Below are 115,422 nucleotides of genomic sequence, written 5' to 3'. Positions count from 1 at the left end.
AATCTTCTCATTCCCCTCTTCCATAATAATAATAATAATAATAATAATAATAATAATAATAATAATAATGACAAAACGAAGTTATTAACACTTGTTATATTAGAAAAAATAATATTCTTAGTGTATAAACGCAAAACAACGTGTATAAAACAGTGGTTGACTGATAATGTCACATTATCAAGTGACATTCATAAAATTCTCATTGGGGCTTTATTAATACGCTTAAGTGTGCATTTTAAGCCGAACAAACATCTCTTATCAGCAAAATGCCCCTTTGTTCGGATCTCTCTGTTATTATTGTTTGTATGGGCTACGTGGGTATCGGCAGCTATTTTTAGTAACACTAACAAAGGTATGAAAAAAGCGAAGACCTCTCATTCCGATTTTAATTCATGATATTGCAATCACCATCACAGAATATGGTATTTGGTTGAGGTTGAACCTCCACGGCATTTCAATGATACGAGTTTCACTAAATGTGGGGAAAAAATATTATATAGGCCTATATATATTTTAGGGTTGCCAAACGTCCTTGAAAAACGGAATCGTCCCATATTTATAAACTTTTCAGCTCCCGTATTGAGCTGAAAAGGGACGCACTTTGTCCCGTATTACTGTGAGAGTCAAAACATAGTCATAAAATGCCAATGGAAATTGAGCTGTTGAGTTCATAAGTTATTTTTTTCTGTTTTACTACAAGTGTAACCTACAGTCACGCCCTTTGAGGCTCAAATATGTTTTCTACAGACTTTCTGTTTGCACTTTTGTTATTGCAATAAAAATGTGCACTATTACAGAATGGATGTTCTGCTTTTTTCTATGGTTATTAATTTATACAATTTTAAGTTAAGCAGGACAGGTTTATGTTTAAGAAAGATACTTATACTTATACAACAATGGAAAACAACCAATTCTCCACTCTGGAGAGAATATACATGGAAAAATGTCATCCGCTATTTTTGCACTCCATATCAAAAGAGATCATATTCCAATCAGACAGAATGTTGGAGATGTTGCGGAAGCAAAGAGGCGAATCACTATCATATATTCTGGTGTTGCCCTGTTGTGACCCCATTTTGGTTGCGAGTACATCAAATTCTTGAGACTGTGTTTTCAACAAAAATACATTTTTGCTTTAATTTGTTATATTTGATGGATCTAGAGGAACTGGAATGGAGGAACAAAGATAAATATTTACTGAGAATACTACTGGTGGCTTGTAAGAAATCGATAACGAAGAAATGGCTGAAGAGGGAGGCACCTAGTGTAAATGAATGGATTGATATTGTGTACAGCATCTATGTAATGGAAAGAATTACTTTTAATTTAAGAACACAAAAAGAGTTATTTATTGAAAATTTGCAAAAATGGAGTATATGTCTCTACCACAAGACCGGACTTCAGGTAATTTCAGACTGGATTATCAGGATATTTTTTATGTACTTACTTTTTTCTTTTTTTTTTCTGGAGGTGTTTACCAGTTTCCCCTTGATACTTTTGTACAGATTTATAGGTCTTCATGTTGATTGTTTGACTGTTTATTTGTTTACATGTAAAATCAAAACCAATAAAAAGTAAATGACAAAAAAAAGAAAGATACTTATTTTATTCAGTTAATTTTGTTATTTTGTATTAAAGTGGATTGCTGGATAATAATTTGTTTTCCATGTATTCATGGCATTCAAAAATATGCATCTAATTTAATTCAGTCAATCGAATTGTGTTTTTATAACGGAAAACTTTAAATCAAAAATATATTCTTAGGTGTTGAATACGTATTGAAAATATATTCAATGAAATACAGGACTGTCTCATAAAATTTGAATATTGTGATGAAGTTTTTTATTTTCTGTAATGCAATTAAAAAAACAAAAATGTCATACATTATGGATTCATTACAAATCAACTGAAATATTGCAAGCTTTTTATTATTTTAATATTGCTGATTATGGTTTACAGTTTAAGATTAAGATTCCCAGAATATTCTATTTTTTTTAGATAGGATTTTTGAATTTTCTTAAGCTGTAAGCCATGATCAGCAATATTAAAATAATAAAAGGCTTGCAATATTTCAGTTGATTTGTAATGAATCCAGAATGTATGACATTTTTGCATTACAGAAAATAAAGGACTTTATCACAATATTCTAATTTTCTGAGACAGTCCTGTATATCAATTAATGACGCCAATGTCCATGTTTTAATAGACGATCTTTGTTGGTTTGTCACAGGTGGACAAAGTCCGGAAGTGACGCAATGACGCAGCGCGTCCAGCCTAGTAAATAGAGGACCGAGAGTCAGCAGCAGCCGCACATCTCTGCGGGATTCAGGAGCCCTGAACGGTAATAAAGCTCTGTTTTATGTGATATTTATCGATAACTCTCTGACTTAATGAGAAATACAAACCTTGGCGTGTGAAAAACGCGTATGCAACCCGTATGGTTGGGTTTTATAAAGGTAAATGTGCTGACTGAGGCATCTGTCAACGCGCTGCGGTGGAACTGTCAGTCCTAATGTTTAGATGGTCCTGATCAGTGGCGTCAATTCAGTCAAAGCTAAGGTATGGCAAGGTTACGAGTCACAGAACTTAACTAGAGTATCAATCAACACGCCCAGCAAATATTCATCACAGAAGTCTGCTATGGAGCTTATCTGTGTGGTCAAGAAAATTGGAACTTTTTCAAATGCAGTCTCGCTCACTGCAAAAACTCAAAATCTTACCAGGAATATTTGTCTTATTTCTAGTTAAAATGTCTCATTTTTAGTCAAAAAATCTCATTACACTTAAAACAAGAGTCATTACCAGAAAAACAACTTGTTATTTGACCATTTTCACCTGTTTCAAGTAAATTTTCACTTTAAATAAGTAGAAAAATCTGCTAGTGGGACAAGATTTATCTTCTCATTACAAGCAAAAAAATCTTGTTCCATTGGCAGATTTTTCTACTTATTTTAAGTGAAAATCTACTTGAAACAGGTGAAAATGGTCGTTTTTGAGTCTTGTTTTAAATGTAATGAGATTTAAAAAAAAAATGAGACTAAAAATTTGACATTTTAACTAGAAATAAGACAAATATTCTTGTTAAGATTTTCAGTTTTTGCAGTGTATAATAACTAGTGAAATCGATCATGTTGTTCTTATTTGCATTTGTAGTTATTCCATAAATGTATTTAAAAAAAAACAAACATTTACATTTAACCCTTGAAGCAAAGGTGTGGCGGCTGCCATACCTTAAATGTACTTCACTTTCAGATATATTTATACATTAAATTGCACTTGTACTTTCAATCGCTATGAGTCTTAAAGATATACAGTGAAACAGGTTCTGACTCTGCATGTGTTTAAAGGTTCTCATTCGCCTTTATTATGTAACCAAGTGAACAATCATGCTGAATCCTGGACTGTTGGAGTTACAGGGAGACTCTGAAGTTGTGTGTTTTTAGCCAGGAGAAGAAGGAAATTATAGGTTGCTTGCGACTCATGCTGGAGAGGAGGTGGAATTATAGTGACTAGTGAAGAAATGTTTGTTTTTGTGGTCTTTGATTGTACTTTTGTTAAATATCTTTGACTACGTGGCTTAAAAGTAAAGCTCCTTGCAGGGGCAGGTTGGCTTTTATTTTGTTTTCTGTTTCTTTTTGTTTGGTATCGTTATTACCTGATTTACACACCAAGAATACACACTTTTACACAACTGTGCTGCATTAGATCCAACGTCAGTCACGTTTATAATGGTTAGATTTTGTTGGAAATCAAAGTTGTGGTGTTCTTGGATTTATAATGTCACTGGGGTGATACTGAAAACTTGGCTCAAATTATTGTGATCTGTAACAAACTCCTGATAAATGTTACTAAATTCAATGAATGAAAAACGATCAATTACGTTTGATTTATGTTATTCCTCTGACATATCTGTGAACCCCACAACCAGCTGTTACTCGGCTATTTGTTTGTAATGTTTAAAATGAAGACATACTTTTATGATATGCAAAAACATCATTTATGATAGATTTTAAGTGCAATAACTTCCTTTTACAGGTGCAGTGTGTATTAAACTGCCCAGGACCTGTAGTGTGCATAATATTTAAGTCTCAGTTTGTTAATGTGAAGCAAAAATTGCAAATCTTTTTTTAATTTCAGCAAGTGGAGTTTAAAATCTCAACATTTAGCTTTCAGATGATCTGCACCCTCCAGAATGATGTCAGAACTGAAAAGTACTAGTAGAAAAGGTTGCACATGAGAACATTGGGTGGTTTCAGATCTCTTGCGTTAAATTGCATGAGCTTTAGTTAGATTTTCCAAATAAACTGGCCATGCATGATTGGCCACTGTCAGATCAGTTTCTAGAAACGCCTCACCCCGTGTGCTCTGTGTGAGCAGCATGCAGAGGCCATATGACACAGATCTCGCACAAACATTCATCTGTCTTTCATGACGACTTCATGTCACAACAGCCACACGATTCGCCTGCGTCTGATCTCTGCTGACGCATGAAGACAATGAGTGTGCAGTGGAAAGCGCTGCATGTGTGAGCAGTGGACGCTGTGTGCGGCGGCGTTGTGTTCCACCTTTATTGGGCTGAATTCCCAGTCAGTGTCCACGTGTGTCACTAATGGCTTTGAATCTATCATGAAAGTGCTACCCGAATGTGGTACGGTCACAGGTCACATTGACGCCCATCAGTCAAATCCAGTCCACCGGTAACGCTCAGCTGAAGGTTGCACTTTGTCGTGTTAACTGCAGACGGCAAACACCAAGTTCAAACAAAAGCGAAGCAGCTGATCATGTGGTGGAATTACCGTATGCTTTTCCTTTTTTCTGTTGTGACAGCAGTGACGTTCAGCTCAAGCTCTACCACCAAACACCTTGTGCTTTCTCTAGATAGAACATTGCATCAGATTTTCTGTTTGGTGCAATCCATTGGGTTCTGTTTGTTTTTATCAATCAATGTTATAGGAATTTTGAAAAAAACTATTAACTGAATTACAGTGATTTCTAATTTAAGTGGTATGAATTGAGTTAAATATGATTGGACTGTATTGCACTTGTTTTGTATGTAATAGCCTTTAAATTGACTTTTGTTTTTAAATTTGTGCTACACAAATAAAGTGAAGTGAATTTAATTTCCCCAGACATTACAAACAGTTAAACAGTTGCAAATACATGCAAATGTAATATTATGTTAACAGAGTTTAATTATTTTTCAAAGAATGAGACTGGACACATTGTATGTGAAGTTTTATAGACTCGTTTGGAAAAGAGTGAATCTGTAACGGCTTTTGCAATAAGTTTAGCCTTTTGTGTGGCTCTTGAAAAGAATGTTGAGTTGAAGATTGTTCGAGTTGCATTTTTTTTCTTTGATATTTAAAAAAATTATGACTCAAAAATGTTCAGGTACTTCTTCTGTGCCATTTCTACACTTGTTAAGCTTTTTTGTATCTTTTAATGGAGTCACATATCAAGTGGTTGGTTTAAAAGTTGTCACGTTAATACGCAATTTCACTAGGCCATGCTGACGTGTTTTAAGCCTTAATTCGGTATATTTATCCCACGAGCACACTTAAAGTAGTAATAACTATATTTGACTGAACGTTTTATATCTTTGCTGCACTGTTGCAGTGAAAGTGGCATTCCTTCATGATAATGAACAGCGTACTAATTTACTATGGGAAAGTACCATTTCCCAGTGCTGGAAATACCCACTTGTTGTTGTATATTAATCCACAACCGTAAATGGATCACAACACTATTTTGCTGTTTAAACTTTCTCAAATTGCTCTTTAGATTTTAGTTTGTTTAAGACCTTTTTTTGTGCCTGTTGGCTTATTTTATTATAGTATAAGCATGAAGATTTAGAATTAACAGGGTTTTTTTGTATGGGAAATATTGAAAGGTACACTAACACAGAGGCAGCCTTTATATTCTCAATAAGAAGAATGCAGATTCCCGCCAGTCCTCCCCTTTAAGTATTTAAACCCCCAAATCTTCTTCTCGAGTAAGTCGGTCATCATGGTGGTACTTTTTGAATACCGCCTGGTGTTTGTTTCAAACAAATCTGCACATCTGTGCTGCTGGGTCCTGAGCAGCAGCAGAGGCCGAGGATGGTCCTGATGCTGCTGGCGTCCAGACAGGAAGCTGTATTAATGTAATTGACGTGTAGCAACAGCAGCAGTGTAGCCTTGCAGCTGGTCTGATCTCTCTAATCCCAGTCCTGGATATTTGCCTGGCCTGTTGTGGGTATTAATAATGTTGAAGCAGCTCCATGTTCCTATCAGGATCTTCAGTGATGTATTTCATATTCTGAAATGTTCAGTTTTGGTTGTTTTAAATCAAAAGTAAGAGTAAACGATTTATACATGTTCATGTTTGTTCCCATAAATTAATGTCACCACAACTGATCTTACTTTTATGCGTATTAAACATCCGCTCAGAACTGAGAAGACATCCGCAGACTGTTTGACGGACATCTCCATTTCCGTAATGCTCGTATTAAAGCCGGGGTTATTCTGGGAACCTATTGACTCTAGTGTAATGATCATGTCTCTGAGGAGCGGTAACTAATATTTCTCGGCTTCTGGCAAACGCAGCGGATGTCCAGATAATGGATCTCTAAGACCTCCTGTTCCTAGCTCTGCGTCTTTGTGCGACTAAAGATACATTCAAAAAGCCATATCACTGTGAGACAACAGCTGATGGATTTGCAGTTGTGTCGCAGTGAAAGCGGTCCACCTCTTCTGCTCAACACATGACTGTAGACATGCACATGACCATGTCCTGCTTAGAAATAACAAAGCAAATGCTACAAATGGAAGGAGGTTTCTGCTACCACAAATCTGAGTCTTTTATATGATGACATGTTCACTTGGTTAGGATGCAGAAGAAACTGCCTTCAAATCAATACAGCACATCCAATCACAGACACAAAGACAATCTGATACATAAAAGAGCTGCTTTTACATATTGGGGGCAAAGTTGAAGAGGAGACCCGAACCGAATGTACTTAGATATGGACTCGCCATTTAAGCTTGTGCACAGCGGTACACTGAAATCGAGGTCACAATACCTTGCATGCTGACCTTGCATGCTGACCACTTTGCTGTGGTTTAGGTGTAGTACAATTTTTGAAAGCAGAAGAGAGTGGAAGCTGGTCCCCCTCTGCGTGGATCTGAACAACCCATCAAAACCTAAAAATGTGCAAATACAAATGTTACTAAAACATTTTTTTTAATGCTTACAAGTACATCTGATAGTCGACATCAGAGTAAAGTGCTGCAGTGATTGATGCATCACGCATAATCAACCCATTAGACTCACTGCACATTGGGTGCTTTTTCAGTTTTTTTTGTATAATACACCCCCCCCCCCCCCCCTTTCAGTTAATTGGATATTGATTTAATACTCTTTGCACAGTCGGTTGGTCAAATCCACTAATTTTCTTTAGAGATAGAACAGTTATGATTTATATATATATATATATATATTAGGAATGGGCGATATTTTACCGTTCACGATAAACCGTCAAAAAAATTCCCCACGATAAGAATTTGTCATCTCACGGTAAAAACGATAAATTGAGGAAATCAGCCTGAAAGAAAGAAAGAAAGAAAGAAAGAAAGAAAGAAAGAAAGAAAGAAAGAAAGAAAGAAAGAAATGAGCCAGAAAGAAAGAAAGAATGAGCCTGAAAGAAAGAAGAAAGAAATGAGCCTGAAAGAAAGAAGAAAGAAAGAAAGAAAGAAATGAGCATGAAAGAAGAAAGAAATGAGTCTGAAAGAAAGAAAGAAGAAAGAAATGAGCCTGAAAGAAAGAAAGAAAGAAAGAAAGAAATGAGTCTGAAAGAAAGAAAGAAGAAAGAAATGAGTCTGAAAGAAAGAAAGAAGAAAGAAATGAGCCTGAAAGAAATAAATATTCCCGTTGATGACACTTTTTGTATTGGTATTTTTTTTATCGTTATTGGGTTAAATGCCAGAAATTATCGTGATACATTTTTTTTGTCCATACCGCCCATCCCTTATATATATATATATATATATATATATATATATATATATATATATATATATATATATATATATATATAATATATTAAATAATAATTTTGTTTAAATGTAGAACAGTATCTACTCTCCAACCATGTGTCATCTGTGCAAAGTGTCCAAAATCATAATAGTTTTGTAGAAGCAGAAAGATGCTTCATCCAGTTTGTTCGGGTTTTTTTTTAGTGAACGGATGCCTCGCAACTGTCAAACCTTTGAAAGCTGTTTTTATGTGCTGATTGCTCACAGTGAATGCAGGGCAGCTTTTGAAGAGCAGATGAGTGGAAACAAGCGAACAACAAATGCCGGGCTAAAGGAGGGATGTGAAAGGGGATGTCTCTTCTGCCCCTCTCTCTCTTTCCCGCCCATCTGCCCTCTTCCGTACTCTCTCTCCCTCAGGTCCTCGTTTTCCTTTCTTCATGCCGACTGACATTTCAGTAATGACGCCGTCTGAGCTCCACAGGCCCGGTCTCCACTCCTGTCGTCGACCAGATTGTCACACCGAGAGCCCGCCTGGAACTCCTTATGTCTACATCAGACTTGTAAATGCCAATAATGGCACCTGGTCACTGCTCGGAAAAAAATAATTGTGCATGTTCTGGACTCGTCTGGGCAGCTGGCGCTCCTGCAGACCGAGTTATCATTTGTCAAATAGTGTATTAGACACACTCGCAGGAGACTGGCTGGTCAGCCTATCTGAGAACTGGGATTTTGTTAAGAAGTGGGTTAAGCTCTGCATCCATTTTATATTGGGGCAGGGGTATTACAGTTGCAACTGTGAGGGGGTTAGATTAACTTAGCATTGTTGAACCCTGAGAGCTCGTCAGCTTTGCTGCTCATATTGTGCTGGATTTAGTTTGTGAAGTCCAAACATAAAACCCTTTTTACACAAAAAGTGTGATATTTACATGGCATGTATCCACACAGCAGCCAGCAGTTTTAAACGTGCGTCTCTCTTATGTTATTTGCGCTGGCGGGGCTTCTATAATTACCACGGCCTGCAGCGCCACATGGGGAGCATATTAACACACACGAGTGGAGGAGCAAGGACCAGAACACAAGTCATCCAGACTGCGTGTGTGCGAGTACCTCTGACCTCAGATGTGTGCATCTTTTCAATAGAGCATGAATACGAATAGAGGAAGAACTATTCAAGTATGAACCCACACTGCTGTGTGTTTCTAATCGTATGTTTACACTTGTGACTCATTTCTCAGTGTCTCGGGCTCTATGATCTTTTCATTACCGACAGGGAGAGATTAGAAAAGTGGATTAGCCTTATAAGGAACAGGAATTAAGGATTTAGTTTATAACAGAACCCTAATTTCTATCAGAGTTCTCCAGGAGGCAGAACCTGGTCTCTCAAAACCAATCCGGCCAGTAGGTATGGGCGGTATGGACTAAAAAATGTATCGCGATTATTTCTGGCATTTATCCCGATAACGATAAAAATGACGATAAAAAAAATACCAATTCAACTCCACCTTTTTAACTATAAACCTATCTCGCTCTCAGATCCGCCATGTTTGTCATCAACGGGAATTTATCTTTCTTTCTTTCTTTCTTTCTTTCTTTCTTTCTTTCTTTCTTTCTTCTTCTTTCTTTCTTTCTTTCTTTCTTTCTTTCTTTCTTTCTTTCTTTCTTTCTTTCTTTCTTTCTTTCTTTCTTTCTTTCTTTCTTTCTTTCTTTCTCTTTCTTTCTTTCTTTCTTTCTTTCTTTCTTTCTTTCTTTCTTTCTTTCTTTCTTTCTTTCTTTCTTCCTTCCTTCTTTCCTCCTGCTCTCTCCTTCCCACTTCCCTTCCTCTTTTCTCCCTTCCTTCCTCCTTTCCTTCCTTCCTTCCTTCCAAAAATCAGCTTTACACAAAAACGTCATCAACGGGAATTTATCGTTTTTACCGTGAGATGACAAATTCTTATCGTGAGGAATTTTTGACGGTATATCATGAACGGTAAAATATCGCCCATTCCTACCGGCCAGTTTTCATGTTTGAGGCTATCTGAGACACGTCACCAGTCCGGCCAAGTGAAGATGAGAGTCACACAGGCTCGTGCTCACTCCTGTCTGGTTAAATCAACAAATAACCTAAATTGTATGTCTTTAGACTTGCGGGAGAAAGCACCTAGGGAAAAAAAAATGTGTGTCTGTATGGGGAGAAGTTTTATTTATTATAGAATTCATCTGGGTTCCTGAAAGCAGAATGAAACGTCCACATCTGCAGGATGCTGGTTCACATAAACAGACTGTTGTAATGACACACTGTACGGTGTGTCTCCACCCTGCGGTCTGCTCCTGTCCTCCTACAGCGCTGACCCTGCTTCGTCTGTAACCTTTCACCCTGGCGTGGACCAGCAGCAGCAGCGCCACGCACCCCCAGCTGCACAACAGTACCGGTAATCTCACTACTAGGGATGGGCGGTATGGACTAAAAAATGTATCACGATAATTTCTGGCATTTATCACGATAACGATAAAAATGACGATAAAAAAAATACCAATTCAACTCCACCTTTTTAACTATTAATCTATCTCGCTCTCAGATCCGCCATGTTTGTTACACAAAAACATCATCAACGGGAATTTATCTTTCTTTCTTTCTTTCTTTCTTTCTTTCTTTCTTTCTTTCTTTCTTCTTTCTTTCTTTCTTTCTTTCTTTCTTTCTTTCTTTCTTTCTTTCTTTCTTTCTTTCTTTCTTTCTTCTTTCTTTCTTTCTTTCTTTCTTCTTTCTTTCTTTCTTTCTTTCTTTCTTTCTTTCTTCTTCTGGCTCATTTCTTTCTTTCTTTCTTTCTTTCTTTCTTCCTCGCTCATTTCTTTCTTTCTTTCTTTCTGGCTCATTTCTTTCTTTCTTTCTTTCTGGCTCATTTCTTTCTTTCTTTCTTTCTGGCTCATTTCTTTCTTTCTTTCTTTCTGGCTCATTTCTTTCTTTCTTTCTTTCTTTCTGGCTCATTTCTTTCTTTCTTTCTGGCTCATTTCTTTCTTTCTTTCTGGCTCATTTCTTTCTTTCTTTCTGGCTCATTTCTTTCTTTCTTTCTTTCTTTCTTTCTTTCTTTCTTTCTTTCTTTCTTTCTTCCTCGCTCATTTCTTTCTTTCTTTCTTTCTTTCTTTCTTTCTTCCTCGCTCATTTCTTTCTTTCTTTCTTTCTTACTTCCTTCTCCCCTTTCTTTCCTTCCTTCCTTCCTTCCTTCTCCCCTTTCCTTCCTTCCTTCCTCTTTTCTTCCTTACTTACTTACTTACTTACTTACTTACTTACTTACTTACTTACTTACTTACTTACTTACTTACTTACTTACTTCCTTCCTTCCTTCTTTTTTCCCCTTGGGAATTTATCGTTTTAACCGCGACATGACAAATTCTTATCGTGAGGAATTTTTTGACGGTATATCGTGAACGGTAAAATATCGCCCATTCCTACTCACTACACCTCCTCATTTTTCTTTCCGTCATTTTTCTACGGATGTGAAAGTAGGAGGTAAACTGTTTTCAAAGCCACAGCGTTCCTGCTTGTGTTCACTTCCTCCTACTTCTATATTTCTCTTATGTGTAATAATTAGAATAAAGAAACCTGGAGAGCCTCCAAAATGTGTTGTTATCTCAGGGTGGTTTGTGTGTTCAGCTTTATCGCACTGCACGCAATCTGCTAAATCATACTTGGGATTACCAGGTGCCAGCAGTTGAGAGGGAACATAGTACAACCAGGCTTTTTTGCCTGCTGCTCCTCATCTGTGTGCTGCTGCAGCCCACTCTGAACTCTTGATAAAGAGGAAATCGGGATACCGTAGATGGATTGTCATTGCAGTGTGGGCAGAATCCTCCAGTGGTGTGGAACAGTCACGATTATGTAATTTCCTCTGGGCGCAGATTGGTCAGGGTACGGGGCTGTTGGTGGGCTCAGCACGGTAATCTCACAAGTATTATCTGTCTCTTAACATCAGCAGCTGTTGTGAGCAGGACTCGCTTGTCAGCGTCTGCCAACGTAAGACCAACCAATCAACTGGGCCGGCGGGATTTCTATCATCCAGCTAGACAGGTTTGCCCACCGAGTCAACAGAGGGGTTCTTTTCCCGTCACAACCGTTCTACATACTCAGTTAAATTTGTGTTGAATTAAATATTTATAAGATTATAAGATTCTTAAATTACATCCTTAAATTATAAGATTTAAGGATGTGCAGTTGGCAGGAGATAAAAAAAAAAGAAATTAAAAATAAAAAAAAATGGGGAAACAAGTTGAAACAGTGCTAAAGACGACCTATATAATCATGTTCGTAGAATGAATGAAATAAGTAACCCTGCTAGTCAAGACAAGAGTGTTAGTTAGAAGAGAAACATGGTGTGGAGTTAATTTCATGGATGATTGGTGTTAGGGCTGGGCGATATATCGAGATTTTAATATATATCGATATATTTTCAAACACGATATGGTACGAGACAATATCATTTATATCGATTTTTTAATTTTTTTTTTTTTTACATTTTTTTTAAAATGTTTTTGATATAGCTTATTTTGTGACAAATTGACTTGAATGTTTTATTTGAGATTTGCACAAATGTTTTGTTATTTGCACAACTGTCAACCTCAGTGGAAAAGTCTGCCTGTTACTGTCTTGCACAGTGTATTTTAATTGAATTGTTATGCAGGAAAGGGATATTTGTTTTATCTTATTCAAGAAGCATTTTTATTCTATACATGCAGGCAGTTTATTTTTATTTCATTTGTTTTATACATTTTGATATTGTGCAGACCTCTGTTAATAAAGGTGCCTGTGTGACATTTGGCACGAGGCTTTGTATTAAAACTGACTGTTTTTTTAAGGGTTTGCCTCAGAAAAAAATGAAGCTAACAGAGATGCTATGCTATAATGCTTTGGGGGAAACCCCAATTAAGGCACAGAAAAAATATCGAGATATATATCGAGTATCGCCATTTAGCTAGAAAATATCGAGATATGACTTTTGGTCCATATCGCCCAGCCCTAATTGGTGTCCAGAGAAACGTGCTAAGATTTGTGAAACTTAAATTAAAAGCTGAATAGAGAAAAAACTAAATCTATTTATCAGCTTCTAACAACTATTAATGTATGACCAACTTTTGAGTTTTTATTGTAACAGGCTCTTTATTGCACTTATTACACTTGATCACTACTGCACTAAACACACTAATAGTGATGTTCATGCACAGCCTGAAGTAGCATGCCTGTTTTATTTTTGTTTTCTCTTATTTTGACTCAGCAGACTGAGACAGACTAATGCCAAGCCAACATCCGACTTTGAGTCGATCACAAGAGCTTAGGAAGGCCTTTATTGGCAGTTTAATTGCTTTGCACACTAATTAAATGTTTATCACGCTGATTATCTTGGACGTTGCTGGTTCAGGATCTCTGCCTTGAACAGAGTTGGCATATCTGACCTTTTTACATGCCTTAAACTCTAAACTCCCTATGCACACTTTACTTGAGTTTTTGCTGTTTTTCTTTCCCACATTTTTGGCTTTTCAGCTGTGTTTTAAAGGGAAAATATTCTACTTTTGAATTTCATTAGTTTGAGGGATGTCTTGTCTGCATATTCTGGTTTCTTCCATGCATTAAAAACATATTAAATGTAGTTAATTTTACCACTCAGCTACCTGTATGCCAGAATATTTTAGGATTTACCTTCCTTCAGTGGAAGTTTTGTTTATTAGTCAGTAATTATAGACGTGCGTGTGTTTGGAGCTCCGTGTGTGTCCTGGTCCCTGCCTGTGCTGGCAGATTGGAAAGGTAAACCGCTGTAAGCTCATGTGTGTGCACGATGTTGCTTTGTCTCTTATTAATGCGGGGGACACGGGAGCTGTCAATGCTGCTGTTCCGCTGCTGGTGAAATAGTAATGAGTGTGTATAACGGAGCAGAGCCAGTGTGGTTTACAGCTCTGTTACGCTGGGATGTGAAGTTGGGGAACACGAAACGCAGACTGACTGTTCATCATGTCTGTGCCACAGATTGAGGCAGAGCAGGAAGCTTTGGCCGTCGCTGGAATGAGATAAACTGAAAGACTGAGGTCCGACTCTTTCAAATCTTTGCTTCAGAACTGGTCTCGCTTCACCAAGAGATTTGTCTAATTGTAAAAAGCTGAAAAATAAATCATATTAAGTCACGTTATTATGTTATGGCTGCACACATGGTCCACCGGGAGTCTTAGAGAAGTCCGGTTTTATGAAAAACTAGTGCAGTAATTAATAATACTATGAATGATTAAAAGATTTAAAGATTAAACTAGCTCTGAGCACAAGTTAAACTTTGTTGCAGATGAATCATCATGAAATGCAAATAAATAAATAAAGGATCCCCGATTACAGGAGCTCAAAACATTTTTGAGAATACCTAAGAACTAACTTTATTGTCGTCGTAGGAACAGATACTCCCATAAGGCTGCTGGGAAAAGCTCCAGCAGAACTCTGTGACCCTGACCAGGAAGAAGTGGGTTTAGATGATGGATGGATGAATCGAGTGGCGGTATAGATGACTGGTTCATCAGAGGAGGTAGGATTATCAAGAACGGCACCATCCTTCTTTTGTTATTATTACCTTCATGCACAACAAAGGTCTCAAGTGATGAACCATAAATATTTCAGTCAATGTTCTGCGCTAGTTCGGGAAGCTGGAGTCAAAGTTAATTAAGGAAGATTTTGGCAGCTCTGCTGCCATTCTTGTGGCCAGTGGGCGCTCCGCTTGTGTATGCATGTCTTTATGAGGCCACACAGTAGGTGTGTTCATGGCTTGTACTGACCTGTCAGGTGGTTTCTGAGCATCTCAGAGGTCTGCATTTTAGAAATTAAAATGCTTTCACTATTGTTCTTGATGCTGTTAGAAAAAGAATGGTGTATCAAAGAAATTCTCCAGCTTTTGACTTAAAGGGGACCTATTATGGCATTTAATGTCTATTTTAAACAGGCCTTGAATGTCTTTAAAAACAAGCTTTTGATTGTTTTTTCTATATAAATTAGACATTCAGCCTCTGGGCCATGTCTTTATCTTTACTGTTTCTAACCTCATTATCTATGTGGGATTCTGAGTGGGCGGGGCTATGATAATGAGGCACTGTGCTGATTGGCTGCCTGAATGACGCGATACACCGCTACGGAAAAATGGCGGAAGCTCCGGCCGGCGGAGTTCAGCCTGAATTATGGTTCTGCGTTAAATCGACGCAGACCCTACGCTGTAGGCTCTGCGTTGGTGTAACGCGGAACCATAAATCAGCCTTTACACCGTGTCTTGCATGCGATGTGAGCGAGCGTCAGCGACAAAATCAATTCCATTGCTTTATTTTCTATTGGACTGTCCTAACTGGCCGCAGCGCTGTGCAGCGCACCGTTTTGAGCTGAACATTTGTCGGATACAGGCTTCTATTTTCTTCCTGTCGCTCGCGGTGAAAGCCGGTTGAAAGCGCTGTAGGAAACGGTCACGGATGAGGAACGGCTGATCCAGTTAGTTGAAATGAGAAGTTATCTCTATGATACCTCCTCATTTCACTACAAAAACCTCAATAAAGTGGCAGCTGCTGGAGGGAGATGGACAGAGAGCGTCCGATGTCACGCAGTGCGATGCGATAGTCGGACGCTCGCATACAGTTAGGACACGGTTTTTAGTTGTGGGCGTGGTTTCACGCATCGGAGGCCAAACCTCTGCTCCTGTCGTGACGTCATGACAGGAGCAGAATCTGAACGGCTCGTAGAAGTCACATGACACTAGATGGCTCATCCGGGCGGCTGTACAGACACTGCAGAATTTGGTTGCTTTCCTCCTTCTTTGAGTTGGCAGGCTGAGGGGAGACCACTTTATATATGTTAAAGCAAGAAAAAAAACGTGTTTTTCATAATAGGTCCCCTTTAAAGGTCAGGACTGCCCTGTTGATGACACACACTGTTCAGTCTCACCCTTTTTGTGTTGTCTGACATAGCATTTGATTATTTGAAATATGCTCATACATCCATCATTTACAATATTAAAAGTGTCCAAATAACCTGTCCTGTCCTTCACTACTGCAACAGTGACATCAGATGAAGTCAAGAGTCTGGAGGACAGATCTGTCTTGTACTAGCAGTTCCTGTTTTTTGTTTTATTTATTTCTAAGTGTGTTTAGGAGGCTGCTGCCATCAGGTTGTGCTGTTTCTGTGAGGAGATGCACTTGGCCTGCGATGACGTTTAGGTGGGTGTTATGAGTCAGAGTAGCATGAATGCCTGGAGTCGTGGTTTTCCACAAGAATTTCGCATCACAACAGGATGCTCATTGCCATTCGCATCACCTGTCTGTGGTTTTAAGAGCTTGAAACTTTTCAGCCATGGATTTCCATGGTTTTCCGCAGCTGAAACTTTCTAAACGTCTAGGGAGTTTATGTTTACAGACTGGCTGAATTGGCTGTGACTTTAGTGACTTTAGAAGATTTATTCTTATAATGATCTAATCTGTGTATTGTGAATACTTAATTGTGGCTTGTTTCACATTTTTCACTGAGGCTTTACGTGCTCTTCCACATGAGTGCAGAGGCTTATGATCAGCTGAACTTTGGAATTTAAGCTGTTGCAGCAGGGCTCGACGTTCCCGCTGAGCAAACAGATCAGGCATTAGAATTCCTCTCGCCTATGGATATCGAATGCCCGCTTCTCTCTCTGTCAATATTTAACTAGAGCCCTATTTTTGGGAATCCCCCTGGTCTTTTATGTATCTTCAACTGGACGACAAGAATAACAGTTCAGCATCTACCACCAGTTTTCTTTTAATCATAACCAAAGGAGGGCTTCAACTATGGATCAGAGAGGTGTATTTGTAGGAAATCCAGCAGTGGCCTACACCATCCACTCACTATCCCCTTAAAATAACAGTCCTGTAAAAGCTGGCGTCCACAGCCTTTTGCACTGTGACTCATTTGACTGTCATTTCACGGCATTTATCGGCGCCTCTGCCTCCCCCTCGCCCCAGGATACCAGTCCTTCTGCTCTGGCAGGGTCTCCTGCTGGGGTGTGGCTTGAGGAGAGAGAGGGGACAATGCCGCTCTGAAATACACCCCCCAATGCTCTCCATGCGTGCATCATTGCATTCCTGCTGCCCCGCCCCATCACTGCCTTCCCCAGGGGTTTGGGCTGAAACAAGAGCACTGGGGGAAGCATCTGCTCCCTGAGCTATTCCTCCTCACCCTCGGGCCTCTATGGATCAGTCTTCTTTGATTAAAGCCCCTCCCCTTTTGGCTGTAAGAGTTCAGTCTCTTTGTCTAAGGTGGTCCCCCTTTACTCATATATGGTTATTATGTCATGGCCCTTCAATTTTAAAAAAAATTGGAAAATCTTGCTGGTTTGACAGCACCGACCAGTCTTCATGTCACTCCCATATATCACATCTTTCCCCTGCTTTTGTGCTTATGTCCAGGTGAGAGAAAAGACCGAGTGGAGCCGGAGAGCACCTCCCGCTGTGCAGACCCCTGAGATGCTCAGAAACCACCGACAGGTCAGTGGGAGCCATGAACACACCTGAACTCATGAAAACATGCATTACACATGCGCAGCGCCCGCTGGCCAGAAGAATGGCTGAATAAAGCGGAAACACTCCAGTAGCACGCTGAGAGGAGACGGTCGCGGATCTTCAGGGATACTGGACGACCTTTTGGGGAGAGGAACGAACAATTCCTCTGACATTTTGGCTCTGCCCTTTTGGCTTCATTTATTTATTTTTGCTGCTGCCTTTCAGTCATGGAAGAATTGCATTAAATATACCTGTTATTAATTGCTTGCTTTTTATTTGAAATTTGAGTATACTGAGACCAAATCTGTTGCTCAATTATCTGTTTATTTCAGGTTACAATTAGTAATAATGAAACAGGTTTCCTTTACCTCTTAGTCCTCTAGAGCCAGCTCTTGTTCACGGTGAAGTCATACCTGTGTCATTTTAATGCACAAATATACTCTGCATAATTTGAAGACAAAACAAAACAACAAAGGTTATTTAAATATACTTTAAACCACAACCAGCTGACTTTTTCAACTTACTTTGATACAAGATTGCTGAATACTCATTAGTTTTTTCTTGCTGTAAAATGTATTGATTAATCATCAAAGATGTGGAAACATGAAGAACTTGTAAAAATCTGAAATTGACTGATTTAACGTAGAAGAGGCACAACAATTTAAAGTTATAATTCAGAAACCAAATCATGAAAACTGTTAATGTTAAATAAAGGTGTTTTCTTAATTTCTATGTAATGTTTTCTCTCTGTTTAAAGTGCTTGGCTTTGATTTGATGGAGGAAGCATCCAAAATCTGCTAAATAGTTAGAAAGCACGGATAAAACACTAACCACAGTCACTAACTTAATCAGATTTCACCTGCTGATTTGGATCCTTTTTATTAAGATACCATCCATGCATAATTCACGTGTTGTTAATCATGTCTACAGTGTTGTTAATGAATTATTTACCAATACTGTGACTAGCAGCGTATTGTCTTGAATGACAGCAGAGCAGAAAACAGCAGCTATCAGACTTTTTGGTTATCTGTATTTATCATAATTAAACCCATAATAGCACCAAGTATAATATTTACTTTGCTTAATTGCTTTTTAATTATGTTTATGTCCTCACCCACCATCCCAAAGAGGAAAGCAATCTTTTGCTGCCTTATTTTAAGCTTTTCCACCCTTCCTGGTTCATTTTCTCTTTGATGTCCAAGGAAAAGAACCATCGGATGCAAAAGAAAATGCCTCTGGAAACCTTTAGATAGGCGTATCGCTTAAAAAGGGCATGGAGTGGTGTAGGAACCATGACTGTTGTTGATTTTGCAGTTTAAAAAAAAACTTTTTTATCCAAGGTATAATTAGGAACCCTGCTGCCATCGTGGTGCCATGATCCCATCGTGGATCTTGGACTTTCTTGTATGAGTCATTGCCTCCCCTGTTGTGATTGGCTCGGTATGTGGCTCGGTGGAAAGGATTATGAATGGTTATAACTGGACAGGCTGGCTGTATTTGGCATTTTGGCTGCCATTGTGCACTTTGTGCTGAGCACAAAAGCGAGATGTTTTGTATTGCAGACTAGGAATGGGCGATATTTTACCGTTCACGATATACCGTCAAAAAATTCCTAACGATAAGAATTTCTCGCAGTAAAAACGAGAAATTCCCGTTGATGATGTTTTTGTGTAAAGCTGATTTTTGGAAGGAAGGAAGGAAGGAAGGAAGGAAGGAAGGAAGGAAGGAAGGAAGGAAGGAAGGAAGGAAGGAAGGAAGGAAGGAAGGAAGGAAGGAAGGAAGGAAGGAAGGAAGGAAGGAAGGAAGGAAGGAAGGAAGGAAGGAAGGAAGGAAGGAAGGAAGGAAGGAAGGAAGGAAGGAAGGAAGGAAGGAAGGAAGGAAGGAAGGAAGGAAGGAAGGAAGGAAGGAAGGAAGGAAGGAAGGAAGGAAGGAAGGAAGGAAGGAAGGAAGGAAGGAAGGAAGGAAGGAAGGAAGGAAGGAAGGAAGGAAGGAAGGAAGGAAGGAAGGAAGGAAGGAAGGAAGGAAGGAAGGAAGGAAGGAAGGAAGGAAGGAAGGAAGGAAGGAAGGAAGGAAGGAAGGAAGGAAGGAAGGAAGGAAGGAAGGAAGGAAGGAAGGAAGGAAGGAAGGAAGGAAGGAAGGAAGGAAGGAAGGAAGGAAGGAAGGAAGGAAGGAAGGAAGGAAGGAAGGAAGGAAGGAAGGAAGGAAGGAAGGAAGGAAGGAAGGAAGGAAGGAAGGAAGGAAGGAAGGAAGGAAGGAAGGAAGGAAGGAAGGAAGGAAGGAAGGAAGGAAGGATAAATTCCCGTTGATGACAAACATGGCGGATCTGAGAGCGAGATAGATTTATAGTTAAAAAGGTGGAGTTGAATTGGTATTTGTTTTTCGTCATTTTTATCGTTATCGGGATAAATGTCAGAAATTATCGTGATACATTTTTTTAGTCCATACCGCCCATCCCTACTGCAGACAGTGTTTGTAGGACTAATATTGGGATGAATGTACGATCCGGCCCACGGCCGAGTGTCACAATTGGCATGGACAGAACCGATCACTGAGTTGGTACAAAGGGATTTTCTCTTGTGCAAAAAAACAGTCTGTCCTACTTACAGAGACGCTGTCGCAGCCTAACCTGCTGTTCCCAGCTGGTGTTGCTTTGAAATGCCGCCCCCCGCCCCCCCACTCCATCTCCCCTCCTCTGCTCTCCTCTTCATCTCTCTTCGCCCCGCCTCCCTGCTAAGTCTGCGGGGGGAGCTCCGCCCCCAGCGCTCCTCCCCCCTCCTCCTCCAGTGCTCTTTGAGCCGCGTCCTCGCTGCGTCAGACACCTCCATTCATGAAAAGTGTGACGTGAGCAGGTCCTCAGCGACCCGGTGATGATACATGCCGCCCACCCACTCACAACCCAGGTGCTGCGGGAGTTAGAGGAATGTCCGTTTTCCTTTCTCCTTGCCTTTCTTTCTGGGTTTTCTCGCATCCCGAACATCAGTTCAGCTGTCCTCGCAAGCTTTCTTTTTTTTTCTCCCCCTCCCATCCCTGCCTCAGAGCTGAGAAAGGACCATGAATCTGAGCTCTGTCCGCCGTGAGTATGTGCTGATGCTGTGTCTTTGCTGCTCATCTGACTAAAATCAGTGTGATGTGGAGGTACCCCGCCTCCTCCTCCTGCATGTGGGTATGACTTTAGTGCAGTTTGTCTTTTATTACGCATCTGCATGTAGGCATTGTCTAGGGTCTGTAGTACTGTTTGCATGTGTGTCGGGGGTCCGTGTTGTCTCCAGCAGGAGTGCTGCAGGAGTGTGTTGAGCAGTCGTGCGTCTGTGTGCGCGCTGGAGCTATTTTAGGCTCAGCAGTGACGTTGATTCTGCTTTTTGATGCAGTGCCTCTATGTGCCCTCTGAAGGACAGGTGATCATTTAGGAGAAGGTACCACGACCCCTACTTTCTCCTCCACTTCTTCTTTTTATTTTTTCTCTTTTAAAACTAGATATACCAGACACAGCCAGAGATGACAGGCTTTTCTGGGACACACGTGTTCTGTGTACAGCCACGGGCAGCTCTGTGTGCATATGCACAGACCTCACTGACTTTGCATCTACAGTCTCGTATTTAACCTAAAATAACTTTCTCAATTTTTTTTTCCCTCCCCTTCTTTATCATCTTTGACTTTTCTACCCCCACCCCCGTTTGCGTCTTCATCCATCTCTAATTTACTCACTATCAGGAGAGCTCAGAGTAGGCCCACCTCTGTCCTCTGCTACTAAGCATGTTTATGTAACTACACAGGATGGATATCCAGCGGTCGGGCTTTGGAGGAGAGGAGGGGGAGGAGTGGGGAGCTGGGGAAGCATCCATCCATCCATCCATCCATCCTCTATTTTCCAAAGAGTAAAGAAATTGGAGCATATTCGTGTCTGTGGGGGCTTAGTCTGCACATTGTCTAACTTTAACTATGGGGTTGGATGTACTTTTTAGATTTACATGCGTGTTGAGTTTTATTTAAAAGCAAGCAGGGATGATATGAAGCCAGGAGCTAACAGTAACACTAATGTGTATTGATTTCCCGGCTCTCTGCTGTGCAAGAGTCTGTCTTTGGGCAGGAGAAAGAACATGCAGTCCAACACCCACTTACTCCCGTTAGACTCGCATGCCCCACTTATTTTTATTTTATTATTTCTCGCTCTTTAGAATTATGCCTTTTTAATATTCCAGCCTCTAAAAAAAAAAAAAAATGGTGTCAGTCACAGCCAGTCTCTAGCAATATGCATGTTTGTCTGTCTCTCCTTGTTGTCGGCGGGTCAGGCAGGCCGCTCCTATTAAAAGAGCACAAGGGGAATTGTTGTGGCAGCAGCTGCTCTGGTGCACAGCGCTTGTGCGTGTGTTTGTCTGCGCGCGAGTCTGCTGCTGTCTCCTGGTCGTGCGGGGCAGACGGGGCCCAGTTCACATGGAGCCGGCGCCTCTTGTGTCCTTTGTTGTCGCTTTGGGAGTCTTTTTTCCCCCCCATTGGAGAGTTGTCAGTACAGTATCGTGCCGCAAGCCGTCAACAGTAGCTCCAAAATGGCAGTTTCTCTTTCATCATCTTGTTACTCATTCACATTTCTCTGCTTTCACTTTTTCTTCTGCTCGTCGTCCCCAGTCACCGTCCTGCGTTTGGTTTTGTGTCTCCCTAATCTGCTTTTCTTCCTCCTTGTCTCCTTGGCCGCGCCATCCTTTTTCTGTCTCTATTGAATCTGTCCGGATGGATTTAGTTAGGTTTTTATAAATAGAGCGCTGTAAAGATCTACTGTTTGGCATCACTGGGGGCAAAGAGTCTGATTCATTCCAAAACGCTGAAGTTTCTGTGGGCTTTTCAGAGGAAATTTTAGACGGTGTGTCCTGGATGCATCGCTGGCTGCAGCCTGGCCGAGAGGCTGAGGAGGGAAGCTGGAGGGGAGAGTGTGACGTGTGTGTGCATCACGCACACTCTTTTTCTCAGTTATTTATTCTCTCCAATTCTGGCTGGTACCAGCCGAGTCTATTTGAGGCACAATTCATACATGAGTTTGGAGCCCCGATGGCTCACAATCTTTCTGTGTCTGACATTTTGTAAATTCTTCCAGAACATTAAATTGCCCCTGCGAGGTTTGTTGAAATGGTTTTATGCCCTGTTTCATTGGTGTACCTGAGCCATCCATCCTCTCCCAAACTGAACACATCCTTAACTACTCCACCTGGTATTTTCCCTGAGAATAGCACCAGCGCTTTGACCTTGTTCCTGTTTGCCCAGCAACACCAGTCAAAACCCACACTGGCAGGTAAGCAGGTGAGGATTATTACTCTGTGGCCTGCTTTCCTTTCTAGTCATCGCCAGGTATTAAAGTCAGCCAAGGTGAATCACCAGAGGGAATCGGAATATGAGGAAAGAGGAGGATTAGAGGGAAATGTCAGGTACGAGATGGCAGATGCTTGAATTCTGTGACAGGTTTCTGCTCAACCCCACGCCGGCAGATAATTACTCTCACCCACCAACGGTACACTGTCCCGTCCCCTCTGGCAGGACCCGTGGCCAAGATGGAGACTTAAAGCTGATTTAGACATCAACCCACATCCCAATAATCAAATCAGGTCTGTGCAGCTTTGTCAGCAAAGGTTGCTCTCTTTGATGTTTGTATTGCTTAATGTCTTCCAGTTTCGGCCGCTTCAGCAATAACAAAGAAGTCCCTTCAAGTCACATTTGCAGATTACATTTCATAACATTTATGAAACAGAATCAAAGCGCGCTGAGATGTTCGCTGGCACGGTGAACGGCGGCTGTGGAAGTCCATAGTCTGCACTGACTCAGGGAAATAAGAACAAATATCAGAGTTCAGCTGTCTACTGAGAAAAAACGGCAACTATCACGTGCTCGTGGAGCCCAGCGCTGCTCTTGCCATCTGTTTTGCACTTTTCTTGTTTTAAAGAGAGGTCAGGAGGGACGGAAACCTTCTGGTGCAGGTATTGATCTTTTCTCTCAGAAATGAGCTCGCCAGAATGAGTGAAAGATTTATAATCTGGCTCACTGTGCTGCACCCTACGGCCAATTTGTTTGTGCCTTGTATGGAATCTATGAAAATACTGGGTAGACTCATTTTTTTGTTAAAAAAGTTGCGCCAAAAAACTCTTAAAACACGATATATACAACTTTGGCTTTTTATTTATACGGAGCGGCTGCGTTCTCCCTGTCTGACCGTCTTTGAGGGTTCAGCGGCGGCCTTCAGGCTTTCAGGCTGTCCTGACCCGAGCGGCGGATGAAATCAAGTGTGACTGCTAGCATAAGGTCAAGATGGATGCTGTGTTGACATGGTAACGTGTGAATGATGAGGTGGGATAGAGGCTAAATTGGTTCTTTGTTGCAGGCGCAGCTGCCACCTGAAAGGAGGTTCCCCCCCGTGGGTCCCAGCAGGGCTCCTCTTAATGAGGAGCTGAGCAACGGAGACACAGATGACGCCGCTTGTGTGTCAGCACAAATGCAACGTGTGCATCCGCTACTGTTAAAAATGTCTCTGCTACTCCATTAATATCCACTGCCATTATCAAGTTATAACAACTGGGGTTTGCTGAGCGACGCGAGGAGAATTTGCTTCCCCAGTGGACTGCTGGGAGTAGTGGGATTATGGGATCTTGCCAGACACGCCCTGAGGGTGTGTGTGTGTGTGAGCATGTGTGTTATCTGAACTTGATCTCCCTCTACCACCAGCTGTTGTGTATGCACACAAACATCAGCAGAAATACAGGAACCTGGCTCTTAGAACTAAATATAATAAAATCCTAATGAATTAATCATCTGTATATGACAGTCTCCTTAAAAAAACGAGTTAAATCTGTGACAGAGGTCGGGCTGAATACTGACTTTTGCTTGTAGAGTCATTTTGTTCTGAACATTATGTGCTTTTATTTTGTGCATACATCATCTAGATGGCTGATGCTGATTATTTAAAAAAAAGAAAATCCGCCATCAATCGGCTAACTGATTAACCAGTCTAGAAGTAGACTGGTTAATCTCAATAAAGAGATTGAAAGATAAATATGGATGCTCGTTTAAGCTTTGATAAATGCACAATACCAAGGGTACCAATGGCTTTTTCACTGTAGGGTCTTCCTATACATACATTATGCATGCTTTTATATATATTTTGTGTGATTATCAGTTGAGATACAAACAATGAAAGGAAGTATAAGGTAAATTGAGGGGGAGGACTAAACAGGGTCTGTTTGTACAAGCATGTCTCTAGATCCCTGTAGTGGGATTAAAGGATCAACTCTTGGTAAATCTCCCTCTCTGTCTCTCCTTCTACCTCGGTCCATTCTTCATATTCTTTATTCTGCTTAATACGTCCATTGTCCTCCGCTGAACCAATGTTCATGTTTTTGCAAACCGTTTTATTGTCGTCAGAGGGATGGTCTGTGTGTCCTTGCACCCAGTCACGATGTCTTTCGGAAAGTCGTGTAAATAAATGACTATGTAAATGAAACCCTTGCCCCCTCTTGATCAGGCACCGACATTATTCATGGGACTATGCACATAGAGATCTGCCATTAGAGATTAATGAGAGAAGGAAAGAGATTTTCTTCTCCCCCTCATTTTTTATTCTTTTGTTTAAGAAAATGACTTAAAGGCATAGAACTTTCTGTTTCCGCATTTTAGTTCGAATGTGGCTGCAAAAGTTACAGTTGTCGCACCCTCATATGGATTTGACTGTCTAGCGGCCTCATCCGCGCCACGTCGCCCATATCGGGAGCCCGGGTCTGTGAATTGTTTGTTGAGATGGAATTACAGCGTCTGCCTCCACTCGCACAGCTCATTTGTCTCTGCTTTGGAAGGGACGGATTTATTGGATACCTGAGAGAGCGTTCTCTCCTTCCCCTGCACTCTCAGCAGCCTGCTTAGAGACGGGCCTGCATTATAGATGAGCTCCTGGCAGCCGCCGCGCTCTCACAGCGCTCAGGTTACCCCCAGTGGACACATGCAGATACACTACATGCATTTGCACAAACATTCAAGTGGCATCCTTGTGGAGAAGTTGACTTGGAAGCGTAGGTTGTGGCCATGAGCGTCTCCAGTCTGAAGATCCTTTATTTCCTCCCTTTTTTTCTCTTTCTAAACAAACGAGTTAATTGAAACACATTTTAAGGCTGTAAAAATCCGTTCTTGATGTTGGACGTTTGATAGATTTCCACACACAAGCTGTGTGCATGAGAGCGTTTAGGGCTGGGCTGCACTTTGACCCAACCCAAGTTGAAGAATGTGCTTCCGTTCTGCTGGTCTCTGAGGACCGAACGCGCTTTGATCGGACTATGCGTGAGTGTCTTCTCCATAACACCTCCACGTAACATAGCGCTGGTGCCTCCCTGGCTCTTTCCTCGAGGACTTTGATCTGTGGACTGTGATTGTACATATTGGCTTTTTCTGTGTTCTGAACTTTTAAAACTGTTATCGATTGAGACTTTTAGATGTGAACCGGTAGATGAAGCTTGAGTTAAGATCGTTTTGCCAAACCAGATCTATCTATATTCATCCATGTTTACTCTTGTGGTGCAGGTGAACAGTTTGAAAGGCAGACAGCTTTTGCTTTGTTTGAATTATCAATGTTTTTGCCTTAGGCTTTTGTGGACAGTAGTGACAGCTGTTTTTGAGCAAAATAACAATATAAAACGATTTACTTTTATCAGTGCCCTTTGAAACCTGTAATATCTCTACTTTCTTCATTTATTTTATTTGAAACGATCACTTTTTAGGTTATATCTAAAGTTTATCCAGAGCATCCAAACACAGACTTACAATTTTCTTAAAGTCTGACCTGTCAATAAAAAATAAAAAATAATTAAACATGTTGACGATGGAGATGTGTTTTCTGACTCGGTTGTCATGATGTGCCAACTCACTGGAGGAAAAATGATGCTGATGCATTCAGACGCTCCTCAAAAAACACATTTACTAATTGAAAACTGATTTATCTGTATCGATATTCATCAGTATCGTTGGTGTTACGGGCGCGTGCTTGAGATTAGAGCAGATTTGTCAAAAATCAGGTAGTTTTGGTCTAGGAATCTTTTAATGACAGGCATGCTGTAAAATATAACCGTCTCATAGTACAAATAAGTGCAGTTATCCTGTTGTAGAGGATTTGTGTGATGATGTTGAGTTTATGTACCAGCAGTGTCTTATTTTTAAGTCTTAATAGACAAATACAGCAGACATCTTTTCGCTGTTGATTCTGCAACTGAAGAAACCTGAAATCGTGTATTCTGCGCGACAGCTGCATGTGTGTGCTGCTGCCGGGCCCGCCGGGCCTGCGGTGTCTGTGTCCGGCGTTGCTGGTTAAGCAGGGGAAACGGGCTGCGTGTGCACCAGATGTCTTGCTCTCAGCAGTCCCAATACGCGACACAACCTTTAATCCCTTCTGTACCGTTACTGCTTCGCAGAGATAATAGAAAATGCCTCGTTCCCCGGTCTGTGTGATTGGTTGAGCCCGACTGTTTCCCGTAAGTTTCCCAGAATCGTTTTATTTCTGTTTACTATGCAACGTCATTTCGTCTCTCATGCACTGATTTAAACCCTCTCTGACATCCTCCATCCTGCAGCGCTTGCACTCCATAGCTTAAAATGATGATCATTAATGTAATCTCTCTCAATCCCAGATCTATGAAACAGAATGAGAGGATTGTGTAGTAATAGCCCCCCCCCCATTATGGCAGCAGTTCGTATTTCATTAGAAGTGACTACACTGAAATCAGTTAAATGGATTTAACCTTGCTTTATGTTTTTGTAATAAAGTACAGCTTTTAACAAATGCCTTCTTTCTCTTCTCTTTATCTACCTCCCTGTTCTGCAGGTGATTTTCAACCTTCAGGCAAACCAGTGCGTTAGGACGTGTCCCACTCATCCTTACTGGGCAGCCCATGCACATGCACGACACCATGGGTAGCTCCCCAGAGGTGCTGTCGTGGACTTCCTGCCCCAGTCTGTTGGTGGGGAAGCTGAAGGAAGAGCTCAAACTCACTGTGGTCGGGGATGCCATGAAGAAATCCAACCCACCCAACTCCCAGCCCCTTCAGCCTCTTCAGGCCCCGAACTTACCTCCTCAGATTATCACAGACCTCGCCCCGCCGACACACCTGGCCGTTCCGCTGCAGACGCCAGCCGGCCAGGACGAGGAGTCTGCGCTGGGAGGCGTCAGCCCAGCCAACACGGCCTTGAGCGTGGACTCCACGCGCAGCGAAGGCGGACATTTCGACAACAGCGTGCTCCAGCTGCAGGAGCACGACCACGAGGAAGCGGTGTCACCCGCCTCCTGCGAGCACGGCGGGTGCGGTAGTGGCATGGATGAGCACACGGGAGAGGGCGACTGCCCGGTGGACCACAGTGAAGAAGGAAGACCGCACCACCCGCCATGTCACCACGATGACATCAAACTACACTTCCACAGAGCGGGGCCTGGATCGGGAGGCTTCCTAGAGGGGCTGTTCGGCTGCCTCCGGCCGGTGTGGAATATAATCGGGAAAACGTACTCGACAGAATACAAGCTGCAACAACAAGGTTAGCTCTGGAGCTCATATTTAGGGATATGTTGGTTTAAAAAAGGAAATCCTATGTGGTTGATTAAAATGCACTTCCCTCTAGGGTTGCCACCTTTCAGAAATAGAAATAAGGGACGCCCTGATTTCAGCAGCGCAGGAGCCAAAAAAAAAGCCCCAAAACTTCTAAACTGAATAAAAATGTGTTTATTTTATATGAAAAAACAAAATGCTTTGATTTAAAGTTTAAAGTGCTTTAATAGCATTGAACTTGCATGACTGTAAAGACAGCCAACCCTATGCTATGTATGTCCACATCAGCCCAGATGTATAATATAGCCTACAGGTGAAGAATATGGTGTAAAAGTTAATTTATTTCAATAATTCAACTAGAATATGGTGTAAAAGTTAATTTATTTCAATAATTCAACTAGAATATGGTGTAAAAGTTAACTTATTTCAATAATTCAACTAGAATATGGTGTAAAAGTTAACTTATTTCAATAATGCAACTAGAATACTAGCGTTTAACTAGCGTTAATGAAAATACGGGACAAAACGCATCCCGTATTAGTTGAATAAGGGATGCAACATTTTTTTCTCAAATAAAGGACAATTCCGTATTTTATGGGAAGGGTGGCAACCCTACTTCCCTCTTTAAGACTTAGGGGAAATAAAACGGAGGATTCACTCCTGTTTCCCCTAATGTAATCTGAAACTGTAATTGAATATCTGTTCCTAGCTCCAACATATTGCAGTTGTGAGTGAGACTACACAGCTGTCAGCTTGAATTGAGGTCATGGTAAAGGTAGCCTCACCTTGCTGCCGGGCTGCTGCACAGGCTGCACATGCAGGCCGCAGGAGACCAGTCAAGGTCAGAAGAAGGTAGAACTGGACTGGGGCTTGTGACCAGTCCGGCACATAGTGCTACTGTTTTCAGCAGCCCTTAGCAGGGATGGAGAAACATCTCTCTTGTTTTGACTCAATACGACCAATTACTACAATTATTAATGCTTATTTCGCGGTTGTCACATATCTGCACCTCACTGTTAGAGAAAAAAATAAGAGTAAGACGTAAACTGCAAGACATTTATTTAATTTATCATCATTTGTAACTGTTTCCTTAAATGTTTGGATTTCCTTTATTAAAGAAACTGAAAAATATAATTCATTTGCCTCTAACAAACAAGATATGACATATAAATTAATTGGCTGTAGATACATTTTAGACGGCGACCAAGGTTCATACAGAAACGTTTCCTTCTGTCTAGCAAGTTGCTAGTTATAGCTTTTTATAGAGTGCTATGCAGGGACTTCTACTGAGGGATAAGCTTGTATCTGATTCTCCTGCAGAGCAAAGTGACAGCGAGTTGGGTAGATGGACTAAAAAACAATGCAAAAGATCACTTGACTGTGCTGTCGTTACAATGATGAAATGCCATTTTCCTGTTTGCAGACATGTGGGAGGTTCCCTTTGAGGAGATTTCTGAGCTGCAGTGGCTGGGCAGCGGTGCACAGGGAGCCGTCTTCTTGGGCAAATTCCGCTCCGAGGAGGTTGCCATCAAAAAGGTGCGAGAACAGAAAGAGACGGACATCAAACCCCTGCGCAAACTCAAGCATCCCAACATCATCAGCTTCAAGTAAGTCTGTGAGCTCATCAGCCTGGATGTTGCCTGATTTTTGGTTGGTTATTTGCTGATATTGAATTTGTCTCTTTGTGTATTAAAGCAAATGTTTTGTTTTATTTTGCGTATCCCAGGGGCGTGTGCACGCAGGCGCCTTGTTACTGCATCATCATGGAGTATTGTGCGCAGGGTCAGCTGTATGAAGTGCTGAGGGCGGGAAGGAAAGTGACACCCAGGCTGCTGGTGGACTGGGCTTCAGGCATCGCCAGCGGCATGAACTACCTACACCTGCACAAGATCATTCACAGAGATCTCAAGTCTCCCAAGTGAGAAACTGTCTTCCTGGTATTGTCAAATGGAAATATAGATATAGTAGGCTTTCCTTCATTTTTTCCACTCATGTGTGACCTCGATGTGCCTGTAAAACTTTTGAATCATCTGCATCAATTATGCAGTTGTATTGCCAGATCACGGAGTGTGGCGGTTTGTAACGCAAGGTTACTTCCTCTTGATCAGTGGGAAATAAATGCTTGCTCACCTGCTGCATCATTGTTATACAGAGCACATGGAGGCCGAAGTCACGCTCTTAAAGCTGATCTGTAACCTCGCTGGAACAGCTCAGCAGCTTTGTCTGAAATGTCTTGAACCGCAGCAGCTGCTGCAATACATCCTTTCAGCTCTGAATAATGTGACATTAACAATAATACCATCTTTAGAGATAATAAAAGCTGTAAGAGTAAGAGAGTGTTGTTCACATCCTTCTCTTCCTGTCTCATCCTCTGCACTACTGTATCCGTAGCGCTTTCTAATCAATATCAACACACTGCAGCAGCAGTGCCATACACTGTATTAGTCAGCAGAATGAAAGAGGGCTGAATATGCTGAAAAGGTCAGTCTCATTTTGCTTAGAGGGTGACTCAGAATTCTATTTCTGTTAACAAAGAAAAAAAAAACCCCACCACAATATCACTGGAAAGGCATCTACATCAAACTGAAGGATGTACTTAGCTCATCCTGTAAGGCCTTCTTGTCCGCCTCGTAATCAAAAAGGCGTCAATACTAACTAATGATCATGCTTTCGCTTTGTGTGTTCCAGCGTCTTAGTCACCCATAACGACACTGTGAAAATCTCTGACTTTGGAACGTCCAAAGAGCTCAGTGACAAAAGTACAAAGATGTCATTTGCGGGCACAGTGGCGTGGATGGCCCCGGAAGTCATCAGAAACGAGCCTGTGTCTGAAAAAGTAGACATCTGGTGAGTCGTTGCATATCAAATATCTAAGATAAATCATCTTTTAAGAATCGTTGTTGATGTGCTGTTAATGTGTCTGTGTGAACGTGTGCATTGCAGGTCATTTGGAGTTGTGTTATGGGAACTGCTCACAGGAGAGATTCCCTACAAAGATGTGGACTCCTCTGCCATCATCTGGGGCGTTGGCAGCAACAGTCTACACCTTCCAGTGCCCTCCACATGCCCAGATGGGTTTAAAATCCTCATGAAGCAAACATGGTGAGCATGGTCCAGAAATGATGAGTGGCTGCTTGTTTCAGGTGTTATAGTGGTTGTGTCTGAACGCTTGATGGTTACTGTTAACTCCAGGCAAGGGAAACCCAGGAATAGGCCTTCATTTCGTCAGATTCTTCTACACCTCGACATTGCCTCTGCTGACATTCTTGGAACGCCTCAGGAGACATACTTCAAGTCTCAGGTTTGGACTAATTCAGAAAAAAAAAACTACTTTCACCTTTGCCAGTCGCTGTGTTTACCTTGTGATGCATTTGGTTTGTTATGCAGCTATTAGCATTTATTTTTAGATCTCTTATTGGATTCTCAGAGTACCATCAGAACTGTGTGTCTGTCCATATTGCAGGCAGAGTGGAGGGAGGAAGTCAAGAAGCACTTTGAGAAGATCAAAAGTGAAGGCACGTGCATCCACAGGCTGGATGAGGAGCTGATCCGACGCAGGAGGGATGAACTCCGGTGAGTGAGCAAAGAAAGGGAAAAACAAAGAGACACTGAGCACGTTGACAGTGAACTGATTTCTGTATTTTCTGGACACCGTCAGGCATGCGCTGGACATCCGAGAGCACTATGAGAGGAAGCTGGAGAGAGCCAACAACCTCTACATGGAGCTCAGTGCCATCATGCTGCAGCTGGAGGTCCGAGAGAAAGAGCTGATGAAGTATGTATATGTACATATATATATATATATATATGTGTATATGTACATTTCACTATAGAAATTCACTGCTGATTTGCTTTTTTGTCTTTCTGCTCATTTTGTCATAAACAGGATTTACCGGTTGTCACTATATCAGTATTTCTAATCATAAACACTGTACATTCTCCAGATGCTTTGAACTAAGTTCAAAGTAGTTTGATTTTCTTTTAACAGAAAAGGAAAACTCACCTTGTTTTAGAGATATTTGTTACAAATTAATGTCTCATTTTCCCCCCCGAGGCATTTGAAATAAAAGTCTCAGGATGTTTTGTGTAGTGACTCCAGCCTAATTTTCAATATTTTTTTTTTTTTTTTACCTTTCACACGGTCCTAAACAATATTTTACACCTGATTTGATTTGTCTGCCGGTGGTTTGATTAACCTCTTTACACGTAATTCTGGACCAGAGCAAAGAAAAGCTAAGTAAATCTGTCATCACTGCAGGCGAGAGCAGGCAGTGGAGAAGAAATACCCCGGGACCTACAAACGCCACCTGGTCCGACCCATCGTCAGGTCCAATGCTGTTGAGAAGCTCATCAAGAAGAAGGGAAGCATCTCCCACAAAGCTGGGATGCCCACCAGAAGGTCTGAATTATTTGCAAACTGAGAAGTTAATTCTTGTCGCGATGACACCTCTAAATGGATTCTCATCTTATCTAACATTTACTGTTGAGCGTGCTTTTCCTAATGCTTGATCTGACAAGCATGATTTACGTACAAATAGGAAAGACAGACTAGGGCTGGGCGATATGGACCAAAAGTCATATCTCGATATTTTCTAGCTAAATGGCGATACTCGATATATATCGATATTTTTTCTGTGCCTTAATTGGGGTTTCCCCCAAAGCATTATAGCATAGCATCCCTGTTAGCTTCATTTTTTTCTGAGGCAAACCCTTAAAAAAACAGTCAGTTTTAATACAAAGCCTCGTGCCAAATGTCACACAGGTACCTTTGTTAACAGAGGTCTGCACAATATCAAAATGTATAAAACAAATGAAATAAAAATAAACTGCCTGCATATATAGAATAAAAATGCTTCTTGAATAAAATAAAATAAATATCCCTTTCCTGCATAACAATTAAATTAAAATACACTGTGCAATTAATACAATGTAGACGGTAACAGGCAGACTTTTCCACTGAGGTTGACAGTTCTGCAAATAACAAAACATTTGTACAAATCTCAAATAAAACATTCAAGTCAATTCGTCACAAAATAAGCTATATCAAAATCATAAAAAAAAATATATATATTTTTTTAATAATCGATATAAACGATATTGTCTCGTACCATATCGCGTTTGAAAATATATCGATATATATTAAAATCTCGATATATCGCCCAGCCCTAAGACAGACTAGACGTCAATAAATGATATTAATGTGACCAAACACATTTCTTACAGGCCGGACTTGCTGCGCTCTGATGGCATCCCCGGCCTTGACCCTCTTCCCTCCCCCTCACCGCTGTCGGCCAGCCCCAAGGTCTCCACGCCTCCTGGCAAGACCCGCTACAGAAGCAAGCCTCGCCATCGCCGTGCCAACAGCAAAGGAAGCCACAGTGAGTTCCCCAGTGTGCTGAAGCTTGCTGTCGGGGCGCCGGAAGACACCCGATCTTTGCAAGAGCAAACCTTCCACCACCACCACCACCACCATCACCACCAACCGGCCGAGGGACAGTTTCTCCCCCTGAAAGGCCGCGAGGAGGCTGTTGTCAACTGTGCCAACAACTTGCGTTACTTTGGCCCCGCCGCTGCCCTGCGGAGCCCTCAGACTGACCACCTGCAGCGCCGCGTTTCTGGCTCCAGCCCCGACCTCATATCCACTGCTATGGATGCAGACACGCGACAGCGGACCTCGTCCACCAGCTCCAATCCCGTACCGGGCGGCGCCGCCGGCTCTTTATGTCCCTGCTGCCAGGCCCATCCCTTCCCCGGTTGCCTACACTGTCAGGAGACCCCTCCTGCCTTGAACCAGCCAGAGTTGCCACACTACTCCCTGCTCAGCACCCAAGAAAGCGCCAAGTCCTCTTCAAGGGTGCCCAACCAAGATGCAGTCTTAGATGGAGAGAACGCGAAGAAGGCTGAGCCACAGGAGCAGAATTCAGCCCAACACACACACCCTCTGCCCTCGGCACTGCCCCGCACCATCAGGCCTCTCAGGAAGGTGAGCGCACATTTAAGCTTTGCATCAATGGATGCGTGTTTGTGTTGAAGGAAACATTCTTGTGCATTCACTTTTATTGTTGCTCTTGCAGGGCGGTGATGAGTCATCTGAAGAGGAAGAGGGAGAGGTGGACAGTGAAGTGGAGTTTCCAAGGAGACAGAGGTAAAATGCAAATGGTCATTAAGATAACACGCTTGACCTTTTTAAAGTAACACCATAAATCACGTTAGGCAATTAAAGTAGTGATTATCTTTTCCGCTTCAAAGTCAAAACATGTCCACGCTCCAAACGCACCAAAAGCAAGTATAATTCACCCTTAAATAAATGCTGAATTAATTCAGAGTAGGAATGGGCGATATTTTAACGTTCACGATATACCGCCAAAAAAATTCCCCACGGTAAGAATTTCTCATCTCACAGTAAAAACGTTGATGACGTTTTTGTGTAAAGCTGATTTATGGTTCTGTGTTAAATCCACGCACAACGTGAAGGAAGGAAGGAAGGAAGGAAGGAAGGAAGGAAGGAAGGAAGGAAGGAAGGAAGGAAGGAAGGAAGGAAGGAAGGAAGGAAGGAAGGAAGGAAGGAAGGAAGGAAGGAAGGAAGGAAGGAAGGAAGGAAGGAAGGAAGGAAGGAAGGAAGGAAGGAAGGAAGGAAGGAAGGAAGGAAGGAAGGAAGGAAGGAAGGAAGGAAGGAAGGAAGGAAGGAAGGAAGGAAGGAAGGAAGGAAGGAAGGAAGGAAGGAAGGAAGGGAGAAAGAAGGAAGGAAGGAAAGGAGAAAGAAGGAAGGAAGGAAAGGAGAAAGAAGGAAGGAAGGAAAGGAGAAAGAAGGAAGGAAGGAAAGGAGAAAGAAGGAAGGAAGGAAAGGAGAAAGAAGGAAGGAAGGAAAGGAGAAAGAAGGAAGGAAGGAAATGATGATGAGATAGATTTATAGTTAAAAAGGTGGAGTTGAATTGGTATTTTTTTTATCGCCATCGGGATAATGCTAGAAATTATCGTGATACATTTTTTAGTCCATACCGCCCATCTCTAATTCAGAGTACTCCTTCTCCTCCTCACAGACCTCACCGCTGCATGAGCAGCTTCCAGTCCTACTCCACCTTCAGCTCGGAGAACCTGTCAGCGACCGACGGCGAGGAGGGAAACACCAGTGACCATTCCCACAGCGGACCCCTGGAGAGGCTGAGCGCCAGCCAGGAGGAGCACCTGGACGAGCTGCTGTCCCACACGCCCGACATCCCCATCGACATCTCCACCCAGTCGGACGGCCTCTCCGACAAGGAGTGTGCTGTCCGCAGGGTGAAGACGCAGATCTCTCTGGGGAAACTGTGCTCTGACGAACACAGCTATGAGGTGAGTGGCTCACCTTTGTGTTGTTGTTTTTCTGTTTTCAGATTTCAGCAGCTAACTTAACCTAATTCCAAAATAACAACAATGGAGAACAAAATAGAAGAAAAGCAATGCTCTCTTATGATAGTAGAACCATGATCTCTAAAGCAAACTTATTATAAATGAAGAATAAATGTGTTTGGGGGGCATAATAATTGACAAAATGATTATAAATCTTCCCTGTTAATTTTATCAAATTTCCAGAATTCTTTATGCTTGAAATGAGCAAAATTCCCTTTCAGTGAAATTAAAATGTCATATGAAAAGATGTCTTAAAATGAATCAGGTGTCCAACATACATTATAACTAAAAGAAAAATCACTTAAGATCCAGCCAGCGAGCCATTAACTTTTACTTATCGGAGTTCAGGTCAGCCAGACCAGAGAAACGCAGATCCCCCTCATTTCAACCACGTCTCATCTTCTCCTCTGGCAGAATACCTAGGTCACAATAAAAAAAAACAAAACAAAAAAACAACTTCAAGCAGTCTCAAGTCAAAATAGTACAAGGGACCCATAATATAGATGAGGCTGTCAGATAATGGTATCTACAATAAGGAAAAAGGTGTGAGAGTGGTATTGTTAGAAACCACCACCCAATGGAAGTACATAATAATTAATCTAAACTAATAGCTATATTTTTTTAAATCACAGGGAAACATTTTTACACTTGATTTGAACATGCTGGTGTATCTCAGAAACGCTACGAGCTTTAAAAGAATTGCACTGACGTCAGTGATCCCCTGACCTTATCACCACCACAAGACTTCACTTAATTGATTCCAAGCAAATGGGGCGAGCGTTGCAAAGGAAGATGAATAATGCTTTTGGGTTGTTTTTTTTCTTGTACTTTGAAGCTTTCTTGCTCACTTTCTCCTTGTGTTTTCTCCCTTTGTCTCAGAACCCGCTGCAGTTCGGGGACTCAGACTGCGATTCATCAGAGGCAGACTGCTCTGACGCCACCATCAGAAACAACAAAGTCGGGGCCCCTTCCTCATGGTGAAACTCACCGCGGGGCACAGCTCTTGTTTTGCCTGGAGGCCATCATGTCCCATATTCCAAAAATGGGCCCTGCAGAAAAACACAGCAATAAGAGGGCAATGTGGTAAACAAAACTCTACCCTTCCCATCATAACCCCCCCCCCCCCACTTTCCCTCCCTCATCCAGCACTGCATCCAGGCAACCCATGGCAGGGATTCCCTTTTGAATGATAATGTACAGTAGATAGTTTAACATTCATAATTTATTTTTGTCTGAGTTTTGAAGCAAACTTCAGGACCTCTGTAAGTTCTCTGATCTGAAATGAGAAGAAAGAAACTTATATTTTGAAACGAAGCATGGGCTGACTGTGTTGGAGACACTCTGGGTGGAGGGAGACGGACGTGATGAAAGAGAATGTGTTGAAGCACTTGCGTACTTGAGACTGAAAGTTAGCAGCAGGGAGTTGCATAATTGCAGTAGTTGGTCTCAGGCAAGGAGCATCACTCCAAGTCTTCATCGGGCTCCTTATTTTATTATTTCTGAGGGAAGTCCTCGAACTACAAACAATCCTTCACTGCAGTTTGACCAACCTGTGTCAGTTTACAGCACAGAGACCCAAAACCTCACCCCCTCCTCATCCCTCCTCCCCCCCCCCCCTCTATGGCTGACATGGGGAACAATGAGCTCATGGAAAAAAAATGTGAACACCAGCATGAACAACCCTGCCTCATGACCGGACTTTCTCTCCTTCCCTAAAACTGCATCATCAGGACCCCCCACATGGCTGTCAAAGCATGCTTGTGCAGCTCCCGCGATGCAGAAAGCTGCTGAAAGACTGCATGAGGCAGACAAGCTAGCAGGGCAGAGATGAAGACTCGGCTTGATGGCTAAAAACAGATATTCTTCCACTCGGACACCGTTCATCCCTCTCCCCAAGACACATCATCAGCAAACAGATGTCACAGCCAGAGCTAATGAGGGTGTGTGTGTGTGCGTGCGTGCGTGCGTGCGTGCGTGCGTGCGCGTGTGTGTGTGCATCTGCATATGTGAACACTAAACCCCTTCCTAAGCATAAGACATTTCAGTTTCAAGTCTCATCTCAGGATTGCTCAAGTACTGCGAAACTGGACTGGACCAATTGTCGTATGAAGGAATGGTCTTCAAGTGGCACATTATGGACCATGCAGAAATATTTAAAAATAATAATAATAATGATTTAAAAAAACAAAAAACAAAAAAGGTCTTACTCATAGCCTTGATGTTCAACCCTTTATCACTCTAAAGGACATGTAATGGATTTTATTTGCAATCCAGGTGCAGTATCCTTCTTTTTTTAGCGTAACGTGTCCCATGTACCATTTTCTAGCAGGGTAGTTTTTACTGTCTGACATGTATTCTTTCCCAAAAAAAGGCTAATTATTGTCTGTGCTGTTGTAAATAGAGCAGCAATAATAAACAGCAGCTTGAAACTCAGGTGAGAAAGGAGGGGCTCACTCAGAAATGCAGGATGTCCAGCTGGCTAGACATCCACGTCCACGGTGGCTGGTGGCCTGAGGAGAGCAGAAAGGCTCTAATTTGAAGCTTTTCTTTTTCTTTTGATGTTTTGAGAACTTGCATACGCAGGGTTTGATGCTCAGGTTTTTTTGTGGCTGATCGAGAGCAATATATCAGCTGCCACTAGGTAGTGACAGTTGCACACATTTGTTTTGCCTTGCGTTCAAAAAATTGTGGCTCAAACTATTTTTTCCCCCTAATCAAGGTCATTTCATTGATGGTCCCGCGACCATCCAAATAATCCCAATAATACAACTCTATATTTTAATCTTCCTGTTGTCTTTTAAAGAGGGATACTGCATTTGTAAAGGTATTTTAATTATTTTTTTTTAATATATATATATTCCCATTCGTCATCCAACTTACTGATCTTATTTGCCCGGGTTGAATTTAGCGATAATGATGTCATGATATCAGCCCAAGTGTGTACAGACGGGTGAGATTTTGCATAAGGAACATAAGCCAGATACAAGACCGGAGCTTTAAGGTGCTCTGGGTTTTCAGCAACCTCATCTCAGTGTTAATCCTGTATATAAACATCTGTAAATGTTATGTGACCTGTTTTTGTCCTCCCTCTTTTAATATATATCACGCAGCTCATACGACCAGGCAACTGGTTGAAAACGAGCAGGAAATACTTATATCAGTATTGTACACTTCAGGAGGGAGTGGGTCATAAAAACGAGCGGCAAGAGGTGCTTATAAAACTGTACCAATGGATAAATTACTTTTTGCTCGAATGCTTTAAAAAGGCTGATGCCTGCTACTAAAAAAACAACAGACAAACAAAAAAACTATGGCAGCCGCTCTTTAAGCCTCCCACTACCTTCTTCACTCTTGTTTACGTACATGTGAAATAACCTTGTGGAACATAATGATTGGGTAATCTGATCAAGCTGTTAATAACACTGTCTTTCTGGCATACACCCTGTGAAGTATGATTGTTGCAAGGTTTTAATTTAATTTTGATCCTTTATTTTTCATTCTTTCTTCGTAGCTGGCCTACGTGATTATTGGATTAATTTATTTGTAATGACTGGTCAGGAGTCGTTTTCTTTTTAATTTCAGGCAGCTTATGACCAACGATATCTCCCTAGAAGTATTACTGAAAGGAAGCACAATGAATGGATTTGAAAGGAGGACAGTATTTGTATGGTTGAAAAAAAAAAAAAAAAAAAAAGCATTGTCATATCATTTAAATCTCCAGGGGACCATTCTTCATTTTGATCACCATCGCAGTTACAGTCTAGAATAAGCAGATTTTGGTAGTTTCATCCCATCATAGGTTGTTAGGAATCACTACTGCCACGGAAGGTGAATAAAATATTGAGACCGACGGCACATGTGAAGCCAGTTTCTATAAACTTTTTCGGTGAACCCTTGCTTTCATTTTTAAACAAAATTACCAATTACTTACATCTGAATTTCTGTGAAATTGTTTCTCTTTCCGTGGACATCATGTTGTCTCATCCCATGTATCAAACATCTGTTTCTTTGTTACTCTCATTTCCAACTCCCTTCCTTGTCGAATGGCATTATGATCAACCAATCCTGTCAGTTTCCTGTATTATCCAATGTACAGTGCAACGGGAGAATAAAATCAGAGCAAACAACTGCATGGAATAAATGCTGATGTACTGTACCCAAAACATTGTGCTCCGTCTCATCTGTCACTAGGTCTTGTTTTTATCAACACTGGACATAAATGATTTAGTGAAGGAATTATTGATAACTATATGTGATTCATCAGATATTTTATGCACGCTGATGGAAGCTATGATACACAGCAAAAAAGAAAACCTGAAACATTTCAGAAATTTGGAATTTTGGATTAAATGTTACCTTAGCTCTTATAAAGTCCCCCTGAGTTGCTTGAAATATGTGAGTAATATTAGAAATTACATTTTTACATCAAATCTTTGAGCAAAATGCTGTTTATATTTTTATTTACTCAAATTAAATTGAAACTCCTGAAAATCAGCAGTGCCTCATGGGAGAGGCACCCTCCCCACCATCAAGAAAAACCACCAGCAGGTACGTATCGCCTCCATGCATAAGGGAAGAAACAGTTTTATATTAATGTGAATTCTTTCAGTCTTCAGGTTCTTCATAAACTGAACATGAAAAGTAAGGAAATTTGCGTTGTTGTAAGAGTGCTTCTTAGAAATAAATCGTATTCTGTTGGAAAACCTGTTTTTTTCCCTTTTCAATGATGACACATTAGTGAGCAACATTCATTTGTGGGATGAGCAGCAGACCTGAGTATGTGGGTTCTGCCCTTGAAAAATTTGCCAAATCTTCTCTGCCGAAGCCACAATACTTTGACTCTTGTTTGGCGGATTGGATGATTTAAGATTGAAGAAACAACACATATTGGCAATTTAACAATTCATCCATTCAACAAACGGGAGCGTCAGTAGTGTGTGGAGGATCCATACACAGCCACAACAGCCTGGCGCCTTCACCTCATGCTGGTCATCAACCTGGTCTAACAGTGACTCTGGTTGGCATCCCATTCTTCAACCAGCATAAGTAGCAAGTCAGCCAACGTGGTTGTGTTGGTCACTCTGCCCAGAACAGCACGCCAAAGCTGATCCCACAAGTGTTCAATGGGGATGAGGTCGGGACTGCTGGCAGGCCAGTTCATCCTCTCTACTCCCAAATTATGGAGATAGTCTCTGATAAGTCATCTTGGAGGATAGAGTTTGGTCCCAGACTGTGGAGATACTGTATGGGAGTCCCTCTGGTTGCAGAACCTCATCCACATATCTCTCTGCATTACGATTGCCATCATTAAATGTGTCCCTCTATTGGTGCAGCAGTCAGCATAGCATTCTCTGCATCTTCTCCACACTCTGACCCTACAATCCGACCGTCGTAGGCAGAGTCTGGACTCATCGCTGAACACAACGTCCCTCCACATGCTCAGGTGTCTGATTGGCAGGAACTGAGGGTACAAGAAGATCAAAACAACAGTCAATAGCAAAATAAGCTTTTGGCATTCGCAGAATAGATTTGGCAAATCTTTTATAGGCGCAACCCACATACTCAGCTCTGCTGCTCATCCCACGAGTGCCTGTTCCTCACAAATGTGTCACCATTTAAAAGGGAAATAAACAGGTTTTCCAACGGTATAAGATTTGTTGCCAAGAAGCATCGTTACAACAAAGAAATAAACTACCAAACACACATTTTCTTACTTTTTGTGCTAAGTTTGGCTCCTTTGGGTCAATAGTAGGCCACTCCAAGCATTTATAGACTTCCCAAGATGCACAATAAGGGAGCACCACTCAGACCTATAAACAGCAACATAAACTCAGTCACATACAACACTGAAAACTCCCACATCACCTTCTTTGTCCCTCTGATAAAGAAGACGTCACAAACAGAACTCTACAGACTTTGTCAGCGAAATCCAACATCTGAAGAGAACGTATGCACCCCATGCTTTGTGTGTGTGTGTGTGTGTGTGTGTGTGTGTGTGTGTGTGTGTGTGTGTGTGTGTGTGTGTGTGTGTGTGTGTGTGTGTGTGTGTGTGTGTGTGTGTGTGTGTGTGTGTGTGTGTGTGTGTGTGTGTGTGTGTGTGTGTGTGTGTGTGTGTGTGTGTGTGTGTGTGTGTGTGTAAAAGATAATCTATCAAATAGCCTTGATGTCCAAGCCGCTCTAAAATGTATTTCTTTAAATCGGCAGTTGCAACATGTCCCATGTGCTATTTCTCATGTGTGATACATGTCATGTTTTTCCAAAAAAGCAAATGACTGATTATTCATATAATGTCACATTTGTGAAAGAAAACTCAGAATTGGACTTCATAAACTTGCAATATTTTTTTAAGGCATATTTGAGGTATGATTTAAATGCTTTCCTGTGAAGAATTCCAATGTGCTCATTCAGGTGATTATAACTGAAAACAGGTCATTTTACTGCTTATTGAGGCTGACCTAGTAAAGCTTCGGCCCCCTCTAGTGGATACTGGGGGGCCCATGCCTCCTATAATCTGCTGAAAGCAGGAAACCGCTTTGTTTATCAACATTCTGCATTGTTCGTACCACCGTTGCCTTTACACCGCTCGTCTGTGCTTTATGAATGGCATGGAAGTGGAACAGCATACCATTTTAGCATTAAATCTCAGTATCACCTCGGGAAGTGGTAACAAAGGCATTATAGAGGTGAAATGAGCGTTGGATGTATTGAAATTGCTGAGAGGCGTAAAAGGGTTGCCAGGATGGCTGTAAATTCAGCACAGAGGATGAATCACTCCATCTCGGGGGTGGTGAGAGATCTCATAGCACCACTCCGGTCCACTGTTAGTACATGTAGCAAATTGGCAAGCAAGGTAAAGACGCTGCATGAAAAAATAAATAAATACCCCCGGGTTTTAGGCCACATTGTTCAGAGGGACAGGAACTGGCTTCACTGACCTTATTATGAACTTTTCCACTCAACTTGAAGCACTAACTGCTGGGCAAAGCCTGTTGCCGTGCTGAGCAATCTGGAGGAGCAAGATGAAGCCAAGCAATTTCACAACTGTTTTCCGTCTCCTGCCTGCAGCCCCAAATACCAGCAACAAATGGAGGAAGTGAAGCCAGCACTACTGTGTCTTGCTGTACATTAGGAACTGGTTACTGGTTGTGGACCAGGGGGCTGTGTTTAAATTGTGTAATACTCGAACGTGGTGTTCCCCCCGTCTAGGTTAACTGACAGGCTGCTTCCCTCCACTTTTATCAATTTTAATCCAACACACCTGCTTCAAATGAATGGCTCACCATCAATTTGTCACTGAGGTCTGCTCAAACCTGTTATTGACCAATAATTTGATTAACTATACCCAATTATTCCTACTTAGGGTCATGGAATGTACTGGGGCCTGAAAGGCAGAGCCTCAGACAAGTCGATCAGTCATCGCAGGCCCACATATAGACCAACAACCTCACACACTCACACTCATTCCTATGGACAGATATTTAGAATTACATGGTACATGTTTCTGGACTGTGGGAGGAAACAGGAATACTCAGAGAAAACCCACACAAGAACAGAGGTGTCAAGTAACAAAGTACAAATACTTTGTTACCTTACTTAAGTAGAAATTTTGGTTATCTATACTTCACTGGAGTAATTATTTTTCAGACGACTTTTTACTTTTACTCCTTACATTTTCACGCAATTATCTGTACTTTTTACTCCTTACATTTTAAAAACAGCCTCGTTACTCTATTTCATTTCGGCCTTTAAAAAAAAACTATCCAGTTAAATTGCTCCATCCAGATAGAGTGAATTTGGTTGTGGTTGTTTCAGATGTTCTTGTCCAGTTTTGTTCTTACATCCGTTCCCTCAGATTCCTGCAACTAAACTTGGATGTACATTCCAATAAAGGTTAGGATAAATGATAACATGCCTCTGAAGTTTGACTTTTTGCACCATTACAATAATTATAGGCAACTAGTCATCATATCTTCTGCTCTCTGAAACACATGTTAATGCTCAATAGTACACATATGGTTCTTTAATATATTTGCATTATACTAAGATGCATTCATTTTCAATGGCTTTTGTCCTTAATGGCTTTTTTCCCCCTTACATTACTTTTACTTTCATACTTTACCCAGTTGCTTGAAAAAAGTTAAAAAACCTTTATTTGGACTGGGTTACATTCTAAAAAACACCAACGCGTGTCGGCTTACGCCTTCCTCAGGGTGTATATCTACAGGAGTATTTTTAAACTCTAGTATCTATACTTCTACCTGAGTAATGAATGTGAATACTTTTGACACCTCTGCACAAGAACATACAGCCTCCATACAGGACCCAAACCAAGAGCCAGCTTGCCATGAGGCAACAATGCACAACTGGAGATTGGAGGCGGCACAAACATGGGATCTCCAGTCCGTCTTCATTCTGTAATCATCGTGTCAAAGCGGCTTCACCTTTCACATGCGCACCTGCATCTGATGCAGGGGAGAGTGACAGAGGTCATGTTGTCCTGTAAAATAAAACAGTTTGACTGTGAACTGCACTGTTTACCTATGCACCTACTTTAGCACGTAACAGCCGGGTTACGTGCTTTTTGCTTGTTTGTTTGTTGTTACATGTTTTTTATTGCCTTATTCATTCAGTGTTATATTTAAGTTTCTTATTCTTACCTATTTGTTATTTACTGTCTAATTATGTCTTCCCGCTTTTAATGTCAATGTAAAGCACTTTGAATTACCTTGTGTTGAATTGTGCTACATTAATAAATTTGCCTTGCCTTGCCTAAGTTTCATATTGCATCTAAGTAATTTGATGCAGCTGCATCTGCAGTGTTTTGTGTTTGAATTTGAATCTATGTCAAACAGGAAAAACCAACACTAAACGTAACATGAGTCCTCGTGTTTACCATATTCATTACTTACATTACACTCTTGAAACTCCTCCCCAAGCAGTTTCACAACCACTTTCACAACTGCTTGATTTATGAGTCAATACACTCATGTACAATGTGAACAACTTTCTTTGAACAAAAGAGCTGAATGACTCGAGTCATGACCACCTCATGGATTTACATATGACTTAAAATGCTTATGAGCCTGAAACTCCCCAGTGTTCAGCCGGGACCAATGAAATCTTCTATGAAAGGATAAAGATCTGTGTTGCATTTCTGGTCAAGACAGTTACAAAAGTAAACTGCTGGTTCTGCGGATTGCTGTTTTGGAGCACTCAGGAATGTGTTAATACAAAGAGAGGGAGGATCCACATAGCTGTTTACTTGGAGGAAACAAAAAAATAAACATAGCTTAAAAAAAGGTTTTTGTAAACTTTTTAGTGTTATAAATACCAGGTTCTTCTATTTTATAAAGTCATTTATATTTTGCTATTTTATTGAGCTATTATTAGTTAATTTAGTGTTTTTCAGATGCAATGATTACAAATAACAACAGGTTTAGTGCTTGCAAGTGATGATGGTTATTTGCATGTGGAACAGAGAAGTCCTACTGTATCTGATCACTCAAACGGATTTTAACGCCACTTGTGACCACACACACCAAACCCTGGCCACTTGTGATAAGATTTGTCAGGAGTTTATGTGTTTATGTAAGGTCTGAACCCCAGAGAGGTTTATATGAACAACTGCTCATAAACCTGAACTAACTTACACAACATCTTTAATCCACTCTCAAAAGGTAGAACTGCCGGCTGCTGTGTCAGAGACCGTACTTTGTGTTTCATACTGTACACTTCATTTATCAAATTAGTAATCACAAAGTATATATATATATATATATATATATATATATATATATATATATATATATATATATATATATATATATATATATATATATATATATATATATATATATATATATATATAATTTTTTTTTGTGGCTACTCTTGCTTTTCTTTTTCTTTTTTTGCATTTAATTCTCCTGCTTTATGCACCTTGCCAATGTCATACTCATACCATTGTTTACTTAGCCTCTGTTTGTTTGTCCTCAGCTGTGAGGTCATGCATCCCATTTTGTTGTTCAATGTCTTCTTTTTTGCAGTTGTTTTGCATTTTTCCATTTTCCATAATATGTGCAAAACGTCAACTGTGGTTCATTTTACTTGTGGGTTCATGCGTTGTGTATCTTCTTTGGGTGCACTTTTATCTTGTGTTCTTTCAGCTGTTACGATTAAAGAAACCGTAAGCTTCAGCTGATCCAGAACGCTGCCGTCAGAGTCCTTACAAACACCAGGAAAACTGGACCATATTACACCGGTCATGAAATCACTACACTAGCTTCCAGTGACTCAAAGGATAGAGTTTAAAATCTTACTGCTCGTCTACAAAGTACTGAATGGTCTTGGACCAAAATACATGCTCGATCTGTGAGGTTCATCTGGATCTGGTTTGTTGTGGTTCCCAAGAACCAGAACCAAGCAAGGTGAGGCAGCGTTCAGTTATTCTGCTCCTCACCGGTGGAACAAACTTCCTGTGGACCTGAGGTCTGCTCCAACTGTCAGCTCCTTTAAATCAGGCCTAAAAACATTACTGTTTACTGAAGAGTACTCTCAAATTAAATACTTACCTGCTGTACTCTACTGCCCTTATTTTTTTTTTGTTATTAGATTTTTTATTTGCAAGACAGACAGCTTATACATGTTGCTCTACAATTTGTAAACATATTAAGTCTCATCATCTACGCATAGAAGAAAGAAAAGGGAAAAAAGTTAAAAACAAAGAAAAAACAAAAGAAAAGGGAAGGAAGGGAGAAGGAAAACATACATAAATAAAAGTAACCTAGAATTAAAAAACAGGGCATCCTTGCAAAAGCGCTTATATTCTCCCGACACTGCCCCTACTTTTTAACAACTTGTGCTTTTTATTATTTTACCTCTTTTCTTATCATTTTATTGTTATTTACAGTTTGTGTGTGTGTTTATTGTGTGTTGCTGCTTTTAATGTTGATGTAAAGCACTTTGAATTACCTTGTGTTGAATTGTGCTATACAAACAAACTTGCCTAATAAATGTTGTTGTAAAGGTTGCTTTGGTCAAAATCCATGGCAACTCCTTACCTGCACTTTCTTCCTGTACGACAGTCAGTAAAAAAAAAGAAGCTGAAATAAATCCGTGTTGTACGTGCAGGTTAAGATTAGTTGGTAATATATATCAGCGTTGAGCGAGAAGGCGGGGTTTCAGTGAGAGGTCTGTTGAATTGAAGGAAAACAGCGTCTCCGGGCGGCGCCGGGTTTGAAACCAAACTACTCCTTCCTTTGTTGGTCAGGGCGGAGTCAAGGCTGATTCATGGTCCAGCGTTACACCAACGCAGCGTACGTTGCGCGTCGCCGCGTGCCCCTACGCCGTACCCTACGGCGTCGATTTAACGCGGAACCATAATTCCGGCCCCGAGAGGTGCGACCAGAGGCGGTTACAGCTGCTGGGGTTCGAGACTGCTGAGGTTTTGACCTGCTGCCAACGAGGAAGCTGACTGAAATACAACGGGCAAACACCAGAGCAGTTTTTTTCTTTCTTGCTTTTATAAAATCAACGAACTGGTCCTCATTTTCAGTCCATTTGTGCTTCCTAAGGTGAACAGGTCACCATGTCTTCCATGGACATAGAGAGGCTGAAGATGTCGGGGGCAGGTCGGGCCATGGCTGTGCTGACCAGCGGTGGAGATGCACAAGGTGACCTTAAAACTCTGCATGAAAGGCGTTGTACTGCACTATGAGGCCCTTGGACACGTTTATAGATATTTAAGATATCATTCTGTATAAATGCATGCCTATACGGGGAGGATTTTTCGTGCTGAGAGGTGTGTGGGTTGCAGCTGACTGCACAGTAACAGCTGAATGTTGTGGGTCTTCAGTTTGTGGCCGAAGAAAGGGGGTCAAAGGTCAGGAATGCCCTGCAGACGAATTAGTCATTCGTCTGCAGAGGAGGAATTACTTAAATTCTTTCATGATCTTAAAAAATGCAATTGGATTCATTGCACTGAGTATTTATTATACCATTTCATGGACTTTGCATCTTGGTGTTGTGATTCTTTTAAGTTAAATACAAAACAGCGCAAAGAATTACTAAGAACTACCAAAAAATATCAGAGGAATGTTCACAGAGAGAGAAAGGGGCTATAATCTAAGGGGAGAACTAAATTTTAGAAAACATAAAGTATGAACAACAATGAAAAGCATGTGCATATCAAACTGTGCCGTGACACTGTGGAACAGTTTGGAGCAGGAAATGAAACAAAGTACTAACATAAATCTGTTTAAAAAGAGATACAAAAAATTATTTATAAACAGGTATATGGAAGAGGAAATGGGTTAACGAGGAGTTTGAGAAACAAATAAAATAGGGAAAAAGGTATATTATACTTGCTTAAGATATGTTTAGATATTTATGTGGATATTTATGTAGTATAGGCCTATATTATATGTTGACAGGGATAGTTATAATTATGTAATATATGTTATATATAATTCAATATATTTATTAGGTATGTAGCATATATATATATATTTATAGGGATATTTATGTAGTTTATATAGTGGATATTTATATGGATTTATATAATATTTGTATTTTCTATATGTTGATATAATATTTATGTAATATTTATATTTTCTATATACTTATATGGATAATTATGTAGTAATAGGCATGTTTACATAGTATTTATATAGAATATATTTATATGAATATTGTGTAGATATAGTAATAACAATAATGTAAAGTCATAGTTATAAAGGGGTAGGAACTAGGGAAAAGTGTATACTTCTTCCTACTCCTTTTTTCAAACATATGTGAATATGAAGATGTTACTGTTTATTTTTCTATTTTTATTTTTATTTTTTTATAATAATGTTCGAAATAAAAATTAATTCATTAATTCATTCATTATACTACATACTCTGTAGCCATAGAGACAGTTTGGACTTGTAATAATAATATTACTAATAATAGCAAATATAATGTGCAATTGCAGTGGTTATTATTTATTTATACTTGGTGTAAAAGTCGCCAGTCATCCATCAGTATGTACAGAATCTATAATCGGCCTCACCTCCAACAGCTAAAGTACACAATAATTAATGATTAATTACAATATGAGAACAGTGGTCAAAGTTACTTCCAAGTTACTGAGCTCATTGCATCAAAATCCACAATAATAATATAAGTACATCGAAACTGAAATGTAGCCTGTATTATTGAAGTTAAAAGCTTCAAGATAAACAGTTAATACCAGCGAACCACAGCAGAAGAGTACTAAGAATTATAAAAGCTGACATTTATTTTAGTTTCATCTAGAAACAGGTCGAAGCAGTTCAATTGATTTCTGCAAACTAACCACACTGAAAGAGTTATGTGCAGACAACTATGTAATAATTAGATCTGAGTGCTTCTCCCCCTGCTGCCTCAGTGTGTTCAAGCAAATCCTATCAAGGACTATTGTTCAGTCTTCACAGGGCGGATGACACCTTTGCCCAACAACTGTTAATGGAGTCATATCGCATCACCGTTGGATTTCCACATAAGGAGCCATGATGCAACAGACTGTGTGCAAATCAAGACGTACGATCCAGTGTAATATTTTTGTTCTGCCGTTTTTTTTAACCCAGGGATGAATGCTGCAGTTCGAGCTGTTACCAGAATGGGCATTTATGTGGGAGCCAAAGTCTATCTTATTCATGAGGTAAACCACCTATTATTGTCCCCAATAAACACACACTTAATCAGGTATTATCTTTTTCAGTTCTTGATTACAGTGCAGATTTCAGTGGGGTTTTCTTGGGGGTCACATTTCAGGGATACCAGGGCCTGGTTGATGGAGGAGACAACATCAAATTAGCACACTGGCACAGTGTGACCAACATTATCCAGCTGGTAAGTTAAAACATCGTCACAGGCCATTTTTCAGACATGGAGACATGTTTGTTCGGTGCAGCCGTCACGACTGATTAATCCATTCTGACCAGGAGCCCCAGTGAATGAGGGCACTGTGATAGTCTGCCACACAGTAAAAGTGAAGCAGCCACTTGTAATTCAACCATCATTAATTTGATTAATTACCCCTGAACTCTTTTGTATGACAGGCTTATTATGTCTTAATCATTAATCAATTTGAATTTTGGCTCCCTGCTTCTTATCTATTAATCTTTTCCATCAAAATGTTATGTTTTCCTCCATGTCCTCCCACCTCTGATGAGTTAATAGCGGTGCAGGAGTGGATGATGCAGTATTTAGAGGAGAACTATGAGTGATAAAGTTGTAAAGTCTGCACTAAATGTTGGATTTATTCAACTAATAGTTGAATTGCTTATTTCAAAAGCAAAGGCACACTTTTGTTACTGTATGTTTGCCCCATATCTATGAGTGCTTGAGACAAAAAGGGCATTTTTAACTTTTGTTGTTTCTGTGAAATATATACTGTATATAGATTGATCAGAATGATTTGTGATTCTTAGTTTATGTTTATGATCTATTTGTTTATGATCTACTGGATATATTTCCTGTGGTTGTTGACTTGAACCGTCTTTGCTGTAGGGTGGGACTGTGATTGGTAGCGCCCGCTGCAAGGCCTTCCCAACTCGTGAGGGTAGACTCGCTGCCGCCTACAACCTGGTGAAGAAAGGCATCACCAACCTGTGTGTGTGCGGCGGGGACGGCAGCCTCACTGGAGCCAACATCTTCCGCAGCGAGTGGACCGGTCTGCTGGATGAGCTTGTGAAGAAAGGTACGTGTTCTGCAAATGTTTATCCCTGATTTATCGCAGTGAATGACCATCGGGCCATTGCAGCTGGGATAAAACGTGTCACCTAGGTAGGATACAGGATCAGCCTTATTTCATGCGAACGTTGGTACTATAGATCAGATCAGGGTAGCTAACACATTGTCTTCTTTTAAAGGGAACCCTGCATATTAAGACATGTAGTCCCTAATTAGCCACAATTGTTCTCTTATACTAAAATATGTTGTTAGAAACACATAAAATAATCTAATTGCTTTAAAAATCTACAATGTTTATTACATATTTTGACCTGCGGGAGGCGCCATGTTTTACCTGCGCAATGTATTCTGGGGGCGATGACGTACGACGGTGGCTCTGGGAAGATAAGCCCCATTAGTTTAACTGGGACAGGTATCTAAAACATAGTTGAGCAGCTCTCTCCCGGCCGTGGAGGCTGACGAGGGAGCCCATAAGACGTCTCGGTTCAGGCAAACTGGATCAAAGTTCTGTGATGCACGGGAGATCTGCAAAAATGATCAATGTCGTGCGCATCTTACCAGTGCATTAGGCTCCTGCGTAGACGGCGTAGCCTGCGTAGGCTACGCCGTAGCCTGCGTAGCCGGGGCTCTACAGCCCGCAGCGCACCGCCATCCGCTCTCCGCTCTCCGCTCTCGCTACCGCCGCCGGGATGGAGACGCCGGTGGACAATATGCACGTTTGGATGGGCATAGCCCCCCCCTCTCCCCCCTAAAACCGGACTCGGTGCTGATGACAGACCAGCGGCTGAGGGGACTGGCCCGGGACTTTGACGAAACGGGAGGCGCAGACTTCGCTTCAAATAGGCAAGAACATCTTTATTTAATTTAATGACGCCAGATCTGGCTGGGGTTTTTATTGTAGCATCGGTTATCTGCTAGTTGAAACGTGTGGTCTGTTAGTCTCTGAGTTTATGGTGTTTTTATAGTTCATGCTGTATGGGGCTGCACTTTTTTTTTATTTTATTTTACTTTTTTGTAGGTGCGCCGTCACCTTAATGTTCAGCTGTGTTTTCATCTGTGTTTCTGGTGCGCCGTCATCTGTTTAGCTGTGTTTTGATCTGTTTCTGGGTGTCAGAACAGTGGACGGGGGCCAGCAGGTGCCACCGTGTGACGTACTACCCAGAATGTAAAAAACAATGGCGACCTACATGTTAAATTATATTTTCAAATTTTATAAAAACGAAGACATCAACAAGGTTTTTTATATCACATTGTTATAATTGATACCAACATTTATCTTTTAAGACCTACATGTCTTAATATGCAGGGTTCCTTTTAAGTCACTTTTAAAAACTCACTATTTTAGACTTGTGTTTAACTGATTGTATTATTTGTCTGTTTTTATTATCTCTCAATTGTGTCTTAATCAGAATCAGAATCAGAATCATCTTTATTGGCCAGGTTCGAACATTGTCCAACAAGGAATTTGACTCCGGTAATTTCGCTCTTTAGGCAGTAAATAAACAAAAAAATAAACAAATGTGGTATTTGTTGACATATATACAATAAACATTTAAGGTGCAGCAGTTTGAGGTAGAGAAAGAAAGACAGCTCTAAATAAAATAACCTATATACAATTATACAAAACAAGTTATACAAAAAATTATACAAAAAATACAAAAAGTGTATACAAAAAGTTTAACTGATTGTATTATTTGTCTAGTTTTATTATCTCTCAATTGTGTCTTAATATTGTACTAATTGTTTGTTTCCTGTTTTTAATTGCATGTTAAGCACTTTGTAACTTGTTTTTGAAAAGTGCTTTATAAATAAAGGTATTATTATTATTATTATTATTATAGTTCACTGTTAAAAGATAGTGTTGTACGTGTACTTTCTTCAGGAAGGATCACAGACGAGGTGGCAAAGCAGCACAGCCACCTGAACATTGTCGGGCTCGTGGGCTCCATAGACAATGACTTCTGCGGCACGGACATGACCATCGGAGCCGACTCTGCGCTGCATCGCATCATGGAGATAATAGATGCCATCATGACAACTGCGCAGAGGTCAGACACTGTGATCCTGAACACTGACAGCAGTCAAGAAGCTGCAGACAGATCCATAAATGATCGGTGCACACAACTGTCAAGTGTGTACCTTTTCAAGCACACAATATTGGTATTTATAAATGAAGATTGCAGAGAGAATAAGCATACGTTACCTCACATATTTTTTAAGATAATGTGTACACAGATAAGATGATTTTTAATTTACTTCAATTCAATTTTATTTATATAGCATCTTTAACAATACAACTTGACTCTAGGCGTTTTCCAGAGACCCAGAACATGACCCCAGAGATATTATTACATAAACAACGGCAAGTAAAAACTCCCCTAGCGGGAGAAAAACGTTAAGCCAAACAGTGGCAAGAAAAAACTGCCCTTTAAGAGGGAATGAACCTTGAGCAGGACCTGGCTCATAGGAGAGGGCTCTCCTGCCAAAGGCCAGCCATGAGCCGGAAAAGGGAGATAGGAAAGAGAGGATTCAAACTAAATCTGCTATATAACATAAAGATATTGCAAACTCTTAAACATGTACCACGAAAGTACAGGCATGGAAATGTTTTATAGCATCTATATTGTTAGTCTATACATTTGAACAGTTGATGGATTGATATATAGAATAATAATCACTAATCATTTAAAAAAAAGGAAATTATTCAATTTTTTCAGAATTCATATCAGTTTCCAGGAAACTGAAATTAATATTTTGAATTGTTGCTGCCAGAAAATATGCAGTTTGTCACTTTGGGATTAGAAAAATGCTTCTTGTTTGCATTTTTTTTTCTTCAGTTAAAGTCATAAATATTGCAACACACGAACAAAGTCTCAGCTGAATATCACTCTTGTTATGTACTTTCACCTGTGTACTGTTAAAGGAATGCAGGGTTTTACTCATAGCCTAGTTCTTGAATTCAAGCTTACTAAATCTTGCCCAAACTTGCCCTCTTGGATTTCACCATGTTCTTTGTATTCTCATGTGATTGCTGGACAGGTATGATGGCTTACTTCACAGCAACTGTTTTATATCCTTTACAGCCACCAGCGCACTTTTGTTCTTGAAGTTATGGGCCGACACTGTGGGTGAGTAACCCCTTTGACTTTGATTCCTATACCATATACACTTCTGCCGAATAAGATAGATGACTGAGCTTGTTATTCTCTGTTATTACTCCAGTTACCTGGCCTTGGTGTCGGCGTTGGCATCTGGAGCAGACTGGGTCTTTATACCAGAATGTCCTCCACCCGAGGGCTGGGAGGACAACATGTGTGCTCGTCTGGAGGGGGTAGGGCCTGACACACAGTTTACATCATTTATCCCTGTCCCACGTATGACACGTAGACAGAATCTTTGCCTCCCTTTAATCAGCGCTGAGAAGCAGGATTGTGCTGATGGACTCAATAATATATATTCATGTTTCATTTTAGAGCCGGAATAAGGGATCAAGACTCAATATTATCATCGTGGCAGAGGGAGCCATTGATTCCAATGGAAAGCCAATCTCCTCAACCTACATTAAAGATGTGAGTTACAAGATTTAAGGATGTGTTTCACTAACCCTGACGTTATGTTGCTGATGTTTAATACGACCAGTCAAGTCCTATTTTTCAGTGTTCAAATGTTTAATGAATGAATGTTTTTCATACCACATAGGAACTACAGTATGTGCCGATTTTGCCTAAATGTAGTATGTAGTATGCAAGATGCAAGGAGTTGTGGAGTATGCAGGATGTTGTGCTTCCAGGAATATTTTCACCGTCCAACTGACCACTATATCCCACACTGCAATGTGCCACTCCAGCAGTCATGCGAATAGCTTCCAGTTAAAAGCACAATCCCCTTTGCAGTGGCGTACTACTGTAGATGCTAATGACCACTGTCGGACCAGTATGCAGTGCATGAACGTAGTTTTGATTCTATGCACTATACTGACTATGCAGTTTCAAAAACAGATCATTATTACCATAGCTGTCCCACTTTATTGATAATGTAACATAAGGAGATATCAAATATTGCTTTATTGATTATCTGTTCCACCATATTAAGATACTTAACTAAGATACAGGACTGTCTCAGAAAATTTGAATATTGTGATAAAGTTCTTTATTTTCTGTAATGCAATTAAAAAAACAAAAATGTCATACATTCTGGATTCATTACAAATCAACTGAAATATTGCAAGCCTTTTATTATTTTAATATTGCTGATTATGGTTTACAGTTTAAGATTAAGATTCCCAGAATATTCTAATTTTTTGAGATAGGATATTTGAGTTTTCTTAAGCTGTAAGCCATGATCAGCAATATTAAAATAATAAAAGGCTTGCAATATTTCAGTTGATTTGTAATGAATCCAGAATGTATGACATTTTTGTTTTTGTAATTGCATTACAGAAAATCACAATATTCTAATTTTCTGAGACAGCCCTGTATGTTGTAGTTGCGTGCCGTGACTTCTGTATTAAAAGTATTGACATTCCCTTCCTCAAACCTATCCGTGACTGATATACTTCCACATGTGTTTGAAGCTGGTGGTGAAGAGGCTGGGCTTGGACACCAGAGTGACGGTGCTTGGTCACGTCCAGCGAGGAGGGACTCCCTCAGCATTTGACAGAATACTGGTGAGAAGTTAATTATTAATATAATTATAATTAATATTAACACCTGTAACAGCTGATGATATTTGTTAATGCTCTATTTTCACAAGTATTTCAAAAGATGTTGGTAGTATTTACTGTAAAAATGTAAAAAAAATGCCTCACATAATTATGTAGACGTTCCTGTTAAACAGAAACATGCTGTTTGGCAGGTGTCCTTAAAACCCTTTAAATAAGACCTCCCCCTCTTGTTTTTAACTATGGATATAAGTCGGTGAGCAAAATTGAGTGTGTTTCTGTCACAGTTCTGCATGTTTTGGAAATAATTCCAGGAGAACTCTCACTATGTTGTGTTAATTTCAATAATAAAACGCATATCCTAAAACAGCACCTGTATATATAATATGATCCTTCTGTGTTTGCAATAGACAGCTTTCTACTCATTCTTCAAAAACTTGGTTGAATTTGAATGTGTGCAGATTCTTGATTTTCCAGGTTAGGGTGATCTTAGACATTTAAATAGAAAGTAATGTGACGTATTTGGTAGTTGAAGATAGCTTCTTCGCTTCTAACTAATTGAGAGTGAGTCTCTGGTATTTAACCTCTTGTGGGGTCATTGGCTTGGGTCTCTTGAGGTCAAATTGTCCCTTAGCCTCCAGCTGTCATGTTGGTATTTTGGGCCACATGACTAAAGATGTAAGTGGGCCTGATATTTCTCCTCAGGCAGTTTCCACCTCTTGCACTTTAAGTCATGTTGCTCCAACACCATCCACGATGACCAGTTGAGTAAACAACCCACATGAAACTTCAAATTTCAACAACACTCATAGTTACTTGGTTCGTCAAGGACGTGCACATGACTTCCAAAACTATCAAGATGCCAGTTACTGGTTAGTCCTGAGGACTTTCAATCTAAAGGTTTAGGCTGCATGTTTGTCATATTCACATAATCAGAGGAGTAACGGGAATAGATATTCTCCAGTAAACATCAAGAGTTCATCAAATGTATGTTAAGTGAATTTGTGTTTTCAGAGCTCTAAATTGGGTATGGAGGCCGTCATTGCCCTGATGGAGGCCTCTCCTGACACCCCAGCCTGCGTCATTGGCCTGTCAGGCAACCACGTCGTCCGTCTGCCTCTAATGGAGTGTGTGGAGCTGGTGAGTGTCTTTCCCTTCCACTGCTATTGGTTTTATTGAACAGACCACATCAAAAGTGTAGAGGGCTGTGGACTGACTTTTAAACACCATTCCTTGCAGACTAAGATGGTGCAGATGGCCATGAATGAGAAAAGATTTGATGAAGCTGTTCAATTGCGTGGAGGGTAAGAGAAACCATTCATTTTAATTTGATCTTGCAAGCAGTTGAATTACAGTGCAACTAATAAAACAAATCAAACTAAAATGACTTCTACAGGAGTTTTCAGAATAACTGGAACATCTACAAGCTTCTTTCCATCCAGAAGCCTGCCCAGACCCAGGTATGACCATCACGCACCTGCTCACATATACAGTTTGCACAAAGATGAGTAAAACAGTCACAGAATTGAACTCAAAATGTGCCTGCTTCCTTCCAGAGCAACTTCTCTGTGGCTATTCTGAATGTGGGCGCTCCGGCTGGAGGGATGAACGCCGCAGTGCGGTCGGCTGTGAGGGTGGCGGTCGCTCATGGACACAAGGTCTACGCTGTTCATGACGGCTTCCTGGGGCTCGCTAATGGAGACGTAAGGCTGTATATTTATCACACAGAAAGATATTTTAGAAATCAAGTTGTCAGAAACTGAAAAAAAAACTGCTTGTCTGTCTGCAGATCTTTGAGATGAAATGGCACGATGTGGCCGGCTGGACGGGGCAGGGGGGCTCGCTGCTGGGGACCAAAAGGTTCATGGTTTTTATTTTATGTACACAAATTAGTCTTTATAAGATTTCAATAGTTGCAAGGCACACATTTAAGAAGAGGCTAAAATCAATGGAGCAAATGCTAGAGTTTGGAAAAATGATAGGATATTCACATTATTAAATGTCTTTTTAACAAGACAGAAAGAAAACACCTCCTTTGTCAGTTTAAGATTTTATGCATCAGGATATGATTAAAAAAAATACACTAGTATGACTGAATTAGGCAAATAAAACTTCGGTAACACAAATTACACAATATTATTAGAAAATGCAAAAAGTAGAAATAGTTTTTGAAAAAAAAAACACACACACATCATTAGCCAGTAGTTTGTAGAACCACCTTTATGAGCAACTTGGTTGAATTCTAGTACACTCTTACAATCAATGTTTCAGACTTGCCGGTTTTTGCTGATCCATAGCTCTCTTAATATCCCACCACAGCATCTTATTGCTGCATCTTGGTTATTTTCTTTGCCAGCTACCCTGCTGTAAATTTGCAGGTGTGTTCGGGACCTTGTTGCATTAACCAGTTTTGGCCAAGATTTATGTTTCTATGTGATGAAATCATCGTCTTCTCTAAAATATGTTGCAGAGAAATGCATTGACTGCAAGGTACCCAGGGTCCAAGTTGAATCGGTAAATGTAAGCTATCCAGGTTTTTGTAGGATCTTCATTGAACCTGTATGAAGGCTTGTGACTTGTGGTCAAACATGTCCTCGTTTATTTTATCTGTTCTAAGAACATTGCTGAAAATATTTATAAGTTTGTTCAGATCCAACTTTGCAAAGCTACTTTTTAAAACTCTATCATGTTATTTTTATAAACAAAAGGCTTTCTCATGTCAATCCCTTTAATTAAATTATGATTTATCTAATGGTAGCAACATAGATTAAAGGCTAAATGGGTTTTTTCAAATCTGAGCTATAGATCTTTTTTTCCTCATTGTTTCTGTGAGCATTGTATTGTCCGACTTTTCAGAAAATCTACGATGTTCATTTCCAGGAAGATGGTGAATTTTGATTAATATATTCCACTTTAGAATAGAATAGAATAGAATATCCTTTATTTTCTCCCTCAGTGGGTAAACTTATTTGTTGACAGCAGTACACACATATAGGGGAGGGGTAAAAAGACTGAAAAGTCAGAAATAAAAAATATATAAAAAATACAAAAGATACGTATATAATTTAGAATAATTTCTTACTGTAAAATGATGAAGTCTAAACTAGGAATAGAAATGGTTTTAGGACCAACCCCAGAACGAAGGACAGCAATTATTTCTCCAAGATCATTGCTGAAATCTGTCCTCCTTGGCATTGTGTTAAAACACACCTTAAATGTTCAGACCAGAAATTCCCAAACCTCTCCTTTCATAGAAGTGGTCACACAAGTAATCAAATTAATCAGCAGATTTGTTGAGAAGCGCCTGGCACCTGCTTACCCTCATTATATCTATGAAAGCACGTGTAGGTTGTCACACATTACTTCTGAAATTTGGCTTATGTTTTGACACATGTATCATTTTATGTGTTCTGTTCAACCAAACCAATTTTCAGACCTGGTTAAGACCATAAGACTTTTTTCTTATATCCTGGTGCATCTAACATTTGAACTAAAGAACGATGTGCTTTCTTTTCATGACTGTACATCAGCCATCGCGTAAAGTTGATTGAGTGTGTCATGGTGATTTTTAACTTCTCTTTCACCTCTTCAGAACCCTTCCCAATAAAAACATCGAGAAGATTGTTGAGAACCTTGGCAAGTTCAGTATTTCGGCTCTCCTTGTAGTCGGAGGGTTTGAGGTATATTCCAACACAACTCATACTATTTAATACACTGTATGTTTAAATTTATAGCGACTTTGAGTCTACTGCTGTCATTTTCAAAGGGATATGAAGGTTTGCTGCAGCTGTATGAAGCTCGGGGTCAATATGAGGAGCTCTGCATCCCCATGTGTATCATCCCAGCTACCATCAGCAACAACGTTCCTGGAACTGATTTCAGCCTCGGAGCCGACACGGCTGTCAACGCTGCCATGGCGGTAATTCTAAGCTCAGGTTTAAGGGCCATTTTCACAATTTAAAGCAATTTTTAACAGTTTTGATGTTTCAGAAAACAATAAAATATCACATCTACAACCCAAAATTCAAAAAATTTGCAAGTGCGTAGAAAGTGCAAGATAAAAGGCAGTGATTCATCTATTTATAGTCATTTCATTGCAGAGAGTATGTTATACAAAAAAAGTGGGAAAATGTATGTCAAGTTTTCACAACTTTTCAATGGTACCATTACTTCTCACAACATTTGAGACATTTTCATTAAGGACACCACGCAATGAAAGATTTCGTCCAATTTTATTATTTTGTCCAATTTTTCCTGCTAAAAAGTCAGAAGATGTGCAGATTTATGAAGCTTTTATTGTCATTTTAGCTTTTTAAATTCCCCACATATCTCTGTTGGGAATTAGTGAGGACTCCAGGCAGAAGTTTAGGCCAACTCTTGTACAGAATCGACCAGACAAGAGGTCAGCTCTGGAAAAAGTTCACATAAGGATTCGTTTTGAGCACTATAAAAAAGTTTCATGGGTTAGTTATGTAACTTGTGTGCTGCTTTAAAAACATTTCCCCCTTCCCATGCAGTTATATTATGCTGATTAATGGTGGTTCTTAATCCAGAATCGATAGGGAGCGGAGATCAAGGGTGTGTAGTTTAGACTTGCAACGTTGTCTTTTACATCCTAAAATTCCATTGTATTAATTTAGCAGACACTTAATCCAGAGGGAGTTACAAAGGAGGTTTGAGGGAGAGTGCAGGATTCAGTATCTTATCCCAGAACACTTTGATGTGTTAATTGTCCAATGTCGTGAAACAAGTTCTTGAATCATTTAATGAAATTCTAGACTTTGTAGGAGGAAATCTGTAAGTGTTTTCCATTTTCTTTCTTTGAAAAACATTGTCATGCTTTTTTAACACAGGATATCCACTGTGGCTCCCTTTTGTAGATACAGATTTTGTACTTCTTTGCAATCACTTGTCTGAAATAGCATAATTTAACATAGATACTGCCTCAAAATCACCAACTTTCCAATTTAAAAACAAAAAACAAATGTTGCAGCTCTGTATTTACTGTTAACAGGGAGAATGAGATAAGATAAAATTTAAACTTCCTATAAAAAATTTTCAAAAAACTCAAAGTTTTCTGTTTAAGCTTTGACAGTGCTTTTTGTTCATTTTAATACATTTTAAAACCATTCCTGTATGAAATCCATTTGTCTTCATATTGGGTATTTGCCCCTTTTCCCTCTTAAAAAAACTGACCATTCAGTCAGTACAGTTACATGACATTAAAAAATGAGTCATTACATTAGGTCAACTGATATTCTAGTTTTTAAAGGGATAAATATCTCAGTCTGACACGTTGAACGAGCCTGACCTCACAGTCAGACTAACAGACCCAGAAAATGTAGTTGAATTTACATGAATCCCCACATGTAAACGTTGAACAGCATTGGAGCTGGCTTGGGTCCCCTACTCATGCTGTGACCTGCAATTAGTGGAAGAAGCCAGGAGATAGCCATACAGAGAAGAAGATAAAGATGAAAATGTGTAGAGCGTAGAAAATGTGAGGGGCTTTTAATTTGTTTAATTCACCCTTCACCATTTTTTTGTTGCCACTAGCTGAACCAAAGATTTATCTTTTGTTTTGGTGTGTGATGTAATATATCAACCTGAAAAGCCCAGTGCTTACAAACTCAGAATGGGCAGGAACTCGTTTGGTCGGTAAATTGATTGCCTCCATGTGCGTGTTTATTAGGACAAAGAACAGAGTCCAGTTTAATGGCATAGTGGAGCTGTAGCCGCAGATCGACTTATTTTAGAGCATTTGTTAGAGGGGTGTCAACAAAAGGTCTTTTGTGGATTGTTGGGTGGGATCTTTCTGAGTTGGTCCTGCCTCCCACTCATGCCGCCAGAGGAATTTGAAGACTGTCATTTTTTTTGCATCCTTCCTCAGCAAATCTTGTGGTGCTTACTGCTGTTCTCCTGGGAGATGGTGCTACTGTAGAGCTTTGCCATGTAGGTGGGACTGATCTGTAAAAAGGGTTTAGTTTAAGCAGTTTCCAAGTGTCAAAGTAGTGCCTATGTGATACCAGGATGCAGGTTGTCCCAGCATAAGACTGCTTTGTAACAAGCCGCTTTCATACGACATCATTTTAGGGACAGATTTACCAGTTATCACTGGTTGGCCATTGGCTTTTAATTACTGTCTTTGAGTATCGTGTTACTCCTAATTCCAGTAAGTCATTCAGTGTAAACCCCACTACAACCACAATCTCCAATTTGATTGTTCTCTAGGGCTGTGACAAGATCAAACAGTCTGCCTCTGGGACCAAAAGACGAGTGTTTGTGGTGGAGACGATGGGTGGATACTGTGGCTATCTGGCAACCTCCACTGGTATAGCCGTGGGTGCTGATGCTGCGTACATATATGAAGAGCCATTCAACATCCATGATCTCAAGGTGAGACAAAAACGGGGGGAAAAAGCCAATAACTATTGATTCTTTTATTTCTAAATGTACTCATTTTTAATGTATCCTGTTGACAGACCAATGTGGAGCATTTGGCTGAAAAGATGAAGAAAGACATCCAGCGAGGTCTTGTGTTGAGGTACGCTAATGTGTCTGCATATCTTTCATAAACAGTTCATCCATTGTTTTGGATTTATTTATTTTCTTTTACTTGTTGTTAAGAGTTAGTTTAATCTCTCTAATTCCTCCAGAAGCAGTAAATGCATCACTGACTGCAAGCACACACTAGCTGTGAGTGTTGTCCAGAATCTCTGGGTCAGTCCTGGAGGTCTGGGTTCTGATGTAAACAATACATATTTCAACATTTCTTGTTGGAAGTTAACATGAAGTGTTAGAATCAAAGGGTAATTTTTGCTTCACATTGCAACATACACACAGCTCAAAGATCTATTGCATTTACAGTCCAGTACATTTTACAGCAGTCCACATTTTTTGGTGTTGCAAGCATTTTTACGATATTTCTTTAGAGACTGGCTCAGGATAAAAACCAAAAAGAAAAAAGACTTTAAATGGGTGTACTTGTGTCGTAGTCAGTAGAGATGCACTTACATGAATCCCCTCTACATTGCAAATAAAATATTAATGTACAGTACAGTACAGCTTCTTGCAAGGCAAGGCAAGCAATTGGTATAGCACATTTCAGCAACAAGGCAATTAAAGATGCTTTTAGCCTTTGTCTCTTTTATGTCACATCCATTAAACTACAAACATAAAAGAGCCAAAAGCTTTTTGGGATTAACATCTGGATGTGTTGTATTATAATGCTGCACAGGGCACTGAATGTGACTTGGTACTCATTAGACTGCATGTTGTGGTGTTTTGCTGCCCACTGGAGAGTGTGTCAGAATCTTTGTAACATGATTTTGCTTTTATGTCTTTTTGCAAGTTATGTGTGGAAGTAAGAGCTAGTCCCAAATCATCTTCATGAATTCCCAAGTAATTTTCTTCATGTCTGAAACCATGTTTTGATGCTACATTTGAATTGTCACTACTAACAACTGTCATCTTGTGATCACCAAAGTTACAGCTTAGTGTTCAGAGTGAATAAAGCTTATAAAGTTGTTCTTTTACAAGAGGTTTTGGGCGGTATATTAATAAATGCACAGTGGTGGACAGTAACGGAGTAAATTTACATGAGTACTGTACTTAAGTACATATCCAGAGGATTTGTACTTTACTTGAGTATTAGATTTCTTTGGTACTTATTACTCTTATTTGAATACATTTCCAAGACAAATATTTTTACTTTTACTCGAGTAAATTTCTAGGAAGGCTGAAAAGTACTCGTTACTTTCAGGTCTGCTCTTTTTTCTTCTTCCCTAAAATCCTATTGGACACAAGCTGTTTTTGTCAAAGGAGGAGACCTATCACACGCTCTCCACTGGGATGTACGTAAAGCGGAAATACATCAAGCCTCCCCCTAAGGGGAATCCAGACTTAGTTGGATGGTGCAGGTTCATTTGGTTTCAGTTCATGATTGTTAATAAACTCTGCATCATCTGCTGTCCTCTTATGATCCCATTCATTTGATTTGTTTTTGGTGTTTCTGCAGGTTTTATATAACATTGTGGTTCTAAAAGCAGCACATCAGTGCAGCTGGTTTCAAAGAGTTAATTCTCAGAAACAAGAGTTAAAAGATCCTTAGATTAATTTAGAAAAAATATAGTAATTTACTGATGTGGAAAATAAGAAATGTACTCTTACTCTTACTTTTACTTAAAGTAAATTTAAAAGCATTTACTTTTGGATACTTAAGTACCTTTAAAAGCAAGTACTTTTCTACTCTTACTCGAGTAATATTTTGACTGAGCTACTTTTACTTGTAACGGAGTAAATTTTGACCAGTAGTATTTGTACTCTTACTCAAGTACTGGGGTCGAGTACTCTGTCCACCTCTGTAAATGCAGTATCTAAGCCGGTCATATTTTACCTGCTGAGCATGAAAACACAAATCATGTTGGATCAGTGTCTTAAGCTTGCAGGTGTTTGATCACTAAAGAATTAGGAAAAACATTGGGGCCCTCTACTTCACCATAATGATACGTGTTGATTCTGAAATCACCAGTGGTATATAAAAGAAAAAAAAAAACTTAATTGGATTGGCTATGAAAATGAAAGTTGCTGGATATATTCAAGCCTAATTCAGCTTGGCAACAGAAGTTCATGTTGACTCTCTTCTCCAACAGGAATGAAAAATGCCATGAAAACTACACAACAGATTTCATCCATAGACTATATTCAGCAGAGGGGAAGGGTGTCTTCGACTGCAGGGTCAACGTACTGGGACACCTCCAGCAGGTAACTGAGACGGACTAACTCCCATTAAGCAGCTTTATAATATTAGGTCAATATTTACAAAGAGTATGTGTATCTGTTTTTTTTTTATATTTTATTTTTATTTAGTTTTTCAACAAAAACAAAACATAAGACAGACAGGGTCATCACAGGTGTATAGAAATGCATGTTGTTAAAACAAGATTGAATGGGTCCGGGTTACATTTTTATCAAAATGTACTGGGTCTTTAGTGTCCATGTGTGCAGGTTGGGGTGCTAGAGGATTTTAGATCCTTTACTCTTTTCTTGTAGATCCTAAGCGTTCCGTAGGAAGATGGAAGATGTCTCCCATTCTTACATAACTCAAAAGTCCATTCTTTTTGTGCAGAGGGGAAATACAAAAACAATGGCATATTTCTTCTACCAAACACATATACAGAAAATCATTTTAGGTTCAAATAGGACTTCCATTTTTCCCAGTATTTTTCACCTTTCTTGGTAGCATGTCTCAAAGAAAAAGTCAATCGTTCCATATTGTAGATGTCATTAACTATTTCAATCGATTCAAGGATTGTAGGAGATTCTTTACTCAGCCATTTCCTGGTTATTGCTTTTTTACTAGCTACTAACAGTATTTGTATAAGGTATCTGTCCTGTTTATTCAGTCCAGTCGGTACATTTCCTAAATATATAGCACTAAAATTGAAGATAAGTTCTGAGCTGATTATAAATCTGATCTCTTTCACTATGTCTATCCAATAGGAAGATATGTTTGGACATTCCCAAAAAATGTGAAAATGACCAGCTGACATGTTACCGCACATTCTCCAGCACTGACCTTGTTCAGGGTTGTTACTTTGCGCTTTTTTAATACTTGGGGTTATAAAAAACCTTAAAATGTTTTTCCAGGTGTATTCCCTCCATAAGTCAGAGCTTGATGTTGTTATGTGTATCTGTTTTGTAGGGAGGGGCACCTTCTCCCTTTGACAGAAATTTCGGCACCAAGTTGGGTGTGAAGGCGATCCAATGGATTTCAGAGAAGCTGACGGAAAGTTTCAGACAAGGTGGCGTTACTGTACAGTCGCAGTTAACAGGAACCAACAATGAAACACAAGAGCTGTGCTTATGACTGATATTTCCCAGCAGGACGGGTGTTTTCCAACTCACCAGATACTGCATGTGTGCTCGGCATCAACAGGAAGGTTGTCTCGTTCATCCCCGTCACTGAGCTGAAGGCTGTGACTGACTTTGAGTAAGCAGAGCAGAAATATAATTCAGCTGTTTTCATTGAAAATCCTACAGCCTGAGAATGAAAAAAATATCTTCTGTTTTTCAGGCACCGGATGCCCATCGTTCAGTGGTGGTTTAATTTGAGGCCAATGCTGAAAATGTTGGCCAAGTACCAAACCAGCTTCTGTGAATACATCCCAGGAGAGATTGAGCATGTGACCCGACGCTCCATCAGCATCGACGCAGGATACTAGGCTTTCTCTAACAAGAGTGCTGTATGCACTTTTTTTTTAACCCTCATCTTGTCCATCCTTTATTTCTATGATTACATAAGGAGATATTGTCTCATTTAACTATGAGTGTGGTCTTTCAGTGCTTTCCCTCAAAGTATCAATCTGGGACATTCCAGTTATTATTCCTGAACAGCCGTATATTTACAACACACAGCCTCTTCAATCTGAAAGACCATGCTCTCGAGTAAAAAACAGAAAATATCCCTTTGATAAAATGCTTTATAAACAACACTGGCATGGGAGTTAAAGTAGGTTAAATTATGTCAACGTCCAATAGAAGTATTCCTTTATTGATTTAAATATTTAATACAGAGAACACGTTTATTACTTGTGCCAATGGGGCACTAGATACTCGTACACTCAAACTGCTGCTATAAACAGACAACCAGGTGTGCCGTACAACAAAAGTAAAAAGAAAAGAATTTACTAAAAAGAACAGTGAATGTATGTAGTGTTTGCCTTCAAAATCCCATACAGCTGAGCCAGAAACAAGATAACTTGGAGCCTTTGTTAAAAAAAACTGTTTCTGCTCATCTTTCAGTATTGTAACTAAAAAATGAGTACTAATTCAAGTTTTTTTTGTGTACCACTGTGACTGTGTGATTTAAGGGACCAGTTGGATGTTCATTTCCTTTTTTGTTATAATGGAACAAGGCTTTTACCACTAACTGAACTGAGCAACTCAAACTATCAATGCTGTTTATTATGCTGCAAAACATTTAAAAGTATACAATTACTTCACTCAAAAGAGGGAAATTTGCAAAGAAATATGTGCTCATCTTGGTGCTTTAAAGTTGATATAAATGCTCTATTTGTATCCTCAATAAATGTTATGAACGATAAAACTGTTATAAATAGGTTTTTGTGACTAATTAAAATAGGTCTTCATATTAAACATCCATAAGAACCTATTTGACAGAAATGAATATCATCCTAAACAATTGTGGTTACCCATCAAATAACCAAACTGGAGGAACTTACACGAATAAAATGATAAACAGATTTCTTTTTTTCTAATAAGTATTAGAAGTTAAATGAAAATGGAAGATCATCCTTGGTGTTTTCCTTGCCGCCTGAATGAGGGCTTTTAGCAGTGAAAGGAAAACTGAAGTCTTCATTGGGCTCTGTCTGGCCAAACAAGAATTCAGGGCCTGTAAAACATGCGCATACACGTGATCAGAAACCGATAACTCACATGACAAATGGAGATCCTGATTACTTACAGCTTGAAGGCTTCTCTGTGGCTTTCTGGAAAGAGAGGAGTGAGTTTTAATTTTGTGCAGTTATAGAATCAAATGAAATAAAGCTTTAAAAGATGCAATACCTTCTCATGGAAAAGAGAGCTGGCAAAAGCAAAAGATGAATCCTACAAAGAAAACAAAGATTTTTTTACAATGTAAGAAAGAGGGACTGCTATCAGATGACTCATTCCTTTCGCTAGCTCCTTACCTCTTCTTGTGATGAATTCGCATCAAATCCAAATCCAGTGAAGCCTGGTGTGCTCACATTTGAGTTCAAAGAGAATAGGAAAGCTGGAGATTTAGTACCAGGGGTCCCTTGGTAAGGGGAGCTTGAGGGGCTAAAGCTGGTGATCATGTAGAAAATAATCCTCTCAGAAGTTGTCATCACAGTGATTTTAAAATGTTAAAGAACTCAGATAAACCCACACCTGAATGAGAATGTTGGGGTCGATGGCACAGCTATTGTTTTTCCTGCTACAGAGTGAGGATTAGACTCTTGAGACAATGGCTGAGAGAAAGTAGTGCCTCTCTGATTGTCCTCTTCAGCTGCAGCTTCCTCTTCATGTTGAGCTGCTCCCCCCTGCATCTCATCCTCTACAACATCCTCTATAACTGACACAATGGGCTGCTGCTCCTGTGAAAAAAAAGTTTATCCCAAAGCAATGGCACACCAGTATCTTTTATAAGATATTTATTTTGTAAGTGCAATTTGTTTCACTACTAACTGCTAAGATTAACATTATAGTGAATACCCTTTCAAGCTTGCATAAGATAACCAATAGTACTTCAGACTAGTAAATACTGTATGCATAAATATATAATTAGTGGCATATGTTTGTAAACAAAAACCATGCCATCTGGTGGAGACTTCTTACGACGGAGTATTAGGGCCAAACTAAGACAAAAAAAATTGGAAATTACGAGAATAAAGTCATGATATAATGAGAATAAAGTCGTAATATTATGAGAATAAAGTCGTAATATTATGAGAATAAAGTCGTAATATTACGAGAATAAAGTCGTAAAATTCCGAGAATAAAGTCGTAAAATTCCGAGAATAAAGTTGTGACATTACGAGAATAAAGTCGTAATGAATAAAGTGGTAATTTATGAGAATAAAGTCATAATATTATGAAAATAAAGTGGTAATTTATGAGAACTCTAACAGGAAGAACAGTCTTCTCCCTGTGTTAAAATGAAGAATATTGAGCATCTTGTGAAGTTATATTTATATATTTATAATATATTACAACTTTATTCTCGTAATATTACGACTTTATTGTCGTAATATTATGACTTTATTCTCATAATTTTACGACTTTATTCTCATTACATTATGACTTTATTCTCGTAATTTCCTTTTTTTGTTTTTTTGTTTGGCCCTAATACTCCGTCGTAACTTCTAAACTAGTGCTTGTGGAATACTTTTAGGCATATGGCGGAAAGGAAATCCCAGCAAACTCAGGCTGGCCTCTGCTCCGGACTGACCTACAACTCCCGGTAAACTCAAATTAGTCCAGGTTTACCTGGACCGACCTCATGAGGTGTCAGGTCAGTCTAGATATAGTAAACAAGAAAATAAAACCTGGTCCTCTGGTGAAGTTTCCTGGTTTTGCTCCTCCCCCATGTTCACCTCATCTGGTTGGCTTTGCTCTGAAGAAATACATAGATTTGACAAGACATCACCGACCAAAAGGAGAAGAAGAAATCTAGAACTCAAAAAGAAAAACAGAATCTGCAAAATAAGCAAACATTTGTTCTGTTTACCATTCAAGTGTGAAAAGGACCACAGCTCTTTATTTGAGTTTTCATGAGAAGTATCATAGGTGGGTGAATCGTGGACCTTGTTTAGATCTTCAATCTCTTCAGCATTTACATCTACAGAGGTTTTAGGATCATTCTGCAAGATCAAATTCAACGTCGTTAAAATAGCTTGACAGGAGCTCAACTTTTATATTTTATAAGTGTTAGAAGTGTATCTCAGTACAGTTGTCTGTGTGAGATGAAGGGAGGAGATCTCAATAGACAAATTACTGTCCTCATTTGCCTGACGTTCTGATTGTTTCTCTTGCTCAGTTATGGGTGGGTGGACAAACACTCTGAAGAAAAAATAGATTCAGTGACAAAAAGAAAATCCTTGCGGAAAAATGCAATTTTTTGTTAGAGTTGTAAGATTCACCTCTCTGGTAGCTTCTCAGGGGAAGAAGTATTCACTGCTGGACCTGGACAAACAGAAATTTAATTTGTTAGATAAAAAGCTGAAAAATGTTCAGCTTTACAAGAGCAGAGAGAAATGGAATAAAGACTTACTAGTGAGATGATCGAGCTCCACTTGTTTCACTGTTATCTGATCATCACAGGCCCTGATTCTATTCTCAATTTCTTCTTTATCCGCCTGCAGCATTAGGAGCTTTTGAGCAAGACGATTTTGTAAGTAACATTCATTGTAGGACTGGAATGTCTTTTCGTAGCTTGAAATCCTCTCTTCATAAACTACCCTTGAAGGTTTGAAAATAAAGAACAATTCAGCTCTCTTTACTTCCATGCAAAAATGTGTTTTAATACAATACATAAAGAGTGCTACTGGAACTCACAAGTCATGGCTGTAGTTGGCTTTTCTTGTGTCCAGTTCTACTTTCAGTGTTTGTTCATAGTGATAAACCAGGCTGCCGGTCCCCTTCATGCTGGAGTTACATGGACCATGAAAATAAACACGGTACACAAATGTCACACTACAATACACTTTTTGTTAGTTAAAAAGTGTACTATTACATTTGAAATCTGATTACGTGTAATGCTCTCATGATTTGGCATGGCTATTAGCGAGTTACCTTTTTCTAGACCATTGTACCTTTTTGCATTTTCTTTATTGTGCTTTGCAGTGCTCTGCCTCACCCTGATTTCCTCTTCAAGCTTCTTGGTATTACTGCGCATTGTTTCAATGTGAGACCTGCTTTCAGTAATGCTGGCCCTGCAAACTTTTGCCAAAATTATTTATTTTAGGAGCAACCCATCATACAAGTCACAATACCGTTACAAAACTTCTGATTTCTTCTCAGTAATATATGATAAATAACTAAGTGACACAACCATAATGACATAGATAAGAAATGTAAAATAAAGATAGGCATGATGACCTGAAAGTGCAGGACTATCAAAATGAGAAAGAAAATCATCATAAATAATATATTATATATATATATATATATATATATAAATAAATCTGGGCTATACACTGCCCCTTCTGGCCAACCGGGGTGCCAGATGGGGTGGGGAGGATCCGGCCGGAATAACATGATCCTTCCACGCGCTACGTCCGGCCAGAGAAACTCCACCCTGTCTGGTGAAAAGAAGCGGCCTGCTCACTCCTCAGGTTAAGGAGGAGTCCTGAGCTCAGTGCAGGGCCCTCCCAGGGTTGGTAGAGGATGGCAATGCCCAGGACTGACTTAGGTAGGTGATGAAAATGGTAAAAAATCTGGGATAAAAAATATATATATAAAAAAAAAAAAAGAAAATCATCATAAATAAGTACAAACTTACCACAAAGAGACACTTAAAAAAGAAAATAAGTCTTAAAATGTGACAATAATTGCAATAATTAAACACCTTCACCATTAGTGACCTGCTAGAAATGTTAACCTGTATCACGCAGTGGTAATGTTTTTGAGAGGTGTTGTTGTGCCCGAGTCAACGTTCTTGAAAGTTTACTAATTAGTGTCTTTTGTCTCCTCTGCTTCACAATCTGCTCAGCTGCATCCCACTCCCACCCTGCTGATGTCAGCAATTGATCCTTAAGTTAAAATGAAGCAATGATTCTCCAAATAACTGTTTATGGATTTATTTATTTAATTCACTGATTCCTTTGGTCTTACTTTCCTTTCTTACCAGACCAAAGGAACTTATGAGGAACATAGTCTATGCTGAGAACTGAAGGATGATTAAAAAAAACAGGAAAAAAAGAACAGTGCCCCTTTATGTTGTCTGATTTTGTTTTTTTTGGAAATCCACCTTTAATATTAGCCATGGCAGTTAAATGTGTGAGAGTACACTACAAAAACTCAAAATCTTACCAGGAATATTTGACTTATTTTCTAGTTAAAATGTATCATTTTTAGTCAAAAAATCTCATTACACTTAAACAAGAGTCATGACCAGAAAAATAACTTGTTATTTGACAATTTTCACCTGTTTCAAGTAAATTTTCACTTGAAATAAGTAGAAAAATCTGCCACTGGGACAAGATTTACCTTCTCATCACAAGCAAAAAAATCTTGTTCCACTGGCAGATTTTTCTACTTATTTCAAGTGAAAATCTACTTGAAATAGGTGAAAATTGTTGTTTCTTCCAGTGAGTCTTGTTTTAAGTGTAATGAGATTTTTGTTTGGCTAAAAATGAGACATTTCAACTAGAAATAAGACAAGATTTTGAGTTTTTGCAGTGTACAGCTGTACTAAGGTGTTTAATGAGCGGGTATCAACTTATGGGACAGCAGGGAAACTATTTATATAAAGCTGTTTTTTTTTTCTCCAAATTATCTCTAAAAATGTATGTCATAATAAAGCAAATGACCACAATGTCTCAAATGCACACACACTAAAATCCAGTGTTTGAGCCACGACCTTTACTGGTTTTCAACAATACCTTTAATTTGTTGATCAATTTCATTCCTCTTCTGAGAAAGATCCCGAGCTTGAAGAGCTACGAAAAAGATAAATATGTAATTAATGTTTATAAATAAATACAGCCACTATTGCTTGTACCTTTTTCTAAATTGCCAACATTTAATGACTTTGATTGTTGTCAATAGCAAACTTGCTAGCTTTCTGCTCTGCCCTCGTTTGCAAATAACGATAGATAAAAGATATTTAAGCGAATAGCGAATAATTATAGAAATGTTTATTTTAAAACTCATGAAGGTTACCTGACTGAAAGAGCAGGCTGTCAATTTTACTAAGTTGGTTCATAGTTGCGACCAGACAGACAGACAGCTGCTCCCGCGGCCACGGAGGAGACCTGACTGCAGACCTCAACGGTTGATGCTGATTTATGGTTCCGCGTTAAATCGACGCAGAGCATACGCCGTAAGGTACGGCGTAGTCTACGGTGTAGGCTCTGCGTTGGTGTAACGCGGTACCATAAATCCGCCTTGACCCACCTCAATGTGAGGTTGAGGTCTGCGGGTCTTAGTCATGGGCCAGACCAGATATCAGTACAACCAGTACTCGAGTTGAGGGGGGATGAGGGGGGATGGCATCCCCCTTGAAATAAAAACGGCCAAAATCACCCCCCCTGTAAAACTGCCATCCCCCCTTTCCATCCCTTATGTCATTTCATCAATGAATGTGGTTTTACTGCTATTTCAACATTTAGAGTCATCACCAGAAAAATAACTTATTTGACCATTTTTACCTGTTTCAAGTACATTTTCACTTTAAATAAGTAGGAAAATATGCCACTGGGACAATATTTTATCTTCTTATTACAAGCAAAAAAAGACTTGTTCCACTGGTAGATTTTTCTACTTATTTCAAGTGAAAATCTGCATGAAACAGGTGAAAATTGTTGTTTTTTCCAGTGATGATTCTTGTTTAGTGTAATGAGATTTTTTTTAACTAAAATTAGACATTTTAACTAGAAATAAGACAAATATTCTTGTTAATATTTTGAGTTTTTGCAGTGATCCATTTTACTTATCCTGTGAAGGACAGAGGCATATTGATAAGTTCAGAAAACTGTTTGGATGTATTTGATGTAAGCCCACTAGCCCAGTGGATATTTAAAGCTTACAGAAGGCTGCATTTAACTGCTGCTATGTCATTCCTGCAGTATTTCTGCAGGTGTTTTGGTCATTGCTATTATTTGTAATATATTATATTATTCGTAATCAGCACAAATTATCTGTCCCCATATGATAAATTCCTGAATTCTTTTTACAACTCGAGTACTGAGTACAACTCAAGGTGACCAAACTTACTTATGATTTTTGAAAAGATCCATGACTATAGATGATATTTTGGTATGATGATAACCCTTCCTGAGTGGCAGCTGTATCATAGTTATCAGCTCATGAAGTCACCAGCCCCTTCAGGTTAATTGATGATTCTAAATTGGGTATATTATACATTTCCTGAATCCTTATGGTCCTGTGAGTATTCCAGTTTTTGTATTTTGTGTCTCTGTTGTTCCTAGATGGCACAGGGCTAAAAGATAGTATATCATTGACATTTAGGCGAAAATTGTGTAAAAATGTGTGTTGTTTATAGTTTAAAGAGCTGCAGTGACCTCTATGTTGGTCAGAAAGATTCACATCTTAGCTTGAATGAATGCTCAAAAGGCCCCCTTTAAAATTATACCAAAGACAATATTGTGAAACATTGACAGATATCCTGTACATGAGTCTAAACCAGGATATGCACCAGCATCTAAAATGTAATTTTCTGAAGAGGGTGGGTAACTTCATGAGCTGATAACTATGATACAGCTGCCACTCAGGAAGGTTATCATACCAAAATATCATCTACAGACATGGATCTCTTCAAAAATCATAAGTAAGTTTGGTCACCTTGAGTGGTACTGACCAGTGAAATTTTGGGGTCTGGCCCATTGACTATCTGCAAGGCAGGGCAAGACAAGGCAAGGCAAGGCAAGTTTATTTATATAGCACAATTCAACACAAGGTAATTCAAAGTGCTTTACATCAACATTAAAAGCGGCAAGACACAATTAAACAGTAAATAACAAATACAATGAAATAAAATTATGAGAAAAGAAGGTAAAATAATAAAAAGCACAAGTCTCTGAAAACTAAGGGCAGTAGAGTACCGCAGGTACACATCTCATTCACGGTTTTCAGAAAGTATTTAATTTAAGAGTACGCTTAAATACCAAATAAATGAAATAAAATGATAAGAAAAGAGGTCAAATAATAAAAAGCACAAGTTGTTAAAAATAAGGGCAGTAGAGTACAGCAGGTAAGTATTTAATTTAGGAGTACGGTTCAGTAAACAGTAATGTTTTTAGATTTAAAGGAGCTAAATTTAATAATAATTTGTATTATTATTATATTTTATTGTTGTGGACTGATTATTTTTTAGTCTTAATTCTTGAACTTTTATCATTATTTCATTTTAATTAACTACGGTATATTGTGTGTCAGTGTGCATTGGTCTCCCAGTTTTTGTTTTTGTTTTTATTATGCTTATTTTTCAGTCAAAATGTTAAGCACTTTGTATTTCATGTACCTGGATGAAAGGTGCTATACAAATACAATTGTATTGATTGATTGATTGATTGATTGATTGATTGATTGATTGATTGATTGATTGATTGATTGATTGATTGATTGATTGATTGATTGATTGATTGATTGATTGATTGATTGATTGATTGACAGTTGGAGCAGACCTCAGGTCTACAGGAAGTTTGTTCCACCGGTGAGGAGCAGAATAACTGAACGCTGCCTCACCTTGTCTGGTTCTTGAACCAGATCCAGAAGAACCTCAGGGGTCTGGGAGCTTCATAGGGAACTGACGGATCCAGCATGTATTTTGGTCCAAGACCATTCAGTAGTTTGTAGACCAGCAGTAAGATTTTAAACTCTATCCTTTGACTCACTGGAAGCCAGTGTAGTGATTTCATGACCGGTGTAATATGGTCCATATTGCAGTCAGGGATACATGAGTTTTGGGCCACACATGCTTTCAAATGTGGGATAATATTATTATAATTTATTTTGGCACAAAAAAGTTTATTTTGTTGTGACTACTTGATAACAAAAACGGTATACAGAATTAAACGTTTATATAAAAGTGATTCAGAACTAAAACTAAAACAGCGTTACTTCTTTATATGGTTAAACATGCTTTCAAATGTGGGATAATATTATTATAATTTAGCCATTTGGCACAAAAAAGTTTATTTTCTTGTGGCTACTTTGATAACAAAAACGGTATACAGAATTAAACGTTTAATATAAAAGTGATGCAGAACTAAAACTAAAACAGCGTTACTTCTTTATATGGTTAAGCTGCGCTATAGTCTAAGCTGTTGTGCATATAAATAGGTGTATAGCATTTTGAACTAAATTTATGCTCTTTTGACAAACGTTGATTGGATCCAACTTGAACTATTTAGCTTTAAGGGCAGCAGGGATGATTTCTGGTGAGTATTTATGACAGAGGTTACAAGGGGGCGGGATTAGTGCGATTCTAGAAATCACTTTGCGCAGCGCATCTGTACCGTCAAACCCGCGTCTGTTTTTGCCAACTGTCCGACAGATCCGGTGATTTATCTTCACATCCTTTAGCTTTTTTTTTTTCCTTTTCTTTTTTTGTTTCAGCTCGTCTTAAAGGTAAGCTTTCAGAAGCAATATTCCAGAAGCCAAACACATTTGCCGGTCAGCGTTTGCAGACAAAAGAGCGGACATGGGTGGGATTTAAATGGGAGGGGATCAGCTGTATGCAAGCTTGTATTGTGGATTTCATCCTGTTCATGGCGAAATTGTGCATTCATTTTTGAGCAACATTAAAACGCATCCGCTACTTGTCTTATATTATATTTTTAAGCAAAATGGGGCGTTAAATATAGAAAACGGAGCACCGACACAAATCGTACTATCATGCAATGAGATCCCACCACCCCTCAAATCTAGGTTATCATGCTTTTGTTTATGTTACTTCCGGTGGGATTTTCCCCCTCTCCTCTATTCATCCTGATGCAAATAAGATCCACACAAATATGACATTTTATTCCGTTCTCATCAGTCTGCACCAGCACATACCGAAACAACTGCTTGTGCAGAACCAGGGGCAGGATTAAATCATGAATTAAACAAACAGCAACATCATTTTCAAATGTATCCCTCTCTCTGTATGTTTTTGTGTGTGTGTTTTTTGCAATTAGATAGCTCTTTTATTTTGCTGTGGCAATAGATGGATATTACGATCCATTTATTACACATCAGAGAAGCAGTCTGAGAGTTGATAGAGAGAATGTCTCAGGTTGAAGAACCTCCCACTGAAGGAGAAGGAAGCCCCCAGATGGTCTCCTTAAGATCTGATGTATCTGGGAGCCATGCAGACGATGGAGAAGTGGGACCCTCTATAAAGAGGAAAAGGAGGAAGAAGAAGGAGCCACGTCCAGAATCTATCATTGTGTACCGTACTGAGACGGAGAGGGCGCCGGGAGAGGACCAAGGCGGTGAGGAGGGAGCAGAGAGGAGCATTGAAGAAGGAGCAAAGTTCCTCTGCACACCCACAGGCGAAGGTGAGAGGGGTGTCATGTTGTATCAAAATCATAAATTCATATGACCATTATTGTTACTGAAGGAACTCAGAGCATGGCTGCAAAATGTAACCTCGAAGATTCCCATGAAGCAAGATTTAAGTTATCTTTCTGTCACTTATCTTTAATACTTAGGTCCAGAAATGCAGTATCTCGACACCTACTAAGTTTTCTTACATTTATTTATATATTGTTTTAATGATTTTTGCCTACATACACCAGGAAGGAAGTAAAACAGTTACGATGTGATCAAAATCTATTTTATTTCAACAAAATATTGTAGTCACCATTTTCGAATTACAGCCTTTTTAAGCTAAGTATCAAATCTTTTTTTTTTTAAAGCCTAAAAAGTATTTTGACAATTTACAGAAAATAAGTTAATCACCTTGTTGTATCAAAGCAAATGAAAAAAGAGAATAGTTTTGTATATTTTTGGATACTTAGTTGGCATTTAGCAGATGGTTGAATGAATCCGTCAGTCTGAGGTCCAAGGAGTTTTTAAAGCAAGTGAAGGAGAACAACATAGGCTGAAAAACCAATATAACTCTAAAAGACGGATAGGAAAACGAATGAAAAGAAAGATAGCCCTGCGGAGCTCGACAACATGAAAAGGGCCCGGAATATCACAGAAGGCTTTTAATAATAATAATAATGATGATAATAATAATAATAATAATAATAATAATAATAATAATAATAATAATAATAATAATAATAATAATAATAATAATAATAATAATAATAATAGATTTTATTTGTTGGCGCCTTTCTGAGCACCCAAGGACACCTTACAGTAAAAAACATAGAAAATATGAATAAAATACAACAGGAAATAAAATAAAATACAGAAAATTAGACTGGATAGGCAAGTGTGAACAGATGGGTTTTAAGATGGGATTTAAATTGTCCAATGGAGTCAATCTGACGGATGCAGGGGGGAAGAGAGTTCCAGAGTCTGGGTGCAGAGCAGCTGAAGGCTCTGCCACCCATAGTGGCCAGTTTGAATTTGGGTACAGACAGGAGAGCAGCTGAGGAGGAGCGTAGAGCACGGGTGGGAGTGTACGGGTGGAGAAGGTCTGACAGATTTTAAAGTGAATGATCACAGAATCGGTTTCTTTTAAAGATTTTTTGGGGCTCTAGTGGCCCTTTATTGAAGATGCAGACAGGAAGGGGGTAGAGAGAGAGAATGGGGATGACATGCAGCAAAGGTGCGCAGGCTGGGATTCGAACCTGCCTCAGTATATGAGCCGCTGCTTAACCCACTGCACCACCGAGCGGCCCAGATTTGGTTTCTTAATGAAAAAAAACCCCTTTCACAACATCAACAAAGTCGGGCAATACTCTGGAGAAGGCAGGCATATCATTGTCATAATCTTCAATAAATAATCACTATCATAAATATAAATATATTGTTTACAACAAGCTTCATAATACCTTATTTTGCACATTAAGAACAGGAAAGGCGAATTGAACTTTGCCAGAAAACATATGAAACAGCTTACCATGTTATTAAGTCAGATTGTTTGGACAAATCAAATCAAGATGAACTTATGTCACCATGACGGAAGAGGAAAGTGTAGCGAAGAGAAGAACTGTTCATGACCCAAAGCTTACCACATAATGTGTTGGAAAATGAAGGCAGTGTTTTGGCATTATCACTGTCAATGGAACAGACTCATTGGTATTGATGATGTGACTGCAGACAGACTCCCCGAGATGAATTCTGGGGTGTAAAACTATATGATAAGATTGACCCAAATGCTACAAAGCTGATTTAACTGCACTTCCCAGTGCAAGTGGATAATGACCCTAAACATACTGCAAAAGTAACTTATCGAGGCAAAAAAAGAGTCGAGATGTTTGAGATTACACCTGTCCACTAGCTAGAGCTTCACCCGTTTATTACTTTTTTGAGGCCTCTTAGCCAACTCTGCCTTAATGTCTGATAGCTGTGAGCAATGCTTATGTGTGATATGCTGTCATTAAATGATACACGGTTGTCTCAAGAGACGACAGCGATGAAAATGCAAAGTTACTTAGGCTGGCTTTCGCTGACTTTAGGGACCAGAGACCTGGAGAAGGAGGCAACCCTTATGAAAAATAATCACATGTTCCATCCGCCTGTCCATCCATCATCTATACCTGCTTATTCTAATGCAGGGTTTTGGGGATTTGCTGTAGGCTGATGCAGCAAATTTGGGCAAAAGGCAGGGCTACATCCTGGACAGGTTGCAAGTCCATCGCAGCAATAATAATAAATAACTTTATTTATCCGTTAGGAACTTCATTTGTGGAAAAGCATCAGCATCAGTGCGTGTACAGATAACATAAACAACAGGACAGTACAGAAACAAACAAAACAATCAATATAAAGCAACATACATTGGGCAATCACAAATACTGCTGGACTTAGATGCTGTAAACCATAGCATAGATAAAATACGAGAGAAAAAGAGATAAAAAAATATAAGTCCCCCGTTAAGTGCGTAATAAATACAATGATTTTTTAAAAATATGTATAAAAGCGGGTACAAAAATGAATAGGTAAGATCAGCTTTTTATGAGTCTGATTGATGAGGGCACAATCAAATGTCCCTTCAAATTAAATTGCAACTGATATTTTAATGTGACAATACTCCTTGGTGTTTCTTTAAATTACTTTGATGACTGTATTCTGTTATGACACACAATTTACACAGTCCCATGTTGTTGAGCCAGGTGTGTAAAAGCATTATTTCAGTTACTTTTATCAGAAAAAAGTTTTTTCTGCATTTAATTGATTAAAAACAAACTAGCTGTTATTTTTCGACAGCTTACAATGTCATGCTATCTTTGAACAGGAGAGGGCTGGAATCTTCCTCCGGACAGCCGGTATGTGACCCTGACTGGAACCATCACGCGAGGCAAGAAGAAGGGTCAGGTGGTTGACATACACGTCACTTTGACACAAAAGGAACTCAGGGAACTTGCCAAGTCAAAGGAGCGTCTTAATGCAGAGTGTGAGGCGGATGAGAACTCCAAACGCAACTGTACCTTAGGTGTGTGCCACGGACCCCACGTTGTCCTGTGGAGCCTCTCGTGCGCTCCTGTGATTTTCATCCTCTCCTTCATCACGTCCTTCTACTATGGCACACTCACCTGGTACAATGTCTTCTTGGTGTATAATGAAGAGCGGACGTTCTGGCACAAGATAACAATATGCCCCTTTCTTATCATCTTCTACCCCATGCTCATCATGCCCATGGCGGTGCTGCTGGCTCTGTACTCCGCAGTGGTGCAGGTGTCCTGGGCCTTCGGCGAGTGGTGGCAGGCGGTGCGAGACATGGAAAAAGGTTTCTGTGGTTGGGCCTGTGGTAAACTAGGACTCGAGGACTGTTCACCCTACAGCGTAGTGGAACTCCTTGATTCAGACACGGTTTCTGGCTCTCTGCAGAGCAAGGCGCCCAGTGAACACGCTCAGACATCATCAGTTTAAAAGAGGGGATGCTGAAGTCATTGCACATATTCCTACTGGTTTCAAAGGTTTTTTTGAAACAAAAACAGAATGTTGAAGACACAACAGACGGAGTTTGAAGATTATTTTTCTGATTTTGATTCTTATTAGATCTTGTTTATGATCTAAGCAGAAAATGAATGACGAGAACTCATTCATTTTTTTAGGTATTTAAAAGCTACACATTTACACTTTCCTGCAAATGATAACTTATTAAACACTGCCTCAACTCTTCTAAGATATTTTTAGCAGAGTTTCTACAAAGGTAAATCATTATTGCACTTAGGCATGGGAGTTTAAAAAAAAATCTGTTTTAATATTTATATTTTCTTCACAGACTTCCACAGGTCACTAAAAAGTCACTGGTAATAACTGGATTACTTGGAACCTTTGAAAAGATAGCTTCAATTAACACAGCTAAGCTGTGAATGCTGAAACGCACTACTTTAGACCAAGTTTCACTCAATCTGTAAATATCTACTTAAATGTTCGTCATTTCCTTCTTCTGCATCACATTTTGCTGTAATTTAGCAAAGTTGTATAGTTTGTGAAGTTACCAAAAAAACTGAAGTTGGAGTTGGGATGAGGCTCGATTGATCACGAGTACAACTTTGACTGCAACTATATGTTCTGTGAAGGAGCTGTTGTCAATATACACTTTATTTATTAATTGTTTTGATCATTGCCATGAAGCAACATTGAGTTGGTGCATCTCATTAAATCCAACTCGTGTTTTCTGTCTTTAGTACCATAGCCATTTGGTAGAGCATAATAATGTTTATCAATTATTTATCATTTGGTTCAGCACTATTTTGTTGCCATTAAAACATAATTTTAATGCTCTGAGTTTTTTTCCCCACAGTGATGATGTGCACAACATACAGTGTATTGTATTCATCTAAAGTAAACTGACTCGTGCATTCATATACATTTTATTATTCTCGAACAAGAAAAATAACAGGATCACACAAAACCTATGATAGATGAATATAAACCTGAATTAATTTGTTGATGTGTAGATGACTGGGACATACTGCAACACCTCCAAGTATTATCAGTTACAAACAGTGAAGGATGTGATAATTATTAATTGCATCACAATTCATCAGAGTTTTTTAAAACTTGAAATCAGCCACTGAAAATGAAAAGGTCATTGTACCGCATGCAATGACCTTTGTTGGAAAAGAAAAAAAATGCTTTTGGTTACCTTTTTTTTGTTGATAATTTTGTCACTTTAAACATATCACATCATTTTTGTTGTAAATAAAATACATTGTTACACATCCAGTATTTGCAGTTTGTTAAAGGAAACCTGTACTGGAAAACATGGCATGTAAACTGTCTGTGTTGAATACAATGTCTGAACAGTTTTAAAAATGTATTTATTTATTCCTCAGCGTGTATTTAACCCTTGCAAGGCACTAAGGCTCATGTCAAAATGACTCAAGCCAGAGCGAAGGCCCTCAGTTCCTCAGAGGGTTTGCTTATCCCTTAGTGCCTTGAGAGGGCTACGTTTTCATCGCTGTTTGTAATTAAGGACATATGGTGAACTTGGCTCTTGTATTGCAGGAAGAAGAAAAATCAGAACACAAAATACAGTATTTGTCTATTATTTGCATTGCCAATGAATATAAATAAAGTTTCATAATAAAAATGTACTGAATTTAAAAATAAATGATGTCTAGGTTGGCTTAGTGGTTAGCACTGTTGCCTCACAGCAAGAATGTCCCTGGTTCCATTCCTGGGCCTGGCGTGGGTCTTTCTGTGTGGAGTTTGCATGTTCTGCCCGTGCTGGTGTGGGTTCCCTCCAGGTACTCCGGCTTCCTCCCACAGTCCAAAAAACATGCATAGGCTACTAGGTTCATTGCCCATTGGTGTGAGTGTGAGTTTTCCTGGTTGTCTCTTTGTATATGTGGCCCTGCGATAGACTGGCGACCTGTCCAGGGTGAACCCGTGTCTCTCACCTGTAATGAGCTGGGATAGGCTCCAGCAGACCCCGTGACCCTGCAAAGGAGAAAACAGCTAGCTACTTAATCTGTGTATGTCCTGAAAAAATTACAACTTGACAAATCGAGGTATGAAACCTTAAGATGGTTGAATATAATTAGTTATACAAATGTTTGTGTCTTTTGCTAAAGATTTTGCTGCTATATTTATGGTCATGCCATCAAGTATATCTTAACAATGTAATTAGAGTGAAATATTTTTTCAATACTGATTATAGCTGTAGTTGTTTTTCTGAACTGAATCTTCTTAATGAATAATTATATTAAAAAAAGAGATAGATAGATAGATAGATAGATAGATAGATAGATAGATAGATAGATAGATAGATAGATAGATAGATAGATAGATAGATAGATAGATAGATAGATAGATAGATAGATAGTGTATACAATTATTAAAGAAATCCACGTAAAGCTAAGTAAACGGAGTGAAAAAAAAATCATGATTTAAATAGGAACTTTGTTTCTGTTCCTGGCTGCAGCTATCAACAGTTTCTATCCGGAACCATAACAGTGTAACACGTAAACTCCAGCGGAGGGAAAATAATACGATGCCACCTGCTCAGAAAGTAAGTTATTTTTCTCTTAGAAATCCAACATTTCTGATTACCAACCTTCCGGAATTTGTACTATAAAGATTTCGCTTTTAACTGTTTGTTTCAAAACCATTGATATCTATTTCTGTTCACTGAATTTCAGATGTTAAGCAGCGGAGCATGTTAAGACATGTTTGATGTTTATTTTCGCTTTACAGCACATGAGAACATTTGGTCTCAAAATAAAGACTGAAATACGTAAATACTTTCGTGCTGGAGGTCATACCTGAAGCATTTTACTCTTGAAGTGTTCATTAAAACTGTTTGACGAGACTTGAGTGATTAATTCCCTTTTTTCAAGATTTAAAAAGTATTTTTGAGTTGAGTTTGTGTGAACGTGTGTGCTCTCTGCAGTCAGCTCTGGTCCTGTGCATGGATGTGGGCTTCTCCACGTCCAACACTGCTCCTGGGGAAGAGTCTCCCTTTGATCTTTCTAAAAAGGTCATCCAGAAGTTTGTCCAGCGCCAGGTACAGTCCTACATCTGTAATACAAGAGATGAATCTAAATCACTGTCAGGAGAAATGTTGCTGACGTCATCCTCTGCATGCATGTTTTTATTTTTTCCCTTCAGGTTTTCAGAGAATCTAAGGATGAACTGGCCGTAGTCCTGTTTGGTACAGACTCCACTGAGAATAGTCTGGAACAGGATGGCATGTACCAGAATATTATGGTGCGTCGTCACCTCGTGATACCAGATTTTGCGCTTCTGGAGGAAATTGAACATCAGATCCACCCAGAAAGTCAGCAGGCAGACTGTATCCTTTCTCATTGATACTGATTACCTACTTTAGGTGAAGAGCTGTCAAGGGTATATTGTATTTAATGAAACAAAATGTGGACCTGACCCAGTCCAGGATTCTGCTGTGAAGGTGGAGACATGCAACGGTGGTGTATTTGCAACTATAAAAACAAAACAAAACAGAAAGACAAATTTAAAGCAGCCCCGCTGGGATTTATGAATGACAGCCCGCCATTCCTAAATGAATGTAGAGGAAACCCTGACACATTTTAACAGCTGACAAAATTAGAAAAAAGTGTACAACTACGTGCCAAAGTTGCATTTGGTAACAGTAAACTTAACGGTGAATGTACTGTTTTTGTTGAAGCCTAAAGGTTTTGTGCTGTCAGAGAGGATTGAGCTTTACAAAAGATAAAAGTTTCTTAACGTGTTATACAGTCACTACTCGCTATTCTCATTGTCGCTCTTCTGATCTGAGCTCCTTGTTTTAGAAGTCTTCTTGTGAATCTTAATTTTGATTACCGGTAGTTTCTTTAGGTTTATCCACCAAACTATCAGATCATTACACTATATGTGGTGGGTGTAATATACTATCACAGTATGTATTATAGCTGCCATAATTACGCGGGGAAAGTGGCAGAAAAGACAGTTTTTAAAGATTCCTGCCTGAATATCACTGAACTACAGAGATGTGCATTTGTATGGGATTAAAATGACCTCCTGACCTTGGTGTTTGCTGAAATAGTGTAGGAATTTTTATTTTACAAGTCACAGAGATGGTGCATTTGCCCTAAATTAAAATCCCAGACATCCACAATAATTATTATAAATTACTGTAGGGTCCCAACATAGTTAAGCTGTGAAGTTTGTGTGGCACTTCCTACAGTGGAAATTTGTGACAAAATGTTTTGTATTATCCTCTAACTTTTGGATGTTATCAGCACAACTAAAGTTAATTACTCTTTGGTCAATCATTAATTGTGTAAACAGTTCCTCCTACTTAAGATGATGCTCATATGCCTTAAACCCATTGATTTTTGTTGAGTCAAATGCTCTCCTCACATCATGAGCTTCCTTAACTAGAGTTTAACAGGGCTGGATGCTCTTGTGGTCAGCATGGATCTTCTTCAGAGGGAAACTCAGTAAGAAACTGCTTGTATCTCAGTAATATTCCCGCTTGTTTGCCAATTAATAACCATATTGTTTCTGATTATATTGAATAGATGTTTTTTGCTGATGTCTTTTAAGGGGGAAGAAGTACGATCGTCTTAACATTGTCCTCTTGACTGACCTCAACACCCCGGCCAGTCAAGACAACCTGGATATTATTATAAAAAAACTGAAACAAGAGAACATCACCCTGCAGTTCTTGTAAGGCTCAAACATATTCACATCGTGTCTTGTGACTTAAAATGGCTGCTTTCATTAAAGTTTCAGAGTCTATTTTCCTTTATAACTTGAAGAATTTTTATGCATTTTGTTCAGTTTATTTTGATGCTTATCGTTAGCATCATGCTAACACATTACCATTATAATCACTATGTAAATCACAGCATATTCGGTTTATTAGCATCATGCTATTAATGTTAATACATAAGGCTGCTAAAGTTTTTGAATCATAGTAACACATTAGCATTTTGCTGGCATGGTGATATTTACATTAGCATGTTAGGATTATTAAAAAATATGTTATGTATTTTAGCATGCTAACATGTTAGCATCATGTAGTTGAGTTAGCATGTTTTCATTATGGTACTAATATTAGTACAGACACCATTTTACTTATTTACAATAAAGAAATGTCAACAGACTGGTGCTTTCTTAATGATGATTCCTTGTGAGGTCTTATAGTTGGCCAGTTTAATCTTTCACTTGTCATGTCTTTTCTTGTCCTTAACTGTAACATTTTGATTTCCAGTTTGCCTTTCCCAGTGGAGGAAGAGGAAGAGGAGGATGAGGAAGGTCATGGACAAGGGGACAGAAGAGGCCCTGGTCATCCAGGTACTGGCAAAGGTCTGTCCAGGGAACAGAAGAACGGCATGGACATGGTGAAGCATATCATGCTAAGCTTGGATGAAGAGGAGGGCCTGGATCAAATTTATACCTTCAGGTGGAAGGATCTTTTTTGTTTTATAAAAAGAAAAAAAAAATCAAGTCTGTTCCTCATGTCTTATTTCTTTTTTCGCTATTATGACCTCTGAAAAACACAACTCTCTCTAAATTACAAGTACTTAATGTCTTGCTAAGAATGGCGTCACTAGGTGCTAGATTTTATTGACTTTAATCCTGTTTAAGGAATGCAATCGGGCAGCTTTGTATGTATACACGCATTGAGAGGAGACCCATGACCTGGCCCTGTCAGCTGACTATCGGCAGCTCTCTGTCCATCCGAATTAATGGCTACAAAGCAGTAAGTTAACCATGAAAAGCACTTCACAGTTCACGCAAATATACTGGTGATGGCTTGATTAATAAAGTTTACATAAACCTAACATAGAAATGATACTCTGGCAGGTGACTCAAGAGAGTCTGAAGAAAACATGGATCACAGTCGATGCTCAAACCAACCAGAAGGATGACGTAAAGAGAGAGACAGTCTACTGCCTGGATGATGACAATGAGACAGAGGTGCAGAAGGATGACACCATTCAAGGTGAGGTCTATCTCTGAAGCTGAAGTCCATGAAGTTGTTGCTTCTCTTGTTTGTCCACATTTACTGGAATTCCAGTATATTTACCTCTTTTCTGCTGGCAGGTTTTCGTTATGGAAGCGACATTGTTCCCTTCTCCAAAGTTGACCAAGAGCAGATGAAATACATGCATGATGGGAAGTGCTTCGCCGTACTGGCTTTCACCAAACAGAATTTGGTAATGAGCCCTTTTGTCGTGTCACTGTGACTCAACATGGCGTATAAAAAAGGAAAAGGCATTAGGATTGAAATGTTTTCTTTATTTGGTTTGTGTGCCATGATTTATTGATTTAAAAAAAATAAATCATTTTTCTTTCTTAATTCTCTGCCTGCAGGTACTTCGGCATCAATTCATGGGAACACAGGTCCTCAAGATATTTGCTCCCGCGGATGATGAGGTGAGAGTTGGAGGATGTGGTGTGTTGCTGCTGGCCACGTGTTGGTGCTGACCCGTTTCTCTGTCCGAGCAGCATGCAGGAGTCGCTTTGTCAGCTCTTATTCGCGCGCTGGACGAACTCAAAATGGTGGCCATAGTACGTTACGCCTACAACAAGTGCAGCCACCCTCAAGTGGGCGCAGCTTTCCCGTGTATCAAGGCAGATTATGAGGTCAGATCATGGACCTGAATGTGCCGGTCCTCCATTCAGCAGTATTTACTCAAATACCACTCGGCTAACAACCCTCCTCTCACCCTCTGCAGTGTCTGATGTACGTCCAGCTGCCCTTCGCTGAAGATCTCAGACAATTTACATTTCCTTCTCTAGAAAACAATAAAAAGATCAGTCCATCAGGTAATGTTGTCAGTCTCAAAGTTTCAATTTAATAGCAGTTTCTTGAGGGGAAATTTGATTCCAAGTCTATTCTTGATTCACAACAACAAACTACTCTTTTTGAGAATTAGTTTAATTGCAGTTTGAGCAAACAAAAAAGAAATAAGTTCTAAGAAAGTAGAGTAGTAAAAGTACATTTAAGGTTAGGGGAGTCCTACATTTAAAGGAATTACGGTAAAATCAAATCAAGGAAAACCAAGCAGCTCCTTTTTTTATTTTTTCTGAATAGTTCCACTTTATGCCCATCCATGGCAATAAAGACTTTTGCTCAATTAAACCTTAGAAATTCCTTCTGATATTCAATAATAATAATATTAATTTAAATATGGATGTTATCTATTGTAGAAAAAAATTGACATCTATATTTACTAAGAACTCTCCCTTGTCATGTGGTGAATGTTCGCACAATTATACTCAATTTCCATTTAATGAAACTTTTATTATTTTGCAACACACTTTGAATTGTAAACTAATCATGTATGTTAAAAAATGTCTGATAGATATAAAAATGTGTGCCAGATGGTATAACAGACTATGGGCCCGATTTACTAAGATCCTAAATAAAGAGTACTAAATTGCGTGTGCACTGAAAAAGTTTGCGCGTGCTATTGTTGTGTGTTTTGCGGGTGATCAACTAAGATTGCGTGCGCAATTGATAACAGGTGCAAACCTCAGTATTTAAATGAGGTGTTGCGCGTCTTACGGTTTGCGGCGCAAACTTTGCGCCATGGAGAGTCTGGATGGAAAGCAGGATATAGTCGCAAGCGCGACATGAAATTTGACGAGTTGGAGTTAGAGGTATTAGTGGAAGAGGCAAATTGTTGTGCCGTATTCAGCACCCCTGCCGTGAAAAGCACCCCCTCGTATATTCAATGATAAGTAGACCGAGAAAAAAAAACAACACACTGACACTTCAATATATTTATATATACACACTCACACAAACACATACTTAGGAGTTTATATTATATATATTTACAAATATTATGGAAGACAACACAGTAAGCAGGCTATTAATTAATGACATCAATAACCATTTACCCGATTTTTGTTATCTGTGACTGTGATTGTGGGAAAGTATGACTATTGTGGAATCCATGAGCGCATTTAAACATGAATCATTAACACAAAACTGGACGCTAAACAGAACGTGACACGGAATGAGAATATCATTTTTGTCAGACGAGGGGGTGCTTTTCACGGCAGGGGTGCTGAATACGGCACAACACCGGGGTATGACAACTGCAGAACAGGCGCACAATAAGAAACACTTTTTTTCTCCATGAAAACGTGATTTATTTATTATCACAAATAAAAAAATGAATGTGCCTCCTGTGGCAACCTTTTGCTGAATAATACTCAATTTAACAAAAATAAAATATTTCTCCTTTTGCATGTGGAGAATCCTCGCCACAAATTGAGCCATCCCCACCCCAGTCCTCAAATCAGGCACCAACAAGCATCCCTGCGTAATGCTGGGCAGATTAGCACCTTCCTTTCGAACGTATTAAATACAGACGCAATCACAATCCCCGCCAAAACTTTCAGGCTTGGTAAATCTCATTGCGGGTGGTAAATGGGGATATTTGCATTTTCCCCTCCCAGTATTTAGCGATTTCTGGCGGGTACGCCCCATATTGATTATTCATCAGGGCAAAAGTACTAAATGATTAGCGTGTGCTATTTTGCTCATTTGAGAGGCGCAGTCTTCTTTGCACGCCGTTAGTAGATCAGCTCGCACATTGGTTTGCGGGTGCTGTCAAGTTTGCACACGTTTTTACACACGCAAACCTTTAGTAAATCAGGCCCTATGTGTCAGTGGTTTATGGCCTTTGGATGTAAGTCCTGTGAGATAAAACAGTAAAATTGAGTAAAACTGAGTAAAATTACATGTTACTCAGCAGCTTGAATTTGATGACATTCTTTCAACTCTGCTAGAAGATGTGGGTCCTGGCTTTTTTTTTTTAATACTAAGATCTTAATGCACCCAAAGTCCAAAGTTTGCCTCAATGCTTGACTTCATTGAAGACATTGCCTCGCGAGCTGGGACAGGAGTTTGACAATAATTTTTGTTTGTGGGATGAACTTTAACTCATCTAAAATTCTGACAAAAGAACTCTGAGATAACTTTAGCAACAATAAATGTCCTAGTACTGTGTCAACAGTGTAAAAACATCAGTAAGGAAGCCCAAACAGAATCACAGCTGGATAACAAAAAACTGTTAAAAATTGACTTCTCAAATTTTTTGTATATCTAAATATGTATAAATGTAAATTGTAATTCTTTTGTGAATATTTTTTTCCCATTTGCTTCCTTATCAGGTGCTGTTTCGTAGCTATGAATAAAAATCTCTTAAGATGTGAAGTACCACAACAAACTAAAAAGAAAATAAATCAATCCCTCAAAGAAATTTATTTCCAGATTTCTGTAGGCTGCATCTTTACAGTGAACAAATTAATAAGCGTTTAACAGTGTTTCACTGCATTTTCTTGTAGATGGTACACATACATTAAAATGTGTCCATCTGTCGTACTTACCAGCTACTGGTGTAACTGAGGATTTCTTCCGGACATGTTTAAGATTCTTCTTTAAAGTTTTTCAGAAGCTCTAAATCTTTCAACCCCTTCTCAATTCAAAATATTTTCTTTCGATTAGTTTAGGATTAGGGAAACTTTATACTTTCAGGGAGACACAACTAGATTGTGTGTGTTTTTTTTGTTTTGTTGTTTTTTTTTTTAAATTTATATACACCTTTTTTGATATTGTGATTTTTTTTTTTTCCTCCCATGCCTTAAGCTAGTTTGTGCAGCAGTACCACTTCTGACCAGATGGGGGCATATAGAGCTTTTTTGAACAAAGAGCGCCTGACAAACCTGCGCTAATAAGTGAGGACAGTCTGGCACATCTTGTAATACAACTTTGTCCCACTAGAGGTGCACTTGCTGTGTCTTACACCAGGGGCAAACACATGAACTTCTCTGTGATATGCTGCCCCCATGTGGTCAGAAGTGGTGTTACAACTTGTAGTGGTTTTTTAACGTGAAGGGAATACAAAATGTCAGAATACGTCATATATTTTCAATTGAACCTGATGATCTTCTGGTGTTTTGTGCCCCTTTCAGAGGCGCAACTGTCAGTTGTCGATTCTCTCATTGACTCTATGATGCTGGAAGAAAAAGATGAGAATGGAGATCTGAAAGACCTGTTGAAGCCCCACCACATCCCCAACCCTTCTTTCCAGAGGCTCTTCCAGGTACTGCAGGACAGTTAGTAAATACGGTTAAAGCTTTTTTATTATTTGGAACGATATATTTTTATGGAGCTTTGTGATGTACAATACTGAATTTTCACACACGGTTTAGAATTAGTTAAAGAGAAGCCATTTATATCGATAACAGTAAATATTTTGCTTAACTATTTAAAAAAAAAATCTTTCTCATCTCTCAGTGGCCAAGTATATGAAACTTCAATGTTTGTGGCAAAAACTGCAACTTAAAGCAGCACAGCACAGAGTAACTTTAACTATTTCTCTACAGTTGTGGAGGTTAAACCGCTTTTACGTACAACACTAATCAGGATATCTCTTGGAATACTTGGACATTCTTTCATTTGGTCTTTCCTTATTACTTTTCTTGAGTCTCTTAACCGTGTCTGCTGTACGTCATGTCCACTGTGGCTACGTGAGCTAGTTTCATCATTGTCGATGTGTGACATAGTCATGTACACAGTTTTCACAAGAGAAGATCGGCCCGGGACTCCAAAGTTACTGTGACTGTTTTTTGCCAGAGGTAGAGATGGAGGATTTAAAGAACGAGATCAGGACTTTGATTTAACTTTCTGTAAAAAGACTTTTTTTTTTCTGTGACCATGCTTTGTAGAACAGCCTGTGTCTTTCTATTTAGATTCAGTTTATACACAAATGTCCTGACTTATACGTTAATAATTCAGTTTTTCGATCTATGCTAGTTAAGACCTGATCCAGAACCTTTGAATTAGGCCAAAACCATGATAGTGCCACCACCATGTTTTACAGATATATTCTGGTCATGAAGGCAGCTTTCTTTTAAAGAACTTGACACTGAGCAGATTTTACTGTGGTCTCATATATCAGCAAAACATGTTTACGCTTGTATAAAATCTACTTTGTTTTAGTTCACTTCCTAATCCAAAAATGTGTAAAATGGGCGGAACGAGTGATGCTGTTTTAGCTTGGCTTAGCTCATCCATTATCATTCTTGATGTCACCATTGGTACGCCATTTGAAGTGAATAATGTTGGACTTAAAAACAAAAAACAAGCTGAAAATAAATGACAGTAGCCTTGCAGTCCCCCAGGGCTTTGTCACAGATCCCTCCCGGCTCCTCCACTCGAGCCATGATGGAAGAGATGCAGAGCTCTTGTTGGAAAACCACAAAAAAAAACCACCACCAATCAGTTGCCATGTCATATCTAGCTACACAAGCCTGAACTGTCTCTTGCACCCGGCTGTAAATGTGTTGATTTCAGCCTCAAAGTTGTACAATTGGAAGTCAATGGAGATTAACTGGATATTTGTAGCAAGTTTCAAGTGTTTATTTGAAGAGCTGCATTTAATTGGCCTCTTAAGACACACTAGTGGTATTACATTTTAAAATATCAAACTCTTGTTACAAATATGTCTGGTTTCACACTACTGTGGTGACTCAAAACCTTAGAAAAGGAAATATTTTGATCTATTTCATGCCTTGTTTCAAACTGTTAACTGTCGGAGTCTGAAGTGGATGGACTAAAATGAAAGCATTTAGAAACAGTAAAGTATCTTCTCCCGTTTTGTTTCAACCTTCACCCTTCAGGGGCATGTATGCTTCGCTGATTCACCAAGCTGATATCACATGACCATTACGGGAAGATAAAAGACAAGCCTTAAGCTAGCGCTGCTGACTTTTTTTATCCTTGGTATCAGCTGTTAGTCAGCTAATTTCTGCAGTTAATAACAACGCAGCCGCCTACATTTGCAGGAGGCAAGTATCATTATCTCTTTGCTCTGTATCTCTCCTTTCTTTAGTGTCTCCATCAGCGGGCCGTGAACCCCGGCACCCCTCTCCCCGACATGGAGCCATGGCTGAAGGCTGTGCTTGATCGCCCCGAGGTCATTCAGGAACGCTGCAAAGCTCCATTAGAAGAGCTGAAGAGGAAGTTTCCACTTACTGAAGTGGAGAAGAAAAAAAAGATCAAAACTAGCGCTCAGATTTTTGGCAAAAAGTACGTTTTGGTTCAGTTTTTCAATGCTTTGGATGAGGTTGTGTCTTTGCCTTGTTGGAAATATTAAGTTGATTCTGCATCAAATGTTTTTCAGTTTAATTGCACAGTATGTTTTATTAGAGGGGGGAAAAAGCTAAATTATTTAAAACAAGCCCTTTCATTCCTAGTTCTGGGGAGCTGGATGCAAAGAAGGCAAAGGAAGACGAAGCAGAAGAGGAGTACAACCTTGCTGACATCGCTGAAGGCTCTGTAACTTCTGTAAGAATCGCAGGACCTGCATGACAAAGCGCTCATGGCGGAAACATCTCTCAGTAGGGAGAAAGCACTCCACCATTTGAAATGAACAGATACACTGTCAGTAAATTTCCATTTTGCTCACAAACCAGGTGGGAAGTGTGGACCCAGCTCGAGACTTCTGCACTCTGATCAGGCAGAAGAGTCTTCCGTTTGGAGAGGGTGAGGACATGCTCTCCAGCTAAGTGTTGTTGTTGTTTTGGGGCTGTATCATAAATCTTCATGACTCTTGTTAAAGCCTGTAATTATGTTTGTTTTTGGTTGTGGCGATCCCTGTGTCCTTCCAGCCTGTCAGCAGCTGACTCATAGGATAGAGCAGTTGCTTAGCAACAAGAACACGCACTACTACATGAAAAGCATCACCTGTATCCAGGCGTTCAGAGAACAGTCCGTTAAGGTAAACAAACATTTACCATTGATCATTTTGCTATGCTTGATGATGTCGTTTCTTGATGGTTTTAGCTTTTCACTGCATATATTAGATTGATCCTTTGATTCTTCAGATTGGAGTGAGTTTTTCTTTTCTGCTGACCTAAATGGAGGCCAGTGATTTGTAAATATGTGAGCTTTTACGAGACCTTTAAATGTATAATGAGTGTTTTATGTCTTCCATAATTCAGAAGGGGAATGCTGATCTGTACAACAGCTACCTCCAGTCCCTAAAAAGGAGCATTCCCAACAGAGGTTTAGAGGTCTTCTGGGACCTGCTTGTTCAAGGTACGATAAGCCTTTTTACTTGAGGCTGCAAGGTTTCTCTTAAATTATTCCTCCCCTGAGATTACGTGAAACCTCAACGTGATCTGAGTGTAAAATGATCATTGATTCACAGCAGAAATCTGTTTGAGAGTTCACTTGGTTTTTTTTAATGGACAGATTGTCTTACCTTAATCAGCAAGGATGAGGTTGAAGGAAGCACCATCTCGAAAAATGAAGCTAATCAGGTGATCTTTTTAAGTGTATATATGTATTATTTAAGATTGATCTAGAAAGGGTTTTTTTTAACGACAAAGCCTGCCTTATTTCCAGTTTCTGGTGGTGGAAGAGAAGAAAGAAGTGGCAGCTGCACCACCAGCTGAGGATATTGGAGATGTTGATGACTTGGTTAGTGTTGTTGCTATTTTTCATTTAGTTTTTTTTCCTACAGTACTATCACTTTTTGGGAGTTATAGCCTGTTATTTTCAGGAAATGCTTCAGGTTCGGGTTTAAACTATTTAGACCACAGAAATAAACTCCATCAGTCTTATGTATTTTTTTTGTGTCTTGTGTTTTGCAGTTTGACATGATGTAATGAGGGAGGCAAGGAGGAGGGTCTGCAGAAATCTGAGGAATTTAATCTTTCAACACAGCCAGGTCAAACTATTTCGGCCGTCCATTATTCCATCACATGATACTTGTAATGTGTGACTTGTAACATGATGCATGCATGTTGCACAAATCCTAGTTCAATGTACCTATACCTTTTCCAAATAATGTTTGCAATACTGATATGTAAAATGACTAAAAACTGTTTTGGGTACTAGAGTTTTGTCCCTCGTCTTAAGGGTAAAGTCACCTTGTAATTCCATTTTAGTGTGCTGATGCAGCGAGTGTCTCAACATCAACATTTTTGTGAACCAAAAACGCCTTTTATTTTGTTAAATCTCGTTGACAAAGAAAGTATCACTTGTGATTGCAAATGTTATTTTTATTAAAACTTTTTTTGGACAAAGCATTTCTGTGACATTATTTGCAAAAATACAGTGCATACTAGACATATGAAACCAATCTCAGGGTTTCAAGGTAATTCCAGGTCATTTCAACATGAGGAAAAACTCTCATTAATGTGATGGTTGTGGTTGTGTGGGTGTTTTTATAACTGCCCACCTTTGCTCTAAAGGTTTGGAAGTAATGGGTTGCGAAAAATTGATCGCTTCAGTTTTCCAATAAGAATTAAATTATTACATGAAAAATGTTGGACAGTCCAGATATGTTTGAGAACTATTACTTATTGGAGTGCCTATAACAGTAATGTATTTTTTACGTTTTTGTGGAAGTATACAGTTAAGTGTAAACAGTAAAGTGACAAAACAGACAGTCCATGCTGATTTAAATATCTCTCTCAAAGATGATACCCCTGAACCATGTAAGTGGTTCACATATCCACCTAAACCACTGTGTAACTTACAGCATATGCATAAAGCCTGCTTAAAGGCCTCCAAAAACATAAACAAAACATACTTTGCACCGAGGCCATGACAAGTTTAATTACAGGCATTGCTGCACATATTCTGCAAAAAAGAAAATAAAGAATCAGTGGATTAACATTTATAGGGGGATTGTTTCTTTTCTCTTTTTAATGTAAAGCACTTGCTAAAGTTATATTTTCAGACCAGTTCAGCTCCAACCTTGTACTGCCTTTCTCTCTTGTTACTGACAACATCCTCTTGAACTGAGTCCAATTCAGTGCCTATTTGTAATATTTTCTCTATAAAAAATGGGGCTGCTGTGTCTTTGTTTTTTGCTCAGTGTGAAGTTTTTGGATCATAATTTGCAACAATACTCCACTAGTGTTGGATTTAAGTTTAAAACATCTTAGTCGTAGAAGATGATAATCATTTTAAACCGTTATGGGTGATATTTATTCAAATTGGAAACTTAAAAAACACAATAAACTGATCTAATGAGCTAAGATGATTCCTTAGATGGAGATACAGTATCTAATGCTGTTAACAAGTTAACCTTTTTGAAAAGCTCCAGCAAGCGGATAAATACCCCAATCATCAATAATCATACACAATGGCAAACACACAAGGTTGAAATAAACTGGAATCAAGTATTAAAGTCTTTATAAATTCTTCAGTGCAATGCTATTATAGTTTGCTTTATTCTTTGCATGTTTACTTTTTTTTTCTGTTTTCTAGTCTTTTTTTTTTTTGCTCTGTTGGGAGAGCTCTAGTGATCCGATTAGACACCAACTGCTATTCTGCATTAACTCTTGTGAAATTTATTGGATGTATAAATGCTCTGAGAGCAGGACAAGTGATGATGAATTATAGACTTCTTTGTCATTGTGCCACTCACTTATGCGCAGTGGAGGTATTAACATGGCAGATTGTTAGCATTCAAAACTTGTAAAGATCATATTTGATTTCATGTTCTAACTTAACAGCTATAGCACCAGTGTGATGCTCACATGAGCATGGTCCCTTAACACACCCACTTGATGAAACGGTCAAAGAAACTAGGTTGCAACAGATCAGATAACTTTTTTCCTCTGAAAATGGCACCCTCGTCATTCATGGCGAGCTTTGTTAGGACTTTTTGGTCAATGTCACTTCCTGGGGCAATCACAGTGGAGACAACCTGTTCTCTGCGCATCTCAATAACTGTCTCATCCAGGCTACGACTGTCAGTGACTCCATCTGTGATGAAGACAAATGAAACCTCAGCGCCGCGTCTGGTCCTGCTTCCTCTCCCCAAGATGTTGTTGATGGTGTAGACCACGGCAGGCCCCACAGCTGAAGAAGAATCCAGGTACGTTAAGTTGGCTATACCTTCAGCAATGACGCCAGAGTTGTGGGTGAGAGGGAAGGCCACGAGATTCTCATTCTCCTTGCCGAACTCTATCAGTGCCAGACGGGAGCCCATTCGATCGTTCCTGTTCCTGGCCATGAGCAATCTGTCTGCCACCTTCTGCACAAAGTCACGGGCAAATCTAAAGTTCTCAAATCCGAGGCGCTCTGAGCCATCAAGGAGAAATACCAAATCGACAGGCCGTCCAATACATGGAGCCACTTCTGGTTCTGTAATGAAAGAAGAGAAATGACTCACTGAGCTCCCTTTTACTCCAGAGCAGAACCAATGACTTGGCCATAAAAAAACAAAACAAAAAACAACCCACCACTTTTGCAGGGGAGGTCCGGGCACTTAATCACTGGATCTGCGAGGAAAAGTGGATATACTGCAGGTTAGACTAATTTCACGAGAACTAATTTCACGCTACCTTGCAGGGTGCCCTGCGGCAGACTTACCAGGACACAGCACAGTTTCCATCTTCTTTATGAACTTCTCCGCCACTAAGTCGGTGTATTTCTGCATCTCAGTGATGCGGTTCCTATCGTTGCATGCTATTGACTTAAGGGTCTCGTTGTCATATGTCATGTTAAACATATCACCAACCCCAATGGCGTTCACTACCACGGCGGGGTCATTGCAAAGGGCCTTGAGCTTCTTGTCATCGTCACGAGGGTCATAGCGGCCGTCTGTGACCACGACGACGGATACCTTAGTGCGGACTCTCTTGCTGTGTCTAATGAGGTTGTCATAGGCGAAGCTGAGAGCTGACGGTGTGAAAGTGCCCCCAGCAATCCACTGTAGATTCTTCACCGCTGTTTTAAAGGCAGACATGGAGTCTATGGAAGGGTCATCAAGGCGGATGGCCTCAAAGGTCCCGTTGTGACTGAACTGTACGACTCCAACCCTTGTGCCTAGGAGATACAGACATGTAAAGTTCATCTGCAAAAGATTCAAGTATAGTTGTTATATTATGAGACAGTGAGATGAATAATGTTTTGTGTCTTTGTAGTCTATGTGAACTTCTGGTTTCAACTGTAAGTTGGTCTGATGAATCCTAATTCTGAAAAAAAGCTGCTTATCCCAGTAGATCTCCTGTACAGGCTCATTTTCACCTCATAGTTGGATAATTGGGTTGTTTGAATGAATGGGTGTGATTAGGCAAAAAAAAAAAAAAACATGATACCAAAAAACACATTTGCTTCAAATAAGGTATAAAGAAACTGCTGTCAGAAAAGTATGAATAATTCATATTAGTGATGTTAACAGTACATTAAAATTTAACAGTACTCTGTCAATGCCAGACCTTGACAAATAACGATTTTAAATTTCAAACATACTGTAATGTGTAAAAAATGTGAAGGTCAAGACTTGCATTTATCTTTGACACTGATCCTTAATGGAGCATACGTGAAAATCACTTAAATGTTTTGATTAATATATACATGATATATTCCTTGATTGTATGGTAATACACCAATCAGTTTTAATGCATTGCAAAATCAAAAGTTTGTCAAACTATTTTGTGGCATTATATATTATTGAGCACACTAATAAATATGTGTATATATATATATATATATATATATATATATATATATATATATATATATATATATATATATATATATATATATATATATATATGTAAATTCCTTTCCTGTTGTAAGTGTAACACAAGCCGATAGATGCTAGAGCAGGGATAGGCAACCCTGGTCCTCGAGTGCCACAGTCCTAAGACATGCAGGACAATGGCACTCAAGGATTATTACTATTTTTGAATCACTTCAGAACAGTGTACCCTTTCCTTTTGCCCAGAGAGCTGAGATAACCTCCACCAGACCAGATGATGAGTTGCCACATCTGATTGTTGGTGGCCGTAATGCTAGCATTTCATAAACACTGTCGAAATGCGCAACACAGACCAACTTTTAAGCTGATAGTTGCATTTTGACATTGGCATTGCTAACAACATGATGTTTATTCACCATTAGTCAAATGTTCTTCACTATAGGACATCTACAGGAAGTTAACATTTCTGCCTGAAGACATTTACTATAAATCTTAATTCAGTCTGATTTTACTTCATGGGTAAAATCAGTAATGATTTCATCCATAACTAATAAACACAGAATATGATATGACCCTGTCGTTACTTCAGGCGAGGATACTCTGCAATGCGTGCGCCTGCATATTCACCCCTCTGAATGGTTCTTCCAATTGCTCCGTCTGTTCTTTGATGATTTTTAGGAACAAAAAGTATGCTACTTAGTTTCCTCTTAGATGCCTTTGGATGTCTCATATACCAAGCTTGCTGTTAATCCACCCTCCACCAATTAATGAGGGCAGGATAGTCCTACACCCCAGACTTTATGTGTAAGCCTGATAAACAATGCTTGAATGGAGCGTAACTGCCAAATCCAAATATGTGTTACTATTAAAGTGTTTCAAACTTACTGCAGGAGTTGTCTGACTGAAATCAGTTAACCATAAATTACCATGGTTATCTAGCTGGGATAAAATACAATATTTTTTGGGGCAATCATTACATTTACTTCATATAGGAAAATAACTCAAATGATTGTGTCAATCTAAACAACAAAAAAAAAACAACAAAAAAACAACAGGCTTTTAAATTGAAAGGAAATATATCGTACCCAGTCATGTTTCTAAAAATCTAACTCATGCCTGCACATAATGCAGTTGGAAATTGCTTTGCTCCATCAAGTGTAATGTCAAACAGACCCAAACAGGCGTAAATGCTTTGTGCAAGCTCCACAGTTACAGAAGTAGATAATGACAGAATTATCACAAGAGACAGCATCCGTCTCCTCTGTGAAAAACAGTCCATCATGCACCGCGAAATGTACCGAGCTTTAAAGCTGTCCGGTTCACTGCCTAACATGGCACCAATTTGCCGCCAGCTAAATTGTTTGCAATTTGTTTTGGTCTTTGCCATAATAGGTCAACCAGAAAGAGCCCAACAATAACAAGCGATGCAGAAAAAAAAAACTGCCTGGAGGGGCAGCTAAAGGAACATAAGACAGAGACCGAGGCGTTTACATGCCCTCCAAACTCCCCACAACCTTTTCCAGATTAAAAATCTAGGGAAATAAGCCAGATCCTCAGAAGCCCCTCTCCGAAAATTGTAGCTGTACTTAGTAGATTGAATGAGTCATTCCAGGGAAATGCTTAATCATTTATGGATGACTCTGCTTCTTTATCTGTTAAAAATGTAATGCATTTTTGTTTCAGTGTACCTGTTGGTGATGCAGGGTCAGAGGCCATAGTTCCAAGTCTGTTGATTGTGTTGATAACAAATTGCTTTTCCAGGGTGAAGTTTGTCTGTCCAACACTCTCTGAGCTGTCAATTACGAAGACAATGTCCAGAGCTCCACAGTGCTTCTCGCAGTCTGGGAAGGAAGTGTAAAAAGAGGATTGAGCATGCTGGAAAAGTTTAACGTTGCGTCTGAGTGGTGATGCCATCTGCTTACCACAACAGCCGCACGTCTCCCTGACGTATGTCATGATGTCACATTCCTGCGAACAACATGTATGCAGGTTAGAAGCAACATACTCGGGAAAATCATTTGATAATAATTTCAAGTCAAACTTCTTTTTTCAAGCTTACTTACAGTGAGTCCAGGATCCCCCGCTGGGCCTGGACCTCCCTGCAGAGACACATAAGATGGAGAAATTAATCAAATTTGATCTGAAATCTGCATGCATGGTCAAGTCATTGTTTGAGCAGTTGTGAAATTGCTTACCTCATGTCCCGTCTCTCCCCTGGGTCCTCGCTGTCCGGGCTCTCCTGGCTGGCCTGGTTCCCCCTGAATTTAAAGCATTTTTCAGTAGAAGTGACTCATTTTTCTGCATAATAGCTTTTGCTTATCTTTTAAAGTATTCTGCCAAAGACTTCCACAGAATGTTAACAGCTGTTTGTATCTCTTTTATTGCTGGCTCGAAGGATATGTTTCGACCTGCAGAGAGAACATGAGAGACAGCAAAATCTTAAAGACCGTCCAGATGCACGGATGCTGCGATTAGGACAGTGATGAAGAGGAATCCCATTGTCAGTTCAGCTGGTGTCACATGACCTATGGGACTGTTGTGGCATCATCGTTCATATTAATCTTGTGTAGCTTTATCTTTTCACCTCTTTTTAACCTCGAACAAAATCTAGCCACACACTGCAGATAGTTTCCGTTTGATCAGATGAGGTGTTCACATACTGCATCTCAATGATTTTTCTCTCAATCCCAATGCAACGGAGCTCGATAAAACTTCATTCGCGGCAGATAAGTCTTTTTAAAATCCAACAGCAACGGATCTGGAGGGAGGCTGTTAAAACAGATATCTTAACAAGGAAGTAGGTCTCTGTGAAAAGTGTTTTAACCATCTCTTGGTTAGACCTCACAAGAACACAGCAAGGAGGTGATATATTCAAGTAAAAGTTAATAATCCTATAACTTTTAGGAGTTCATTCATTATATTACAGTATTTTAAGTTTAAGATTGGAAGGTTAAGGCTTCTACTTCAAATGTTGTTTTTATACGATTATGGGTACTTTTACCAAAGTACTGGATCTGAGTACTTCTCGAACCCCACGGTCCTTGACACGCTTTAGGCTGAGCAACATGCACAAGAATGAGTTGGAGGATTAGAGTTTGCCAGAACTACTTAATATCCGTCTGCATGGGTTATAAACTCAACCTCCTTTCATGACATCTTGTTATTGTGCTTACAGCCGGTCCGGGTGGTCCTTTATTTCCAGCTTCTCCTTTGGCACCGCATGAACCTCTGGTCCCTCGGGATCCTTTCTTGCCTGGTTCACCTATGTCTCCCTACAAAGAACAGAGTCACTTGTGTCTCAAATAAACCTTGCTGGAATCTATTTCAAACACGAAGGACCTCCAACAAAGCACGCAGAATCATACAGGAGATCCCCTCGATCCCGGATAACTGAATCCTGGTCTTCCTTTGTCCCCCTTTGGAAGAAGAAAATCAGTCAGCAAATTATGTTAGATGTCCTTGCTGACAGTGGATCCAGATGTTCCTTTTCCTCACCGGTAGCCCTCGTGGCCCGGAGTCCCCCCTCTGTCCTGGATCACCAGGATCTCCCAGAGTGCCCTTTGACCAAAGAGGATAAATTATATCGAGTGAAAACAAGAGCTCAAACAATTAACAGTTTGCACTTCTGATATTATGAACAACAAACATTTTTTCCCAGGGCCCCTGGTTCTCCTGGCTGACCCCTTGGTCCTGGCAGTCCCATATCTCCCTGTTAGAGAGAGAAGTTCACAAAAGGTCTTACTGGACACAGTTCTGACTCCAGTCCTGAAACTCTCATGCAGTTGTAAATCTGGTAATGCGGAGCCCCGGAGAAATAATCTTAAAGTTTCCTGAAAGATGTGTTTTTAGGATAACAGGCTCAGTTCAGATTATTTTGGCAGGGTAGAAGATGTAAGAAGGCTTAGATACAGTACTAGAGGTCTATCAAGGGCTCACTGAGTTCTGAGGCAGCTGCTGAATCATCGCAGCCAAAATCCACCCACAGTATGATCTCCTCACCTTGGTGCCCTTGAATCCGCCTTCCCCAGTAGGACCCCAGTATCCCTGTGGTCCTTGTTCTCCCTTAAAAGCAAATTAGTCTGTCAGAATTTACACTACACCATTAATCACTATCCAAAGTACACAAAACATCTGAGCAACCGGGAAATAAAAAGGAAATGTGCCGAGAAATCCTCTGTGAATCCTGAGAAATTATCTAAAGCGACACAGAACTGGACTATAACAGTTTTGGTGGAGGTGGGTTGTTTAAACCCACAGAGATATCATCCAAATGTCTTGTTAGGTCAACAGAATGTGGGTCTGTTTGTCCCTCACATTCTTCTTCACAGTCCTTTTTCTTCTTACACATTCCAGTCGAGTCATACAGAAGTGGACTATAATCAGAGTTTGTTTTAAACATATTTTCAAGAATGTAAATGCAGTAAACTTCAAAAACTAAACTAAACTATGAATACAACATTGAGTATCTGGAATGTATCAACAGCCTTAACTTTCTCTGACTGCTAAACTTACCTTTAATCCTTTGACCCCAACAGGTCCTTGGGCCCCTTTTTTCCCAGGATCTCCTCTCCTGCCCTGTTGATATGTAGTAAACATTATTTACACATTTATAATTGAAAAAAATACTAATTTCCTTTTTCTCAAAAAGATAATTTTTTAAAAATACAAAGAGAGAAATACCGCATTGCCCTTAGGTCCAGGTTTGCCTCTGGGCCCCTGAAATTAATTAATATTTTATTCAGAAATGAGCCTTTTGCCATTAAATAACTTTGTAGCAGAAGCCACTTAAAATAAATGTTGAATGTTGATCTTTACCGCAGTCCCCTTTTTTCCTGCTGTCCCCGGGTTTCCACGTTGTCCTCTTTCACCCTATGACACAGTGTGAGTCTCTGTAGCTGATTATACATTTAAACCACGTCCCAACCTCCTTTCTTTTCTACTATACAGTATGTCAGATTAAAGGTTACCTTTGGTCCTGTCTCACCCTCAGGGCCCTGAGGGCCTGGCTTTCCTGGGAAACCTGGGTCACCCTAAAACAGCACAGACAAACAAAGCAGAGACACATAACTAGAGACAACAACTGACACATTTATGTTTACATTTAAATCTGTTGGTCAAATGATCAACACTAAAAAGGAGGATATGCGTCCAGAATGTGATGCAGTTTCACCTTGTCAGGTTGAAGCTGCTCGTATCAAACTTTTATTGGTATTTAATAGGCAGTTAATCAATGAACTGGTAGCAGCTGTGAGTCTGAACTGTTGTTTACCCTTTAGAGGTCACCACCTACCAGACCTCTTTAAAAGCAGAGCTCTACAGAAGGCTGAGACCGTTCTGGCTGATCCAAACCACTCTCTGTTTCAGAGTTCACCCGGCTCGCATCCAGCCAGAGGTACGGTGCGGCCCGATACCGAACAAACAGGAGGGATAAAGCTTTTATCCCAGCTGTTATTGTTTTTTAAAACTCACTGTGACTTTCCACTGCTCTTGCAGTGGACTGTAAAGTTTTCTGATTTTGACATATTTTATATTTGGTTGGTGTTGCATTGCTTATATTACATTTAATGTTATTTTAACATTGTATTGTTGCATTGTTCTGTGTAGAGTGCATGGTACTGTGGCTGATTTTCTTCTTTTATGTTTCTTGTTACTGCTGGCTGCAAAGAAATGATATAGTGTACTGAACACAAGACAAACTGTTTCCAGCTTACCTGCATCTGTACAACACCTCCTCTTTATGTGTCCACATCAGTTTAGCCTCTCTTACTTTATCTCCCAGTTGTCTAACCCTAGCTGTTCCTCTGATGTCTTCAGTCTGATCCTATCTGGCCTTGTCACTCCCGAAGATAATTCAAACATCTTCAACTACACTCCCCCCCCAGCTCTCCCTCCTGTCTCTTGGTCTGCACCACCATCTCCAAGCTATAGATATAGCTATAGCTATAGATATAGTTTTTTCTGGCGACACAGCAGCACTGTGCAGCCGCGCTGCTCCCTGTCGGCGCTTCCTAGACGCTGTTGGACCATTCGTTAACCGCGGCAGCAGCAGTCTTCGACTTTGTGCTTTTACCATGCCAAATTTGGCCCCAAGGCTAGACGTTGCCGTTCTCCGTGCAGCTTCGGTAAAACGGGAAACGGCAGGGCCGGCGCTCAGTAGTGGTTGTGAGCGACGGCCGTGCCGGCAGGCTGCTTTTCATACGTGACTCCATCTCAGGACAACGTTTTCTCTGCGACACTGGTGCGCAGCGCAGCCTATTGCCCGCTTCGCAGCTGGACGTGGTGGCTGTCACCCATGGCCCCCCCATGGAAGCTGCAAATGGCAGTCCTATTCGCACATATGGCACGAGGCACGTTGAACTCTGTTTTGGAGGTCAGCAATTTAGCTGGGAAGTTGTTACTGCCAAGGTTGCTTTTCCCCTCTTAGGGTCAGATTTTTTGTGTGCATATGGCCTACTCGTGGATGTAAAAAACCACCGCTTAATTGACGCTGTCACTTTTTGTTCATATGCATGCACACCAAGTGCCTCTACTGCCATACACCTCTCCAGCCTGCTCCCTGTCACGGATAGTTTCCAGCAGCTGCTCGCCGAGTTCCCGGCCCTCACAGGGCCCACTTTCTCCTCTGCTACTGCCAAGCATGGTGTGGAGCACCACATCAGCACCACTGGTCCACCTGTGTACGCACGCGCACGGCGCCTCGACTCGGCCAAACTTGCTGTGGCCAAGGCAGAGTTCGAGACCATGGAGTGCCTGGGGATTGTTCGTCGTTCTAACAGTCCTTGGGCCTCTCCCCTGCACATCATCCACAAACCGGGCGGTGGCTGGCTTGCGGAGACTATCGACGGCTCAACGACGCGACAACGCCTGACCGCTACCCAGTTCCCCATGTCCAGGACTTTTCAGTACACCTTGCTGGTAAGGTAATTTTTTCAAAAGTGGACTTTATCAGAGGATACTATCAGGTGCCGGTACACCCTCTTGACATCCCTAAAACTGCAGTGATCACACCATTTGGTTTGTTTGAGTTCCTGCGCACGCCTTTTGGGCTCAAAAATGCAGCTCAGACTTTCCAACGGTTAATGGACTCAGTTTTACGTGACCTCACTTTTGTTTTTGTGTACCTCGATGATATCCTCATAGCAAGTTCATCTCTTTCTGAGCACCTGTCACACCTTTGCATTCTTTTCGAGCGGCTTAGTCAGCATGGCCTTATCATTAATCCAGCAAAATGCCATGTTCGGCCTCTCCGCCATTGACTTTCTGGCGCACAGGGTCACTGAGGATGGGGTGGTCCCTCTGCCATCCAAGGTGGAGGCAGTTACCGCTTTTCCACGCCCGCCCACTGTGAAAGCACTGCAGGAGTTCCTCGGTATGATTAACTTCTACCACCGTTTTATACCCGGGGCGGCCCACACCATGTGACCACTGTATGAGGCCGTGAAAGGCGGCAAGCCCAAACGTGAGCCTCACATTGCGAGGTGAACTGGAACCCAGAAAGAGACAAAGCCTTTGCTGATGCAAAAGCGGCCTTTGCTTGAGCCACCATGCTGGCTCATCCTGACTCCTCAGCTCCCATTGCACTGACCACTGACGCCTCAGACTATGCTGTGGGGGCGGTTTATGAGCAGTGGGTGGGTACTGCCTGGCAGCCTCTCGCTTTTTTCAGCAGGCAGTTACGCAGCAGCGAGCAAAAGTATAGCACCTTTGACCGTGAGCTACTTGGTGTTTACCTGGCTATCCGACATTTTCGTTCCATGCTGGAGGGACGCCGTTTCACAGTTTTTGTGGACCACAAGCCGCTTACCTTTGCCATGTCTAAAATCACTGAGCCATGGACTGGTAGGCAGCAGCAACAGTTGACTTACATTTCCGAGTTCACGGCGGACATCAAACACGTGGCAGGGAAGAGCAACCACGTCGCTGACTGCCTCTCACGGGCGGTTGCAGGAACAGTCCACCTCGCCCTAGATTACGGCAACATGGCAGCGGACCAGGCTGCAGACACAGGTGTGAAGGCCTTTCGATCATCCACTACAGGTCTACAGCTGCAGGACATAAAGTTTAATGAAGCTGGCACGACTTTGCTTTGTGATGTCTCCACAGGCTCGCCTAGACCTGTCGTCCCTGAGAAGTGGCGGCGTACAGTTTTTGATGCCATCCACATCCTCTCACACCCAGGAACCAAGGCCTCGCAACGGCTGGTGGCCAACAAGTTTGTGTGGCATGGTCTTAAAAAAGATGTCAGAGACTGGGCAAACACATGCGTCGAATGCCAGCATGCCAAAATTCATCGGCACACTAAGGCTCCTCTAGCACAGTTTGAGGTGCCGGAGCGGCGTTTTGGCCATGTTAACATAGACCTGGTTGGTCCCCTGCCTCCCTCGCAGGGTTACACACACTTGTTGACTATGGTGGACAGGACAACACGATGGGCGGAGGCTGTTCCACTGTCATCAATAACGTCGGCCGACGTGGCCCGGGCGTTTATTGGCACCTGGGTGTCCCGTTTCGGCACCCCCTCTAACATTTCCTCCGACCGTGGCGTTCAGTTTATGTCTGCGCTGTGGAACGCCATAGCTAGCAGTTTGGGGGTTAAACTCCACCGCGCCACGGCCTACCACCCACAGAGTAACAGCCTCTGTGAGCGTTTTCACAGGTCTATGAAGGCCTCCCTGCGTGCCAGCCTCAAGGACAGTTCCTGGGTTGACAGACTACCGTGGGTCATGCTGGGAATCAGGACGGCGCCGAAAGAGGACCTCCAGTCCTCCTCTGCGGAGCTGGTCTATGGTCAGCCACTGCGGGTCCCAGGGGACTTCATTCCCAGCACCACTGCCCCTTGTTCTGCCGCAATCCAACGCTCCACAATGCCAGGCTTTTCGCGCCGCTCCCTACGTCCTGGCACCGATTGCCGAACTCACATTTGCCCAGTTCCCTGCAGTCCGCAGGTTATGTTTTCGTCCGTGTCGATGGACATAGGGCACCCCTTCGCCCACCTTACGAGGGCCCCTTCCGTGTGGTGGAGCCTGGGGACAAGCACTTTGTTGTAGACATGGGAGGTAAACTGGAGTGTGTGTCAGTGGATCGCCTTAAACCGGCTCATTTGGATCTAGCTGAACCAATTGAGCTGGCCCAGCCACCCAGACGAGGCCGCCCACCGTCCGGGTCCCCATTGCACGCCCCTTTACCACTCCGCAGCGGACCTCAGCAACCTGCCTCTGTGAAGGCGGTTCCGCGTTTCCCCGTTCGACGGAGCCGCTACAGCCGATTGCTTCGTCCCCCACATCGTTGACTGTTTCTTCAGTTTTCTCTCTGAGGGTGAATCCTGGGGGGACGTGTGTAGTGCCTTTATAATTCATAGTGATGTGTACATAATTCACCTGCATAGAGATGTTAGTCACAGCATTACCATACAGTGTTTATTCAGGTTATAATTTATGTTGTTACTAGTGTTTTGGTCTATGTGTTTAATGTGTTACGGTCCCTTTAAGTACGGTGACGTTTTTGGAGTCAGTTAGTTCTGTTATGGGGAGCGCGAGCTTCTTAACGGTTAGTTTCAGTTAACTGGTGGATTTAATAAAAGGACACACGCTTCTGTGTCCGCACCGTGAGAAATTGTCGGCTCGTCTATTTTCACGACTTCCACATTCCCCAAATTGAATCTGAAAAATTTCTCCACTTCAGTCCTTTTTTTCCTTTTAATCATTTGCCCATCAGAAGGTACAGTAAGATTGGTCATTGCTATCTATAGAGACCGTTTTCATTTCAGTTGCATATTGAATATAAGATTACTTTGACCAGGCAGCTTTCTTTCTCTCAAAATGCAAAACTCAAATTCTCTGTATTGGATCAGTGAACTGCTGAGTAAAAATTGGTCAAACTTGCATATGCCTCCACTTTCAGAGGCTGAATCTGTCACTGAATTAGTGTAAACAATTGAACACACAATACAGTTATTACATGTACAATTAAACAATAAATCTGCTTTTATTCACAGTTTCGCTGTTACAAGTCATACTGTCTGAATGAAGCCTATCACATGCTCCAGTTATCCTTCTGCTTTCACATGACAACGTGTGCCATATAGTTGTATGGCATCATATTTACATTTTCTGCATTGTTTTGCCTTGTTAGTTTGAGTAAATAAGCACTTCAACTGTGTATTTAAATCACTATAACATATTCATATGAAGAGTGCTCACACTGCATAAGTCTTTTCTGCCTGGCTGTTTAGGAATTACCTTCCAGTGATCACAATGCCAGGTGTAAAAAGACAAGCAAAGAGGACATATGAGATGGAAAAATGATTGAAGGATCTTGAAGCAGCATGACTTTTTAGGGAGTTTTCGAATGATCTTGTCAATATTAATCTTGTTTGGCCTACCTCTTCCCAGCCACCTCCTCCAGCTCTCCTGGGTGAACAACACCAAGATGTACCCAGGCCAGCGGAGAAACATGATCCCTCCAGCGTATCCTGAGTTAACTTCAGGGCCTACCTAAAACGCCTCCCTATGGAGGCATCCTAACCAGATGCCTAAACAACCTCAGTAATTACATTTCCATCACACTTTTTTGCTAAATAAAAGCTCTGAATTTGCAATAAAGGTACCGCTGCAGGGGGTCCGTGTTTCCATTGGGGAGTGTTTTTCTCTCTATGAACTTTCCTCATTCGCAATGTTGTCCTGCCAGATATCCTCTTTAACACAACGAAAAATAAAACCTTGACTTTGACGATGGAGAAAAACATCTTTTGTCTTTGACAAATTATTGCAATAGTTTTCTACCACTGAGAAAATAGTCAGATGATGAATGCAGTAGATGAGCATTCAAATGATAATTCAGAGGTAAAGGTCTTATGTAATGCAGTAATGATTAATGATTATGTAGTGTTGTAGCACAACTACATTGTATTAATGAGGCCAAAAGCTGGAAACTACATTTTGATGACTTTAGATTGACTATGTCGCATGCAGCGCTGCCAGAGATGTGCATATGTGCAAAAAGCGTCTCTGTTATACTTTTGTGATAAACTGGATAATCAACACATCTGAAAAACAAACTAGTCTAGCTTTTTTTCGAATTCGAGCTGTTTCCATTATACTGTAGGTTTTCCTTTTGCGATATTTGGGTTTTGACCAAACCAACGGTAATGGAAATGCAACTAGTTTGCTCCTCTTGACATGGAGGAACAACGACTTTACTTCGAGTCCCTTGCAGATGACTGAGCTTCTCACCTTATCTCTAAGGAAGAGTCTAGCCACCCTATGGAAAAGCCTTTTCTCAACTGCTTGTATCTGCAACCTTAATCAAAAGTCAAATTGGGTCACAGAAGCGATTTTTATATTCCCATTGATTCTCTTTGATTAAACTTTATCTAATTTCATCATAGTTCTGTAAATATTTAATTCTGTATGCATTGTTAAGTTCCAACTTGTTCCACTAACAATTGTATTTCAAATTCCTTCTGAAAAAAATTGAAATTCTGTAGAATCACTGTTTTTGGGTTCATGTTACGGTTTTGAGTTAATGTCACGGTTTTTCACAGTTTTGGTATTTAGGTTCCTGTTATATTTTGAAACCCCATGTCCTAGTGTTTTAAGTTATGTCTTGACTTCCCTTGTTCCTATCTGCCCTGATTGTGCACCTGTGTCTCGTCAAGCCTTTTGTGTATATCTTGTCTTTTCTTTTCCTTACTTCCCGTCATGTCAGGTTTTTTGATTTTCTTGGTCATGTTTAAGCTCTTTTTTTTTTTTTTTTGCAATCCTGCTAAGCAGTACCTTTTTTATTTGATTTAAGTTCATAAATCCTGTTTTTTAGAGCTCCTGCATCTGGGTCCTTCTCAGCCACCACCTTGACAATACCTTTTTAACAGAACAAACGGACATAAATGTTGATTTAATTCACACCTTTCCTCCCTTGGGACCTCGTAGACCAGATTCACCAACTTCTCCTTCGTAGCCATCTGGTCCCTTTTAGAGACAAAGACAATGACTGAGGGATTTAGGAAATCCTTAAAGCTTGGAAAAAATAAGAAAATATCAGATCTTAACAGCTGAATATTTCCACTCTGACCAAACTATTACTTTCACCTTGTCTATTTGTTTAGTGGAAAAATGGTTATACTTTGAAAATTGGCTAATGTGCATAATAATTCTAAAAAAGGGCCAGAATTACCTTGCCACCTGGGTCACCTTTACATCCAGGAGCTCCAATTCGTCCAATTTTACCCTGAAAATTTACATTTTGGTGAAATCAGTATATTGAACAAATAAGTGCGTCAGCCAACATCTTTGGATAAACACTCGCCTTTTGTCCATCAGTTCCGTTCCTGCCAGGTTGACCTGCCACACCCTGAGTTTTTATCATGCGAGGGGAAGTAACAATTCAGCTTAATACTGTTGGATGCACAGAGTATGAAAACAGAACATACAAGCATGAGATTGAAATGTTTCTAAATGTAAATATACCTTTGGTCCAATTAATCCAATTTCACCCTGTTGAGAGAAATCAAATCCATCAATACCAATGGCATATAATTTGTTTGGACAAATAATAAATAAATGAATATATAAGAAAAAACCCCAGAAAGACTGAACTCTCACCTTGTCACCTTTTAAACCAACTTTTCCCTGAGCAAAAGCAAAATGGCACAAATTAATATGGTAAAATTAAAAACCAACGGTAGAAATCATCAACAATTAGACCTTATCAAACCTTTGGGCCAGGTGGTCCAATTGGACCTTCAATCCCATGGTCTCCCTGAAATAAAAAAAAAAATAATATATATATTTTGGCAGCATTTTTTAATAGAATATTTTTTACAGAATGTTAAGTGTAACAAGTATAACGTTTATAGAGATTTTACGCACCCGTCTACCCTTTTGACCTTTGTACCCTGCTGTGCCTCTTTCTCCTTTTAGGCCCTAAAAATAAGTAAAAATAAATAATTCATTGAAAAATATAGCAGAAGTGTTGACACGTCAACAAAGCAAGCAAACACAAATGCACACACACAAAAAGACTTATAGGCTTATACTCACTTTTGGACCTGGACGCCCCTTTTCTCCAGGCTTCCCAGGAGTCTCATAACATTTGGGTTTATAGCACTACAAGAACGATGGCAACAACAAAATGTGGCTTTAACATGAAAACGTTGAAGGTTTGACGGACTGGTGAATTTTGTACATGGGAATGCGCCAATGCAACATTTTTAAACATATCTTAGCAAAGATTCTCAACAAACAGAATGCTTTACTCCTGCTTTATGCTTTACTCAAAAAGAGAATGCTTGTTATGTGTCAGAATGTTTGGAAAACACAAGGCTTGTGAAAAAACTGGGTTTTATCATTTCTGAACAGCCTCTTTTTTATTAATATTTGCATAATCTTTCTTACCTGTAGATATGCTTGATATTTCTGCAAAGCAAAGACATCAGTAAGTGACTTGTATTGGCATTAATTACATTTAAATCTGAATGAGAGTCTTAAGTAGAGGAATTTCACATTACCATGGCTTTTATGATTGTTTCAATGGATTTAATGCTTAGTCTTGCTTTTCCGTCAATGACTTCCATGACTATGTAATTATCTCGGTACAGTTCTGTAGGAGCGCTGGCTATCTCCCTCATCCCAAATTCATCAACTGTCCTGGACGCTGCCACTGAGAAAATGTGGATCCCCTGCTGTCGAGCCCTGTCCGCCGCGACTTTAATCCCTGAGCAGGGATTCCCCGTCACGTGGCCGTCAGTGATGACCACAGAGAAGAGGACGGACTGTGGCTCCGTAAAATGGTGGATCATCTGGTGAGTCATGTTTTGGAGGGCACAATCAGTGTAGGTGCCTTTGCCTAAGTAGTCGATACGACCAAGATTCCTGATAAAGTTCTCTTTCCTTGTGAACTGGCTGAAGACCAGCTGGGTTTGGGAGAAGTGTAGGCCACCGACGGACCAAGTGATCTGAATTTGGCCCCTGTACAACTCATCATGGAGCCTTTCAGCAAACATCCTGGTGAAGTCCTTGATGCTTTCCACCAGGCTTCCTGGAGGAGGCTCCTGCAGGGCAATGGTCTCCGAGGTGTCAATGGTGAAAAAAAGCTTGATGGGACACTCGATGATCTCTGAAAGAGGGGAGAACATTAACAAAAGTGTGAACAACAACTTCACAGAAACATTAGCTTTAAAAGTAACTGTGAATTAAAGGAACATTTCAGAGTTAAAACAACCCTCGGTCTATTATTAGATTGTAAAGGGTGTAAACTTAAACTCAATATGGACCCAGATGCCACTGTCAATACATGTAACATCATTTCACTGAAGTGATAATATTGATAAGTTCCCTACAGACAAATTAAAGTAGTTTTAACTATGTAAGTGTACAGAAAGTGTCCAAAAGGGCTGTTTGTATGGGGATCTCCATATAGTAGCTGTCACCTTTTCATGTTTTATGTAATGTTCAAGTTGACAACCAAATACTGCATAAACTAATGCCACCTAATGGCAACAGATACAAAAGGAGTAGAGTTTATGGGCTTTTGCTTCCTATTTTGTCAGAAATATCTATGGAGAGGTCATGATCTCAAAACATTCAACAATGCTTCAGTTCACATTGTTTTGGTTGTTAACAAAAGTTCACACTCATTACAATCTAATTATTATCCTGTGGTTGTTTGAACTCCAGAATGTTCCTGTAAGGCAAAATTAAGGTATTAATGGAAGCTGGTTTCTGGACATCTAAACCAAATCAATTGCTGTTCCTTAAAACTCCATGGAGAGCTGAAGCATGACTGGAACAATAAACCATTAAATTGGGCGAAGCTGAGTCACTTTCCTTGCAGCAAGAAAAATAACATGATGAGCCTTGGCTGAGGATGTGCTTTCTGGGTGCTGATCTAGTAGCGTGTATTATGCAGACAACATAGTCGCATGAGTGTGCATTCCTGCACTGCATGACACTGCAAAGACTTTTATAAATGTAAGAAACGTTAAGAAAACCTAAAACTCTTGTTTTGGTTGTAATTATTAATATAGTTTTAATTAAGATGCTATTATTGTGAATCTTGGACCATTAGTTGAAAAAAGTAATGTGAGCTCAACCACAACAAAACACCCGAGTAAAATATTGCTTGAGCATCAGTGCACCAGTAGTAATATTTTAGTTATACAATATATGGCACACACAGGGAATATTTTAATTGTGTAATAAGTACTTCCACTTGCAATAATCTTTACACATTTTTCCTGGTTCCATTAAATTAATGTTATTTATAAAACATGGTCAGTGCATGATTAACAAACTCCTTACAGTCTGGGATGGGATGTAATGTTAAAGGTAGGGTAAGGGATTTCTGGATGACATCACATTGATTGATATTTTCCAGACCGAACATCGACAAAACATGGAGCACTGGCTCCGCCTTTCCCCTCCCTCCATTGTTTCCTAAGAAAATACTCCCCATAATGAATTATAAAAAAAAAAAAAACAGTTCATGTGCATGAGCATAAACCCTCCCCCTTGCTGTGACTGGCTTGAGCTATGTTTTATTCTGAGTTTTGGAATACGTTGCCTCAACTTTTTACGTTTTTTTTTACTCTCCCTTGTGTAGCTTTGTTTTGTGTTTTATTCATATATGGAAAGGATTCTATATAAGCCACCAGGCTTCTTCCTTTCCTTGCATGTTATTTCATTGTTTTTCATTTTTTTGTTCATATTTGTCTTATATTGCTAAATAAATAAACTAAACTAAACTTTATTTGCCTCCATTTTATATTTTATGAAGACTGAGGTTTCTTACACTGTACTCATGAGATGGGCAGCTAGCGGCTGTTGGGGAGATATTCATTGAATGTGAAATTAGTGTGTAGAATCGCTTACCCTGCCTTTAATTAATGCATTTGAATTCCTCTTCCTCCATAAGATATCAATACTTTATTTGACCTCTATGCTGTAATATGTCAGTTTTTCTCCCTTTTTATTACATGTTGTTTCCAACTGGAAACATTTTACTGATCTAGAACAACTGTATAAGAACTCACTGTCACAACCTTCAGGTGTTGGGGTGGGCCCAGGTGGCAGGGGAGGTGGGGTTGGCTGAGGACTGTCACCTCGTCCAGGTATTGGTCTGGGTCCACGAGGTGTTACACGCTGAAGCATTACGGCTTGGACCATGCACAGAAAGATGAACCCTGTAATCACCGTCATTTTTCCTGAGACAAAAACACACAAACACACACACACACAAAAGAGTGAAATAGAGCCGCTCACTCTATTGCCTTTCAAAACCCTCCTTAATTACAGGAAGAGCCTGTCAGAGAAGTGAGGCATCGCAGGAGGCGTTTCCACGGAGCTAAAGAATATTTATCACTGTTTCAAAAGTATTTCAGTGAAATACCAAACTGTGTGGATAAGGGGGGCAACATTAACATGTAAATTACTTTTGTTGTTGTTTGCTCAGCCACAGCAGTAATTCCCAAACCACATGCAATTTTTTGAGAGGAACTCACCACGTAACAGTTTTACTTTCCGATAACAGCAGATAAGAGGAGGTTTTTATTGGAAATACTCAAGTCCCACAGAGTAAGCCAAAATCAACAAGCAACACATAAATAAGCCAAAAGATAATTTTCATAAGGTTCTGTTTTTTACATCACATACAGCCGAAGTTACAAATAATGAGACATATTTCTGGGAAAAGTAATTTGTTTGTAAGCTTTAGACTGCTCTGAAATCAATTATTCTTACTGTTGCAATGAGATAAGGTCATCTTGTCAAAAAGTTTGTTAAATGTTCATGTGCTTCAGCTGCGGTTCATCAACTAGGTCAAACTATGGACTACTTGTTAAACTGACCATTAACAGGGCCGTACATTGAATAAAATAAAATAAATCTAAATGACTTGCATTTGAAAGACGAAATGCACCAACTGAAACATCCTGCCATCAACTCTAGGCGTGTATATCTACCTAAAACACTTATATGAGAAAGGAATTCATATTTTAAAAACTTTTTTTTTTTTACACATCAAGACATAAGATTAAAAAAAAAAGCTTCCTCACTGTGCGATGTTTGCACTTCTACTCCATCAGACATTATTGAGTCAGTTCATGAAAACGTCTTTCCAAAGCTGCTTATTTATTTAATATAATATATTTAAAAACCACATCCCAAGGCCACTTCTGACCATTTGGAGGTGCATAAACCTGCTGCGTTGCTGATAATACCATACTTCTGGAATTGTCAAGCACAACCTGTAATTACACTTTGTCCCACTAGAGGTGCAATTTGTTGTGTCTTATGTCAGGGCTTGACAGATAAACTTTCTTTTCTTATTTTTTTAAAGAGAATTCTTCACTTTTTAAAAAATATTTTTATCCCGGATTTTTCCCATTTTTCACCCAGTGCTCCTACGTAAGTCAGTCCTGGGCATTGCTCCCTCTACCAAGCCTCCTCCTTACTTGAGGAGTGAACAGGCCGCTTCTTTTCACCAGACAAGGTGGGGTTTCTCTGGCCGGACAGAGCGCGTGGAAGGATCACGTTATTCCAGCCGGATCCTCCCCACGCCATCGGCTGCCCCGGCTGGCCAGAGGGGCCAGTGAGGTGTTTTTGTGAGGGTAGCTCAAATTAACTACCCCAGGGAACACGGGGAAAACATGCAAACTCCACATAGAAAGGCCCTTTCACCAACCCCACCCAGGGTGTGGGTGCTGAAGTCATGGGGGAACTTAACACGCCCTAAGCACCCACAGCGTCCCCGGCGGGAATTGAACCCGGGACCTTCTAGCTGCAAGGCGGCTGCACAGATAAACTTTCTTGTGATATGCTTCTCCATGGGGTCAGAATTGATATTGCTACATAGAGTGGCTTTAGTGTTGACAAAGGTAATATCTGCATTTGAAACTTAAAATGTAGTGAGAATTTCCTGAGGCTACTTCAGTTTTATATATTGTGCCATATGTCTAAGAAGAAGTAGAGTCCCTGCCTTTACTGCAGCGTAATAACTTTCTTTAATACACTATGAGGTTTAAAAAAAGTTGCACACAAGAAAAAGACTCTATAGGAGCTCGGTATCGTCCTACAGATCTTCAGAGCATATACGGTAAAACTGCAGAGTAAGGACAGGGATTAATGGGAGGATATTTAAAGGTGACTATCTGTCAGTGCAGCTCACATTTAACAACTCTAAACTGCTTCAGCAAAGTTAGAATAAAGCCTACTCACCTCGTTGACACTTTTCAGACGGTGAACTTCGATATCTGTCCGGAAATTCAAGAAATCTCCCCAGACTGCAGATAATCATCTCAGCTGGACAGTTGCCATATCTTTGGGCTCAGCTCTGGGTCCAGCAGCCTTACTTTGCATTTATTCACAGCTGTGGCATGTCTAGAGTGTGCAGTCTTGCTGGTGTGCGAGACGCATGCGCAGTCCAGTGTGACTGGAGTGTTGTTTAGATATGAAGCTGCAAGGATGAAACAGCAGCTGGACAGGGACGACATTACAAATGCTAAAACAAAACGTCTAATTCTGGAGACTTGAAGTGGATTTGGGTAAATACAGGGGCTGCTAAGAACTATCTATCTCCCAGACAGCATGAATATATTACTGTAATTCTCCAAAGAGCAGCTTAACAAACACATGGACTCCCATCGTTGCATATCCTTACATGGAGAGAGCTGTCAGCATCCACTTCTGTTTATATTTCAAGGCTATACAGCAGCAGAGATGTCATGTTGGAATTTAACTGCTGCAACATCTAAAAAAAAAAATTCCAAGTCAAGCAACAGTTACTTGCGTAACGCCTGG

At 40.0% G+C, this 115,422-nt stretch overlaps 6 protein-coding genes across 12 annotated transcripts; 4 read left to right on the top strand and 2 right to left on the bottom strand.

Annotated features, from left to right (window-relative positions):
- Nucleotides 1–2,282: 2,282 nt before the first annotated feature.
- si:ch211-45c16.2 (mitogen-activated protein kinase kinase kinase 13) lies at nucleotides 2,283–39,641 on the top strand. Of its 5 annotated transcripts, XM_061723668.1 has the most exons (16): nucleotides 10,379–10,420; nucleotides 14,418–14,542; nucleotides 17,424–17,501; nucleotides 27,355–28,058; nucleotides 29,493–29,676; nucleotides 29,796–29,987; nucleotides 30,758–30,916; nucleotides 31,013–31,171; nucleotides 31,262–31,370; nucleotides 31,533–31,642; nucleotides 31,728–31,844; nucleotides 32,328–32,468; nucleotides 33,293–34,052; nucleotides 34,144–34,214; nucleotides 35,110–35,401; nucleotides 36,338–39,641. In XM_061723668.1, exons 4-16 carry the CDS (start codon nucleotides 27,422–27,424, stop codon nucleotides 36,437–36,439), a joined length of 3,033 nt encoding a protein of 1,010 aa, XP_061579652.1. In that variant the 5' UTR covers nucleotides 10,379–10,420; nucleotides 14,418–14,542; nucleotides 17,424–17,501; nucleotides 27,355–27,421; the 3' UTR covers nucleotides 36,440–39,641. The 5 variants fall into 5 exon arrangements, with proteins under 5 accessions (XP_061579653.1, XP_061579652.1, XP_061579655.1 ...); XM_061723669.1 differs by lacking the exons at nucleotides 10,379–10,420; nucleotides 14,418–14,542 and adding an exon at nucleotides 2,283–2,341; XM_061723671.1 differs by lacking the exon at nucleotides 14,418–14,542 and having other exon boundaries at nucleotides 10,389–10,420.
- A 7,218-nt stretch (nucleotides 39,642–46,859) lies between these two features.
- Nucleotides 46,860–65,937, top strand: pfkla (phosphofructokinase, liver a). 2 transcript variants are annotated; one of them, XM_061723665.1, is made up of 22 exons: nucleotides 46,860–47,127; nucleotides 49,063–49,136; nucleotides 49,250–49,327; nucleotides 49,988–50,177; nucleotides 52,053–52,218; nucleotides 53,254–53,298; nucleotides 53,393–53,501; nucleotides 53,644–53,739; nucleotides 54,744–54,836; nucleotides 55,845–55,970; nucleotides 56,070–56,134; nucleotides 56,227–56,290; nucleotides 56,387–56,533; nucleotides 56,620–56,690; nucleotides 58,423–58,510; nucleotides 58,597–58,749; nucleotides 61,062–61,226; nucleotides 61,313–61,374; nucleotides 63,482–63,593; nucleotides 64,534–64,633; nucleotides 64,713–64,821; nucleotides 64,906–65,937. In XM_061723665.1, the coding sequence occupies exons 1-22, from the start codon at nucleotides 47,043–47,045 to the stop codon at nucleotides 65,051–65,053; spliced, it is 2,346 nt and encodes a 781-aa protein (XP_061579649.1). In that variant the 5' UTR covers nucleotides 46,860–47,042; the 3' UTR covers nucleotides 65,054–65,937. The 2 variants fall into 2 exon arrangements, with proteins under 2 accessions (XP_061579649.1, XP_061579650.1); XM_061723666.1 differs by having other exon boundaries at nucleotides 46,861–47,127; nucleotides 64,716–64,821.
- Nucleotides 65,566–67,126, bottom strand: LOC133446008 (protein SIX6OS1). Its single transcript, XM_061723667.1, has 5 exons — nucleotides 66,762–67,126; nucleotides 66,542–66,677; nucleotides 66,417–66,458; nucleotides 66,316–66,340; nucleotides 65,566–66,243 (listed from the first exon to the last, which is right to left on the bottom strand). The coding sequence occupies exons 1-5, from the start codon at nucleotides 66,917–66,919 to the stop codon at nucleotides 66,116–66,118; spliced, it is 489 nt and encodes a 162-aa protein (XP_061579651.1). The 5' UTR covers nucleotides 66,920–67,126; the 3' UTR covers nucleotides 65,566–66,115.
- Nucleotides 67,127–74,256: 7,130 nt separating this feature from the next.
- On the top strand, nucleotides 74,257–80,728 carry tmem169b (transmembrane protein 169b). The gene is made up of 3 exons (XM_061724500.1): nucleotides 74,257–74,684; nucleotides 75,236–75,598; nucleotides 78,457–80,728. Exons 2-3 carry the CDS (start codon nucleotides 75,325–75,327, stop codon nucleotides 79,089–79,091), a joined length of 909 nt encoding a protein of 302 aa, XP_061580484.1. The 5' UTR covers nucleotides 74,257–74,684; nucleotides 75,236–75,324; the 3' UTR covers nucleotides 79,092–80,728.
- Nucleotides 80,729–81,629: 901 nt separating this feature from the next.
- On the top strand, nucleotides 81,630–93,215 carry xrcc5 (X-ray repair complementing defective repair in Chinese hamster cells 5). Its single transcript, XM_061723663.1, has 21 exons — nucleotides 81,630–81,684; nucleotides 82,066–82,179; nucleotides 82,284–82,467; nucleotides 83,545–83,593; nucleotides 83,700–83,822; nucleotides 84,370–84,561; nucleotides 84,747–84,861; nucleotides 84,966–85,104; nucleotides 85,206–85,318; nucleotides 85,476–85,538; nucleotides 85,611–85,748; nucleotides 85,841–85,931; nucleotides 89,094–89,224; nucleotides 91,016–91,212; nucleotides 91,380–91,470; nucleotides 91,599–91,668; nucleotides 91,794–91,903; nucleotides 92,127–92,223; nucleotides 92,380–92,447; nucleotides 92,533–92,607; nucleotides 92,781–93,215. Exons 1-21 carry the CDS (start codon nucleotides 81,667–81,669, stop codon nucleotides 92,793–92,795), a joined length of 2,193 nt encoding a protein of 730 aa, XP_061579647.1. The 5' UTR covers nucleotides 81,630–81,666; the 3' UTR covers nucleotides 92,796–93,215.
- On the bottom strand, nucleotides 93,171–115,024 carry LOC133446005 (collagen alpha-2(VI) chain-like). 2 transcript variants are annotated; one of them, XM_061723661.1, is made up of 28 exons: nucleotides 114,841–115,024; nucleotides 112,659–112,829; nucleotides 110,136–110,743; nucleotides 110,023–110,043; nucleotides 109,669–109,734; nucleotides 109,498–109,551; nucleotides 109,343–109,387; nucleotides 109,231–109,257; nucleotides 109,096–109,122; nucleotides 108,935–108,979; nucleotides 108,803–108,856; nucleotides 108,535–108,597; nucleotides 101,599–101,661; nucleotides 101,447–101,500; nucleotides 101,312–101,347; nucleotides 101,144–101,206; nucleotides 100,631–100,693; nucleotides 100,278–100,340; nucleotides 100,127–100,189; nucleotides 99,997–100,047; nucleotides 99,805–99,903; nucleotides 98,827–98,889; nucleotides 98,695–98,730; nucleotides 98,554–98,599; nucleotides 98,320–98,472; nucleotides 95,518–95,973; nucleotides 95,388–95,426; nucleotides 93,171–95,289 (listed from the first exon to the last, which is right to left on the bottom strand). In XM_061723661.1, exons 1-28 carry the CDS (start codon nucleotides 114,917–114,919, stop codon nucleotides 94,694–94,696), a joined length of 3,204 nt encoding a protein of 1,067 aa, XP_061579645.1. In that variant the 5' UTR covers nucleotides 114,920–115,024; the 3' UTR covers nucleotides 93,171–94,693. The 2 variants fall into 2 exon arrangements, with proteins under 2 accessions (XP_061579645.1, XP_061579646.1); XM_061723662.1 differs by having other exon boundaries at nucleotides 112,668–112,829.
- Between the last annotated feature and the right edge of the window lie 398 nt (nucleotides 115,025–115,422).

Source organism: Cololabis saira, chromosome 6 (assembly GCF_033807715.1).
Source record: "Cololabis saira isolate AMF1-May2022 chromosome 6, fColSai1.1, whole genome shotgun sequence".
NCBI lineage: Eukaryota > Metazoa > Chordata > Actinopteri > Beloniformes > Belonidae > Cololabis > Cololabis saira.
Note: the sequence above shows the minus strand (reverse complement) of the source record. Positions and strands in the feature narration are given on the sequence as shown.

Excerpts from the sequence above, each read along its gene's own strand:
- LOC133446008 (XM_061723667.1), bottom strand. The coding sequence starts at position 66,919 with ATGCAGGGGGGAGCAGCTCAACATGAAGAGGAAGCTGCAGCTGAAGAG. Across the intron at positions 66,678-66,761 it reads ACCCCAACATTCTCATTCAG|CTTTAGCCCCTCAAGCTCCC; the intron begins GTGTGGGTTTAT and ends CATGATCACCAG. Across the intron at positions 66,341-66,416 it reads GCTCTCTTTTCCATGAGAAG|AAAGCCACAGAGAAGCCTTC; the intron begins GTATTGCATCTT and ends CTCTCTTTCCAG.
- si:ch211-45c16.2 (XM_061723669.1), top strand. The coding sequence starts at position 27,422 with ATGCACATGCACGACACCATGGGTAGCTCCCCAGAGGTGCTGTCGTGG. Across the intron at positions 29,988-30,757 it reads AGAGATCTCAAGTCTCCCAA|CGTCTTAGTCACCCATAACG; the intron begins GTGAGAAACTGT and ends TGTGTGTTCCAG. Across the intron at positions 30,917-31,012 it reads TCTGAAAAAGTAGACATCTG|GTCATTTGGAGTTGTGTTAT; the intron begins GTGAGTCGTTGC and ends TGTGCATTGCAG.
- tmem169b (XM_061724500.1), top strand. The coding sequence starts at position 75,325 with ATGTCTCAGGTTGAAGAACCTCCCACTGAAGGAGAAGGAAGCCCCCAG. Across the intron at positions 75,599-78,456 it reads CTGCACACCCACAGGCGAAG|GAGAGGGCTGGAATCTTCCT; the intron begins GTGAGAGGGGTG and ends ATCTTTGAACAG.
- xrcc5 (XM_061723663.1), top strand. Across the intron at positions 83,594-83,699 it reads CTTCTTCAGAGGGAAACTCA|GGGGAAGAAGTACGATCGTC; the intron begins GTAAGAAACTGC and ends ATGTCTTTTAAG. Across the intron at positions 85,105-85,205 it reads GAAGGATGACACCATTCAAG|GTTTTCGTTATGGAAGCGAC; the intron begins GTGAGGTCTATC and ends TTCTGCTGGCAG.
- LOC133446005 (XM_061723661.1), bottom strand. The coding sequence starts at position 114,919 with ATGATTATCTGCAGTCTGGGGAGATTTCTTGAATTTCCGGACAGATAT. Across the intron at positions 109,258-109,342 it reads TTGGACCACCTGGCCCAAAG|GGAAAAGTTGGTTTAAAAGG; the intron begins GTTTGATAAGGT and ends GCTTTTGCTCAG. Across the intron at positions 100,341-100,630 it reads GCGGATTCAAGGGCACCAAG|GGAGATATGGGACTGCCAGG; the intron begins GTGAGGAGATCA and ends TCTCTCTAACAG.
- pfkla (XM_061723665.1), top strand. The coding sequence starts at position 47,043 with ATGTCTTCCATGGACATAGAGAGGCTGAAGATGTCGGGGGCAGGTCGG. Across the intron at positions 56,291-56,386 it reads AGAAGCCTGCCCAGACCCAG|AGCAACTTCTCTGTGGCTAT; the intron begins GTATGACCATCA and ends GCTTCCTTCCAG. Across the intron at positions 56,534-56,619 it reads TGGGGCTCGCTAATGGAGAC|ATCTTTGAGATGAAATGGCA; the intron begins GTAAGGCTGTAT and ends GTCTGTCTGCAG.